Source organism: Conger conger, chromosome 14 (genome assembly GCF_963514075.1).
Source record: "Conger conger chromosome 14, fConCon1.1, whole genome shotgun sequence".
Taxonomy (NCBI): domain Eukaryota; kingdom Metazoa; phylum Chordata; class Actinopteri; order Anguilliformes; family Congridae; genus Conger; species Conger conger.
The window spans coordinates 18,670,565-18,814,743 of NC_083773.1; the positions used below are offsets into that span (position 1 = coordinate 18,670,565).

The 144,179-nt window shown below is 43.8% G+C and overlaps 3 protein-coding genes across 9 annotated transcripts in view; 2 read left to right on the forward strand and 1 right to left on the reverse strand.

Annotated features, from left to right (window-relative positions):
* The first annotated feature begins 14,390 nt into the window (after positions 1 to 14,390).
* On the forward strand, positions 14,391 to 110,659 carry plekha6 (pleckstrin homology domain containing, family A member 6). Of its 5 annotated transcripts, XM_061219728.1 has the most exons (27): positions 14,391 to 14,580; positions 25,353 to 25,446; positions 30,548 to 30,642; positions 61,057 to 61,117; positions 61,834 to 61,917; positions 67,231 to 67,357; positions 68,160 to 68,264; positions 68,803 to 68,875; positions 77,613 to 77,713; positions 87,817 to 87,992; positions 88,537 to 88,998; positions 90,162 to 90,666; positions 91,160 to 91,246; positions 95,117 to 95,185; positions 95,559 to 95,639; positions 96,166 to 96,315; positions 97,263 to 97,358; positions 98,945 to 99,056; positions 99,303 to 99,442; positions 101,573 to 101,672; positions 102,023 to 102,120; positions 102,600 to 102,764; positions 103,554 to 103,703; positions 104,198 to 104,331; positions 104,911 to 105,053; positions 106,358 to 106,465; positions 107,403 to 110,659. In XM_061219728.1, the coding sequence occupies exons 6-26, from the start codon at positions 67,247 to 67,249 to the stop codon at positions 106,453 to 106,455; spliced, it is 3,156 nt and encodes a 1,051-aa protein (XP_061075712.1). In that variant the 5' UTR covers positions 14,391 to 14,580; positions 25,353 to 25,446; positions 30,548 to 30,642; positions 61,057 to 61,117; positions 61,834 to 61,917; positions 67,231 to 67,246; the 3' UTR covers positions 106,456 to 106,465; positions 107,403 to 110,659. The 5 variants fall into 5 exon arrangements, with proteins under 5 accessions (XP_061075712.1, XP_061075711.1, XP_061075713.1 ...); XM_061219727.1 differs by lacking the exon at positions 61,057 to 61,117; XM_061219729.1 differs by lacking the exon at positions 30,548 to 30,642.
* Positions 110,660 to 113,823: 3,164 nt separating this feature from the next.
* Positions 113,824 to 118,452, forward strand: golt1a (golgi transport 1A). 2 transcript variants are annotated; one of them, XM_061220870.1, is made up of 5 exons: positions 113,824 to 113,892; positions 114,515 to 114,606; positions 116,912 to 117,090; positions 117,740 to 117,803; positions 118,221 to 118,452. In XM_061220870.1, exons 1-5 carry the CDS (start codon positions 113,868 to 113,870, stop codon positions 118,239 to 118,241), a joined length of 381 nt encoding a protein of 126 aa, XP_061076854.1. In that variant the 5' UTR covers positions 113,824 to 113,867; the 3' UTR covers positions 118,242 to 118,452. The 2 variants fall into 2 exon arrangements, with proteins under 2 accessions (XP_061076854.1, XP_061076853.1); XM_061220869.1 differs by having other exon boundaries at positions 118,267 to 118,452.
* A 15,535-nt stretch (positions 118,453 to 133,987) lies between these two features.
* csf1a (colony stimulating factor 1a (macrophage)) overlaps positions 133,988 to 144,179 on the reverse strand; it is a 14,619-nt gene continuing 4,427 nt past the window's right edge. Inside the window, exons 2-10 of one of the 2 annotated variants that reach the window (XM_061219839.1) lie at positions 142,631 to 142,744; positions 141,881 to 141,943; positions 141,491 to 141,661; positions 138,975 to 139,161; positions 137,697 to 138,725; positions 136,898 to 137,079; positions 136,524 to 136,570; positions 136,183 to 136,241; positions 133,988 to 135,684 (exon numbers count right to left, since the gene is read on the reverse strand). In XM_061219839.1, the coding sequence (XP_061075823.1) occupies positions 135,668 to 135,684; positions 136,183 to 136,241; positions 136,524 to 136,570; positions 136,898 to 137,079; positions 137,697 to 138,725; positions 138,975 to 139,161; positions 141,491 to 141,661; positions 141,881 to 141,943; positions 142,631 to 142,744 (1,869 nt within the window). In that variant the 3' untranslated portion in view covers positions 133,988 to 135,667. The remainder of the gene's footprint in view (positions 135,685 to 136,182; positions 136,242 to 136,523; positions 136,571 to 136,897; positions 137,080 to 137,696; positions 138,726 to 138,974; positions 139,162 to 141,490; positions 141,662 to 141,880; positions 141,944 to 142,630; positions 142,745 to 144,179) is intronic. The other variant, XM_061219840.1, reaches the window with a different exon arrangement.

A 144,179-nucleotide genomic window follows, 5' to 3' on the forward strand; every position in this document is an offset into this window, starting at 1 on the left:
ATGGCAAGTAGCCTGCACTCGTAAAAGTGCAGTTTTATCACCTACATAAAAAGTCTTTGCAGGCGTAGCTTAATAAACAAATGAAATGGATTAGAACAGATGGCGTGAAATGACAACGATATGTTTTTGTGTCATTTCATTTCACAAACTGTCCATTTTGACAAAAACATCTTTCTGCACCAACGGAGTGGGTGGATGGTTATAGTCTCACTTTATAAAAAAATATATATATATTTTTTTACTTTTGTGAAAGTCGCACGCGCAGACTTGAGTGGGATCAGAACTTCTTATCAGCCTGGAGACATTAGTGTGCCGGTTGAAAGTGCATCAGGGTTGTAATGCGCTTTCAGTTTCTCTGCACCCTCTCCCTGAATGCTCTGACATTTTGTGACATTTTGGCTTTTTATCTGACACTGCTGTGTGCAGGTCGAGCCAGTGTTTGCTCTGTTTTTGTTATTCAGTCTTTACATACCTTTAATGTTTAAAGCAGATCATTTCAATGCGCCTCACAAGCTGTGCCCATAAACAGCCTCACAAGCTGTGCCCGTGAACAGCCTCACAAGCTGTGCCCATAAACAGCCTCACGAGCTGTGCCCATGAACAGCCTCACAAGCTGTGCCCATAAACAGCCTCACAAGCTGTGCCCATAAACAGCCTCACAAGCTGTGCCCATGAACAGCCTCACAAGCTGTGCCCATGAACAGACTCACGAGCTGTGCCCATAAACAGCCTAATGAGCTGTGCCCATGAACAGCCTCACAAGCTGTGCCCGTGAACAGCCTCACATGCTGTGCCCATGAACAGAGCAGTTGTATTCGGCGAGGTGTCCATCACTAAATCCACCCATCTGGAGTGGCATAACACAGCAGAATACCAATTAGCCAATCATATTCTGCATTGGCTCAGGTGGGAGTTTTATCGGTCGATCTGAAGCGTGCTGTTATTGCTCTCCTTTGAAGCTCTACAGAGCAACTTTCCACTTCAACCTTTTTAATGACCTTTTCACGCACTCCTGTGAGTGCCTGCTTTGGGGAAATGGCTTGGCCCAGTGCCACTCGCCTGTGGCACGGAGTGGGCAGTGCGCGTTAAACCGATTGTTTTTGGAATTGAGCCTTTGAGCGGTTTCTGTTTTTCTTTTAAAGCGAAACTTGTATTGTCTGTAAAGAATGCTGTCGTGTTGTCGAAAGCCACCTCTCCTTACGGTGTCCTGTCCACACCTGAACAGCATTTGTGCCTGTGAGGTACACCATGTCAGTTCTGATTGAGTAGAGTTCTCCTGGAAAAGCAAATGGAGCAGCTATAACCCAATAAAGATGTGTCTGAAGTCTGCGGGCATGTTGGTCAAATACGTCATTATTTTGGATTGAAATGCTTTGCTGTGCTTTACTGAGCTTGTCTGGTGTATTGGGACCAATTAAATGCTCTCTTCTGGTTGGCTCAGTTGCACCAGGTAAGATCAATTGAGCACAGAAAAGTATTTGAATCCAAAATGATTGCATAATTGACCCATGTCTGAGTGTGTGAGCGTGGTCATGTTCTCGGCATGCACGCATGCACACACACACACACACACACACACACACACACACACAGATCCTGATTATCATTTATCTTTTTTTTGTAAATGTAAATCTACAGTTGTTTTAAGACCTGGGTGCAAATAATTGTTTTGGATTCAAATACTTTTCTACACTTTACTGAGCGTGCCTAGTGGGAGCTATGACAAACTACGCCTTCTGGTCCTCTTAGTTGGCTCAGTTGCACCAGGCAAGATTAGATGAGAACATCATTGTTTGAATCCTAAACCATGATGCATTTGACCCAGGTCTGACTGTTCTATGTGCACGTATAGATAAATTGACTGTGCTTAATATTTCAGCTTCCATCTGTGTGCAGTGTGCCAGGTAGGTACTGTTATACTCCATCACTCAGACTATTTTGTTTGATGTTCCTCCATATTTACTTTGCTTTCTCGCTCCATGTGTTATTAAGGAAATGAACTGAATTTATTAGGGTCACAGTTACAGACTAACTGCATGGTTAGTCAGGTGATATTGTGCTAATACATGGTCGGTTGACAGAGCACACATGCACATTCACAGCGTTCACACACAATGCCCTGTGAATGCCCCCAAGCAGCCCAACCTGCACGTCTTTGGATAATCCAGGGCCTGTGGGAACATTACGAAGTACTATATGTAATGAAAGAGTTGAAATTCCTGTGGGTCACATGATGTACATATTTTTCCGAGGGGGCGTCAACATTTTGAAATGAGATGTCTTCACTGTAACATGGTGTCCAGCAGACCAGCACTGGCCACAGGACACACAGCTCAGCACATCTGACATATTAACATTAAATGTAGTGTTACATTAAATTACACTGTTTAGGACAAACTCATTCTGCTCAAAAATGTCAATAAGAACTTTCTCCTCTGGGCTCGTACAGCGGGAGTCTGGTTCTACAGACATGGTGCTCCAGTAGCATTACGCTGTGGAAGTCCCATGTTCACCCCCCCCGGAATAAGCAGTGAAGAAGGGGCTTCGCTGGGCTGGCCCGGCTCTGCTGGAACCAATTACACCGGGATTAGATCCAGCTGCCACTGCACTTCCTGACTGCCTCACCGAGGGGGGGGGGGGGGGGCGGTGCCATGACGGCTGGGCTGATTAAAATCACCTGCCCCCGAACCCAAACTCTGCCCCCCCCTCGTGTTAAGGCGTGCCCCATCTCTCATCTCCCTCCTGCAGGTCCTCTGAGCTGAGTGAACAGGATCCAGCGTGGTTTACACGGCCATAAAACCAGGCCATTTCAGCAGCCCACACACACACACACACACACACACGCCTGTGTTACAGCATCAAACTGCTGCAAGACTGCTTCCTTTGGCAGAGAGTAGCATTAATGAGGTGTGCTTTAAAGCTTTCCTCACAAAGATTATCGCTGATTAACTTCTATTGTGCCATTGCCCCCCCCCCTCTTTCCCCACAGCTAATCGAGTGGATCTGGCATGAAAAGTGAATTTAACCCTTTGAAGAGCAGGTTTTATGGAAAGTTCTTTCCCATTTTATTCTAAGACCATGTTCAAGAATTCCATTGCTCCCAGTCATAAATAGTGATTGTTATCTTGTTATCTTAGCATTAGAATGTTCAGTTAAGGATCAATGGCAGAAGTGATTTTTACATCAGCAGCATAAGAATGCTCAATCACAACTGAAATCATTGCCAGTTGTGATTGTTACATCAGCAATAGAATGTTCAAATGACAATTGTTGGCAGTAGTGATTGTTACATTAGCAGCATTAGAATATTCAGTTAAGAATCATTGCCAGCAGTGATTGTTACATCAGCAGCATTAGAGCGTTCAGTTAAGAACATGTAATCACACATTCAGGATTTTATGCACCTCAAAGGGTTAACCTGGCCTAGACTACAGTGAGAAAAGGAAGCTCTCCCATTGGTTAGCTGGGAGCCCTGGAGGGCGGGACGGCAGAGATTAGCAGGCTCCATTTTTATGAAAGGGACAGTGGTGGCGTCACCGTCGGCGACAGGGTTAAAGAGCACCAGCACCTCTCCTAATGACTGTCTGACAGCTTTGGCAGGTCATGTGACATTTAAATACGCTGGGGTGTTCATTGGGCATGCTCCACAGGGCTGCCTGCCTCTCCCCCTCCCCCTTCTCCTCCCCCCTCCCTCCCTCTCTTCCTCCCTCCCCACCTCCTTTATCCATCCCTCGCTCTTGGAAAGGATGCTTGTTATTGTATAGCATCTCAGTACAGGCTGGTCAGTCACTCTTCTCTCACTGCCCAAGCTATTGTTGTGTTCCGGTCTTTCTGACGACTGGAGGAGACTGCTGATCTCTCTCTCTCTCCCTCGCTCCCTCTCTCTCTCCTTCCTGGGCACACCTCTCAGAGAAAGGGAGTTTTAGCGTGCAGGAGGAATATTGGAGGACCCGACAGCAGGTGGCTGGTGAGTACTGTACCGTGGCTGGCGTGGGTGTCTCTGGGGCGGGGGGAATTGGAGTGGAGAAATCTGCACCCCACCTCGTGTGGAGGCAAGCAACCGCAGAACCGGACTGCTTGTATTTCGTATTATTTATTATTTATTTTTTGTGCAGGGGGTAGCACTGTATGCGCATCGCTCTACAATATTAGCACACGTGTCTGGTAGTACAAGCTGGATATTACGTCTTACGCGAGCGCGTGTGTGTGTGTATGTGCGCGTGTGTCTGTGTTGGTGTGTGTGCGCGTGTGTGTGTGTGTGTGTGCGTGTGCGCGTGCGTGTGTGTGCGTCTCTGTTGTTGCTGCAGCATTGCTGGGGGGGGGGGGCTGGTCCTGGTCAGCCTGCTGTCTGATGTACATATTTTTGCTGTCTGTCTGTCTGTCAGTCTGCAGAAGGGCCCTCTCCCTGGGTATAGTCACTTCTCCCCTTCCCTGGTACCCTCTCCCCCTGCCCCCCCCCCCCCCCCCCCCCCGGGCTGTGCTCCTGCCCTGGTCCCTCAATCCCGCGCCTCTCTGTGTCAGCTGGGTGTTAGCGGCCATGCTGTGCCGTTCTGATCCGATCCGATCCAGGCTGAACCAGGCTGAACCAGGCTGAGCCAAGCTGGTGGGCTCTGATCTAAGATCTGAGTGTCAGTGACTACAGTGTGCATCCTGTCTGCCGCTAAGCTGCTTGACTGGATTTCTACTCAGACAGTCTGTGCCTGGAGTGTTTATCCTCCCAGTGCAGATAAACCAGGGGGAAGCTGGCATAAGGAATAACTCCACTGATGTGCCTGAGATGGTCAATGATCACATGGCGAATATCTGTTGCGTATTGCCTGGTCATGTGGTCCACGTTTTTTTGTTTTGTTTTTGCGGGTGTGTGTCTGTGAGCACGTGTTGGCTGCTCTGTCGTAATCGTTTCGGGTGTTTAAGATGGAGAAAGGGATTTGTTGTGCTTTTATGAAAGGAGGCACATGGCTCTAGCTCCCTCTCTCTCCCTCCCTCCCTCCCTCTCTCCCTCTCTCTCTTTCTCTCACTGTCCCTCCTCTTCTCTCTCCCTCTCCCTCTCTCTTTCCCTTCCTCTCTCTTTCCCTCTCTCTCTCCCTTTCCCCCTCTCCCTCTCTCTCCCTCCCCATCTCTCTCTACCCCTCCTCTCTCTCCCTCCCTCTCTCTCCCTCCCCATCTCTGTCTCTCCCTCTCTCTCTCTCTCTCTCTCTCTCTCTCTCTCTCTGTTGGTAGCTGCCAATACAGAAGGTTCTCCTGCAGACACAGTGCTGGGTATAGGAGCGGTATAAATGGCATCTGTCTCTGCTCCACGCTTGTCTGTCACTGCCACCCCCTGCAGGGCGGCGGTCTGCACGCACCTCCACCGCTTTCTCATTGGCTCAGGGGGGAAATGGGAGGGGCCATTCCCTTTCCGATTGGATGCACTGTATGAAATCTGTCTGCTGTGCTGAATCTCTAATGTGGATGCTTTTCGGGGGGTATGCCTGCCATGATGTTGCACACCAGATACAGACTGTTGGGTAGGGGGGAGAGGGGGTTGTGCTGCTGCATCCAGAGAGGAAAACCGACAAGCGGAAAGACATGGAGAGAGCGCGACATAGAGAGATGGAGAAACAGTGAGAGGGAGAGAGACAGAGACGCAGAGAGAGAGAGGCAGGCAGAAGGGGATGTGATGTGAAACTAAAGCAACAGTTACCCTGGCGATGACGTCCAGTGACTTCGTCCGCTCGCTGGTTTCCTGTGGCGGTGCTCCCTCCCGTCGCCACGGCGACGCCCGAGGAGCGGGGGGGAATACAGAACAGCGGAGAGCTCCGTGTTTTACAGAGCAGGGCGGAACACGTCCAATGTCCCGTCTGAGAATACGGCCGTGCCCAGCTCCGTACGTCACCACGGAAACCGGCAACAGCCCTGCTGCACGCCGACCTGCACACCTGCACACAGCGCTTCCACGGCAACCGTTTAACTGTATCCGCTGACTCCTGTCCTGTGAAACCAGGCTAAATATCACCTGTATGCAGAGCTGAAGCCCTAATCCAATGCATCCAGTACATTTTGTGAGGCAGAGGTACAGTAAAGGGTGTCACCCTGGTGGACCACTACAGTGGCTTCAGACCAACAACATTCAGGAGAAGCTGTCCCCATGCTATTCCCTTCACCACACACTACATAACGTGTGTAACACGTTAACTCTTTAAGGTGTGAGGTCATGGGTACATGATTAGAATGTTCTTAACTGAAAATTCTAATGCTGATGTAACAATCCCTGCTAGTGATGATTCTTAACTGAACATTCTAACGCTGATGTAACAATCCCTGCTAGTGATGATTCTTAACTGAACATTCTAACGCTGATGTAACAATCCCTGCTAGTGATGATTCGTAACTGAACGTTCTAATGCTGATGTAACAATCACTACTAGTAACTGAAAGAGCAGTGGAGTTTTTTTGAAAACAACATTCCAAAAAAATACTACTATTCAAGGGGTTAAAGTGGAGGAGAACAGTCTCTCTTCATTGCATGTTTGCTCTCACTCTGCTGCCTGTGCTTTTGAAGAAAGCCACTGTCCCATTCACCTGCCTCCCACACTCCCGATCGGGATCCGTCAAACCTTTCACCACCATGTAGTAAAAAATAAATCAATCAACATTATTTATACATGAGTGACAACAATCGTAACCCGGTTGTGCATTAGCTAAGTGGAAATCAGTAAATTACGTCAGTAAATTAGTGTCTAATGCGTTTAACGGTTTTCAGGAAACAGCTAGCAGTATCTCAATAACATTCACTCCGAGTAGTATTGTAGATCAGGGATGGGCAAGGAGGGCTGTATCTGTTTCTGGATTTCAGACCAACTTCTGCTCTTTATTATTTAATTAGCCCAATCATTTACACATTCTGCCATTTTTTGCCACATTCCATGATATAAACAGCAGCTGATAAATGTCCTTGTCTTGTAGCATTGTGGTCTAACTCATCTAACTGTGGTCATGGTGTTTATGGCTGACTGACCCAGGGTAATCCTGCAGACACACGGGCCCTCCAGGACTGGAGTTACCCACCTTGTTGTAGGTAATGCAGCGGACGTAGTTGGATGTGTATTGGGACTCCGGCATGGAGAGCCGGGCATTAAAGGGTTAAACCTCCTCAGTCTTCACCTTGGCAGAAAAAAACTGTCCTCTACACGGCGGGTGCCCGCCTGGTTTCCACGGCAACCCATTAAGAAACAGACTCTGGGGCGGCCCGGGATGTGAAAAGGACAAAGAGAGAGGGAAGGAGAAGGTATCACAGGAGGGGAGGGGGAGATGGAGAGAGGGAGGGAGAGAGAGAGGAGGAGAAAGAGAGTAGGTATCACAGGAGGGGAGGGGGAGGTGGAGAGAGGGCGGGAGAGAGAGAGAGGAGGAGAAAGAGGAGGTATCACAGGAGGGCAGGGGGAGGTGGAGAGATAGAGAAAGAGAAAGAGTGAGAGATCGAGAGAGACAAAGAAAGAGAGGAGAGTGTGAAAGTGGGTCCGTCGAGAGACAGAGATAAAGAGGGGGGATCACCTTATTTAATCAGTGTTCTTCCAGGAGCTCTGTACCTCCTGGCCCCCTGCCCCCCCTCTCCCCGCCCCCACTCCCCAGAAAGAAAGAGCAAGCTTGTGTTTCATGGCCTTCCTGATCCTGATCCGGGAATAATCTCTGTGGGTTTGGGAGGGAGCAGGTGTAGTGTGGTGTGGGTTTAGTGCCGGGTGTAGATGGCAGGGCTTGCTGTGGAGAGTCCCCCCTCCCTGTAACCATGGGCTCAGACACCATGTCCCCACAGTGTGTCCCCGGAGCTGTGCCTCGTCTGGGAAACCACCCCCCCACCGGGAATCTCACCCCCCCCCCCCCACCGGGAATCTCACCCCCATGCAACGGGAATCTCACCCCCATGCAACGGGAATCTCACTTTCTCATATCTGTCCAACCTGTCACCTGACCCCCCCACACACCTGCCCCCAAACCCCCCCCCCCCACACATACACACACATGCACACCTGCTCGGTTCTGTTCAGACTGAGGATTCAAATCAAATCAAATCCATTTGTCTGCACACTCTCAGAAAAAGAGTACTTCATAGAACCCTCTATCATAGGCGTGATAGGTGTGAAAGCTCCCAGACAAAGAACATTTTGATGGGGTTCTTCACAGGGTTCCTTTAGGAAAAGAAATTCCGAAGACTGCATAGCGCTTCTTACAGAGAACTATCACAAAGAAGCTTTACGTAGACATAGAAGGAAAGATGGGAACACAAAATAAAAAAAGTAAAAATGAAAACGCTTAGAACTCGGTGGGAAAGATTGACTGTGAAAGATGGGTTTCAATAAAATGAAAGTGTCTGAACACGGGTTTTGATAAAATGAAAATATCCGGCCCTCTTGTTTACGTGAATGCGTTGCTGCCGCTGGCGTAGCCGAATGTGAAACGCTGTTCCATGGCCTCATTAATAAGTAAGTGCTAAAACGCAGTGGGAGTCTGTCTGCTGTAAAGGGCCCAGGGAGAACGACATATTAGCCCTCGGATGTCTTTATGAAACCAAACAAGCTAGGCCTGAAAGCCTTTTTCATCTTCCTGTTAAAGATTCGATTCATCCATGCTTCTCCCTGTTCTCAGACCAGATTCATCCATGTTTCTCCCTGTTCTCAGACCAGATTTATCCATGTTTCTCCCTGTTCTCAGACCAGATTCATCCGTGTTCCTCCCTGTTTTCAGATTGCGAGTAGCAGGACATCGCACTGTTTGATTCAGACGCACATCTGGACCTGCACATTATGAATAGGGCATTGTTATCCACACTGGCACTTGCATTCATTTGGCTAAATTCAATTTCAATGAAATAATGTTTTCATTGGATGGTTCTTGTATGTAAAATGATTGGAAAGATGCAATAGGTCCCTTGTTTTAGTTATCAATCAAATATATTCTTTTCTTTATATTGTCACCAGTAAAGGAGTTTTACTGCAGAGTGGCTAATGTATGTTAGCTGCCGTAGCAGCTCCAACCCATTGTGTTAATAATTTAATTTGATTTAATTTATAACTAATTGGACATGGCCACCATAGCCAAGTCTTGTTTGCGATCATCCTCAGGTGCAGAATATAGTTTTGTTTATTTATTTTTAAATGATTCTTTTGGAGGGGGCGTACAGGTCTGATTTTCTGTTCCAGTAGCGCAGTGTTCTATGAAAAATATGAATGTCAAACACCAACTGTTGGTGAACAAATTATTTATTATTTTATGAATAAGCCAACCTGTGCTCTGTGTATACCTGAGTACAGAATGACTCACATGGACATATGCATTAAGTAACAGCAGCCACGCATTTTAATGGACTGCAGAAGAGCTTCTGCTGGTTAATTGGTCCATCCCCACACCTTTTTAGCTCAGACCTGTTCTTTACCACTCACCTGCCTCTGACTCATGCTGTTGCCTGGCTAAGGGTGCTCACACTGGGGGCTGAGTTAGTCATATTCGCCCCCTCCTCACAAACCGTTCAACCCACTGGTTCATAACCAAAAGTCAGCGTCGGATCTAAGATCTCAGTTAATCTCATCATAGCTAGCCTTGACTTGCCCATTCACGAGGAGTACGGTAAAGCGTGAATGCAATTAGCGTGCTAGCTGCACCGTCCGCTAACGTTTGCCCCCCCCCCCTGCCGCCCCCCGTCACGGATTAATGAGGCTGGAGTCACATGGCGCCATTGCTCCGCCAAACCCCTACCCCCCTGCCCCCCCCCCCATCCTCCCGCAGGACTAATTACCAGGAGTGGGCTTTTGTCACCCTCCCTCTGTCACCCTCCCTCTGTCAGAGACGGTCTGTCACAGCTGCTCCTCTCTCTGCCCGCGGCAGCAGCTCCTTTAATAGACACGGGAGCTGCGGGAGCCGCCATATGGAGGATTCTGGGAGATGGCGGACTGCGGGCGGGCTGGGGGAGTGGGCAGCACCCAGAGACGTCTTTTCCATTTCCTGTTTGAAACAGACGGACTCTGCCGCTCTTTGTTTTACTAACCTCTGACTGCTAATGGCGAGGACTGTTCAGAAGCTATCAGATTTTTACCTTTAAATTCTATTTCACCATGTTCATAACCTGTCAGATTTTCACCTTTAACTTACATTTCACCATGTTCATAAACTGTCAGATTTTTCCCTTACATCACATTTCACCATGTTCATAAACTGTCAGATTTTTCCCTTGTATTGTACCATGTCGATAAGCTGTGGGAAGCTGACACAAAATATTCTCACAATGTTTCTGGAGGGTTATGTCAATGTTATAACACATTGCGACAACATTGTGAAAACATGTTGAGCTGGGATTCTTCCTTTAACTTGCATTGCATTACATTCTTGTACCAGACGCTCTTATCCTTACAAGCACACAAAAGTCCATTCAGCTGATTGACATGAGCAGTACTGACAGACCAGGAGAACAGCATTCCCTGCCCAGGGTAAAGATGCATCATCACTAAAGCACTAGTGCAAGTCAACTTTGCAAATCGTGAGCCAAATAACACAATAAACTGAAATAGCACTCCACCTCTTTCTGTGCTATGTGGTGGGGATGGGAGGGTAACTAAGATGGAGTCTATAGATATGGGTCTTCAGTCTGACTGATGCTGTGGTCCTGAGACCTTTGGGAATCTGGCTTTACACTCTCAGAAATGAAGTGACGGTAGATGTACATTTTTGTTCTCCAGGGATCAGATTTCCGAAATGTACCCTGAAAGTACAGTAATGCTCTCTTTGGTACAAATGAGTAAGTTTTCCAAGCAAAAATGGTGCACATTAATTGCATGCTGCAATTTTATGTCCCTAATGGGAACTGCCCCAGCAGTGTCGGTCTTGTTTCTGGTAGGGGGGAGCAGGCAGGTAGAGGAAGAGCCAGCCTTTGGTCTGGAGGTTGTGGAAGGGAACTTGCTGTGGCATCTTTGCTGTTGTGACACAGCCTGCTTTGAATCGCAGGGCCAGGCTATTTCTGTTTTGTGCTGTTCTCCCAGAGCTCTTATTGAGTGAAATGGCGTGGTTCGCCAGAGGGTTGCAATCGTACTTATACTCTGCTGTTCAGCTGTCATCTATCATTTTCTGGGAAGGGAAATTGCCCTTTAGAGAATGAGGTTAAAAGTGCCATAACTGTGCCAAAAAGCAAGAAGCCATGTTGATTATAAAGAAAAATAGATGTCCTCTGTAGTCCTCTGCTTTTTCAGGCAGTGTGTGTGTGTGTGTGTGTGTGTCTCCATGTGCCTGTGTTTATGTGTATATGTATGTGCACGTGTGTGTGCACGCACATGTGCATATGCGTGTGTGTGTGTGTGCTCCTGGGCTGAGCCAGATGTATGCAATGGGCTGTGTATAATCAGTAGTTGCATGTCAGTTATGGAGAAAAACGCAGTGACTCAATAATTTTATATGAAAACAGGCCAGCACGTGGTATAGTGCTCAGAGCACAGTACTGGACTAGCCCGAGGGTTTTGTGTCCAATCGCAGCTCAGATGAAGGTACTGTGCATTCTGTGCTGACTTTTACAACACTTAACAGAGACACAGTCAGCTGTCCTCAGTAAAATATCAGCTTAGGAATTACATAATAAAACGGAACAGCTTAAAGTGACTGCTGTGGTCTCCCATCAGAGTCAATGTGTTCAGACAGGTGTAGTCAGTTAAATTTGTGTAATATTGCTCATGTGCATTCTGACTGCTTGTGTGTCAGTTTGCCCTGGGGTTAGGATGAGCTGTGCTTTAGTGTTAGACGGATCACCTGAGAATGCTCAACGCCCTGCTTCATCACAGTCCACTAACTGAAACGAGAGGCCTCTTTACCTATGCTCTGGTTTACTCTGTACACTTCCTCTGACATGAAAGCCCTGATGTAGTGGTTCTCCATTTGTCCTGTGGTCTAACATTCCCATGTCACAGTGTTGTACTCCCAGAGTGACTAAATCCTGGAGGAAATGTCCTACCTGCTGGCTGTACACACACCTCTCTGTGCACTAAAGGTACGAAAAGTGCCAAAAAAGGTACGAACACTAGCCGCTGGGGTGGCACCCGAAAGGTACATACAATTGTAGCCCTTGCCACTGGATTAATAATTAATTTGTACCTTTTTTGTTTGTAAAAGGTACTTATTTCTACCCAAAAGAACCGTATTGTTCCATGCAGGGTTCATTTGGGACAGTTGTTCCTTAAAGAACAAAAATGTAGCTCCACTGTCACTTTATTTCTGAGATTATAGGTGGCTTGGACACTCTCCAGAGCAGTGTGCCAGGACCTGGCATTTGGAATTGGATCTCCTGGGACTTGTGGGCTGACCTCACCAGATTAAATAAAGATTTTATGTGGCACGTTGTCTGGTGCCACATTTCCAGCAAACACTGACTGCTTTTTTTTTTTTTGGGTGAGGAATTGTCCGGCAGTGTCTGGGTTTTAACGGTTCTGCCCTGTTGTTCTGTGGGGAAGAGTTGGAGTCGTGAGTGAGCTATCAACAGTGCTAGTTCCTCAGTTGCATGTTTTTATTCATGCATCAGTTCTACAACCGCACAACCCGCATTAACCCAGAGATTTGCTTGCATCATATATTTACTGCTAATATTAATATGACCACAAATCAATTTCATATCTGAGTTTCACCTTTTTTTCTTTGTCCTCCTTTCATTTAGACTGTCCAGCAAATATTGTCAAAGGTCATTCTCTGTTTATAGTTTATTAGAGAAGTGAAAGGTCTTTCTTCCTTGAATTCGCAAAAGTACTTGCCACATACACAAGAAAAAAAGTATGCCTTAACAAGTGTTTTAATCTTATACTGAGATTTATACTTGTTCTTTTTTTTCTCTCTCAAGTACAAAATATTAGCTTAGTTTAAGTTACACCATTGGCACATTTTGAAATGAGTAGAACTGTCTCACTTCATTAGCAATCTTTTTGTCTTATTTGGTAAATAAGGTATAGATATACGATTATAAGAATCTAAATCTAAGACTAAAATGTTTGGCTTTTTTTTTTTTTTTTTTGCTTTTGCAGTGTAGGAATATTTCAGCACATCAAGCCTCTCATCAGCAGCATCTGACCTGTAATCCGTGTTAGTGGTTTAGGTTTTTTTCCCCCCTCTAGTATTTACGGAAAATCATTATTAAAGGCGAGTATTGTAAAAGTACGGTGACATTTTGTGGTGGACAGAGAGAGATGGTGTGTGGGAAGATAATGGACGAGGATAATTGAACAGGATAAATTGCATTGCGCTGTAGTCCGGAACTGAATGTGCTGAATAAATCAAGAACATTAAGCGAGCACAGTTCTCTGCCTCCGTTCCTTCCCAGAGAAACCCACCCTTCTTTTTATATAGACTAATCCTAATCCCCGGTGATCTACATGGACACAAGTCGAGCCATGGGACCAGCAGAATGGGAGATTAAGAGGACAAGAAAAGGTTTCAAAGAGCCCAAAATAGGTCTGCTGTTCTCACTCAAGAATGTTCAACAAATACTTATTGTTAATCGTTTTGCCCTGTGCACGGGGAAAAAAAAAGAAAAAAAACATGCAGGACCCGACGGACTTGTTTAATATGACGTGTGTTCAGTCGTCTTCTTGGTCACCGATGTTATTTTGAACTATCTGAAAGTGCTGAATTCATCATTATTGTAGCTCCGGAAGGTTTCATTCGTCATGCTTTTATCTTTCCATATGATAGGGGTAGATATGGGTTGGGTAGAGGGTGGTTGTAATTATTTGCCTCGCTGCAATTGTAAAGATTGGGCCTTGGTGGTTATAAAATGGAAAATATGTATCTTGCGCTATGCGTAGTGGACTACATTTAATAATCTTTATTTTATACTCATTTAACTAGGAAGTGATGCGGGAAAAAAGTTTTTAGTGGTCCGAAAAAAAAGGGGAAAAAAGAGAAGAAGTTTACATTGCAACTACGCAATAATGTTTATATGAAATATAGACCCGGTTTGCAGATCTACATTCAAATCAACGTATTTGATCCTGTATGTGTAGTGTATTCCGATGGTGATGGCTGAGGGTGGAAAATCACAGCGTGCGCTTTTGTAAAGCTGCTTTCTGAATGTCAGTATCGGCCCTTGTCTCCGTCTGTACCATTCAGCCTCTCGCCGTCGGAGATAACTACAGCGGTCGCGCTGTTTCTCAGGCCGACCCTGAATGGGCGAAAAAAAAACGTCCACTCTTAAGCAGCACTCGCCGGAGAAAACGACAGATTAACAGCAAAGCAAACACCAGTGAAAAAGACACGTGAGTGAGGAGAGCTAGAAGAGATGAAAAAAAATTAAAGAAAGAACTAAAGAGGAGAGAGGAGTGAGAGAGGAGAATAAAGAAAAGGGGGAGGAACCAGAAGAAAACAAAAAAAGACACGTGGTGTTCGCGAAACGCAGAGGAAGCAGTTGAGCCTGTAGCGTTTGCTGAGGGAGAAACGAGTTAGTAGACGAGTCAAATCTGAGCAGTTGTCCAACGCTGGGAGGCATACTGTTGTCGTGCTGTAGTTCACCCCGGTGTCTTTGAAGAGCGGAGCCAAAACCCGGTTTGCTGGTGGAGTACGCGTCGATTACGGAGTCTTGATAATCAGGTGAGTTCATAGTCCCTGCAGGACGGGACACGCTGGACTGACAGCGTTTGGCGTTTGTGTCGGGGGCGGCTGACGTCGGTGTGCTGCTGGGGGGGCTACACACCTGACTCGTCAGCGATAGGGCTAATTTATTACCCCCAAAGGATCCCGTTTTCGCCAGGTATTCTCCCCAAGCACCATGATGGCCTGTTATTACGGCATGACTAAGACTGCAATCTATTTTTATGGCTATATGGAGTCTGAAGAAAAACTTATATATTTCAGATTTGTGCTTCTTGTGGTTGCTTTTAGAGATTAGGGTTTGTAGGATGTCTTGGTTTGAAATGACAAATGGTCCAAACTGTGTTCAGTATTAAAACATTGAATTAAGATTTTTATTTTATTTTATTAGTATTCATTGGCAATCTCCTTTAAGGTCATGGTATCCATGGTATTCAGTTATTATAATGTGGCCAGACTTCTCGTAGTTTACTGTTTATTTATGATATATCTGTTTATTTCTGCATTGAATTGCTTCAGCTGAGACCTTTGACATTGTGAACAGCTGACGTAATTCTAGGTGAGGCTTCAAACTCAAGTTCTACCAAGGTCTTTTGATGTCACAATACAGTGTATTTTAGAAGTACTATTATATGCTAAAATACTAAGTGTATTTTAGTAGTTATTGGCACATTGCTATATGAAATTTCAGATTATGTTTTAAATATTGGTTATCTGTAATGCACATATAGATATACACTCACAGAGCACTTTATTAGGTATTTATTAGACTTATTTTTATTAGACTTCTACTTTGTGTTCAGAGATGCTCTTCTGCATACCACTGTTGTAATGTGTGGTTATTTGCGTTACTGTCACCTTACTGTCAGCTTTGACCAGTCTGGCCATTCTCCTCTGATGTCATTAACAAGACATTTCTGTCTGCAGAACTGCTGCTCACTGGATTTTTTCAAGTTTTTTGCACCATTCTTTGAAAACTCGAGAGACTAGTGTGTGTGTGAACATCCCAGGAGATCAGCAGGTTCTGAGATACTCAAACCTCCCTGTCTGCCACCAACAATCATTACACAGTCAAAGTCTCTTAGATCACATTTGTTCCCCATTCTGATGGTTGATGTGAACATTAACTGAAGTTCCTGACTTGTATCTACATGATTGTATGCATTGCACTGCTGATTAGGTAATCGTGTGAATAAGTAGGTGCAATAAAGTAAAAATCTTCCTAATAAAGTGCTCGGTGAGTGTATTTGTATATTGGTGTTATTTGATTAAATCCCTTGATTTAATGAACCTCCTCAGAGCTGGAAAACAATTCAATTTAAAGTAAACTCATATTTTTCAAAAACATTACATGTTTTTGTCATCCAAGACACTTGTATTATATAAAAAAATGTCAAATTCATACACTTTCTTCTAACTCTCAGGAGGATATTTGGCTTGTGAAAAAAAAAAAAACGTGAATAACAATTTGTGATGTGATGTCTTGCTACGTATTGACACAAGCTTTTTAAATGGACAAGGCCCGAGCCTATAATAGGTCCTCTGTCAGTCACGTCCATGCTCAGTGTGCACAGTGTGCTCCATTTACAAACCCCATGGGCTGTGTGCTGCGGCCTGCCCAGCCGGGCACACGGCTTTGTGAATTTATAACTTTAACCTTGTCCTGCGAAGGGCTGTTTTTACGCTGAAAGCTGGAGAATCAATACCCTCACGATGATAAAGGCTGTCTCTCTGCGCCTGTGCAGTGGACAACTCACTATTGACTATAGGGTGGGCCTGTACACTCTCAAAAATACATGTACCAAAAGTGCCTAAGAGTGCAAATGCATGTCGCTGGGGTGGTAGGTGCATAAATTTGTACCCATAGCCAGCTATAACTAATTTGTCCCTTTTTTTGGTTGGGAAACTTGCTCATTTGTACCCAACCCATTGCTGTACTTTCAGGCTATGTTTTGGTAATGTGATCCTTGAAGAACAAAAATGCACCTCCAGTGTTATAGAGTGTATTTTTAGTTGTTTTTAGAAAAGATTATCAGATCAAATCACATGTTTTTGTGTCGTGCATTTTGCAGACAACCCTAGCCTGAACGCAAGCCTAGGGCGATGGTGGCAGGAGAATATATCGCTTTCATGGCCGTTAAATTCACAAAGTGTTACACGTCCGTATTACTAATTGGCAACAAGTGAAATTATTTCTGTGGCAGAGCTCATAAATGTTATTTGTGGTGCTATCACTTTTCTAGAAGCCACCTAAATCTGTGTTTTTATGGTTTTATGGTGTTCAGTTGCAGAGCTGAGCTCACTAAATCCAGTTATCTATTACAACAGTTGCTGACTCTGCATGAAACTACCTGGTTGTGTAAGGGAGGATCCAGAATTCATTGCAGTGCAGAAAACGGCAGTTAGAAGTTAGAAGCAAAACAAAGGTCCTGTATTAGTGACCAAGATTTTCTGAGCACGTGCCCCTTTTGCTCCAATCTCCCGATGTGTCCCTTTCATCAAGCCTCTCATCAGCAGCATCTGACCTGTAATCCATGTTAGTGGTTTAGGTTTTTTTCCCCCTCTAGTATTTACGGAAAATCATTATTAAAGGCGAGTATTGTAAAAGTACGGTGACATTTTTACAGAAGTCTGCACAGCTCTGCGGATCTATCTGCGCGTTGTTGAACTTGATGTTGGGTGTGGTTGAAACTGATTTTGGTTCACTGTGATTTGGTGCTTGTGAATGCTCACGAACAGTGACATCATTACTTCTTTTGTTTATTAATATAAGCTATGGATATGCGGGACATTGAATTGCCCAATAACTTTAAGTCTTCAACTGCCAACAGGAACTCTTTTTGGGGTGGGGCAGGTAGGAGTGCAGGATCTCGGCTCCAGTGCCTGTCTCTGGTCTGGGTTTGGCTGGGGCAGATGGTGACACTCCCTGCTCTGCTGCTCTGAGATATTTTACACTCGGCCCACATACTGCCCTAGCCCGGGACACCTGCCTTCCCTGGGGGCTTAACATTTCCACAATGGCCTCTCCCGGCCCTTTGTCCAGTTCCCTCCCCGTAGAAGGCCAACCTTGCCTCTCGACACGTGGCGGGCGCATACCACACACAAAAAGCTCAGACTTCTCCTCTCCTCTTTCCTCCCCACTGTATATCCTCTATCTTCCATCTCCGACCTTCTCTGCTCTGTCTGTTACGCTCACCTCTATTTTGTCTGCCAGAAACATGCTGTTGGAGAACAAGCTGAGCACAGACAGTTTGTAAACACTGTAATCATTGCTGAGTCTGCCGTTTGTTTGATGGGAAACATGGTAGTGGAGCTGTATGTAATGTAAACCACAACTGATACCAGTGTTACTGTTATTAGTGTAAGTCTAGATATAAGGGCTTCTGCCAGATGTCTGATTTGTGAATGTCAGTTCAGTTTGCAATGAAAGCAAATAGGCCAATCTCAACAAACATTTTAGTAAAATCTTATTTTTTTTACTTTTTTGCTAAATAATACAGTATTAAATATCAACTCATTTAAAGATTTGCCATTGGAATAAGAACATTTCACTTTCAACAAACAGGAACTTAAAATAGGCTAATGTTTTCTACTTGAGAGAAACAATATAAGCTCTTAAGTCTTATTACAAGACTAAAATGCTTGTTAAGACAGAATGTATTTGCAGTGCATTCTGTGGATTGTCCTTACATATCCAATAAATGGTAGCTGGAAGGAAGGGACACCGGGATTCCTGTCAAAACTTAAGGCCTTTATCGACCTGCATTAGTGAATTAGGTCTTTGAAAATTCTATTTAATTAGGGAGTGAGCTGAGAAATCCAGAGCAGATCTGTGCTGCACCTGGAAGGCTTTGTTAAAGGCAAGGTCATTTCATAGGACCAGCGCTATCTCCGACTTTGCTGAATTTTAATCACGATAAAAATCGTAGCTGGGAATTTCGATGATTAGATTGCATTAAGATTGAGTAAATAAGCAGTGAAAAGTCTTCTGGCGGCTGAGTCTGGTTGAAAAACATTTGCCGACTGGGATAAGTGCGCTTTGCGGCAGTTTGGTGAGAGTGGCGATGAACCAGGAGGTTGTAGGCTCTAATCCAGCACTACTCAACTCCATGTCCTGTGGGCTGCAGTGTCTGCAGGTATTAGCTCCTACCGTGTGCTACACCACCTGATTTTACTCATTATTTTACTTGCCTGCTTCCGGTAATAAGCTACTTAGTGAAATCAGGTGGTGTAGCGCATGGTTGAAGCAAATACTTGCAGACACTGTGGCCCGCAGGACACGGTGTTGCGTGACACTGCTCGAACCTCTCCTCTCTTCCTGCTCTAATCTTTTATGAGTCTCTGCATCAGTTAGTTCAGTAAAACTTCCAGTTTTATAAATGGACGAGGTGTTAAATCTGTCGGTTGCTTTGGATGAAGTCAGCAGCCATGGAGATGATGGTGTAATTGTACATAATGCACCGTTGTGCATTTTGTGTTTATCCATAAACCAGGATATGATGACAACGTAAATAAAACAAGTAGGCTTCCATTATATCAGTTGGCAGCAATCCCAGATTAACCTGTTGGCAGTTGCATTACAAGGGTATAAACGTGTTTAAGGAGCTTTGCCTGTTGTTTTATTGCAGGGATAAAGTGCTTGATCTTGCATGCAAACAGGTTACTGCGTGTGGTGGGAGCGGTGTTGTGATGTTATGAAAGCCTTTCCTCAAAGGCGGACATCTCAGGCGCCTTAAGATGACAGACATGGAGGCCCTGCCCTGCGGGGTGTAGTCAGTGACGGATGTTTACCTGTGTGCGTTTGCCTGAGTGAGTCTTGTGACCAGGAGAATGAGGGTTTTGTGCTATCTTGCTATTGTACTCCTTTACCATAAGCCTCATATACAGGATACTAATACAGACATCAGTCTAGTGTAATGGTGACTTGAGATTACAAGAACAGGATTTGTAAAGACTGCAGGTTGATTCCCTAGTAGGATACTGTTGCTGTCCCCTTGTTGTATGAGGTAGTTGCTTTGGGTAAGAGCATCTGCAAAATGCTTTTCATCTCACATACTCTGGGTTTCATAATTTGGGATTGTGCTGGGGCACGTTCAATCAGCAACTGTTTTGCTACAGTTTGCACGTTGAGCAATATGTTTCCTCTCAACGGTGTGCAACATTTTTCAACAGGTTTGAGGTATGTTTGCTCCCGTTTGGTGGCTGTGTCTGAATCATTAATAATGTAGACCTATGCATTAAAGGCTGGAGAACGGCTTCTCAGACCCCATAGGAGCAAACCTGTCAGTCAGTCAGCCCAAGGTTTGCAATAGGATGTCCAACACATGACTGTTTCTGTTAAACTAAACGTTTTGCTATGGTTCGTCGGAGCTGTAAGTGACTCTGTAGGTAACCTGAATTGCTTCAGTAAGCCTATATCTTCAACTGGACAGATGGCTGCTCTGTTAAAAGGTGTATAATTTGCTTTAGATAAGAGCGTTTGCTAAATGCCGGTAATATAATTCAGGGCAGTGTATTCATCCACTTCCCTGATACGGGAGATTTCCCCATTTGGGATTCGAGGCATCCAGCATCCACCAATGAGAAATCACAATACTTTTCAGCACTTCCAGCATCCACCAATGAGAAATCACCATCTGTTTCAGCACATCCAGCATCCACCAATGAGAAATCACAATAGTTGTCAGCACTTCCAGCATCCACCAATGAAAAATCACCATCTGTTTCAGCACTTCCAGCATCCACCAATGAGAAATCATAATAGTTTTCAGCACTTCCAGCATCCACCAGTGAGAAATCGCCATGTGTCTCAGCACTTCCAGGGATCAAGTTCCTCATAATGGCCCATAAAATGACACCTTAATGTATTTTAATATTCAAGATGTACATGTAGTGAATGGCAAACATATAATTTTGATTTTAAATGTGTCAATTATTGCCTATTTCTTTAGGAATAACCTGGAATAGCGCATATTGCTAAATTTATTGTAAAACAGACTTAAAATAACATAGCAATGCATATCTTTGGCCATTTCTCACCTCTTAATGTGGTTCCTGTCCTTGTTGTATGGATGGTCTACCGTATTTCTGTTTGTGTACGGTGTGTTAATGTAACTGACGCTGCGGTGTAGCCGTGTATTAAAGCCGAACCGCGAAAAGCAGAGAAAATCAGGCGGCTCCGTTTCCATATGAGAGAGCTCTCCGTCTCATTAACATGGCCGCTCTCCTGGGGTGATATCCGGCCTTTAGCTTTCTGACGGCAGCCAGAAAGCGCTGCTGAAGCCGCTCTTAGTGACGCTTGATTAAAAATGGAAAAACCACAACGCTGTCACTCTTCAAACGCTGACATTTTAATCTTTATTTCCCTAACCCCCCGCACACGCGCGCACATCACAGCTTCGGACTTAGCTGGCATTTTAATAAGCGCTTAAAGTTTGAGGAAAGCTTAGAGAGCTTTCCGGGGGCTCTCAGAGTTGTTGCGATGGATGATGGACTGGAAAGCGATGAGAAGTAGGCAGGGCGTTTCGCCTGCGTTACGGGATGTGCGGATTGCGTTTGGAGTTCTTCTAATCCTGGCGGAAAAGCTGCTTTTCCACTGCTGTGTGTTCTGTGCATCATCGTGCTTTATGCTACCTGGGACCATGTCTGCGGAAATGAATCAGAAAAAAGTGCCATCCTCCATGTGGCACCATATTTGGGGTATTTCTGCACTTCTTATTCTGAATAACGTCCCATAATATTTTGGGAACCAAATTGTTTGCCTGCAGTGTAGTTCCTGTGAGAAGTTGTTCCCAAACATTTTTGATCAGGACCCTCTTTGGTACTAGGACATTTTCTAAAGCCCTCCTGCTTCTACCCACACACACACACACACACACACAAGCTCATACACATACATATGCGGGCAAACACACATCTGTGCACACACACACGCGCATACACACGCACAGACACTCACTAACACACGCTCACACATGTACACACATACACACACACACACACACATAAACGCGCACACACGTGCACAGACGCATACACGTGCACAGACGCATACACACGCAAAGAAACACACATGCTTACACATATACATACATGCATAGACACGCATACACACACGCTCACACACACATACGCACACATATACGCACATACACATGCATACACACACACACACACACACCTTGCACCATGCCTTTTTTCAGCATCATCCCCACCCCCCCATATTATGTACTCTCTACATTTGCGAGGAGGCAGAGGGAAACCGTGCATTGTGGGTAGGAACAGTTGGGTCAGTGTAGTTGATCAAGGCAAACACCAAACCCCAAGCCAGCACTGGCAGGGAGGGACTCTGTGTGGCCCACTCAGGCTACAGTGGGAACCATCAGAGCAGAGACTGGGGACCGCTGCCCTGCCAAACGGGCCTTCAGGGTGACATACCTAGCCCTGTGGCAATGAGAGAGCCAATTCTGGGCCCTTTAGACCCAGGAGAAATCTCACAGTGAGGGACAGCTTTAGACCCAGGATAAATCTCACAGTGAGGGACAGCTTTAGAGCCAGGAGAAATCTCACACTGAGGGACAGCTTTAGACCCAGGAGAAATCTCACAGTGAGGGACAGCTTTAGACCCAGGAGAAATCTCACAGTGAGGGACAGCTTTAGACCCAGGAGAAATCTCACAGTGAGGGACAGCTTTAGACCCAGGAGAAATCTCAGAGTGAGGGACAGCTTTAGACCCAGGTGAAATCTCACAGTGAGGGACAGCTTTAGACCCAGGAGAAATCTCACAGTGAGGGACCGCTTTAGACCCAGGAGAAATCTCACAGTGAGGGACAGCTTTAGACCCAGGAGAAATCTCACAGTGAGGGACAGCTTTAGACCCAGGAGAAATCTCACACTGAGGGACAGCTTTAGACCGATAACCACCCACTTGAAATGGCCTGAGAATTTCAAATAAGAATGTGTAGGAGTTTTTACGAAACCTCAGAGTTTAGTGGAGATGTTTTCTCACAGTTTTGGCTCATTTCTCTGACTTACAGTGGTGGTTCTATGAGAACATTTGCTTTCCCAAAACCTTTTTTGTTTTGTTTTGGTCAGAGGCTAATGGGCAGGTCTTGGATTCCTACAAAATGGAGAAGGCATCAGTTTCCAGCCCTTCTAGGGTATACAACAGAACACAAAAAAAGCAAAAAACAGACAAAGTTGGAAAAAAGTTTAAAGGTACCTCAGCTGAATGAATCACGCCTTATTGGCCAGGTTTCTTCCCCATTTCTCAGAGACCTGGGCTCAGTCCTGGAGGACCCCCGTCTCCAGCGGTAACGAGGCTGTCCCTGGATGTGCCTGTTTGCGCAGGACGTGGATCCTCCGGCCCGGTAGCGTGCTGTAGCTAGGCTACCGCGAGGCTCGGCGCTACGCTACGCTCATTAGCATGCACTGGCTCCTGTGTGCTCATACCCATCTCTCAGGGGCTTAACGGGCCTAGCGCATCATCGCTGATTTACTGTATCTTTTCTTTTTCTTGGGGAAGGGTGAGAAAAAGGCCTCCTTCAGGGTTTGGACGAGGCCGTGTTCAAGGATAAATCTTCCCCTTTAAGGGCCCTGGCTCAAAGGGACTTCGGCCATGTCCTCAGCTGTCCGTCAGCGTTGGGGTCAGTGTTTGGGTCGGCTTTCTACAACACATTACCGCTGTCATGGCTGTATCTCTTTATCTGTTTCTCTCCCTTACTTTTTAGAAAGCGGCACCTTTATTCCCCCTCCCTCCTCCTCCCGTCCGTGCAGATTGGACACAATCGAGCGCTTGTCTCTCGTTTATCATTGGACCACCCTGGCTGCCTTCACTGCTGGAGGGGTTTTTAATATATTCCCCGCTCGATGAGTCGCCGCTCGCAGGCACACTTATCCGGAGCCTCTTACACAGCTGACGTTTTTCAGATAAAATGGGTTTATACAGCTGGATATTTACAGAAGCGGTCCAGGTTAAATTCCTCACTCAAGGGTAAAGCGGCTGTGTCTCAGCTGGGAGTCTGACCTGCAACCCCGGAGCTGCAGGGCCAGTCCTCTTCAGTGTCATGCTACACGCCCTTCAGTTCCTTACTCTGGACTGTAAGAGTGTTTGCGGGTGTTTTTATGGACTCTTGTATGACTGAACTGCTGTGCATGGATGACCTTCTCTGTGTTAGCTCCTGGATGGTGCACATGGCTGTGACTGAGAGAGAGTTATGTAAGAGCATATGGTGTGTTTTTTCTTCTCTCAGTTTGAGCTCTGTCAGAACCCGTTTGGTGGGGTGCTCTGATATCTCAGTTTAAGGCTCCACCTAATACGGCCTCTGCCTCCGCAATGTGAGCCCAACAGGAACTTCCTCCTCTCTCTGTCAAGTCAGAGCCGATTTGAATCCGTTCTCCTGATTACGCAAATACTCTCGCACAGTTCTCGCAATTCTGCTCTCTCTCACTCACTCTCACGCACTCATTCTTTCTCTCACTCACTCACACACCCATTCTTTCTCTCACTCACTCTCACACACTCATTCTTTCTCTCTCTCACACGCTCATTTTCTCTTTCCCATTCTCTCACACGCACAGAAATGCACACACACACATTCTCTTTCTCTCTTACACACTCACTCACACTCACACTCGCATTCACATTCACACACACTCATTTGTTCTCTCTCTCACTCACACACTCATTTTTTCTCTCACACGCACAGAAATTCGCACACACACATTCTCTTTCTCTCTTACACACACTCACTCACACACACACACACACACACACACACTCGTTCTCTCTGTCTCTTTATGCCACACCCTGCTCCCCAATGCCTCTGAATTCCGATGCTGCAGGAGTGGTGTTAGAGGAAGAGGATGAGAGACTCCCCTGCGATCCACACGCCTCTCCACACCCCCCCCCCCCGACACACACACACACACACACACACACACCCATACCCCACAGCTGCTCCTCCTGCAGGCCCGGCCAATGGCAGCCGCTCTGAGCTGGGAGCACAGGAAAAGCCAGTTGTGCTGATCAGGGAAGGACGCTGTACCAGTGTGTCCATTTTAGACCCTGTTATGTAATGCAATTCTGGGGCCCCAACGTGTGCAGCGTTTCTTCTGTTTGTGCCCTGTTCTTAAATTCACGAACATATTGAACTGTTTTGTGAACATGCTGCTGCTTACGGTTGAAAGGGCAGTGTAGATATTGAAATCGTAACTTGGGTATACTGTATACACTCAGTGAGCACTTTATTAGACTTATTTTTTTGATTTATGCTGCTGTAGCCTTTGCACCTAGAACATGATGTGTTGTGTGTTCATAGATGCTCTTCTGCATACCATAGGTATGAACACACATAGATGCCATAGATGGTTATTTGCATTACTGTCAGCTTCCTGTCAGCTTTGAACAGTCTGGCCCTTCTCTTCTGGCCTCTCTCATTAACAAGGCATTTTTGCCTGCAGAACTGCTGCTCACTGTATGTTTTTTGTTTTTCTGCCACCAAAAATCATTCCATGCTCAAAGTCTTAGATCACTTTTCTTCCTCATTCTGACATTTGGTCTGAAAAACAGTTGAACCTCCTGACCATGTCTGCATGCTTTTATGCATTTAGTTGCTGCCACATGATTGGCTAATTAAATATTTGCATTAGCAAGATGGTCTACCTAATAAAGTGGTCACTGAGTGTGTATATATTGTATAGTAAGCACAAGTGAACAAAAATGGAGGAAGTGTAAGAATTAATTATATTTATTTTTATTTCATGTCTTTAAGGTTGCCGTTCAGCACCCTCCTGCGTGATGTTGTAAACCATTGTCAAGGCTGTCGACCTGTAGAAGAAATCTGGGCATTTAAAACGTATGAGAAGGTAAGTGTTTTTATCTAAAAACTTCACCATGAACAGGTCTCAGCCAGGATTGGTGCTCTGGTGAAAAGGGACAGTCTGTATTTGTTTGTCTTCTGCGAATGTCAACATGTTCAATGTCATCCATGTCAAGGTCGGGCATTGTGATTGAACAGGGGGCTTTCAGGTTAATGATTGCTCAAGCCAGGCACAGGGGCGGCTTCTGTCGTAGGCTGTTTGTGTGTGTGTGTGTGTGTGTGTGTGTGTGTGGAGAGAAAGAGAGAGAAAGATTGTGTGTATGTGTGTATGTGTGCAATAGAGTGAATGTGTGTGTGTGCAAGAGAGGGAGAGTATGTGTGTGTGTCTGTGTGCGCGCATGTGTGTGTGTGAGAAAGAGAGAGAGTGTGTGTATGTGTGCAGTAGAGTGTGTGTATATGCAAGAGAAAGAGACAGGGAGAGAGAGAGAGAGTGTGTGTGTATGTATGTGTGCATGAAACAGAGAGAGTGCGGGAGTCGTGTCCACTGAGTTGAGGAAGGTCATGTTGTTGAGTGTGGTAGTGGTGTCCACTGAGTTGAGGAAGGTCATGTTGTTGAGTGTGGTAGTGGTGTCCACTGAGTTGAGGCAGGTCATGTTGTTGAGTGTGGTAGTGGTGTCCACTGAGTTGAGGAAGGTCATGTTGTTGAGTGTGGAGGTGGTGTCCACAGAGTTGAGGAAGGTCATGTTGTTGAGTGTTAGAGTGGCGTCCACTGAGTTGAAGAAGGTCATGTTGTATAGTGTGGGGGTGGTGTCCAGTCCAGTCCAGTGTGCCCTGGCCTTTGTGGGGCTCACTGAGTGGTGCCCGTGGCAGACCAGCAGTGCCAGCCCAACACAACGGGCCGGCTTTGTGCCGCGTTTGAGGAGAGAAAGCTCTCTGTGCCCGGGCTGGAGCGCGTCTGGCGGCTCAGGTTCTGCGGGGGAGGTCACGCATCCGCTAACACACCTTTCTTTCTGAGAGGAGCTCCGCAACAATACACCTCTTATTACAACTCTTTGCGTGTGTAGGAGTGTGCGCATTGTTAAATGTGTTTCTGCCCGTGTGGGGACAGATGTGCAGGACGAGGGGGTTTGAGCAGCAGCTGGATACAGATGGGCTGGGGGAGCAGATGGAGGGCTGATGAAGCTTTAAACTCTTAACAGCCTGTTCATCCTGGAGTCCTGCAGCTCTGATGCTCCTTAGCAACAGGGAGTGTGCCCTGATTTATGTACAACTTTACTGCATATAACATGCAGTATATTCATATGCAGGTATACATTTTCAAAACCATCTTACTAGTTTTTAAGTAATTTTTCATTTGTATAATATATATACTGTGTGTATATATATATATATATATATATATATATATGCACATTATACATAAATACAAACACACACAAACGTGCGGGCCCAAATTCTGTATATGCTGTAGATACACGTCCGTGCACATACTACGCACTCAATACATGTGTATAATCTGTATATACTGTACATTAGGCATTGCCTTAGATCTATAGTTTTTGAATTGCCTCTGTTTAGTGTATCAACACTGCAGATAGGGATGTCTCTACTGCTGGTATCATCCACCCATTCTGCACTCTGAACATCAGTAGGCTGTGATATTTTTTATTTAAATTATTTTTAGGTTTTTTCCCTCCAAACAAATCTCTGTTCTGTGTGTATTTGAAGACTGCATGTCTTACGGACACCACAGACTCCACAGACTAATTACTGCATAGCAGGGAGTCTCTGTTATTGCACTTTGGGTTAATAGCAACCTTCCCTTCAGCACAGATATTTATTGTTATGGTAATTCTGTTGTTAGAGTAGTGAAAAGGCCCCTCCTATTCTAATTATAGACATCTTTTTTTTACCCAATTCTAAGCTATTGAAATTGGCCATTGATAACCGTCATTAAGCAAATTAGTAGAATATCTGCTTAATGGTACTGTGGCCTTTTTTTTCTTTTTTTTCAGGAACACCAGACTCAATTGTGAACTGCAATAATTATGCTATACCAATAGTATTAACCTTGTGTTTGGAGAGGGTGGTATGTGTGGTGTAATGTTTCACTTAAAACAGAGGGCTACATACTAGGTAATGTCGATGTGCTTTGGACAGAGAGATAAGTATGTTTTAGCCCTGCACTTTACAGAGGGCTAAATGAGACAGATGTATTTTGTAGAGAGTGATGCATACCAAGTAGAGTGGCACAGCGAGATTTATAGGAGATAGATGTGCTGTGTAGAGTGGCACAGAGAGATTGATTGGAGGTAGATGTCCTGTGTAGAGTAACACAGAGAGATTGATTGGAGGTAGATGTCCTGTGTAGAGTAACACAGAGAGATTGATTGGAGGTAGATGTCCAGTGTACACTGGCACAGAGAGATTGATTGGAGGTAGATGTCCTGTGTAGAGTAACACAGAGAGATTGATTGGAGGTAGATGTCCTGTGTAGACTTGCACAGAGAGATTGATTGGAGGTAGATGTCCAGTGTAGAGTGGCACAGAGAGATTGATTGGAGGTAGATGTCCTGTGTGGAGTGGGATAGAGATTGATAGGAGGTAGATGTCCTGTGTGGAGTGGGATAGAGATTCATAGGAGATAGATGTCCAGTGTAGAGTAACACAGAGAGATTGATTGGAGGTAGATGTCCTGTGTGTAGTGGCACAGAGAGATTGATAGGAGATAGATGTGCTGCGTAGAGTAACACAGAGAGATTGATTGGAGGTAGATGTCCTGTGTAGACTGGCACAGAGAGATTGATTGGAGGTAGATGTCCAGTGTAGAGTGGCACAGAGAGATTGATATGAGATAGATGTGCTGTGTAGAGTAACACAGAGAGATTGATTGGAGGTAGATGTCCTGTGTGGAGTGACACAGAGAGATTGATATGAGATAGATGTGCTGTGTAGAGTAACACAGAGAGATTGATTGGAGGTAGATGTCCTGTGTGGAGTGGCACAGAGAGATTGATAGGAGATAGATGTGCTGTGTAGACTGGCACAGAGAGATTGATAGGCGGTAGATGTGTTTTTAGAGAGGAATAAACCTGCACTGTAGTTACACCATCCCTTCACTAGAGTGCAGGGCCCACCTGTCGACTCAAACAGTGACACGCCCAGGTTAGCTACCTCCGGGGCAGAACTTACCAAACCGGTAAAAAGGCGGTGAGAGACATTCTTCCGGTAGAGTGCCTGGTGCCCTCACCTGACACTACACAGTGGTGTGTTTGCATGTGTGGCCTGACAACACTTAACCTTTCACCTTTCCCCAATGCCACTCCAATCGCCGTGGCACCAGAAAATAAATCTTTGTATTCTCTGGTGGTTACCTCACAGGGAGCCATGATTAAAGAGAAAAGAGAGCTCTGTTAAAGAACAGTCTCACAATTATGTGCAGGCTGAGGACATTATGGGTCATTTATTGCAGAATTTTTTTTTTAGGCTCTGAAAAATATACTGTATACACAGGCTTGAGTACAACATGTCCCCGTTCCACTGATTTGTGTCTGTGTCTGTGTTTTATCCTACATTTGAGTTAATCTACAATCAGTATCAAAGTTCATGCCCACAACAACAATAAAGTTGCAATGTACTGTAGTTTCCAGTAAGTAAGCCAAATACCTGTAGTATGCAGTGGAAATGCAGCTGTAGGCATACTGCATATATTAGAAAGTGTGTTCAAAGAAATGCACAGATTGATTACTACAGTAAGTTCTTAGTTCTTGTATTTAGTTATAAATATTTACTTGTAATATGGGAAAATCATTCTCATGCATGTCAAAGCCATACCCCGAGGGTTCCTATGGGGGAACCCTTTCCAAAAACTGCTCTGATGACTGAATAGTTGCTTTTTGAGAAAATGTTTAATCAATTTTTAGCCCCTTAGTAAATTGAGTTCGGTAAGGTAATTGCTTACAGCTCTCATGCTGTTTAGAGTATAGCTGTGATTATTTCTACAGTCTTTCTTTAGAGCAGTAAGAAATAGTACAGTTACTGAAATTAAAAGCTCAAAGACAAACGTGACATTTTGTTGCTTCTGAGCTAATGAGTTCTCCGTCTACTTGGACTCATGTGGATTTGTATTTGTATTTGAATTTCTTCAAATTCCATTTTAATTTTGTGTGTGCATGTGTGTGTGTGCATATGTGTGCACATGAATACCTGAGTATTGAGAATGAGTAATGAGAAATTAATGATTTCTTGTATGAATTGTATTGGTGCTGTTTATGTTCCAATATGGACACAGCGAATGCAAGTTTTCCCAGCTGTCTGAAAGGACTTTCATCACCTCGTGTTGACTTTGGACAGCAGTTGTTGTTTGTTTTGTCTTTTGGCCATGTGTGTGTATGTATGCATCACACTCAGCCGCTTCTTCATTGTGTAAGAACAGCATTTCCATCTAGGTGTGTGTGTGTGTGTGTGTGTGTGTGTGTGCACTATGGAATGGAATTGAATTGAATTGCAGTCTGTCTTGAGTGGAACTGCGCAGCAGTGTCTACAGACTCCTTTCAGAAGAGCTGCTGATAACCATAAGAGCCTGTTAGTGTCTCCTGATAACCGTCCAAGCCTGTTAGTGTCTCCAAGCCTGCTCCCCTGACTGTCTTAACAAGCATTTTTAATCTTGTAATACGACTTAGATCTCTTTTTTCTCTTAAGTAGAAAACTTTTTTTTTGTAATTTAGCAAAAAGTAATATAAATAAGACTTTTTGTCTAAATATAAGACTAAGATAGCATAAGACTAAATATAAGACCCTGATAACTGATCAGCAGTTCCTCAAACTTGCCCTTTGACCTCATTGAATCTGTTTTTTTTTTTTCAAATCTTTAAGTCCTTCTTTCCTCAGACCTGTAATGAGAACCTGACTCATGGATGGAGAACTAGAGAGATGGAAAGAGAGAGAGAGGCATTGTGTGACAGAGAGAGAGAGAGAGAGAAAGAGAGAGAGAGAGAGAGAGAGAATGATTGCTATAAGACCACTTGAGGTTTCAGGTTTCCCTCCTATGCCCCTGGGCTTTCGATTTGATTCTCCTGCTCGCTACCCCTCTCCCGCTCTCTCTCTCTCCTCCTCCCTCACTCTCGCTCTCCCTTTCTCCCACTCAGCGCTGTCTGAGATAGAGAGCGGTAGACTTCAGGGACAGAGAAGAAAGCTCAGACTCTTGAGGACTAGCCTGAAAGGAAGACGGAAACCTGGGATGGTATGTGTGCATGTGTATTTGTTTTCCCAACTCATTTGCCTTAGACAGGAAAATTGCGGAAGAAACCCTCAGGTTTCCGATTCCCTTTGTGATCTGGGAGATTCTCGGAGGACTGACTCTGCTTCTCATCTTTCTCTGATACGATAGAGGAGTTATAGGTGAGCTGCAGTGGAATAATGGGTGTAATCTCACCCCAGAGACGGTGAGACAGAGAAACAGATCACAGAGGCAGATAGAGCTCCCACACACATGCGTATGGGATCGTGTACGTGTGTATGAGTGTGTGCTTTTGAAAAATCTGATTCTAATTTCCAAAGCCTGGAAAGATATGTGGGGCTTTTAAAAAAAAATATGACTGAACTCCTGTATTGTCAGGTGGTGAAAGGAATGGGAGGTGTCTCTACGTGCAGGTCACCCTGGTGCTCTTCCTGTGGCTGTCCCGCTTTGATTCTCTTCTGGATGAAATTCTCACTCTGTTAGTGGGTCCTTGTCAGTTAATTTTAAATCAATGTACAGGATTTCAACAGCAGACTCTTGTCTCCTATCTCATCTCCTTTAGCCCTCTATGATGTGAGGTCACACATATGTGAATAGAATGTTCTAAACTGAACATTCTAATACTGATGTAACAATCACTACTGGTAATGATTCTTAATTGAACATTCTAATGCTAAAGTAAAAATCACTACTGGTAATGATTCTTAATTGAACATTCTAATGCTCACTACTGGTAATGTATTGCAATGGGAGTTCTAGAACACTGACTTAGAATTTTGAAAAACGGATTCCAGAAATAAACCCGCTCTTCAAAGGGTTAAACTCAAGCTGTTGCTGGATGAATGCCCAGGATATCGGCCACTTACTTCCATGTGGCTGAACATGTTTTTTCTATTTTTCTTGGTCTTTTGCTTGAGTGATGCAGGATTGTGCATATGAGTTTGATTGCCTGCATCTGCCTGTCTGTGCACTCAATGCTATTTCAATACTACTGTAGCAGTTTCATGATTGTATTTATTTACAGTATGAATTTTGATAAAACCCTGTACATGTTAGGGACAATAACAGCCAGTTGCTTCCATATACCTGGGAAAACTATCCTCTAAATGTCTAAATGTTATTATCATTTGAAAAATAAAAATAAGCATAAGATTGCACACACTGATTCACATTTGATTCCTCTTGAGATATTTAGTAAACTTTTGTATGAATATCCACAGGTATATATAGAACACCTACATTTCCTTGGAGTGGAGTTTAACCTGCATACACACCGCCCTTCAGGACCGGGGGTTACCCATCCCTGACTTATTTGATCCTAACACCCTCCTCCATTTTATCTGACACACTGATCGGGTTGGAATTGAAGCACTGTGACTGTGGGGCATGTCTGCAGCACTGGGGCTGGAGTAGAGAGAGGCAGGACACCGGGGTGAAGGTTTTGTGGCAGTGCTTTTGGAAAGGAAATCCCAAACTAGATTAATTGGGTAGTTTATTATGTATTAGGGTCACGGCTATGTATTTAATGTGTTTTGTTTTTAGCACCATCCTGTGCAAGCGCAAGACACTGTTGTGCGTGAAAATCCAGGAGATCAGCAGTTTCTGAGATACTCAAACCAACAATCATGCCACAGTCGAAATAACTGAGATCAGTTTTTTTCCCCATTTCGATGGTTCATGTGAACATTAACTGAAGCTCCAGACTCGACTCGTATCTGCATGATTTTATGTATTGCACTGCTGCCACACGATTGGCTGATTAGATAATTGCATGAATTAGTAGGTGTACAGGTGTTCGTAATAAAGCGCTTAGTGAGTGCATGTTTGACATAATTTTGATCTTCATATTTGTTTTCATTTGGCCTGACCGTTATCGTGTGTGATGAAGGATCTTTTTGGATATGTGCAGTAGTTTCCAACAGCCTGCTGACTTTACGCTGGCAGGTATAGGACGATTGGGCATATGCAACTCGAGACAGCTGCACTCAAGGAAATGAGTTCTGGCACCATGTGAAAACTGATCTTTATGTTTATAATTGTGAATAAAGGCTATAAACGTAATGTGGCCATATGTTCACCCTCTGGAAACATAACATCAGGATATGATACGCTCTGGAGTTACCTGAGGTGCCTTTTCTTTCTTTAGACCATGACCCCTGAATGCCTCCACCCCTGAGTACCTGCCAGTGTAGAGTCATCAGAAACGTATGAATGTAAATAAATATCCTTAAATATCCTTCCATTACGCATAAACGACTGCAGAAAAACTGGCACTAAAAATGTTATAATATCAAAATAAAAACCCAGAAAGTAAACTCTCCTCTGCGATGGTCAGGGGAGTACAGACTCTCTCCGTTCGGGGCCGTTCTCAGACCTCACGTGGTGCACGGCCTTCTGAAGTCACCCTGGATGACCCTGTGGGGCCCGTTTAGGTGGGCCCCGGCCCCTCCAGCCGGACCACACCCGCTCCCACACCGCCTGGGTGGTGGTTTGGGTGGATTTCGCTGCGTTAGGGGGGAAGGGTCCAGTGTTTATAACCACTATGCTGCAGGTGTGCATTCCAGTGGGCCTTTCACGTGCCTTAATTGAGCAAGGCTCCCTAACCATCTCTTCAGTAGACACACTGATAATGGACCCAATTCACAGATGCTGACTAAGCCTAGTCCTGCACTAAATTCTATTTTGAATGTAGATTCTCCATACTCAATAAAACTCAATTTAGTCCTAGACTAAGATTAATCTGTGAATCTGGCAGAAAAAGGATGTAAGCTCTGGTGTGTACGTGAAGTCTCCTGGGTGAGATTATAACATAATGCGATGCTGTGCTCTGACTGTCTCTGGGATGAATCCTGTCTCTGTGGAGACTGGGGGGTGTGGGCGGGGGTGGGTTTCTGGCGTCGGGTGAAAAGTTAACTGGGCAGCAGGACAGGCAGGAGCTGGCACTGTCCCGCAGGTCTGCAGAGGTGAACAAAACCCCAGCACCGAACAATACCCCGCTTGTCCCTAATGAAAGGACACTTTTTACGCCTGTCTGCGTGAGTGCGTGTATGTGTGTTTGTGTGTGAGTGTGAGTGTGAGTGTGTGTGTGTGTGTGACTGTGTGTGTACATTAGTGTGTGTGCGTGTGAGTGTGTGTGTGTGTGTGTGTGTGTGTGTGTGTGAGTGTGTGTGTGTGTGCATTAGTGTATGTGTGTGTGAGTGTGAGTGTGAGTGTGTGTGTGTGACTGTGTGTGTGTGTGTGTGTGTGTGTGTCTGTGTGACTGTGTGGTTGTGTGTGTGTGTGTGCATTAGTGTATGTGCGTGTGAGTGTGAGTGTGTGTGTGTGACTGTGTGGTTGTGTGTGTGTGTGTGTGTATGTGTCTGTGTGACTGTGTGGTTGTGTGTGTGTGTGTGCATTAGTGTATGTGCGTGTGAGTGTGAGTGTGTGTGTGTGACTGTGTGGTTGTGTGTGTGTGTGTGTGTGTGTGAGTGTGTGTCCACCACAGGGTACCGCTGCCCAAAATGCACCCTCCCGTGAAAGAATAATTCATATTTCAGCTTTCTTATGATAAGCATTCAAGACTTTATGAATGCCTGGTCTCTTTTTTAATGGGGTGTTTTCAGTGAGAGAATGGCAGTCTGCTCCAAGAAAAGCCCCTGCATTCCCTTATCTTTAAAAAAAGGTCTTGGCACCATTTCACCCCAAAGTCCTTGCCAGTCATTCTGTGATGTAAACAGAGCTAGCAAGGCACTTTTCATTTGTGGTGCAACAGACTATAAACCAAGCTGTTTGATTGGCTCTTTGGTAATTGCTGTGTTTGTGCTTAAGACGGTTAAAACTGAAGACATGCTCTCGATGAAAGGCAAAGCAAACGGCAGAAAAAATAGTTGCATGTCCTGTCCTTGGGGGAAAAAAAAGATGCCCGCCTGAGATGTCGTGGAGCGGGACTTTTATTTACGGCTGCCTGAAGCTCCAGAACCCTGCAGCACCACCTGTTTATTGCCCGGACCAATCAAAGCTCCACCTCGCCCTCTGCAAATTACAGCCTGCAGCGGTAAGGTTGGCCCTAATGAGAGACTCCCAATCAGTGGGCTGGTCAGTGCTGTGTGCTCGTCTGGGACCAGACCTCTAATGACAGTGAGGTAGTCAGGTAGGCTCAGACCAGAGGGTGTCCCCAGGCCTTGGGGAGACGGGGAGGGGAGGGGGGTAAATTGGGCTCTTTGATACTGCTCCCTCCGGAGACAACAGGAGCTGAAAGATGGCATATTTACGTGCCGAGATCTCCGTCTCTGTCATTATTTCCCAAACAGGGTTTGTCAGAAGTGTGTATTCTGGCTGTGGAAGGCTCTTCCTGGCTGTTCTGTGGATGAATGTTTATCTGCTCCGAACAGGATGCTGGCCAAACGCACGCTGCCTCTGTAATGAGAAGGTGAGGAGAAGGCAGCGCTTTGTTACAGAGGTGCAAGGTCGGCCTCCCTGCGGCACTTCCCTGCGTACCGAGCATATGCTCTTTAAAACCACTGTCAAAGCAGGTCGTGATGTAAGCGTGCCCATTTAGTCTTCCATTTTCAGTTCAGACGGGGGTCAGATACATCATTTGCTTTTCTGAGCTTCACTGTCTGGTGTATTGGAACCTATGAAATTCTCTCAAAAAATGCAAAACCCGCCAGGAAAGATGATGTTTCAGTTCCACTTTCAGTGCTCCTGTGAAACACCTGTACTTGTCATATTCGTGTATACTTGTGATATCTTGTGGCCAACTAAACACAGATCCGACTGAAAACTAATTTCAGTGCTTATCCCTGTGTGACATTGATGAAATTACTGGAACTAAGATATATGTACTCTAGAAACTCTCCATGTAACTGTTCAAAATCTTTCAGTCCAATATGTTGCTGATATGTATATAGTATAGGATCTAAGGGAATTAAGGATGTCGTTCTAAACTGATATACAGTAACTGATGTTCGACAAATGTGTCTAGACTGTCTGAAAAGAAATGTTGCATTTTTGCAAATTCAAATTTCAAACTATGTGCAATGCACAATGAATGGGAATGTGGCAACAGCCTAGATAGACTACACAGAGTCTTTTGAAGCTTGTATCCTACCTGTGAGATTCCTGAGGGCAGGTAGATGGCCACTGATTGGCCGTCTCCAGGATGCAGACGGATGAATCACGCATTCCTGTGGAGGCCTGTCCCACGCTGCCCTGGGGCTGGGCTGCAGTAAAACAGGAGGTAGATGTCTGTGGTATCATCACCGGAGTCCACCTAACCTTCAGGCAGGCATCTGCTAACATCTCACCATGTGGACAAACACACACGCACACATATACACAGGCACACACACAGGCACACTCGCACATACACGCACACAGGCACATACAAACACACACACGCATCCACACACATGCGCCCCCACACACACACACACACACACACACACAGGCACACTCGCACATACATGCACACAGGCACATACATACACACACAGGCACACTTGCACATACACGCACACAGGCACATACACACACGCATACACACACATGCGCCCACACACACGCATACACAGTCGCACATACACACACACACACACACATTCACACACATGCGCCCCCACACACACACACACACACGCGCATGCACCCGCACACGTGCATACACATGCACACACATGAACGCACCCTCAGGCAGACTTACACACGCATACACAAATGCACACAAAGACACAGACACATGCATGCAGACGCACACGCGCACTCACAGATGTATGCACACATTATTATTATTATTAGTAATAAGTGTATCCTGTGTATTTATAATGAGTGAGTGGGAGTGCTGGCAGGCAGGGCTCTGAATCAGTAATGTCCATGAGTAAGATGGGGGAGGCTGGGAAGTGTTTATCCTTGAGGGGTCTGAACTGTAAATCTCTCTCCCCCGCTCACTCCAGCTCTGTTTCAATAGAAAGACTCGTTTTGGATATTTCAGGTATTTTGGCCTGGGTCCACTTTTGGCACAAATGTCAAACTTCAATTAAACTGCAATTTAATCAACGTCAGGTGAAAATGGAAAGTTAAAATGCCTGCCATTCTTTAGTCCTGCAATTTGGGCTGGTTCTCTTTTTAAAATATAAAAATTCAGTTTCAGTCTATTTTAGATATAGTGACTCTGCATGGCGTCATGTTTGTCTGTCGCAGACAGAAGTCATTTCATAGGGGAGGGTAATCAAAATCGATCTGTAATGGAATACAGTGTGAGCATTGCTAATTGAATTTTTGTGCCCTATTTCATATCAGTGACAGAGCCCTCCTTGGCAGACTCAATTTTACAGACTAAGCATGTCTTAAGTACAGACCAATGGCTCCTAAATGACAATCCCTGTTTGGTTTGTGTTGTTTTTGTACCCTGTGAAATACAGAGCACAGCTCATGTGGAGTTTTTTAACTCTTATATTCTGTATGCAGCACATGTTCACAGGGTCAGTTATTACCCACTCTCCCCGACCACCCTGTGGCCTCCATTGAATTTTAAACCATAAATCAATATTTTTCATGTGGAAACAATCTGTTACTCACCTGTTGGTAAATAACAGTTTTTCTACTTCACAGTCCAGAGAGACTGTATATTTTTAGTTCACGCCACTTGTTTTTTACTAAACAACCCATCGTAATAGATTTTTTTGCTGTAATTATAGAGATGCGGTGCTTATCTTTGCTTATGACTTCTGATTTCAGAACTGCAGGGTTAGAAAATATATATTTTTTAAAATCTATATGTTTATAATGGTAGGGTCACTCCAGGAAAACTCATGACAGTCTATGCTAAAAAAAGGAATTTCAGAGTTTTCACTGCTGTAGAAACTCAGGATAAGGCCATTCTTGACCCTGAGGGAGTGTTGAGGTCCCGGTTCTAATTCTGCTGTGAGAAATTGGTTCTGCAAGAAAAGTGAACCAAGGGAAATGCTTAGTTGGACGGCCTGTGGATTTTCACTGGCCTTAGGTTTGATTTGTGTTGGCCTGGAGAGCGCGTCTCATTGGACGTTTTTCATATCGTAAAGAATGATTTCTTTTGTACTCTTATAAATGGCCAATTCTTCTTTGAGAACACTTGTCATTAATGTATGTTTGCAATGAAGAAAGCCACATGGATATGAGTGTGAGAGTCCTGGGGTTGTAAGGGAAAGGTTGCAGGTTTGAGTCCCAGTCGGGGCATTGCTGACCTCAGCAGCGCGCTCACCTTGAAATGCCCCCGTGAATAACACGCTGTGTGCTGTAAATGGATTGAGTCTGTGTAAGTCCCTCTTGATTGAAGCGTTTGCTAAACACCGGAGTGTATTGTAACATGATCCGGCAGGAGCTGGAGCCTGGCCGGCTGTCTGAGCGAATGAAGACTGGAGGAGGATTGTTTGGGGGATTATTGTGTGGATTTAGGATGGGGGATTCCAGGAGATGGGCAGGGAAAGCTCACAATGAGCCAGACAGGTCTTGTGTAAGCATTGCAGTAACAAGCATCAGCTCAGTTTGACTTGATGCTACTGCTTTACCATCAAATGTCTGGATTAATTTTGAGGATGGCACTCAAGTTGTTATTGTGCTTTTTTTATTGGGGGGGAAAGGACATGCTAAAACGTGCCCCTCCTGTTGGTTTTCCGTCAGTTTTCCACAGATTTTCCACTGGTTCTTCTACTGGTCTCTGGTCGGTTGACTCAAAAAAAGTTCTGCAGCTTATTAAAAACTGTAAGAATACATTCCAATGTTTTTTTTGTTTTTTTTGCAGGGTACACTGTGGTCCCAATGTGTTAGCCACATGCTCACCTGTACTCTATAAAAGGTTGTTGAGACTGGTAGTTCTGAATAGCTCTGGAGTTTGGAAAAACTGTCAGAAATGTCAGCACTATTTCTGAAAGTTCAAGAGTTCACATCTCATGTGAGGTCACTGCCAGTGAAACCCTGCATGGAGACGTAGACCCTGTGCTCTCAGCAATGGAAGCGGGTTCAATTAATGATGATGATGATGATGATGATAATGATGAGCAGCATTGTACATTGTACAGCAGTTTCATGTATCTTTAAGTACTTTACAGTGGCTTGGGGGAAGGTCAAATCAGAAGCTAAAAACAAAAACATTAATCAATTTGAATCCCCTACACCTCAGCTGCTGTAAGCTGTAAGTAGTGCATTGGCTCTGTCGGTTTTCTGAAAGGGTCTGTCATAGGGTGACAGTGTGGTGTAATGAGTAGGGAACGAGGCTTGTAGCCTCGAGGTTGCACGATGGATTCCCAGATAAAACACTGCCGTTGTGCCCTAGAGCAAGATTTAACCTGCATTTCTTGACCTTTCAGGTAGAAACCTGGCTGGTTTGGTTGCTTTAAAAGTGAAAGTTTTGTAGCTGACTTAGGATGTAGCCTGGCTTCATCCAGGGGAAAACCTCAACTACAGTATATTGAGGTTAAACTGGACTGTCTAGATCTAGATTTCCACCCCTCTGGACATTTCTATTCCAGCCTTTGTATTTTCAACTTATATTTAGACTTCTTATTTCTATACCTGTTTTGCTAAATAAGACATACAGATTGGCAGTGAAATAAATCAGTTTGATTCGTTTGAAGATTTGCCAACGGGGCAAAACAAGTTACCTTAAACAAGAACATATTTTCTTAAGAAAATTTGCTTTTAAGTCTCATTACAAGACTAAAGCGGTTGTTAGGATGGCTTGTTTGTGTCCGGTACCTGGCGGGGTACCTGAACGCGGGAAGGGTTAAACGTTTGGCACCCTGTGCGATGGCGGTTAATGATTAGCGGACTGGTGAGTGGTGCAGGAGCGCAGCTCTAGAAGTGGTGGAGTCTGCAGACTGGACTCCGCTTCAATCCAGTCAGTCCTGCGGGAATGTAATCCATATGTGCACAAGTTCAGCTGCAGGAGAAGAAAAGAAATTACTGACTGCAAAGACGTGATTGTTTCTGCTTTTCTTGTTTAAATTCCTCTCATACTGGCTCTGCACCCTGGCTGTGTTTCAGCCAACTGGAGCAGAGAGAGAGAGTGAGGGAGAGAGACAGAGAGAGGGAGAGAGTGAGAGAAAGAGAGAAAGAGAAATATGGGGAAGAAGCAGAGAAAGAGGAAGGAGAGAAAGAGAGAGCGCAGAGCCCTGGAAGTGGGAGCTACAAGGTAGGTCCGTGTGTGGAGGACGTTTGTTTGTTTGTTGTTAAATGAGCGAATGCATTTGTGTTTTGACTCACTGCCGTGGAAACGTCTGGCGGTAGCACACCTGCGGTGTTTCTGTGGTGTCAGGCGGAGGATACAGAGTCTGTACGGAGAAGAGAGGAGGGGTCAATGATCTGTGTGTTCTGTAGATATGCAGGGATTAGCAGCAGCCAATTACTGAAAGACGAATGGACCCAGGGTTGGGAGAAGCAGACAGACTCTGCTGTTTGCAACAAGTATTGAACTGTTTGTAACTAGTACTGAACCATGGACTTTAGACCTGTGTGTGTAACCGTTGATGTGTGTGTGTGTGTGTGTGCGTGCGCATTTTTTAAAACGGGGTAGTTTTTTTCTTCTCATTTTCAAAGGCTTTCCGTTAAATTTAGACGTTGACCCTGTCTAAACCTGCAGTTCCAGGCCCTCTGTTTGTTCAGACTTCATCTGCCCATCATGCTCCAGGTGATGAACAGTAGTAGCGTTGCGCTTTCTTCCTGAGCGCTCTCCTTCAAACGTGTCGTCTCTTGATCTCGCCCTGAAAACAGTGCTTTTTGATCCAATCGGTATACAGTAAACAGCGCCTGAGATGCAGTGTTGACAGGTTACATTTTTTCTGAAGCTGTGTTTCTGTTGACTGGCCTTAAAGTAGCTTTGTTGGATTCATTGCTTGGATTTTGAGGGCTTGATTTTTTTCATGCGCTGAAGGTATGGTGGGGGCAGACGGGTGTGTTTCTTCTCCTTGTAGAATCGCTGGCTCAGTGACCAAAGCTATGAGGAGTGAACACTCTCCAATCCCGACTTGTTTTTGGCAGATGCGAGGATGTCTGTCGGAGTTTCTGTGAGGACTTCCTGTAGTTATTACATCTCTCTGGTAATGAAGTTCAGTTGGAGGGAACATGAATGACCTCTCACGGTGCGTTTTTAAAATGTTGATATAATAATGATGACTATAGCTAGGGATCATGAACATATGTCAGAAACTACCCAATGTATACAGAGATTCTAAAAAAAAAATCAAGACCATAGAATTCTATATAAATATCTGACTGATATTTCTGACCAAAATTAGTTGTTTTCGAGCACTAAGAAGTTTTACAAAAAATACAATTTAAAGGTATGAAAAACTGTTAAATTTAAGGTTGTATCTGCTTTTAGCCCATTCACTGTGGTATTTTTGAAGCTAAATATCCAAACGTAGATAAAACCTTATCATTCCAAGGCCACAAAGTCTTAAATACCCAGTTAAATACCAGGTTAGTGACAATCAAACATCAAGAAGTCAAAGTCCATCTGTCAAAGTCACATTTTTTCACTTATATGTATTCAGAAAGTGACATTTTTTCAGCCGGTATGCTGCAATACCAGCGGGCCATCAGCTAGTCGCCAGACAGCTGAGGTAAACAGCATTAACGGCTGCCACAGCTCACACACCGCAGAAAGTGTGTATCAGAGAATCACTAATACACACATTGTGCAAGGGAGGTGGCCCTGGCAGGTTAAGCTCATCATTGCAAAACAAAGTTAATGGCGGGTTTGATGTCATTCATTAAACACAGCCGGGGAGCCAGGCTTCAGGTTTAGACTGGATGTGTGCTGTTCCTATGGACTGCACTGCAGAAACCAAACAATAAGTATTATATGAACAAGTCTTTTATTTGTCTTTTATTTCAACTTAAAATCGTATTTCTATTTTTAAAACATAAGAAAATAAGGAAAAAATATTGCCAATGAGGTAAGACAAGCAAAACATAATTAAAACAAGCTTGCATTTTCTTATATCCCCCTGCTGCAGGATTTTAAGTCTCATTACACTGAAATACTTGACAATACAGATGTTTTTGCAGTGTGTGAGCAGTGCGTGTGTTTTTGCAGTGTGTGAGCAGTGTGTGTGTGTTTAGGCAGACTTTTGGTAGTGCATGAGCTGTATGTGTTTAGGCAGACTTTTGGTAGTGCATGAGCTGTATGTGTTTAGGCAGACTTTTGGTAGTGCATGAGCTGTATGTGTTTAGGCAGACTTTTGGCAGTGTGTGAGCAGTACGTGTTTAGGCAGACTTTTGGCAGTGTGTGAGTGGTGTGTGTCTCTGCCTTGCGTCTCGTGGCTGTGGGGGGTGGGGTGTGGCAAGCTGGGTCATGCTGGTCTGCACCTGGGCAGGTGGTAGCACACCTGGACTCGCCGTGCCACTCAGAACAGTGTCAGAGAGACACAAGGATCGTGTTGGGTTGCAGTAATTAATCAAATATGTTGGGTTGCAGTAATAAGTTGATTTTGTTGGGTTGCAGTTATGAGTCGATCTCGTTGGGTTGCAGTAATGCAACGATCTTGTTGGGTTGCAGTGAAGTCAGGAATGTGCAGCCAGGATGTGTTCTAACCCCCCAGTGAACAAGTCGTCTCTCTCCTCCCTCCTCTGGCCCATCTACATGAGCTCACACCACAGGAATGAGTGGGGGAATAGGGCTCACTGTGATCTGCCCAGACTCAGATATGGCTTTGATCACCTCAACAAAGGTTATGGTTTTAGCAAAAGAAAGCTGCTACCTCAGATTATTTACAGGTAAGGGAAGTGCCCTGAGCACTGAGTGTTGTTAAGTTAGATGATAATAATGAAGAAAATCCACTATTCACATACATATTCATAAAGCAGAGCCTTTAGGGGCCTGTTATAAAGAGTGACTGAAAGTCAGAGTAAAATCTGATCTGCAGGGACACATTGTGACATTGTGATCAGACAGAAGCCAGGACTCGGATGGATGGTGTAACTTGCCACACCTTTTCACCATTGCTGCACTCTCTCCTCCTCCTCTCCTTCTTCTTCTCCATTCTTCTTCTCCCTCTCCCGCTCCCTCTCCTGAAACCAGGGAAACCCACTCCATGGTCTCACATTATGGCTGGGGTTCAGTGAAAGTGTCACCTTATCTTTGCCTCACAATCAGCCAGATGATGAAATATTCATTTTTATACACAGAAAAACATTTTTTAATGATTGCCAAAATAAACGTGTTCTCCTGTGTTTGTTTAAAGAAAATAATGCTGTATTTACTTGAAAGGCAAAGTTAAGGACAGATGGTGATACAATCTAGGTGTTTGTCCAAGTCTTTTGCTGTTTTGTTTTGTGTGGCTCCTTATTTAAAGAGGATGTAGGTATTTAATTTTTGGCTCAGTAGTGTAAAGGCTTCTGGGTTCAATGGCAACAGTCGATTGTTTCTAATGGTTCAGCCATGACTGTTTTAGTCACTTCTGTCAGTGGATAGACCTACAGGAGCGTAACTGCTCTGAGGAGTATTCAGAGTGCAGTAAGATGGGCAGTGAACCATTCACTGCATCTTTGTCTGTGCAGTGAAGTTTGTGAAATCCCAAACCCGCAAATAATCTGTGCCAGACACCTGGTGTGGCTGCACTGGCCCACTTTGCACCTTAGCGGAGAACATCGTGTCCCAGAAGCCTCTCTTGGTGTGAGTCCAGAGGGGTGCTGATTGGGCAGATCAAGGCTTGTGCGTCACCGTGTCACTAAGCAGACTTCTCCAGAGCGATCTGCCATGGATATCTTGCCCAATGTCAGAGGCCTTGCTGATGAACCCATTTCTGTGGCGCTAGGTCAGGGTGGCACAACTGCTCTTGGAGATCTACTGTCCTGTAGGCTTTCACTCCAACCCTAATTTGGCACACCTCGTTCAACAGCTAGAGCAGGGCTGCCCAACCCTGTTCCTGGAGATCTACTGTCCTGTAGGCTTTCACTCCAACCCTAACAAAGCACACCTCGTTCAACAGCTAGAGCAGGGCTGCCCAACCCTGTTCCTGGAGATATACTGTCCTGTAGGTTTTCACTCCAGCCCTGACAAAGCACACCTCATTCAACGGCTAGAGATCTTGTAAGCTTATATTTAGTAGAGTCAGGTGTGCCAAATTAGGGTTGAAATGAAAACCTACAGGATCTCCAAGAACATGGTTGGTTACCACTCATTTTAACCCTACTTTGGTATAACTGATTCTACTAATACTAAATCTACTAAGCAGCTCAATGATCATTCTATCTGTAGAATGAGTTATGCTCTGTTCGGGCTGGAATGAAAGCCTACAGGAACAGGGTTGCGCAGCCCTGTTCTAGCTGTTGAATGAGATGTGCTTTGTTAGGGTTGGAGTGAAAGTCTGTAGGACAGTATATCTCCAGGGTTGGGAAGCCCTGCTCTTGGATCTTACACTGGTGACATCATTCTGACCAGATTAGACCCTTGTGATGCTCATGTAAAGAGTGGCAGGATATCGGTTGCCATAAATCTGAGGCATTCATTCTGTCGCCCGCTTCACATGTTTACCTTTGCATTTGTGCCGTGACCAGACTGATTATTTACCGTTACTCCATCTCTGGACTAGGTAATTGGGTGATTGAAATGTAATGCACGGTTGGGAATTTTCTAGCACAATGTGCGCCATTGTTTGCGGCCCCTCCCGCTCCGTCAGCAGGGGTTTCAGTAAATTTAGATAAGAGCTAATTTCCTGTGTTATCTCGGATTAATCGCAGAGCGGTACTCTTTCCCCGTCAAAAAAAAAAAAAACTGAATGGAGCTTTGAAAGCATTGCTGTTTGCTTATATCAGTTAGGCTCTTTGTGTAAGTCTTTATGGTATGCCCTCGCCCAGCAGACATAAATGCTTTTAGTGCAAAATTGAGTTATTCCCATACATGGATTTTACAACAGATGGGTGGCAAGAGCAGCATACACAATGGAGTTTAATTTTCATTGATCCTTTATAAACGATAACGGTTTTTGTCCTGTTGTTATTTTAAAAGCATTTCTTTTTTTCCATCTCGTGAGTGGCACACTAAAAATATTTTCAGCGTTTGCTTTGCTCTGCTCTACCAGTGTATGATTGGTGTATAAAGAAAGCAGAGCCCTGTAATGCATGTTTTGAATCAGTATTGTGGGGTAAATTGTACATTCTAATGAGAGCTTGGCCATCTCTGGGTGCCTTTAACTAAAGGTCTTTTTGCACAGCTGTTTTTGTTATCTCTGCCTCCATACTTACTGTATTCAGAAACTGTATCTTATGCATCCTGTTTGGCTACAGTGTAACTGTATCCTTTTTTCCTTCAGTCCATATGCATATCAAGGCCCTCCGATTACAGTATTTGCACTTGGAGAGCTTATTGTGTGCAGTTACAGGGAGCCTGTAATTACTGAATGTGCTTTCAGTGAGGACGATTCTGCATTTTCTTGTTATTTATTTGTTCGTTTTTGTGGTGGGAAGGGTGTGGGGTAGTGGTGCTTACAGACTAACTGATATTTTCAGTTGTCAATCTCACAAAAATTGGTATTATCTGCTGACAAGCTTGCTGTTCTCATCAATAGCACAGATTCTCAATTTATGGAAATTCAGTTAGTTTTCTGTTTTAAATCTTCTTGACTGCTATTTTTTTACTTTCTTGGAGGTGTACGATGTTAAAAACATTACGAGTGCTTTTCCACTAATGCGGCTGACTGCGGAGGAAGACTGTTCCGGAAAAGGAGACGGGGGTCGTGGTACGTGTGGGCGTTCAAACGGTCCAGTGTCGTTACGTTAACTCTGTCTCCGTCTCGACAGGAAGTCGAGGGTCAGACCAAATGCCCTTCTCACATCTGAGTGAAATTGCTCAGAAATTCATTTCAATTTCTGCCGGGACTAGTGCGTCAAGCGCTGCCAATCATTTGTGAAGGTCACTGCATGTACCTGTGTCTCATCACTTAGAAAAGATACTGTTTGTCTGAAATACAACTATCAGTCCACATGTTGCATAATCCCACTGCACTGTACTGTGCACATTTACATATCTGCTATATTATTTTCAGTGCTCTTGGATCAGAAAATTTGAAACGTGGAAGTGGAATGCAGTGGTTTTGGTGACCTATCTTATATTAATAAATATTTTATGAAAGTCAGAAGTTTAAGGCTTCGGCTGATTTGGCTCATTAACTGTGAAATAGATGGCAAACGCTCAAAGATTTTTTTTATCTGTTCCTAAAATTTAGGATGACAAATTGCAGTTACCGTACAAACTGCCTTGTTAACGCCACAAGGTTCACTTCTTCCAGCTGTGGCCATCTTGTGATAAGTTTAGAGGACATTCTTGCCGTCGACCTCAGACTTTGTCTCAATCCATCTTGCTTAGTCAGAGAGTTGTGCTGTTTGTGGAAACATCTTTTCGGGTTAAAAACTTCCACGTATTAATCTTTTCTCTTTCCTCAGTGCAATGTTGTCTGTTTGTGTGATAACAGTTGGTATTGTTGCTGCCTGCTTGCTCATGCAAGACTTCTACAAAGGCCTACTGTACACTGGCCTAAATCTCTCAAGAGACAGCAGCAATAGTTAGCCACACCAAGATGTTACAGTCCTTACTCTTCTTAGCATCAAAACAACAGTTTTTCTCTCCAAACTGCTGACTGTCAGAAAATTATTGGATGTATATTCTCTGTTTTTATGACTATACCGGTGCAATTCATTCATTCATTGAAAAGAAAAAGATGAAAAACAAAAATCCAAAAAGCAACTTTTCAGGAAACAAAGAACTGAAACCAAAATATTTGGAAAGAGGATATTTAGACGTGCCGGAGTTTGTCGTGACCTGTTGTTAGTGTATCGTATCGTGGAGGAAGCAGGAACCCAACGTGTTATTGCTTAAAAAGGACACGTAAAATGTGAATAAAGGCTGTCGGAAGATTCAATGTAAGCTGATTGAACAGGTGAGGAAAACCTGCTTTACTCTTTTAATTATTTGCCCAGGAATCCATTGTGAATCCACACTGGTTTTAAATATGTTTTTGTGTGCAGGTTCTTGGTATCTGTCCAGGTGTGAACACATCAAACACACAGTTTCTATACAGACAGGTGAAATGTCTTCTCCAGACAAGATCTCTCTAGTAACTGTGATGAGCATTGACTCTTATTCTTAGTCGTCTGCAATAATGCCTGTATTTGCACAGCTGGGTTTCAGTGCAGCATTATGCTTAGTAATCTGTGATTATGTTTATGAATGTCCCAGGTGGGGCCCCACAGTTCTACCTTTGAATAAGGTGCTTAACCTGAACCCCTTCCACAATACCCGGCTGTGTGAGTGGATTAGAAGTAAAAAGATTTTTAAGTGGTGTATGTCACTCTGGGTAATAGGCTCTGCTACAGTAAATGCCTAAAATGGAAAGTAATATCACTTTTCATACCGTATGCCTGAGATACTCAATCTCACCCAGAAAGGGCCGGGGTGGGTGCTGGCTTCTGTTTCAAACAAGCAGTGACACACCTGATTCTACTAATCAAGGTCCTTAGCAAAAACTACACTCTCAGAAATAAAGTGACAGTGGAGGTACATTTTTGTTCTTCAAGGATTAAATTACCCAAATGTAGCCTGAAGGTAAAACGATGTTCTCTTTGGTAAAGTTTTCGAAGCAGAAAAGTACAAATTGAGAATATATCGCTGCCTAGGGTTACAATTTTATGTACTTATAGGGTACTGCCTCAGAGACAAGCATTTGTACTTTTTTAGGCACTTTTTGTGCCTTTATATTTATTTCTGGTGGTTGATTCGTATAATCAGGTGTGTCCCAGCCTGCACACAGACTGGTAAGATTGAGTGTCCCTGCAGTATGCCCGGGACACACTCTTGCTCATAACTCACCAGCCATTCGTCCTGAAAAGCATGTGTTTGCCTGCAGTCTTCAGCATCTTCAGTACCTTGTAAAGCTACAGGCTAGTCCCAGAGGAGCAGTGTTATACTGCTGCAAATGCCAGCAAATACAGGCCTGGCTTCATCAACATGAACAAAGCCTTGTCCTCAATAAAAAAAGATTATCTCCCCCAAATACCTTTGGGGTCTGATGTGTTCTACCTGGGCTGTATGCAGTTCCAGTCTTTACACAGCCCTGACCTGATAATTTAAGGTGAACTGTGTTACTTCTGAGTTAGGATGCCAATTCTGCTGGTTTGTGGTGTCATGGAATGAATGCAGCTGTATTTGTTCGTAATTACATTTTTATTTCAGCTTGCTATGCTTTTTAAAAGATGCTTATGAACTATGCAACTGCCACATTAGCTAGAAGAATCTTAAAAAGGTAACTGAAGTCAGTGAAAGCTGGTCAGAGGTGGCAAGGGAGGTGATGCTTGCTCAAATTTGAGAGAGAGAAGTGAGGAAGGACATTAACCCGGTTTATTAATTTATATAACCATTAATACCATTTTTATGACTGTGTTTAAGAGGCTTTTATGCCAGGTTAAACCTTTAAAGTAGGTCTCTGAATGGCACTTGCCTCTCTTGACCCATGAGCTGCTACTGAGCTTTAAAGGGTTCAGTGGTTAGCTCTATTGACATGCAGAAAGGAGGTGGTCTTAGCTGTCCGGATCCTCTCTGCTTGGTGTTTAATGTTTGAATGTTCTTCCTGTGTTCAGGTGGGTTTCCTCTGGGTACTCTTTTGTCCAACACCAAAAGACATACATGTCAGGTTAGGTATACTCCTAGTCACTGGTCTCAGGACTGAAGTTGGTCCCCGGGCACTGCACTATAGCTGCCCACTGCTCCTAAGTAACCAGGAAGGGTCAATAAAGTATAACTTCAACTTTAGTCAGAAAAAACACTTATAATGATGTTATATAGAGCTGTGTCAGGAGTCAGTCATGCCTGTCTGAGGATAAAAAGGTAGACTATGCACAGACTTGATGATGATGCAGTCAGCTGTGCGGAGGCTGTGATTGGTCACCCAGGCCGTTACACAGTGAGGTGGATATTAATTCACTTTGCAGTGCTGGTTGCTGTCTCTGGTGTGAAATGACCCTGGCTGGTAGTTATTACCCATAATGCTTTGTTGTGCCATCAATGTGATTGAGTGCATTGAATGTATTAGTTTGAGGAATATTCCGGACTCTGGATGTGAACATTTGGGAATAGAGAGAGGCAGTCTTGCTCTTGCAGTCTGTGTTTTGTTCATGATAATGTTTCAGTGTCACCCCGACCTTCCTCTGAACTGAACTGATCAGTCTTAAAACAGACATCATTTAATGACACAATACAAATAACGTCAAAATGTTTTCAGTATTTTGCCCTTCAAAAAAAGATTTGACATGCAACCATTACTATGAGAAAATCAGGTTTGCTAAATCCTGAGATGTTGTCATTTTGCCAGTTCCCCAAAGCATTTTCATTTGCATGACTCTCTGACTGAGTTTACTGACTTAATCCACTTTACAGTTTTGTACAGAAGGAGATGAGGCTTTTTGTATTGACGGTGCTGTTGTAAGAAAGTCAATAAGACAAACAGACAGACTTTATCAGAAAAGGCATTTGCAGGCATCTGTTTACAGAAATATGTTATTGGCCATCCTCAGAGATGATGGTGGAGAGTTGAACATGATGTACCAGCACTTGAGATTTGAAAAGACCACATTTATTCCAGTCCGACAGATCATCGACTTTCTGCTGGACGATCGTTGTCTTGATGGGGCTGTGTGGACTCCTCTTCAAGGCGCCCGGAGGCCAGCTCATTCAGGTCCGTGGGATTCATCACGGAAAAACGATCCAGATGCAATTCACAACCCCTTTCCTTTTGTCGTAGGAGCTGCTCCAATTTCACGGGCTAAAAGACCGCTTTGACATTCTTACCGTTCTCCTCGAGTCATTAAAACGGTCTGACTCATATCGGTGAATGGCACTGAATGCCTTCTGACGCTCCAGGCGTCAACGGTTGATATTTTCTACAAAGCCAACAGGAGAAGAGGTGCGCTGGCTTGTCAAAATGGGCCAGGGTGAAACACTAATGGTGACTGTACTTCCTGGAGGGGTACCTGGCCATGCCAAGTGTTCCGTCACCTGAGTGAGGTCATTAGCGCTAGGGGCCAGGGATATTTGCGGTTTTTGTTAATGGTGTCTTGAGGTTTCTCCAGAGAATGCTTGCCTGGATCACGCCCTGTGACTGAACCTTATCTGTTTGGTGTCTCAGCACAGCATGATGTCAGGGTCGTGTACGAATCTGCGTACCTGCCTACTATTGAGTATACACTTAGCGAGCACTAGGTTAAGGTTCAGGAAGTCTTTTGCTGCTGTAGCCTATTCACTTAAAGGTTTGATGTGTTGTATGTTCAGAGCTACATAATACTGTTGTAATGTGTGGTTATTCGCGTTACTGTCACCTGCCTGTCAGCTTTGACCAGTCTGGCCCTTCTCCTCTGGCCTCTCTCATTAGCACACATAGAACGCCAAACTCTGCAAAGACTGTTGGGCACGCAAGGGTGGAACATCTTACCACACTTCCACAGTATGGTTGGGAAATAGTATGGTGGATATTCACATGCTAAACATGTGCTTAACAGTACTTTTACTATGCTTAGTAGACAGTATATACTTTGAGAACACATTGGCGAGGAGGCTGATTTGGACACAGTTCAGTACTGTCTCTGAAGAGGTCTGAACGAACCACTTGCCTCCCTTCCCTTGGTGAAACATTTTCTTGTTCAAAGAGGTTTTCTTGGTGGCATTTGTGCTGGCTGCTCCCTTTATGATTATCGTAATCATATTTTATGTCCCTCTCTCTCTCTCCCTCTCGGTACAGTTGATTTTTTAGCTCTTCGCCAAATTGGTACTTGTGAGTGTCACTGTATCCTTATTTAAATACTGTGATTAAAAGGGGTAGGTGTTTGAGTGAGACTTAGATTTTTTTATTGAAGAATAACAATGGATACATTTTCACATCTCTAATATGGTAGCCTGCCCATTATGGGTTTACAGTAGCATTGTACTGTAATTATAGCATGGAGTTGGATTACATTAGATTTTTGGATATGTGAAAGCGACTGGTTACAGTAACTGTAACTATCTGCCAATTAGTTTGTTCCTTTTGGTTGTTTTTTGACGAAAGGCTCAACCAAATCTAAATTGGTATGTTTGTTAATCACACAAAATCAGATTCAGCACACTGAATTTGGCTGGTATGTTCGTTTTTTCAGCCTCCTCTGTTGCTGGGACTGCAGTTTGGCAGGCGCAAGTGCTGAAATGTGAAAAGAGGTCTCAGCATCACCAGTAGGTGGCGACAGACACATTCTCCTCAGTGTTGGCGCAGTGGGACCCTCCCTGTAGGAGATTTACGCGCTCTGTTCGAGCGGGCCATGCACGCAGGGCCCACAATGATCTCACAGGGGGGGTCGTGGCAGATTTACCCCCCTCCCCCGCCCCGCCCTGCGGTATCTAGAGCCAGCACAATGGAGCTCCCCGCTGACGACTCTCTGTGTCCACACCTGGGCTGCTTGCTGACGGCCACAACCCATTCTATTTGCACAGTGCTTTTCCCTTTTTCTTAGTGTTAATCTGTTAATCTGTTAATATGCAATTACTCATGGTCTGGGACTGACTGTTATATTTAACAATGTGATGCATGAGTCAAGACTCAGTGGTTCCTGTTATCTTTGGAGAATTGAACGCCTGATTCTTTTCCCCTCCACACACTGTCTAAAGAATCTCCCAGGGGTCATTTTATAACCCTGAATAAGACAGGATCACTGTGTTAATACCACACTGTCAACATGGTATTGTTATTATCTCACATTGGATCCCAGAAGATGCTAGAATGTAATATTTTTTGAGGGCCCCTGTCAGTCCGAACAGGCCCCCACGACACCCCATGAACACTGTGGTGTCTCAGCGTTTGCCCCAGTCAGTGTGGTAGAACAGGTCCTACTTCCAGGGTTTAAGGACGGCAGATACAGGTGTGGATTACACTGGCTGGGCTGTTATTGTGAATCTCTCTCTCTCTCACACACACACACACACACACACACACGTACACACTCTCTCATTCTCTCTCACTCACTTTGTCACAGCTAGCAGATACTACCATCACAGACATCTGATAGCCTGTTTCAGTGGTGCAGGGTAACTGCAGTTGTTCAGTCTCTTCTTCTCTTATCTCTGACCTCCGGGCCGGCTGAGCCCCCATGACTGTACTGTGGGAGTATCCCCTGTGAAGGGCCCCTAAACCACTCAGATCCCAGACACCCTATGAGGTAAGCGCTGAATTCCAGCGGGCCCTCCCCCCCGTCACACCCCCAGCGACCCTCCCCCGTAACAGATGAGCGCTTTGCAAACCGGCTGCCCTCGTAATTCTCCTCTTTTTCTTTTAGTCCAGACTGTCAGCACTTGTGAGAAATAATTATTTCGCAGTCAAAGCGCCGTGAGGAGAGTGAGATGTTTTGTGGGTAACACGCAACTCTGTGAATCACAGAATTTACGCCCCCCCACCACACACACACACACCCCTTGACATTAGGGCTTGAGCCCTGTGATGTAAGACGGAGTTACACAACCCTTGGAGAACACCACTGTCCTCACTAATTCATGAGTCTCCCCCCTCGTCCTGAGCCCCGGCTGCCGGTGTGCCCAGGGGCGGTGTGTGTGTGTGTTTCCGTGGCGTTGTGTGTTATTAGGAGAGACGTGTGCGGTCGGAATGTGTCTCCAGGGATATCTGTGGAGTGTGCTGTCACTGCGTCATACGCCAGGCTCAGAAACCGTGCCTGAATCACTCAAACGCTTTCACGCTGTCAGAGGACCGCACGTTTTAATTACCCAATAAAAGCAGACAAAACCAGCACAGAGCGTTTGTAATTTGAACACATCTGTAATATTAGCATGGTCTTTTTGTCCTTTTTGCCCTGGAGTCTGTATTTCAGCCTCACTGAGACTGGACTGGTCAAATTCATTCATTTCATTTTTCATACATTTCCTCTACTTTTTCCTTATTATTTTATGGTGCATTATCTAGATTAACGTGGTTGAGGGGAGACTACAGCCATGTCTGAGACAGTAGCAGACTCCAGCCTTATCAGTAGGTAATGTATTGTATTATTATTGGGTTATGTTATTTTCTCTGTGATTCAGGGCTCTTGCTGTGGGAGGGTCTTTCTGTAGGGTAACGGTGTGCTAATTTACCCTATGTGGGGGTTGGTTGGCGGTGACAGTAATCACCGAGAAGTGAGATTATTACATGATGTCCCAGATCTGTTGGGGGAATGTATGCACTCTAAAATTACAGTACTTTACTGGCGAATCTGCTACCAGTAAATTACTGTAAAAAGTAAATCAATCATATGTTTAACTGTAGCAGTGCAATCATGGTTTTAAGTTGGTTTGCTTCTATACTGTAATAAAAATAACCGGCACATTTTGCAGTAATTTACTGGCAACAGAGTTGAGTACAGTAAAGTACTGTTTAGAGTGTGGGTTTCTGGCTAGAGCCTAAATTGTTCTGTTACCTTGGTCACACCAATCGGGTCTTGGCGAGAATCTGGTGTTGATTTCTTGAAAGAGACCTGACCTAGCAGTGCCCCAGGTGGACGTTTAGAAACCAGATTATTCACAGTAGAAAGCAGAGGGAAATGGGTGTATTTCCAAACCCTTTTCAACCGTTCGCTGGAGAGGGATTTTGGAAGCAGTCATGTTCGTGTTGCTGTGATGTGGAGTGGCCTGTCAGAGCTTAAAGAGCGGGCAGAACCACAGGCCGGGGGAAAGGTGCAAGAAAACCCAGCCTGAGAGCTAGTCTAAAACTCTCACCGTAGAGCATGGGACTCTGCTGAACTGCGTCACAAAAGAGAGGCTTTTTAAGAGTGTGTGGTGTGAAATGTTTACACTGCTCTGCTACTGCTGTGTCAAATGTGGAAATACCCTGTGAATTATAAATATCTTATACTAAATACTTAAAACACTAAGTGCGGTAAATACTGTCTACTATTTAATTTTGTGCGAACCTGACATTTTGGCTGCCACACTTTCACTTTAACAGATATTCAGATTTGCTGAGAGCTTTTGTTTAATAAAAAAAAAAAAAAAATCTCATCGCATTCATTCAATTTGGAATCAAAGTAATTGCATATAAGGGCCATTACTGCATTGAAATGAGTGTGTTAAAAAATTAATGGCTCCATCTCTTTTCCACGTCTACCCACACATATTATTTAGTAGCCGCTGCCTATCCATCGATTTATGCTGGAGTGATGCGTCAGCGATGATTGAGAGGGGTGTCTGTTAGAGTCGATGGTGTGAAGGCACATGGAAACAGCAACTCCAGGAACTGCAGAACTGCAGCAACGCCCTTGAGATTTTCTCAAATTATCATGAGAGGGGATTGTCACATCACAGAGTGACCATGCAGTCATATCTATGCCTTATGGCTTTTTGAGATTTCATCGAATGCAAATAGTAAATAGAAAAATAAAACATTTGGCAAGGATAACTATATGCACTGATCTGCATTAGTTCTGTCACCTAGAGGCAGATAATGAAGGGGTTTCTACTTACTGTGCTGGAAAAGCCACCCAACCATGCAAGCACATACACATGCGCACCCTCACATGTACACACACACGCACTCACACACATACAGTACACACACACACACAAACACACTCTCGCACACTCACACACATACAGTACACACACACACAAACACACTCTCGCACACTCACACACACACACACACACATACAGTACAAACACACACACACTCACACACATACAGTACACACTCACACACACCACATACACACACACACTCTCGCATACACACACACAGACCCTCACATACACACGCGTGTGCACACACACACTTGCATACTCATACACCACACACACACTCACACACACACACACACACACATGCACACACACACACACACACACACTCACCCTCACATACACACACACCCTCCTCCCCCAAAGTCACATGGCCCATACTCATCACAGGCTGGCCCTTTGGCTGACCTTCCCTGTACGGCAGGGTTTGTGTGTTTGTGTCCATGTCTGTGGATGCACTGTTCTCCCTCTCACAGGCTAACGGCTAACATGCTTCAGCCTCGCCAATGGGATCTGTGAGCTGCAGGAGAGCACACTCACTCTATGCTGCTGTGCTGCTCACTGTGGATGCACTGTTCTCCCTCTCACAGGCTAACGTGCTACAGCCTCGCCAATGGGATCTCTGAGCTGCAGGAGAGCGCACTCACTCTGTGCTGCTGCTTGACCTTTAACCTTTTCACCTCCGTGTCACACTCCATAGGGAAACATTCGAGTGAGTGAAATGTTCTCTGCTGTAAGCGAGAGCTTTTTTTCATGGTGGAACACGGGTAAGATATTAAGAGCACGCATGTCTGTGGGTTCTGAGTCTTAAATTTGGGTTTAAAAGATAATCTGCAGGAAACGCAAACAAAAAATGAAGCAAAACTTACTTCTGTGAGGCCTAGGTAGAGATGCCAAGATACTATACATGAGAGAGATAGGGGGCTAAACTGTCACGCAAGTTTTCTCTCATTATGGAGGAGCTAATCCATTCATAGACACAGGTAATCCTGTTAGTTCCTGTGCTCCTTGTCTCTAGTGACAGGGAGTTGTGTGTGGTTCAGTGGGGCCAGAGGAGACCAAACTTAAACACATACATATGTTCTGTGCATACCCAGAGGTGGGAGTCCAGTCCTGTTTTATCTGGGTGCTCACTGAAATATACTTATATAAGGGGGCAGGCCTTGTTTTAGCAAGGGCGACATACGTTAAGTCTCCATTCAAATGTTTCTCAAATTGTAAACAAATCATTTTTTAAGTTGGCAAAAGAAATTGTGAACCGGGGTGTGTTCCATGAACTACGACTAGTATTTTTAAGGGGATGCAAAAAATATGACAAAATGAGGAGTGCCAGTTGCCCTTTGGGGTTTTGAGTTTTTCTGGAGGAGTAGCATGTGACTTTCTCATCATGTCTATAGTATTAGACACTATTCCAAAAAAATTGCACCCACTCTAACTTGGCCAAGCGTATTTCTTTATTTGGGTTTTATGTTGCATAAACTCAAGGCTTGCATAAAATGGTTGGATGGAAACCCCACAATAGGTGAGGGGTGCCAAACTGGTCCACAGCTGCCATCGCCAGCCCCCAGCAGCCCCCAGCAGCCCCCCAGGCAGAGCTGCGTACGTTCCCCAGGCATCCCGCGCTCAGCTGGGCTGCTCTCTGAGGGACTCTGTCAGGACCATTGTGTGCTGCGCTGCCACACTGAAGACGCTGACACTCCTGATGGATGGATATTGGGATTATTGACCGGCCTGTTCTATGGTCTGCTTTTGGGAACTCCATCTGCTTTGTGCATGGGGGGCTTTAATGCCCAGGCAAAAAGAAAATACTAATATATCTCAGAAAGGAACAGCACTCTCCAGGTGCGATTAATATATACCCAAACATCACAAGAGAGCACACACATCGACGCACCCATACGCACAAGCACACACACACACACACACACACATACAGTACACACACGCACACAAACACACACACATACAGTACACACACACATACACACACACACACACACACACACGAGCACACACACAGACACACGCACACATACATTACCCACACACACACATATAGTACACACACACACACACACATACAGACACACATACAGTACACACACACACTCCGTATGTATGCGTTCCATCCATAGTTCAGTGTAAGGACCTTTAGTGAAATAACTTTAGATATAATAACACAGTGTGAAGTACAAATGTTACCGCTGATGCAGAATATTTGCAGTACACTGTATGAACATTGACAATGGCGCATAACTTTTACTGCACTGGAGATAATTCATGATTTATACTTTGCTATTATGAATAGCGCCAGTAAGGGCACATTGAAAAACAGTGGATAGTTTTAGACTGGAAGTGGAGATGGAGGAAGGGTAATGGATTGGATGAGTAAGACACAGGCGAGGCAGAGGCGATGGTATAAGAGAATAAAAAACATTAAAATGTCACAGCACTGGGAGACGTGGGTGCCTACAATCACAGGTTCGCAGAATTTAGAGCCGTTTCCACGTCAGGAGGCCATCATCTCCATGGAAATGTAACCGGGTCCATCCATTGTTTCTCGGAGTGCCGCCATTAATGCCTGCGGCGATTTGAATCAAGCGGAGGCGATTAATTTGCGTTTCTGGGCAGGCGATCCGCTTTTCCCTCTCCATGCCAAATAAATCCCAGCGAGCGCCTTCATCGTCATCAGCGTTTATAGCCGAGCCCAGTCGCCTGTGCAGGATAACGCCACTTCCTGTTACGACCTTCGCTTATTTACGCAAAACAGAGCTCTCCGCCGGCCCCAGAGCAGGAGAACGACCTTGGTGACATTAAGGTCTTCGCTCTTGAGAGGACCCTGTGGGGAACGGTGTTAGTGCGATTGTCAGATCCGTTCTCTCAGATGGGCCTGGTACTCATAAACACAAGCTTCTTCTTGCTTTTGCGCGTGTGTGACGTTGCGATCCAGGGCTTTTTGTCTGGCAGTCTCCTTTAGGTTCACGCTGAGCTTGTCACGGTATGAAATATGGACGTGATTATGGTCACGTGAGGGGCTGTGTCTGTGACTCCACGCAGGGGGAGGAGGGGGGTACCTGGATGATTAGCATCCTTTGTCTCCCACCCCTCGTTCCTCCTGTGAAGCCCGGCTGGGGTTCTCCTCAGCAGGGCCTGGTGTTGGGGGGAGGTGGGGGTCACTGACATAAGGCCTGTGTGGGTCTCCTGTTATTCAGCTGCCCCTGCGGGAACCGACCGAGGAATGAGGAAAAAATGGACAGACCTACGAACTGAATCAGCTGAGCCTTGCAGTTCTCCTTACAAAGCAAACCAGGGGAGCATGAGAGAGGGAGAGACAGAGTGAGAGAGAGAGAGAGAGAGAGAGGGAGGGAGGGAGGGAGGGAGGGAGAGGGGGGCTGACTGGAGCACACATTCTCAAGGAGAGAAAGGGGAAATACAGCACAGCAATTACAATTTTCAACACCCCACAGCAACCGCAAAAAATCAACAACAACAACAAAAGAAACGGTCTTCTTTCTCCGTCCACTGGGAACATTCTGACTTCGAATATCTGTTCTGTGTATGTGTGTCTGCATGCGTGTCTGCGTGTGTGTGTGTGTCTGCGTGCGCGTGTGTGTGTGTGCACATATGCCTGCCTTGATGGACTCATCTGATGCCTCTGGAGGAAAATGCTGAAGTTCCGTGCGGACCGGAGAGTGAGGTAGGCAGGCGTTGTGACCGGAGGGGGCTTTGGGAGATGGTGGTGAGGTGAAGTTTAGCGAGAACAGCTACGCGGGGTTATTAGCTACAGCGTGAGGAGCACAGAGAACTGCAGGTCAGACGTTACTGCAATGCAGTGCTGGACGGAGAGAGAGCGAAAGAGAGAGAGTGAGTGCTGCCTTTCTTTATGTGTCTATCGGGGATGTGCGTGTGCAAAACTAATGAGCTTCTGTGTGTCTCTGTGTGTGTATGCGTGTGTGTCTGTGTGAGTGTGTGTGAATGTGAGTGTGTATGTGTGTGTGTATGTGAGTGTGTGTGAGTGTCTTGAGTGTGTGTGTGTGAGTGTGTCTGTGTGTGTGACTGTGAGTGTGTATGAGTGTATGTGTGAGTGTGTCTGTGTGTGTGAGTGTGTGTGAGCGTATGTGTGTGTGTCTGTGTGTGTGTGTGAGTGTGTCCATGTGTGTGTGAGTGTGTGTGTGTGTGAGTGAGTGTGTGTCTGACTGTGTGAGTGCGTGTGTGTATATTTGAGTGTGTGTGAGTGTATGTGTGAGTGTTTGTGTGTGCGTGAGGGTGTGTGTATATTTGAGTGTGTGTGTGAGCGTGTGTGTGTGTGTGTGTGTGAGTGAGTGTGTGTCTGACTGTGTGAGTATATATGTGTGTGTGTGTGTGTATTTGAGTGTGTGTGAGTGTGTGTGTGTGTGTGTGTGTGTGTGTGTGTGAGTGTGTGAGTGTGTGAGTGTGTGTGTGTGTGTGTGTGTGTGGGTGTGAGTGTGTGTGAGTATATGTATGTGTGTGTGAGTGTGTGTGAGTGTGTGTGTCTGTGTGTGAGTGTGTGTGTGTGTGTGAGAGTGTGTGTGAGCGTGTGTGAGTGTGTGTCTGACTGTGTGTGTGTGTGTGTGTGTGTGTGTGAGAGTGTGTGTGAGTGAGTGTGTGAGCGTGTGTGAGTGTGTGTCTGACTGTGTGTGTGTGTGTGTGTGTGTGTGTGTGTGAGTGTGAGTGTGTGTGTGTGAGTGAGCGTGTGTGAGTGTGTGAGTGTGTGTGTGTGTGTGTGTGTGAGTGAGTGCTCAGACTCCAGTTTGAGAATTATGGCCTGTGTTAATGGTGTAAAGCTGAATAAAGCCATGCTGTCTACCGTTGGTGTTGTGATGAGATCTGAGATGCAGATGCACTGAAAATCATAACAGTACTAAAGCACCGTTATAGTAATGTACATACTGTAACATTCGCCCTGTTTCTCTCTGCTGCTGAATGACTTTATCTTTCTGTGTTGCGCCAGTGGATGGGTGTCTTTATGTAGGTTTGTAGGTTACCCCTGTGAGAGTGTGCTCGATCATGGGACCCTTTCAGACCCAGAGCCCAGCACGCAGAAAGCTTTGCGGGCCGTGTCTGTGTTCATACAGGAGGCCCGTGTTCGTGCAGGACCACAGTGTTCATACAGGGGGCCTCGGTGTGTGTTGGGTTGCTAATGAACATACGTGTGTGTTTCTGTGTGTGAGTGTGTTCCGAGGACCTCCACCTCTGTCCTCTCCCTGTCAGTGTGTGTCAGGAGAACCCACCAGCCTTGTTTGGCTGTCTGGTACGCGTGCCTGCTTCTCGTGCCAGTCTCGGGGCGTGTGGCCTGGGTGCCAGCCCTCTCTCATCCGCTTTGCTGGAGGGGTAACTGGGAGGAGGGAACAAAACTGAGACCGAACCAATCGTGTTTGTGGGAGTTGCTAGGGAACAGCAGTCAAAAGTTTATCTTGCAGAAATGGCATATACTGCAATATATTAATATGTATCCGGACTTCTTTGAAGATGCAGGTATTTCACAGCAATGTATCTGGTAACACGTCCTTTTACAGTCACCTGTGTCCCCGGCATTTACCAGGTACATATGTGGTTAAAAAATCTCTAACTATTGGGTAATTTCTGGGCAAAAAACAAGAAAGATTTAAATATGCATCTATTTCATATCAATTGAAGTGACAAGCTTGTAGTTATCAAAGGTTAAGGTTGGTTATAGCCCAATTGTGCGTGCTGTTGTATTGCTGTGTATTTCCTAGGAATTTCGACAATACTTTCTTTTTATTACACTTCTATTGCCTAATTTCCTCAGAAGTACACAATTCCACTCAGGGTATTAGGAAGCTAAGCCTTGAACAACTACACAGAATAGTAACTTGATAAGTTATAGATGAGGTGTTTCATTGCATTTAAGTTTTAGTCTATGCAAGGAAGCATTACAATTTTATCTTTAGAAGAAATGCATTGCAGGATCTGAAGACAGCTAAAAACTGAACTTATGCAATGTTATGCAATGTTGCAATATCATGGTGATATGATATTGTTTAATTATATTTCCAATATATTCAATTTTGATAAAGAGTTGCAACCACATCTATCCCCACATAAAACATGGATGCTTTGTTCCGCGTCCCTGAACACCAGTGTGTCTGCATACCAGCACTGGAGATACAGAAACCTTCTGGGCATCTGATAAAGGGTTGGTTGGCCCTTAGAATTTAGCCCACAGTGGGTGATTCCTAATTTTCATGTGTGTGTAGATGTTTTGAGGTGCAGTGGAATCGCCTTCAGATAAGCAGGGGGAAATGCTAGTACATTGCTGTCGTTGTGGATATACTGTATGCTCAACCTGCCATGTACAGTATTTACATTATAGTCATTTAGCTGATGCTTTTATCCAAAGTGACTTACAGTTTATTAGACTAACCCCCCCCCCCCCAGGAGCAATATGGGATTAGGGCCATGTTGTAAATTTGCCCATGTTTTAACATAACATAACATAAAATAACAACATAATGTTGAGCACAGGCCATTCAGCCCAGTAATGCCTACATTTTCCTACCACTAAATTGTTCCTACTGCTTAGTTTGCCTAAAAGCTAGACAGTATCAAGCACCATATCACGTCTTGAAAACCCCAATGTTTCTGCCTCCACTACATGACCTGGTAATACACCTAATTTGTTTTTCTTTCTGCTCTCTGGTTTGCTGCTGAAATTATTGTCCCTTCTTTGTCCAGTGTAAAGAGAGGTTTCTTGTTCTAGCCGAAGTTGCTGTAAAAATCAATATGTGGTCATCAAAACTACTTTGTACAGCAGACATGCAGCACAGAAACACGAGTCTACCTGATTTCAGGCTGGTATGCGATAGCCGTTTGTTTTCATTGTCACAGCTCCGCTTCTATAATTGCAGGTGTCTGTGTTCGATCTCGCTGGGATGGAAATACAGGGAATTGTAGTTGGAGTTACAGAAAGTGAGTTATCATTCACTTATCCGTGCACTTCGGGCGAGGCAAAGTTGTTGTGTCTGATAAGTTTGTTTATTTCTTGCACATTTGCTGACATTGAGTTGGAATAAAAGGTTCCTCAGGTTATTTTAATGTTCAAATATTCAGTGGGTAGATCAAGCATTTTTAGATTGGCATGGTGCTAAATAGATGTTGTGATTTGTATGTCCAACCAAAGACTTTCCCTAGGGTTAATGTTCAGATACTAATTGATATTTTCCATAAATGGAATATAAACAGTTGACTGCAATGTAAATTACTCACTCACATGGTGATTGCTTGCCCCATATTTCAACAGCAAGTGTTCTTGCCAATGTACCTGTATGCTGTATATCGTGGACCCTTGACATGCTTTGGATGGTTAAAATGTTGTTCATTTCTGTGTGCCTAAATCTCAGTTCTCTGCATGCGGAGATCTGTCTCCGACTTTACCTAATGAAGTGTGTCTCATCACCGGGCCTTTTCCACTCAATCACACACCTTCTGATGCATGATTGGTGGATAATTGCTCCTGCTGAATAATTCAGAGGAAGGGACGTCTCGGTCCCACAGTGCCTGAGAATTCAGTACTGATCAAAGAACTGATCACCTCCTGCCAATCAACGAGGCTCCTGTACGGCCTTATAACCCTCTCTCCCTCTCTCCTCCTCTCCTCTTCCTTCTCTCCTCTCCTCTCTCTGCAGCCAAAATGAGCAAAATGTGGCAATCGGACAGGCACTGATCCAGACTGAAGTGGAGGAAACCAGAACACTGCAAAAACATCCACAGTGAGTACCACAGGCTACTACTATTATTACTAATCGTATGCAAAAATGTGGGCACCCCTGGTCAAAAAGGCTTTTACAGTTAATATCTTGGTGAACAGAAGCAGACCTGAGATTTTTTTTTATTGAAATTTAGAAATGTTAGAAAAAGGAAAAGGGCTCTGTGCAAAAGTTCGGCAACCATTTTGGATTATTCTTTGTTACTTTTTAAAAACTTGATTACTAAGGCCCAGACCCAGGTGATTTATTCATTAGGGCTTCAATGAGTCAGGTGAGTATAATTCCAGAGCTGAAGTTTTTGTTCTCAAGTTACTCAAGTAAATATTATTATTATTAAATTACTACTAATACTACTACTACTACTACTAATACTAATACTAATAATAATAATAATAATAATAATAATAATAAAAATAATATAATTGATTTAAACGTGTTAGCATCGTAAGTCAAGACAATAAAATGACAGACCTCTTTTCATGATGGTCGTGATTCTAACATATCCAACTGCAGTGGCTGTTCTGTCTGGTGTTGACAACCTTGTGTTCCTCTAAACAGTTGTCAGATGATTTAAGAATGAATTTCCACCAAGAAGGAGAAGACTACCAAAAACTCTCTCAATATTTCAAACAATGTTCAGAAATTAGTAAATGGAAGATAAATGGAACAGTTGAAGTCAAGGCAAGGTCTGGAATTGCCTGAGATCTGGTGGGGAATACTCACAAGAACCCACACATCACTGCAAAACAGCTTCAAAAAAGAGTAGCTGGCGCAGGTCTAGCTCTTCACAGGACAATACAACATACTTTAAACAATGAAAACCTACATGGCACAGTTGCCAGAAAGAAGCCTTTCCTACAACCTCAACACAAAATTTTGCGTCTGGAGTATGCAAAAGAAAGCATTGAGAAGCTTGAAGCCTTTTGGAACAACATGCTTTGGACTGAAGAAACCAAAAACCAAAATATGAGAAGAGCACCTCTACAGTTGGTCAGTCCAGACATTGAAGTTGAAGAGAGGTTGGGTATTCCATCAAGACAATAATCCCAAGCATACCTCCAAATCAACCATGAAGTACCACCAGGAAAGACGGATTAATGTTTGGAATCATCACCACGGTCCCCTGACTTAAATATTGTAAATATGTGAAGAGATCTCAAAAATGCCACACATGCAAGGAGGCTGAAAAATATTTCTGAGCTAGGGGTGTTCTGCCAGGAAGAATTGGGGGAAATTTCAGAAGTGAGAATTGAAAGACTCTTAGCTGGCTACAGGAAGCGTTTACAAGCTGTTATAGTTGCCCAAGTAGGAGTTACAATTAGTTAAGTACTAATTGATCTTCCCAAACTTTCCTCAACCTTTTCCTTTTTTTTATTATTTTAAAACTGGAAAAAGTAATCTTGCTTTAAAATTTGAAGAAATGTGTCATGTTTAATGTTGTACCATTTAGAGGTCAGGTTCGCTTCTGTTCACCAAGATATTAATTGTAAAATGTATTTTTGACCAGGGGTGGTAAAATTTTTACATACAAATATAGTTCCATTCATAATAGTGCAGTATATTCACAGTAATGAGGGGGAAACATGCCTCAACCACCACCTATGTGTAGCACCCATCTGGGTGATGCAATGGCAGCCATTTTACGCCAGAATGCTCACCACACATCAAGTATGATCTGTCCCTATACTGTACATGATCATGTTTGCTTCTCTTTGAGTCACACTACATAAATTATAGCTATCCTCAAATAAAAACATGCTAATAACAACAACAATAATAATAATAATAATAATAATAATAATAATAATAATAATAAAAATAATAATTAGATTAATAAAAAATAAAAAATAAAAAATAATAATAATATACCTTTTTCATCAGGACTGACAGAAATGTGAAATGTTTTAATGTATTCCTGGCATCTGCTCCTGTGGCTCATAAAGGACTGTGAATGGCTCCATCTGTGCTTAGTGGCAGTCTGAGGTGCAGCTATCAGGCACAGTGTTGACTCTCTGTGTGGGTGGAGGGCTGGCAAGTCCATTCTTCCTGGTGTGAGCCCGTCTGATGTCAAACGCTGGCACAGGTATTAGCGAGACCAGGAAGAGGGAGAGAGAAAAACAGGCAGGAAACTGATCCTGGTTCCTCATCGTCCTCCCACAATGAGGGACAACGGTTCGTAAGTATTTGGACAGTGGCACAATTTTGAAGGGCTGTAATTTGTACACAGTGCACTTAGATATAGCTGCACATACCCTAAAATTAAAGCTGACTGTCTGTACTTTAATTTCAGGGTATTTCCATGTGGAGTGAATTGTGTAGGAATTACAGCCCTTTAAAATTGTTTTGCTGTCCAAATACTTACGGACCTCACTGTAGTAGAAATGGTACAGCGGTTCTTAACACTGTATAAAAATGAAGATTGTGACATGTCAATGAACAAAAGAAACAATCTCAAAAACACTGTGTTAATGTGCAGCACACATTTTGCGTTACTACTACTACAACACATTTTGTCAAATTTATGACTTCTTCTGTTTCCACTATGCATCGCACAAGGACACTTTTTAACACAGACTGTTGAAAGTAACACAAAATGCGTTGCCCCTACCTAGACATGGAGGTGTGTTACATTGCATGTCGTGTGTTGTTTTTAACAGCATTTTCAGAGTTCAGAAGCCTGTGAAGGACAGTGACTCTCCACCCAAAAGCATGCGTACCACACTCTCTCTCTCACACACACACACACACACACACACACGCACACACGCGCACACACACACACACACACACACTCAGTCACTCACACACACACACACACACACACACACATACACACACAGGGTCACACACATACATACACACATACACACACATAGACACACACATACACACACGCAAACACACACTCAGTCACTCACGCAGACACGCACACACACACGCACACACGCACACACACACACACACACACACACTCAGTCACTCACACACACACACACACACACACACACACATACACACACAGGGTCACACACATACATACACACATACACACACATAGACACGCACACACACACGCACATGTCTCTTCACTGTTTGGAATGGCACTCACAGCATGTGTGGCTTGGGCACGTGTGTTGAAAACACACAGCGGCGCAAAATGGTTACGCAAAAAAGACCCTGACTCTCACCTCCATTAGAGGCGCTCTTCTCCAGCTGCGAATGACACCAGCTTTTAAAACGGGGCGGGGGGGGGGGGGGGGGGGGGGGGGGGGGGGGCGGGCAGCCCCCTTTCCGCCAATTACAGGAGCCGCTTTCTGCCGTATCTCTGCGGTCTCCAAGCCCAATCCCAATCCACTCCACACAGGCCTTTCAAAGAGCCAGCCGCAGGAACAAAGAACTAGGATCAATGGCCAGCAGATTTGGCAAGCAGACCCTCTTTCCTCCTCCCTGCTACTGCTGCCACTGGTATGGTGTTATTTCAGTGAAAAATCAATGATGTCATTCACTAATCCCCCCCCCGTCCCACCCTACAGACACACACAGGCATATTACCGCCCCCTGTAGTGCAGAGAGAATGAGATTTTGGGTTGAGCTCAAGGACAGGCATTCTGGATCTGGAGATGAAAGAGGAAATGGGATCATGGGAGTTGATGGATCTCGGAGTGATAAAGTGTGTGGCAGTACCATGGGAGGGTCTGGCTGGCGGGGCCTTGGACAGGGAGATGTACAACCAGACCTTACTGTTTATTCAGTAAAATCAATAATATCGAGTCGATGGTTCAAGGTTCATTAATAAAGTGTGCTCTTACCAGTGAAATACTTTCACCTCATATGAGGAATATTATTGTAAGTAACTTCATGATTTACTGCAGTTAAAGGTTATGAAACTTAGAGGTTTTTTTAATGCTTAGGAACTGGATTTGGAGATGTGTGAATGTGTGCATCTTTATGAATCTGTGCATTAGCATGTCTGACGTCTGCTTATGGCTGTGTGTGGGACAGCAGATGAGATATTAAAGTGAAAGTGCTGCGTATGAAATTAGATATCGGCTTTGCTGACCTAATTAACGGGCTGTTTTAGATGGGCAGTGGTAAAGGCAGAGTCTGGCAGCAGATGTGCGCCCGGTCGGTAATTCATTTGTCCTGCTGGGCAGCAGATCGATTCCCACCAGCAGCAGCCAAACGAGTTGAAATGGAGTGATCGATAGATTGAACAGGACTGCAGAGCCAATCACAGTGGCTCTCGGTCCTAGGTTCTGGTCTTTCAGCTCTGGGTTCTAGGTCCTAGGTCCGGGGCTCTAGGTTCTGGGCTCTCAGCTTTTGGTTTTAAGTGGTAAATGGTAAATGGTTGGCATTTATATAGCGCCTTTATCCAAAGCGCTGTACAATTGATGCTTCTCATTCACCCATTCATACACACACTCATACACCGACGGCAATTGGCTGCCATGCAAGGCGTCAACCAGCTCGTCAGGAGCATTTAGGGGTTGGGTGTCTTGCTCAGGGACACTTCGACACAGCCCGGGCGGGGGATCGAACTAGCAACCCTCCGACTGCCAGGCGACTGCTCTTACTGCCTGAGCCATGTCGCCCCCTACACTCTATGTTCTGGGTTATAGGATCTGTGCTCTGACCTCTGGGTTCTTGGTTCTGGGCTCTGAGTTCTAGGTTCTGAACTCTAGGTTCTATAATCGGAATTCTGGGTTCTAGGTTCTGAACTCTAGGTTCTGGGCTCTAAGTTCTGGGTTCTTGGTTCTAGGTTCTGAACTCTAGGTTCTATGCTCTGAGTTCTGGGTTCTAGGTTCTGAATGCTAGGTTCTGGGCTCTTAGTTCTGGGCTCTTAGTTCTGGGTACTAAGTTCTGAGTTGGGTTTTTGGGTCCAGTCAGATCCCTGTCTCGGTCTCCTGCAGCATTCTTTGTGAAACCAGGGCCTTTTTATAACTGTAGCCTCAGGGGTGTGGTCTCGCACCGCTGCCAGGCGGTCTGAAAATAGAGTGAGAGAGGCTGTTCCACATCGCTCTGAGAGCAATCTGCTCCCACAGTGCACTCTGCACCCACAGTGCACTCTGCTTCGACAGTACGCTCCGCTGTGATTGTGTGCTGTCCGATGAGAGAGTCTCCCTCCGTTCTCCTCTGCCTGCTGCATTGTGTGGTTCTAGGACAGTCTCTGAGTTGATGGAGTGTATTTATCAACATTATTTGACATTAAAACGGAGGGCAGTGAGATGACAGACTGCAGCGGACGTGTGGGGAACTCTCCGCTGTGAGTATGGGTGCACGTCGGGTGGAGGTGTGTGACTGTGTGTGTTCCCGCAGGACCCCGGAGCTGGACATGAACGGCAAGGCCAGCGGGAACGGCCAGCAAAGCATCAGCAGCGACGTCAACGCCAACGACCTCACCATGGTGTCCAACGTCTCCCCCGAGCAGCGAGCCAACGGACGGGTCAGTACCAGCGCAAACCGGGGCCCACTGCTCCTCCCACTGCTGTCATCTGGGCTCCTCTTTACACTGCAAAAATTACAAGGGTCTTAGCCTTGTAATAAGACTTAAAATAATAGCTTGTTTTCCATTACTGTTTGCTAAGGGGGTGGGGTGCATCACTTGAGATAAATGATTTAGAAAAAAAGCCTGCCTTAACACAGTATCAAAGGAATGCATTCTATTTAGAGTCAGGCAGATGGAATTATTATACCGAAGGTCCCCTGTGAATAAGCTTGTGGTTATCTTGGCACGTTTAAACTGTATAATTGTAATTAATATAATTACAGAATGGTTAGCCTCATTGAGAGGAATTCCCATATAATTTATGTGGGCATTGGGTGGCTCTTTAAAATAAGCTGGAATCTGAATCCATTCTGTAAACTATTCTGGAAACCTTCAGCAGACACTGCCATTGATGTCAGGATGGACGGTGTCTTCTTATTATCGCGTACGGCTATAAGTAACACAAACAGCCATCGTTTCAACGGCTATTAATTTCTCTCTACTGCCCCTCAATCTGTCTCCAATAAAACTGGATGTTTCAGTAATGGAGTCCTTCTTCTGCCCAGGGGTGCCATAAGGAGGGGAGGTTAGGATGAGGGTAGTGTCCTGACTGACAGGGCCCTCAAAACATATAAGAGCCTAGGATTTTCTGTGGTGGTGAGATCTTTTCATGGTGCTCTGGTGGCACCTCAGCTTATAGCTCTAGTTGTAGGTGAAGACATTTGAAATGTACAGCTGAAATGTTTTCTGTGTCCCCTAGACTTCACGGAACTCCAAGAAAGCGGCTACTTTCGGCAAACGGTCCAACTCCATGCGCAGGAACCCCAAAGCGGAGGTCGCCAAGCAGGGCTGGCTGTACAAACAGGTATGCATCACAAACATGGGCTCTCCATGTCCTGCCCTCTCAGTGCATGCTGAACCTCAGGGCTGGGCATTAACCTGATGTGGTTCTTCTGGTAACATCTACTGTGGAGAGATTTCTAGTGCAGCTGGCTATGAATCTATATACCGTGGATTGACCAGCTACCAGCTGAGACAAGCTACCAGCACTAGCTAATTGACCAGCTAATACCCAGGTTTGGTTCCCCAAACCAGCTTATGACCAGTTAAATTTTCATGCTGGTTATGCTGGATAGATTACCCCACGCGGCAATAAAGTATAACCTTTAACCTTGTATGAGTTTCCCTCTCTGCTACCTTTTCCCTGAATAAAGGCTGAAAAATTCAAAAGGAGGATGGGCTCTGTTCTTTGTTGCAGAAAAGCCATATCTAATTGATCGCTTGCCGGTACATATCTGACCTTGGCGATTGTCAGGGTGATTTCTGGCGCTTTAGGTGTCTTTGTACTGTGTCTTCTGGGTGAATCCTTGTGATGTGACACCATCTTGTCTTTTCCGCTCCAGGCTAGCAGTGGGGTAAAGCAGTGGAACAAGCGCTGGTTCGTCCTCACCGACCGCTGTCTTTTCTACTATAAAGGTATGAAAGAAAACATACATTTCTGTCATACGATATTTACTGTTTTATCGGTATTCAGATTCAGTACGCATCAACTTGGGGTTCTGAGAGAACATCTTGATGGTCGTAAGGAACGCATCAATACATTTTTAAGATCTTTTTATGCTAATCCTAGTACGCCACTTCTTTGTTTTGTTCAGTCTGCTTCATTTTGTATGTATCTTTAATGGAGCCCCATAGCAGGGGTTCTCAGCTCTGAGGGACTCCCTGTCTGAAATATATTTGTTAATTAGACGCTTTTTAATGTCTTTTGAAGAAAGATTTATTCAAACCTGCATTGTGTGAGAATGCATAGCCATCACATCTTATGATTTAAATCAGTCAGATCAGATAATGCTCCCATTCATTTTTATGTTGCATGCTTTTTTAATGGCAGGAAATATTTTTATCTTGCAGTACATTATGGCCCCACAGGTAACTTAAGTAGGTTTCTGAGTGTGCATACAAAATTACTGAAGTTAAATCAAGTTAAAGCGAGAACTGCTTTGTGTTAATATAAGTTTAAGGAGAAAAAAAAAAAAGCAACCAGAGTTTGACCCTGCCATGGAGAATTGCTGAAAGATTAACAGAACTGGGGGATAAAAATATAATAAAAAGTTTTTTTAAATATTCCTTATATAATTGTCTTTATCTGGTCAAACCAACCAAGAGAGTGAGTCGACATGACATATCATCATAAATATGTCTGAAAGTTCTTCCTTGGGTCATACGTGCCTTTAACTTGTTACCAAAGAGCTTCACATTAGTGTTTTGCAACAAATAACCAACCCCAGATGTTTGATATCTTGTCTCTGCATGAATGCACATTGGACGGTATGTGCAAGTACGTATGGAGGGATCAGTGGAATACTAAACAGATTAGCCGCACATTGTTTGTCCTGTCACCCTCTTCTGTTTCAATCTCCATGCAAACCAAAACTGGGCTGATTAACATCACTGAGTCTCCTGTGATATATTTACTGTTGTAATCGTACTCGGCTCTTGTACTGTGTCTATCGCTGGGATTTCAAGTGGTGGGGACTCATCCGGGATTCTTTATGGCAGACACGCATTCATTACGGAGGAGTTGCCTGCTATCAAATGACCTGTAACATTGCTGAAATCCTCATCCTTTTCATATGCTTACGGAACGGTGTCTCCCCGGACGATTTGTTATCGCCTTTCACTCTCTTCGTGAAGTGTTTTGTGTCCTGCCTTAAATTGAACACTCGTCTTAAATGCCACCATTGTCCTGTCTTCTTAAACATGGCACCCTGGCGCCAGGCACTAAGGGCCTTATGTTGTGGACCAGTGGAGTTCTCAATCTTCCTCTGTCCTGCAGTTGCCCTGATTGTAAGCAATGGCAGCAATTAATGTCCTTCACAGTTGTGAAACGACTTGAGCGTAGGATTGCCGGATTTACAATTTGTTGTTGTACAAATTTGGTTGTGGTTGCTATCGCTAACAGAACATTTTGTGGAGCATGGTCTGCAATCCATTCTGCCTTAGTGCAGATCACTGAACAGGGGGTGAATTCAGTACAAACTCATGGGAATTTTTTTTCAGTCAATTAACGCAGATGACATTATGTTGTCCAGTTGGGACCACAAACTCTGGTAAAAAAAAAATGGGCGTCTGCCAACTACTTGAGTGCATGTCCTGCAAACCATAGATACCTTTCTGAGCATGTCACCTCAGTGCAGGGAATTATGGGATTCTGGTGGACTCTCCTCTCTCCCTTCCCTCATCCCATATTGCCTGTTTCTCCCAGACATCCATTTTATTTAATTTCAAACCTTTATTTAATCCTCGAGAAACAATGAGGTTTCCCTCATTTGCAAGGATGTCGAGATACAAAGTTAAACAAGAAAATAAACAGTGTGAAACAAATCAAAGAGAACAATTCTCAGTTAAAACAATTGCACACTGAAGTGAAGTGGTTTGTGATTATAGTCTTGAATTGTCCAACATTAGCAAGTGTCCAGAAGGCTGCAATGTGCTTATTTGTACATTACCCTTGAATGTACACATAGGGTTAACATACCTGCATATCATGGCAACGGAAAATAATTTCCTGGAAACGAATTTCCTGGTCGAAACCTGGCTGTGCAGAAAAGCAAACAAATGGATCGTCATGGTGAGTGACACAGATAAGCCCTGCGTAATGGCTCCAGTGAAGAGGTTTCTGAAATGGCCTTCTCTTTACACGGGTGATGAAGAATTGAGAGACGCGCAAATGGAAATCGATAGATAGTTTTTTGTGCAGTGTGCGGTGCGCGTGTTATTATGTAGGAGATGTGAAGTGCCTACTCAATGAGCAGGAGTGGATCTGTCCTGCTGTGTTGTTCTACCGGTGAGAGAAGAGTTTCAGACCAGCGAGCTCGACTGTGGAGCTGACGGCAGGAGCAGGCGTGTAGCAGGCGTGTAGCAGGCGTGTAGCAGGCATGTAGCAGGCGTGTAGCAGGCGTGTAGCAGGCGTGAGGCAGGCGTGTGGCTGGTGACAGCCGATGTAATCTCTTGTCAGGCAGCCTGGCCAGTCCATGTAATTGAGTTTGCCTCGTATCAGCTGAAAAAAATTGCTTGCATATTATACAGTGATTGTGTACCCCAGGTGTGGATCACCCTCACAGTAACCAAACTGAAAACAGTGAGAGTACCCCCCATCCCCCTGCCCACCTGCAGGCACTGCAGTGCTCCAGAATGTTCTATAGTCTTTTCACCTGCCAAACGCTGGCCTATTACATGTGTTCATAAACCTGCACTGCTTACAGATTAGTTTCCCTTTAAGCACAGCTTGTGGTGGAGTGTTTAGAAGCCAAGTTTGCTGTCACGGAGATCCAACTAACAAATGCACTTCTACGATGATAAAAGGGTTCTGACAGAGAAGAGAAACAGTGATGATGATGATGCTAAATTGAATTTTAAAAAGTTTGAAATTGGGATTAGGGAAAAAAAAAAGATTTCCCCCCTCAAATAATTTTAACTGATTACAAGAACACCTGAAGAATGAAATCCTTGCCCCTAAAACAAATACAGATTTTTTACTCTGCCACTAAGAGACGTTCACTAAACAGCAGCAAAAAAGTTATTTAAAGACAAACAAGACCATAATTGGCTCCAATAAGAAAAACAGGCAGCCATTTTAATTGCAGTATTGTTGTGGAAATGTAAGTGGATTGTGTGGAGCAGAATAAAGCTGACATGCTGTATGCAGCCAAGAGAAACAAGGGAGCTGTGGAGAGATTATAGAACAACTTTTTTTCTTCAAAGGGAAACGAGGTAGACTTAGGACAAACGGGGCACATTTAGAACAAACGGCATACAGTCAGGACAAACAGGGTACACTCAGGACAAACAGGGTACACTCAGGAAAAACAGGGTACCCTCAGGACAAACAGGTTACACTCAGGACAAACAGGGTACACTCAGGACAAACAGGTTACACTCAGAACAAACAGGGTACAATCAGGACAAACAGGGTACACTCAGGACAAACAGGGTACACTCAGGACAAACAAGGTACACTCAGGACAAACGGGGTACACTTAGGACAAACGGGGTACACTTAGGACAAACAGGTTACACTTAGGACAAACAGGGTACACTCGGGACAAACAAGGTACACTCAGGACAAACAGGTTACACTCAGGACAAACAGGGTACACTCAGGACAAACAGGGTACACTTAGGACAAACGGGGTACGCTTAGGACAAATGGGGTATGCTGCAGACAAACCTCAAGTAGAAAATATTAGCTTGTTTTAAATTACTACTTGCTTGCCACATGACCTTTTCTTACCTCATTGGCAATATATGTATTATTTTGCAAAGATTTGAAGTTTAAATAGAAGACTTCGATACTTTTACCTTTTTTGGGGTTTTTTTGGCAGTGATTCTACATGTGCATCCTATATACTGAGGATAAGAAATGTGAGTTTGTCTGAGCTTCCATCCAATTGAATTTCAATCCATATCTTATTGAATCAGTCAATCTAAAAGTTTTTTGCAGATGTATATTGCATAAAGAAGTTGCCCAGGTTGAACATGCTTGTTATTTACACTGTTAACATGGATTGAGCAACACCTGCAAGTAACTGTGGCTTTTTTGTTGACATGATTGTTATTTTTAGTCTCCTGTTGAGAAGTCAAGGTTGTTCTTTTCAACGGGTCATATTTGGGGGGCAGGGACTCAGGTTACTGCAAATACCAAACAATAAGTATTTTAGTCTTATTGTATGCCTCATGCCTTATCTCTTAAAACAAGTTAATATGTTCTACTTGAGAGAAAAAGTTAAGATCTTAATTAAAAGTCAAAAACGCTTGTTAAAACAGTAATTTTTTCCAGAGGGGCAGGCCTGGAGGCAGTGAGGGGAACGTTAGTCACGGCTAAACCCGCTAACCCCGCAAACCCCAGAGATCCAGCGCATAGCAGTAATTTCCCCAACTGCTACTGACCCCAATCAAACATTCTCCCAAAAAGCCCATAACCGCCCCCAAGTGAACAAAGTTTCAGCACAAGCCGAGGAAACCTGACCCCTTCGGGGGCGATGTACAGCAGTCCCCAGGCCATGTCCCAGGCACCCCACCTCCTTACGGTTCTCAGCGAGGAGGCCTCTGCCATTTTAGATTGGGACAGGGTGGTTTATAACATGACCCTTGACCTCGTCCGCACGTGTGTGTAACATGTACAAGGTGGGGAGTGTGAAGCTTGGTTTGACCAGAAGCCCCCGTTTCAACCGTGAACCTTGTGTGTTCAAACACGCCTGTATCAGTGTAAACATGTTCCTGGAACACGCGTGTTCAGAGCCGCGTGTATGCAGCCCGGAACTGTAAACACGCAATGTTTGCCCTTGTCACCATGGTGCCCGGGGGTGGCTTTGGACTTGTGACCCGCTGGTCACATGATCTGATCCCAGAAGGGAGGCTTGTGGACTGGGTCCTGTCCCCCTGGCACCAGGCCAGCGGTGTAAATGCTGCAGATTACTGTGGAAAATGCTGGGCTCCAGTGTACACTCAAAAACATCAATCAATGCATTTATATGGACAGTCATTTAATTCAATGTTATTTTTACAGAAGACTGTCACAAAGACTCTCTACAGAGTTACCAGAAGGGGAAGCTCCAGGCCTTAAATCTCAAATAGCAAGCACATGAGATTAAAAAGTGGGAGAAAAAACCCTCTTGTTTACTTAATAATACTGTGTGCAACCACTGTCCATAATGTTATTAAGGAATCATGTTTTGAGTGTATTATAATGGCTAGGTAACTGGGCTTGTAACCAAATGGTCATAGGTTTATAGACTTTACTGTGGTATCCAGCTTTAAACTGGAGATGATGTGAAGAAGCTGAAGGGGCTCTGGATGAGACCTGAGTGTGACGAGCTGACAGACCCTGCAGAGCTGGACGTGTAATCTCTACATCACCTTCTCTTCATTCATTGAATAACTAATATTAATGCATTTTTAAACAGCCTGAGGTGACCTTTGATGACTAACTATGACTGATTTTTCTTGCAGAGAGAGAGAGAGAGAGGGAGAGGGAGAGGGAGAGGGAGAGGGAGAGGGAGAGGGAGAGAGAGTGAGGGACAGTGTGATCGACAGAGAGAGTCTCAGGCTCTGTTGCTGTAAAGGGACAGTGCTCACTTTCTGGGTCCTTCTCCACATTCTTTTGAGTTTTAAACTCACAGTAGTTTCTGACAAGCCTGCAGCTATACACTGTCAGGTATAAGTGCACTGGGTAGTTTGGAGTTTAAAAATGAACTTCAAGTCATTCCAAAGCAGCTACAGTGTTATGGCTCCCAAAACTCTAAACATATTCAAAAACAGACATCAAACTATTCCTTTAACCCCCCCCTCCCTCCTTTCCTTTTTCACACTGGGTAACAGTAATTGTTTTTTTAATGAATAAAGTCATATTCAGCGACCGGCCCTGATCTGAATAAGGCAATGCAGTCACCCTGATCTGAATAATGCGGGCGTCTCTCAGTATTCCCGGGAATGTTGCCTTATCCGAGTCTCTGTGCTCCGGACTCTCCAGCTGTGCTGTGGCACAGAGTTCCGGAATGTGTGACGGAATGAATGCTCCGCTTGCCGTGCCAGCCAGGAAGAGGTGGCGGGGCTGCGCTCTGTTTTTGTTTTACTGTTATTCTGGCAGCTTTTTCTCCGGCTGTGTTGATGGAGGAAGTGAAAAATCACTTGAAGCTACGAATAAACGACAAGCGAAATGGGCTGGTAATTATAGCCTCGTTTTCCCTGAACTCAGTGCCGTACTGTCTGTGTGGGAGCCACAAAAGAAAATGGTTCTGCGTCATTTGAGCGAAATTATCGCGCATTGTCCAGTCCCACCCCACCCTGCTGCAACTGCTGTTCACCCAGGCGAAAAAACGCGCGCGTCTGGCTGCGCGTGAGAGGAGGTGCCTCTGCTTCTTTCAGCCCAATGCCGCTTCCCTGGGCTTGATGTGCAGATTGTGACCTTTCATTGACCTGAAAGGACCGTGACCACTTTAACTGGTCGTTCTTAAAAGAGAGAAATGTCCTTAACCCTGGCCGCTTTGTGATATATGTCCCGTGTGTTCACGCTTAATGATGAAATTTGACAACAGCAGGTGTCGGTGCCTCATGTGTGAGGCAGCCTTTCGTTGGGAAAGAAAGACTTTAATCTCCGAGAATTTTTGGAGATCTCCTCCAAGGCCTTACCTTTTGCTTAGGTTGGTTTTTTTTCCCCCTTTTTTGGGTGTGGCCAGCTTTTTTAACAGCTGCTGAAAGCTTTGTGATCTGATTTGCAATCTGTTTGCCGTTAACAATTATCTGTCCTTTCCTAGACCAAACAAATGTCAGCCAATGATTGAATGCTTAGTTTCGCACACGCCCCAACCTAGGGTGTGTAACACTGTTTGTGTGTTTGCCTGAGGTGTCTGACATGGCTAAATGTTATGGCTGTGTCACTATCGCTCCCACAGTGACAATCTGTGTGTTTGAATTCTCTTTGTGTGTGTGTGTGTGTGTGTGTGTTTGAATGTTGTTTGTGTGTTTGATTGAATGTTGTGTGTGTGTGTTTATGTGTGTTTGAATGTTGTTTGTGTGTTTGTGTGTGTGTTTGAATGTTGTGTGTGTGTGTGTTTATGTATGTGTGTGTGTGTTTGAATGTTGTTTGTTTGTGTTTATGTGTGTGTGTTTGAATGTTGTTTGTGTGTGTGTTTATGTGTGTGTGTGTGTGTTTGAATGTTGTTTGTTTGTGTTTATGTGTGTGTGGGTTTGAATGTTGTTTGTGTGTTTGTGTGTGTGTTTATGTGTGTGTGTTTTTGAATGTTGTTTGTGTGTGTTTATATGTGTGTGTGTTTGAATGTTGTTTGTGTGTGTGTTTGTGTGTGTGTGTGTGTGTGTGTGTGTCTGTTTGAATGTTGTTTGTGTGTGTGTTTGAATGTTGTTTGTGTGTGTGTGTGTTTGAATGTTGTTTGTGTGTGTGTGTGTGTGTGTTTGAATGTTGTTTGTGTGTGTGTGTTTATGAGTGTGTGTGTATGAATGTTGTTTGTGTGTGTGTTTATGTGTGTGTGTGTTTGTGTGCGTGTTTATGTGTGTGTGTGTTTGTGTGTGTTTATGTGTGTGTGTGTGTGTGTTTGAATGTTGTTTGTGTGTGTGTGTTTGAATGTTGTTTGTGTGTGTGTGTTTATGTGTGTGTGTGTTTGAATGTTGTTTGTGTGTGTGTGAGTGTGTGTGTGTTTGAATGTTGTTTGTGTGTGTTTATGTGTGTGTGTGTTTGTGTGTGTGTTTATGTGTGTGTGTGTGTGTGTGTGTGTGTGTGAATGTTTTTTGTGTGTTTGTGTGTGTGTTTATGTGCACCTGTGACAGAGCTCTCAGTATCCCATTGTAGCAGGTACTCTTGGCGAGGGGCCAGCCCTCAGATTCCAACAACACTGAGTCACGAGGGCAGATCACTATCTCCTCTCAGAGAACAAACACACACACACATGCACACACACACATACAGCTTTCAAATGCACGCGCACAGAGGGCTTCACAGTAGAGAGAGAGAGAGAAAGAGAGAGAGAGAGCTGAGGAGAGTGCCAGTGAGAGAGAGGGAGGGAGAAAGAGCCAGAAAGAGAGAGAGAGAGGGAGAGAGAAAGAGAGAGGGAGAGAGCATGACAGTGCCAGAGGGAGAGACTGAGACACTGAGCGAGAGAGAGAGAGAAACAGAGAGAGGGTGAATGAGAGAAGAGCGAGTGAGAGGTTGTCCTGTATTCTCTCAGTCCTACAGCACACACACATACTCACACGCACTCAGAGGAGCTGTGCGGCAGGTTGGATCTCATGCTCTCCATGAAATTTTCATGATGTGATTGGTGACTGAATTACCCAGCGCGTTTCTCTGACTGAAGGCTTCCACACATTCATCCGCTCGGCTCTGCTCCTGGAGTCTGCTGTGGGTTTATTCTGCGCTGAGAGCCGTGTAACATGGATATTATCTGCGTCAGGATCCAGCAGCCGGTTATCCAGAGTCTGTCCTGTCCCTGTTCTGCTACACGCTGTCCGTAGACCAGAGGAGAGCTGGCTGTTTGCTGTTTCAGAGGACCTGGAACGGGGACTGCTGTTTTTGTTTTCTCTTTTGTTTTTAGGGCTGGAAACTAACGACTCTCCTCCCCGCCTCCTCTGTGTGACTCCTGGGTGTGAATTTTGATTCGGTTTTTTCGTTTTGTTTCCTGCTCCCTCGTTCCGTGGCCAGATGAGAAGGAGGAAGGGGTGCTAGGGAGCCTCCCTCTCCTCAGCTTTCGGATCGCCGCGGTCCAGCCGTCCGACAGCGTCAGCCGCAAGCACGCCTTTAAGGTCAGTGACCCGGGGGTATGGGGGGATGTACAGGTGTGTTTCAGAGCTCTGGGGTGTTGTACAGGTGTGTTTCAGAGCTCTGGGGTGTTGTGGGGGTGTTGTAAAGGTGTGTTTCAGAGCTCTGGAGTGTTGTGGGGGTGTTGTAAAGGTGTGTTTCAGAGCTCTGGAGTGTTGTGGGGGGGTTGTAAAGGTGTGTTTCAGAGATCTGGGGTGTTGTACAGGTGTGTTTCAGAGCTCTGGAGTGTTGTGGGGGTGTTGTACAGGTGTGTTTCAGAGCTCTGGAGTGTTGTGGGGGTGTTGTACAGGTGTGTTTCAGAGCTCTGGAGTGTTGTGGGGGTGTTGTACAGGTGTGTTTCAGAGCTCTAGAGTGTTGTGGGGGTGTTGTACAGGTGTGTTTCAGAGCTCTGGAGTGTTGTGGGGGTGTTGTGGGGGGGCTGTGCAGGTGAAGGGCTGAAAGGACTGGCAGTGCGACATCAGCGCAGATTAATAAGGGGGAAAATGGGTCTGGCAGAGGCTCAAGCCGCAGTGCCTGTTCTCCCCGAGCCCGTCCACACACTCCACTTCACACTCTGCTCACCCAGGTGTACACACACTCAGCAACAGAGAGCTACTCACAGATCCAAAACAGTCACTGTATACTGCCTGTTATAAAAAATATATGAGAGGATTTTACAATTTAACTGCTTTTTTATATTCCTTTTTTTTCCTGAAAGAGCAAAAGCAGTTCCCTGTACGCATTGTGGTCAATTTCTACAATTGAATTACCTTTTTTCTTTGTTTAAAGCTGTGTGTATGATATGTGAAGTGTACATTTGTTTATTATACTGAATTCCTGGTGTTGTTGTTATGTGATTCTGTGCACTTGGCGGTTAGAGAATGTGCTTGAGTTAGCGTATCTTGCTTTGGGAGAAATCTCCACTGACTCTGCGAGTTATTCGTGGAGTATTGCATAAGGTGTTGGTTCCTTCAGGGAGTTCCGGGTCGTAGACGGAGGAGTGGAGGAGCCTTTGTTTACCGTAGTGGAGGAAGTATTATCTCTCACCTCCACAGTCCCCAGGGAGCGGGGCAGGGTGGGAATCTCTGTCAGGTCTCCACTGGTTTCTCAGACTTCCAGCCAAACCACCTTTGACTCCTGTCAGGTTCAGACCGCCCCACGAGGGTGGAGACTCAATTTCCAAACGAAACTCTTATTTTCCCACCGCTCGCCAAAAAACGTCTTTGAGTTTGAGTTTGAGAATCTTGCACAAGCTGTAAATGGAGTATGTTTACAGTGACTGCTAAGTGCCAATAGCCTTTAAGTTCAATGGATGACTCACTGAGCTGTTATAACCTGGACAAAAGAATGCCTTTGTTGTTTTTTTTTGGAATTTTGGAACCCTTTGAAGAGTAGGATAAGATTCTGGAATTTGTTTTCCAACAGGCGGCACAGATGGTGCAGTGGTTAGCACTGCCTCCTGACAGCAAGGAGGTCCTGGGTTCGAATCCCGGTCGGCCGGGGCCTCTCTGTGTGGAGTTTGCATGTTCTCCCTGTGTATGCGTCGGGTTCCTTCGGGTACTCCGGTTTCCTCCCACAGTCCAAAGACATGCAGGTTAGGCTGATTGGAGAGTCTAAATTGCCTGTAGGTATGAGTGTGTGAGTGAATGGTGTGTGTGCCCTGTGATGGACTGGCGACCTGTCCAGGGTGCATTCCTGCCTTTTGCCCAATGTATGCTGGGATAGGCTCCAGCCCCCCTGCGACCCTGTTCAGGATAAGCAGGTTAGGATAATGAATGAATGAAGTGTTCTAGAACTCCATTGCTTTCAAACACCAGTAGTGATTGTGATATCAGCATTAGAATGATCAGTTAAGGACATTCTTATCACATATTTGTGACCTCACACCTTAAAGTGTTAAAGGTCACATGGTGTAGTTCTGAATGAGCAGAACCACAACTTGAAAAAAACCTAATTGTAATGATGATTAATGGTTTGGAAAACCATGCTTGGTGCCATGGTGCCCCCGGATCTGGAGACTCTTCTGGCTACAGTGATTCCCTGCCTCAGAGATCATACGGATTACAAATTCTGATCGGAATCCTGCTGTCTCCTTACATTGGTCGCACAGTGTTTTCGTGGGATAACCTTGCAGTGTATGATGGAGAAAGTTGTAGCAAAGGGACATGCTTAAAGTAAAGTAGGGCCTTCTACATCAAAATAAATATGTATAAAATAATGGGACCATAAACTTTTTTTTTTTTTTTTTTTTTTTACACATCAATGACTCCCAGACCTGAAAGCCCATGTACAGACCTGTGATGCCATACTCAGATAAGATGTGGATATGATGACATAACACTATTGCACTTACACTTAATAACCAACAGAAACAGTCTTGCAATTAACCTGGCCTGGTGGCACTGGTGATAATAATAGCTCACAGTTCTAGTAGGCAAATTTACTGTAGACTATGAACGTCACGCTGGGCTGAGAAGAGCAGAGCGCCTAGGGGCAGTTTCATCCAAACATAACAGGGTCACCTGTCATACACAGGTAAAAGAATGCCGGGTCATACATTGAGAACTGAAAACCTGCCTGTTCTCTGCCGGAGTGCAGAGTTAAACACGAAACGCTGACCCAACACTTGGCTTGTTTAACGAGCCCTGTGCGGTTTGTAGATTATGGTGTGCATTAAGCGTGCTTGGTGGAGGCTGTGAGGTACCCTGGTGGGGTACCCTGCGGTAGCGCAGCGTGAGGTGTGTACGGGACCGCTGGGGGGGGGGGGATCACCGCCAGGCTCACCGGGCTGCGCTAATTAACACCGCTACGTCTTCTTCTGTGCCGGCTATTAGCATAACCGCAGCACTGTTCCAGCATTTTATCCACCTGCCTTTTTATCCAAATATAGCCGCGCAGATCTATACGTGAGCTTTCATGTCTGACGGGTTATTGATGTTCTTCTGGTGTCCTGCTGTTATTCCGTTGCTATGAATGAAGCCGGCTGAGCTTCATGGTATGAAAAATGCCCGATTTTGACGTATGAATGAATGAGGCTGTTGTTTTTTTGGCTGTTATTCCTGGGATTTGAGCCTGAATATGTTTAATTTATTTTTTATTTTTCTGGGGCTCATATTATTGTTTCTGGTAAAGTAATGTCAAAGATCAGTACTGCATATTCATTACTGAAACTGAGTGGACAGCATCCCACTGTGCTGCTCTTGGCTAAAAAAGCAAGCCTTTGCATTTTTGATTAAGGTCCTGCATGATCGGTCCTCCAGAATATTCAGATTCTATCATTAACAAAGGCCAGCTCGCTCTGAGAAATGCATGCTGGGTACTCCCAGTGGACTGCCTGTGTTTGTCCATTTCTCAGAGGACTGGGTCAGTTCTCACAGGGCTGGGTCAGTTGTCACAGTACTGGGTCAGTTCTCACAGTGCTGGGTCAGTTCTCACAGGGTTTGGTCAGTTCTCGCCGGGTTTGGTCAGTTCTCACAGGGTTTGGTCAGTTCTCACAGGGCTGGGTCAGTTCTTACATGGCTGGGTCAGTCCTCACATGGTTTGGTCAGTTCTCATAGGGTTTGGTCAGTTATCTCCGGGTTTGGTTAGTTTTCACAGTGTTTGGTCAGTTATCACAGTGCTGGGTCAGTTCTCACAGTGCTGGGTCATTTGTCACAGGAGAACGCGCGTTGTGTCATGCGGACATGCTAGAAGCCCTGGGGTTGAGTCCTGACGCATTCCAGCAAGCAGTTTCGACACTGCCCGGTGTGTAAACTCAGAATAGACCCTTGTGAATATTGATGAGAGATGTTACATAACCGCAGTGCCAGCTCATCTCTGTGTATCTGCGCATAGACCCCCCTCAGCACACACACACACACATACACACACACACACACACACACACACAGCCAGCAGCAGCCTCAGGCCTTACGCATTACTGCTCTCATAAAATGTGGATCTGCGTTTGAAAATGGCCTGAGGTACCTTCAGGATGCGAAGCCTCTGAACCACGGCGGTGCTCAGACGTTTAGGGCTGGCATCTGCTCAAAATAAAGAAGGACGCCTGTGAAAAGTTAAGGATGGGAACTTTTTCTATCTCGGGGCAAGCGGGGGGGAAGTATGCTTCAGCATATGTTGGAGTCTATATGTGTCCATGCCAGCACCCGGCCGAGGTACAGCTGAATCGCTGGCAGAGAAGACTCATTTAGATACTGCTACAAATATTTCTGCTATGAAATATAAGCTGATGACATTGTGATGTGTGGTGTGAGCTGGTCCTCTGTTGCACGGCAACCTCGCTGCACGGATTCCGTGTTGGGTTGGGAGAGGTGTTGAGAGAAGCCTGGCGGTGTCCGAACCGCGGCTCCTCCGCTTCCCACGCGTTCCCATGTCCCGCCGGGGGCCGATTCCGGCATTCCGGACAGACAGGCGACGTTCCCAGGGCTCCTGAAGCCTGTTTACTTCGCCTGCACTGGCTGCCCTTATCACCTGTGTGTGTTCTGTGTGTTTACCCAGCATGCTGTTCTCAAGCAGGTACAAAGACTGATGCGTGCAGTAGTCTGTACCCCTGTCCTTTACAAGGTCAATGTCTCTTAAAGACAAAGATAAACAAATACGTTAAAAAGTGTGTGTATACAGTATGTGTCTGTGTGTGTGTGTGTGTGTGTGTGTGAAAATCTAAAGACAATAATATAAAGTATGGGTTCATAATATATATTAAATATTTGCTTGAACATCAAAGAACATCAAACCATGTCTGTTCTCCAGAAAACTGTTATGTGTGCCAGGTTAAGGTGTGACTTGGCACACTGGAATTACAACCATGACAAGGCAACTGTGGCTATAATCGTTACTGTTTAGTAAAATGTACATGCGTTTGTGTACGCCTGTGTGTGCACGTGTTTGTGTGCGTGTGTGTTTGTGTGTGTATGTGTGTATGCATGTGTGCATGTGTTTGTGTGAGTATGTGTGCGTGCGTACATCTGCGTGTGTGTGTGTGCATGTGTTTGTGTGTGTGTGTGTGTGTGTGTGTGTGTGTGTGTGTTTAGGGCAGGGCCTGTTGCTAATCCCACAGGAACCAGTGTAACTCCGCCCCAACTTCTCACAGTGACAGATACCGTGTCTCTGAACCCGGCTCCTGTTACAGCCGGTGTGCATATGCAGACCTGTTACCTCAGAATAACAGACAGCATAATCCTGCTGTAATCCCGTTAATTCTGCTCTCTCTGTTTCATATGACACTGCCAGTCACCCTGGTCTGCTGTCTTTTTAACCTTGAGCTTATTTATACTTTCAGTTTAGCAAAACCAACTTTTATGCATTGTTCCTGGCCCTCAGTCCTCCTAACGTCAAAGGAATAGCAGCCTTTAGTGACTTCAAAGAAAATTATTAAGATCCCATAGTATTTACTATAATATTTATTATATTTACTATAATATGTTTATGAGCAACAAAGAAGAAACATGCTCGAGTACAAGTATAATGAAATCGCGGCCCTTGAGGGCTGAGAACTACTGCTTTTCCACCCTCCCTTTACCTGGGAGTCAGGACAGTCTGGCCAATCAGTAGCCCTAATTACTGTACCTGGGAGAAAAGAAAACCAGGGTTGGATTTGGATTTGAGGGCCAGATTTGATGATCCCTACTGTAGTATGTGAACAAAGGATGACAGGATTTCACTTCTTTTGTCAGTTGAGTATATATTTTACTGCAGTTTGACATTAATACATCTGAAGTTTTCACTTTTTCACTTCTGCACATGACACACCTTTACAGGTCACAGATTACTCCACACCTTTTCTTGAGCACTTTCGGCTTGCTGACCTTTAATACAGGGATCTCAAACTCCAGTCCTGGAGAGCCACTGTCTCTGCTGCCTTTTTATCTCCTCTCAATCAGCAGCCATTTTAGGCCTTGGGAAAAAGGTATGTGGACTCTTTGGCCAACCAGTCAAGTGCAGGAACACCTCCAACACCAGCAGCACAGCGGTCCTCCAGGATTTGAGTTTGCGATCCCTGCTTTCATGTCTCACCCCTGAAACTGTCCCTGGTGACCACAATCCAGCCCGGAGATCTGATTGGCCCTCAGCAGTGAGATGGGTAATGATGACATCACAATGTGACACCTCAGGAAGATCAGGCAGTCACACAGCTGAGTGCTCGCTCAAACGTTTGAGCCATCACGTTCACACAGAGATGAACGCTCTCCTCCTTTGGGATAAAATTAACCCGTGAGGCCTATTAATAGAGTGGGAAGACTTTCAGTTCCTTCAGTTCTTGTATCTGTCTGCAGAGACGGTCCCCAGGAGGGTTCTGAGCACAATGCAGGCTGACAGGGATGGCTTTGGACCTTCCTCTGTAGGGAGACTGGGGGTGGTAATGGTTTATCAAACGTTGTGTCAGGACTGATGCCCCCTCAGGCAGGGAACAGGGACACGTCCCATGCCTTTGGAGGAGACCCTCTTGAAGCTGGACGGGGGACATGGTTCTTTGGATCATCAGTCTTTGGATCTGTTAGAAGCTCTGTCCAGTCTGATCTGAGTAGATCTGTCAGCCCTTTTTACTGTGCATGGCTATGAATATCTCCGCTCAGCTGACAGTCCCCGGGGAAACGTCAGCTCAATGAGAACGGATTGTAAAATACAGAGACACGACACACGGGTGTAAAGTAGACAGCACATGGCTGCCTGTTAATTTACGTAACAGTATATTTTTTTAAAATGTTTTTTTATTTTATTTTAATCAAAGTCAGTGTTCTCAAACTAATTTCAATTAGCAGTAGAGATTGTTAGTACCTATTTATTATCTTTTCGCGCTAATTATTCATATTGCACACAGTATATGAATATTTTTTCTTCTCTGTAAGGCAGTTGGAGAAATTGAGCAACTTGCAGCATAACAGTATGTGAATTTCACAAGTATCTCTGCAGATACTGAACTTGGACAGCACATTGACAGTACCAGGGTTTGCTGGTATTGTTTTTATACAAAATGGCCTCAGTGATCCAGTAGCATGTTGATTTTTGATTACCTGACAGAGCACAGTAAATGGGTGTAAATATTTAGCCGTGAGAAACACTGAAAGTCGAAGTCAGCAAGTACGCTCGCTGAGAGAGCTGCCCGGGTCGTAAGATTCTGGGATTTTCACACAGACAATCGATGGGCTGACTGGTTTGTTGCCTCAGATTCATTTTGCATTTCTCCCCCGTCTATGCTTCCAGCAGCAGTCACACCCTGTTAAACAGCTGCCAAACGCAATAACCTGAGGGAAATTGTCACAGGTAGTCACCATGTTTACAATACTCTCAACGGCACTTTCACATGCGGCGAAATGGCAGAAATGTCTTTGTATCTTTGGAAAAAAAACAATACCTACATTAAAAAAACAATACCTCTTGGCTTTCATCTTGCATGCTATTTGTGATCATAATGGCCCTGTTTCATTTGTCATTTTAGGCTGTAGCTGCTGCATATAATTGAGTTCTCGTGCCTGGCAAGGCTTCAGTGAACCTTTAATTATTTGTTTAACAAAATGAAGTCACTGTCTGCACATCCACGTGTAGCCAAAGCACACGGGGTTAGTTCCATATCCGTGTGCGAACACTCAGTGAAGAAGCCAGGGCAATGCAAGCTTCTGTCAGAGTTCATTATTAAAGACATTCCTTCATGGTCTCGGTCCTGCTTGTTTTTCTGCGATGATAACTATCTTTACTGCAGTGAATGACCTCAGCTTCGTAGGTTTAAGTTGTGTGTACTAGATATTCAGAACAGACATGTTGAAGGAACCTAAACAGTGAAGATCTGGCAGAAAGCTGTATTGTGGGAATCCAGTTGTAGTTGAAAAGTCACTGTGGCTAAATGTGTTGCATAGCACTCAGCTGCCGTATGCACCGCGAGGTAGTTACTGTCCCGATATATTGTTTTTATGCTCTTTACATCAATAGTACTATATGAGATCATCTCCAAATCATATATGCATAGTGTTATCGCCCTCATGTGGACCATGTTGGAACTAAAATGAATCTGAAAATGTGTTTTCCTGTTTGAGGAGCACTGATGATGTATTGTTTCTTTCCTTCTTCACATGTGGTTACTGAATTGTTGTGGTAAAATGTGTTATAAATGTATTTTTTATTTTTGTCAAATGAGAGCACATTTAAAACCTTGTTAGTGGGAAATCAAAAATCCATGTTTTTGTATGCCTTCTTTGTTGCAGGTCATTAACATTTGAACCCACTTCCACTTCTTGTACAGGATATGACTTAACATCCATTGTGACATCACTCACCCTTTGGCAGACACTCTTCCTGTTTGACGGCCGAATCGTAGTACCTCTGACGGCCTTCGTTTTGATTGGCCTCTGACCTTTCATTTGACCTTCACTAAGCCTCTTCCTCTTCCCTGTTCACTCCTGTGCCTGAGGACCCCTGTGTGCGGCTGTCCTTCATTGTGCCTGTCTGAGTCCCCAGCTGCGCTCCCTTACTGTAGGTAGTGTCCGTCTCCACCTCCTTTTACAGCTGCACGCCCTCACCAGAAGAGGCTGGATTCACTGTCTTTTACCCCAGTAAAGAGCCCTTAAAGCCCCTTTACCCCAGTAGAAATGCCCTTATAGAACCCTTTCAGTGTGCAATGTACCAACAACATAGGACAGAATTGGCAATATTGCCTTTGAAATCTCATTACTTGTCCATTTATAAAATGCATAAACTGTAGAACAAAAATATAAAACATTAGTTTAAGTGGTAAATATAAAAATAAAAAATTGTGAATTGGCACTTCAGTCATATATACAGTGAAAACTTCTATTTGGGTGTCACGCATTTTCATATCCATTCTACATTATCATCTTAACAATGCTCACAATTTATCTGTTTGTAACAACTGTGTAGATGGTGCCGACCTGTCTATTTTTATTTTATATTAGATTAAAGAAAATAAGTTAGGCTTGTGTGGAATTGCAAGTCTATAAATCTTGCAAGTCTGGAGATGGAATTGTTATGGAGGTCCATGCGGAACTGTTGGACTTTGTTCTCTGGCTCAAGTGGTGTAGAACCTCAGTGAATCTAACCTGGCATGACTGTGTGTGATGACATGAAGCCTGGAGAACCTTCCAGAACCTCTCTGAAGGAGAACCTGGGGAACTCTATGGAACCTCTTTGTACTGGAGCATTTGGTATCCTCCACTGAGCTGCGTGTCCTATGAGAGTCAGTGTTAACCAGTGCTAACCCAGAAGGTTGGTGGTTCAAGCCCTGGAGTAGCCACAATAAAATGTAGTTGTTGGGCCCATGAGCAAGGCCATTTACCCCACATTGCTCTAGGGGGATTGTCCCCTACTTAATCTAATCAACTGTAAGTCACTATTGATAAAATGTCAGATAAATTATTCACAAATAATTTATTTAAGCAACATGCTCACCCTTTCTCAGTACATTGTGACTCAGGGGTAACCAGCACCCAGCATCAGTTTGTCAGTCACTGGAGCTGATTAATGGATAATTAGCCTGTCGTTTAGCGCCCTGTTCCAGCCACCAGCTGTACATAATTTATCATCCGGAGCATTGAGATTTCACCTCAAAACGTGACATTATGCACTGGAGTGGAAGTCGCAGATGAAGTGGAGGATAACTTTTGCTTCATTTATCTTGAATTGTTTGTGGAAATAGTTTTGCCCATCCTCCATGTTAACACCACTAATACCACTTCACTTCATCCGCCTGCATTTTGTTTTGTATATAAATGTGGGAACTCACATTATTTTACATTTTTTCATCATCACCATAAATGTTTGTTCGGTATGGCATGGGTAATTCAGCCAAGCAACAAGTCCATTGTTGCTTCTGTGAGGTGAATGCATGTATTGTTTTGTTGATGTGATAACATTACTAACAATGTATTGCAATACCATTAATTTTCTTTTGATGGGGATTTCAAAACACGACAAAGTGGACCCATTAAATGGATGTTTAATTGTGTCTGTTTGAGGTGAATTGTACCCTGCATGTTTTGTGTTTGTAAAGTGTGTCCCGAACGTGCCGTTTTTGGTAATTCTCGGCGATTACCTTTCTCTGCGAGCTGAGGAAGAGTGTGACTGTGATGAAGAGTGCTGACTGTATGCTGTCCTTCCGCAGGCCTGCTGGGGTGAGGAAGAGGAGGCAGACAGTAACGGGAGCGGGGCGTTGTGTCTGCAGGTGGAGCACGCTGGGATACGTACCTACTACTTCAGTGCTGATACTGTGGAGGAGCAGGAGGACTGGGTGGAGGTCATGAGCGAGGCCGCAAGGGTCATCGTTCCGCCTGCGCAAAGGTGTGTGTGTGTGTGTGAGAGAGTGTGTGCGCGTGTGTGTGTGTGAGAGAGAGAGTGTGTGTGTGTGTGTGTGTGTGTGAGAGAGTGTGTGCGTGTGTGTGTGTGAGAGAGAGAGAGAGTGTGTGTGTGTGTGAGAGAGAGAGTGTGTGTGTGAGAAAGAGTGTGTGTCTTCCCCCCCCCCCCGCGCAGATGTCTTTGTGTGTGCATGTGCATGTGTGTGAGAGAGAGAAAGAGAGTGTGTGTGTGTATGTGTGTGAACTTCCATGTATATCCACGTGTGTAGTTTTTCCTGCAAGGTACTTTCTTTGCATTCTTTGCAAAAAGGCTCTCTTTGCATTACAAATACACAGTTATATAAGAGAATACTATTACCCATATGTATAGTTCATCCTTGAGGCCAATCTCCATTACATGGTTTGGTGAGAATGGCTATTGTTAGCAACCATTCAGCATAAGCCTTCAGTTGGTTTTTAGGGTGGAAACAATATCTGACAGCATGGCAGTGTACAGGAAACACATCTTTACACTCCTCCCCCTCCCGTAGGAACGATTCGGAAAACATCCCTCCGTCCGGCCAGAACAACGGCATGGTTGCTAAGGGGGCGGAGCCCGTCTCCCGCGGCGAAGCCGACGGCCAGCGGACGGAGCCCCTGGAGGTCAAACGCGAGGTCAACGGCGTGGTCGCCCCGGAAACCGCCACCCCGCCCACCCCTCCCCCGTCCACGGCCCCTCCCTCAGACTGCAGGGACGGGGGTGACAGGGGCCCGACCCCCCAGCCCAACGGCTGGGCCAACCACGGCAGCGCCCCTCCCGGCCCTCCCCAGGAGCCCCAGGAGCCCCAGGAGCCCCAAGTGGGCCGGGAGGGCCGGGAGCACGTGGTCCTGCGGCGGGGCTTCGTGCCCCGGACCCAGCCTGAGAGGCAGGCCCAGAGGAAGAGCTCCATGACCCAGCTGCAGCAGTGGGTCAACCAGCGCAGGGCCGTTGGCCTGCAGGAGGACCTGCGCAGGTGACTGGGGCTGGGAGGGAGGGGCTTCACCATGAAGCTGGTCTAGCTGGGTATGAGCTGGTCAACCAGCTAGTGCTGGTAGCTTGTCTGAGCTGGTTGCTGGACAAACAGCTACCAGCTGTTTCAAAACATAAAACATGAACATGCATACGCTTGTGCTGGTCAAACCATGTCAAGCTGGGGGCTGGTCTGAACTGGTCAATCGGCTACCAGCTGTTTCAAAACCCAGCTTGAGCTGTTTTTTCAGCAGGGTACGTACAGCTATAAAAACCCTGGGGTCATATTCAGATGCTTGCTTTTTATCCGGAAACCTTGACAATTAATCATTGACTTTCAGTCATTGACACTTACATTTAGTTTAATTAGACTAAATTATGGCTGTAATTCAAACTATAGCCCCAGGTGGTATCAATATACAGTACTGTATAGCCATCAATGCTTTACATGTGCATTAAATCCTCAAATCTAAATGGCCCAGAGGAAAATGGGCCATACTTATACAAATAATTTCCTTTATGAGTTTATTGCAGTTGAGAAAGTATAACCTCCAGCCTGCACCCTGCAGTATAATTATAGCTCTATAAAATGCATAAGGATTTTTAAAGTGTTTATGATGAAATAACAGATTATACTTTATCTGCTAATACTAATAATTCTGTTTATGGGTTTATTTCAGTTGATATGGTACAGCCTTTGGTATAATTTTATCTCTAATTGCATAAGTATATTTTAAGTGTTGACGATGAAGTAAGAGATTATAGCTTACCCTGCTGAAAAAACTGTTCCAGTTAGTAGCTGGTTGACCAGTTCACATCTTCTCCACACTCAACACGGTTTAACCAACTTAAGCCTTTTATTTTTATTTAGCTGATGCTTTTATCCAAAGCTACTTATGGTCGATAGATTAAACAGGGGGCTATCCCCCCTGGAGTAATGTGGGGTTAAGGGCCTAGCTCAAGGGCCCGACAGCTGTGTGGATCTTATTGTGGCTACACAAACCTTCCAGGTCCCAGTTGTGTACCTTTCCACTGCGTGACAGGCTTTTGAAATCGTTTTGAAACTGCTGGTAGCTGGTCATTTCAAGCTTGTCCTAGCTGGATTTTACCCCTGGGTGTCTGTCCCTTTCATTAAATTTTCATGTTATGCCTCTGTCTCTATTGCAGCCCTTCCCGGTACTACACAGTGAACCGGGGTGTCACGGCGGACTACTATGGGGTGTACGGGAGTCCCCAGTTCGTGGAGGAGTATCCTCTGTACCCCCCTGGGGTTCGGCCGGACAGCATCTGCTCGGTGTCGGGGGGCTTCGACAGACTGCCCCCCCGCTGGACCTCGGAGGAGAGGCGTCGCTCTCTGCGGGACGGGTCCGTGTACCCCCGGGACCCCCCCTGGGCGATGTCCCCGACTCAGCCCCCCGGATACTACACCCAGCTGGAGTCGGCCCAGAATTCCATGCGCCGGCTGTCCCTGCAGCCCCGGTCCCGCTCCGTGCCCCGGTCCCCCTCGGCCTGCTCCCAGGGGCCCTACTCCCCCGGCCCCCGCACCTTCGCCTCCCCCCTGCGCTCCCCCAGCACGCGCTTCGACAGGTGCGGTCCCGGCCGGATGCGAGAGGACGTCATCTACGCCGATCCTTCCGTCTACGGCATCAGGAGGTCCGTCAGCTCACCCAAGGTACTCCGCCCGCTCCTGACTACACGCCTCTTTGCTCCTAAATGTTCACCTGCTGCAGTGGTCTGAAAGGTCCCGTATTGTGGAAAATGAGATTTCCCTTGCTGTGTCGATTCTTCATTATGGAAGTTGAAAGTGCTGTAAAAACACGGTGAAAGTATCTAAACGCACAGTGCCCAAAGAAAGCTGTACCTTAATTTCACTCTAGCAGTAAAAACTCCCTGCATTTGACTTTGGGATTGGCAGTGTGTGCAGACTACTGGATGATATGCACCTGGTTCAAATAATAACAGCTTCAGTTTATTTACATTTCAAGTGTGGTGAGCTGTTATTTTTTCTTATCCCTGCAATAGATAATGAAAAAATACCCTTGAGAGCTCCTTCCCCTGAGATTGCCAGGATGTGACTGAAACTGATGTTTTACCCACAGCGGTTATTTTTCACGCGATGCTTTCATTTCCTGCCTGACCGATTGCTGCTCTGCTTCCTGTTTCAGTACGAGTATCCAGGAGAGAGACGATCCATGAGCCCGGGAATGTACCACTACAACTACCCCGTCTCCCCCTCTCTGCATGATAAGATGGTATGTCCCAATACTTCACCATAGAAAGTTAACCCCTGAACACTTGGATAATGTGGACCATTGGACACTGGTCTACATCCTGCCCCCTGTTAGAGGACTTCATGTCCTCTGCAGCTGTAGGGGTGATTTGGTCCCTCTGTGGTTTTGGGGTTGGTTGTGTCTCTGGTATCTCCGGTTAGAGCTTGCTGTCATTGCAGTGTTTCACTGGTGTGGTTAGGGGTGCAGGGGTGAATGTGGAGGTTGGTTTATGCAAGGCTGTCTGTGGGAGAGTCTGAGTCTCATTGGGCATGGCTGTTGGAGTTGGTTTGAGTGAGTATGGGTGTGCCTTTGGGATTGGGTATTATTCCCAGTTTGAGTCTTTGTGCATGCTATTGTCATTCTGTAGATGTGTGTGTGGCTCTGTGAAAGTGGATGTGACTCAATTGAAGTAGGTGTGGCTATGTGAAAGTGGGTGTGGTTATGAGAAGGTGGGAATGGCTCTATGGATGTGAGTGTGTCTTTGTGGATGTGGGCATGGCTCTATGGATGTGAGTGTGTCTTTGTGGATGTTGGCATGGCTCTATGGATGTGAGTGTGTCTTTGTGGATGTGGGCATGGCTCTATGGATGTGAGTGTGGCTTTGTGGATGTGGGCATGGCTCTATGGATGTGAGTGTGGCTTTGTGGATGTGGGCATGGCTCTATGGATGTGAGTGTGGCTTTGTGGATGTGGGCATGGCTTGATCGGAGACTGTTGCATGGTTGTGAGGCTTCTTGCGGTGGCGGTTCGCTGCTGTTTCTGTGGGTGTGGTTTCGGGTTGCCTCTCCGCGCGGCGGTGTTCTCAGACTCCGCCCACAGTGAGCCTGCTTCTCTTCCCTCTGTCCCCTCTGCTACCGCCCCCCCTCCCCCCGCGTGCCCCAGGAGGACATTTTAGACCTGCAGCTGCAGAGGAACCTGGAGTACCTGGACCGGCAGGTGGGTGTGTGTGTCCCTTACCCTCCTAGTCCCGCTCCAGAGGGTCTGCCACGGAATGTCACTTCCACTGCAATTCCCAGGAAGGCTGCACGTACTGTACGGCCTTCAGGTTAACTTGGCTTGGCTTGCGCTCAAATTAAGGCCTTGACCCCAAACTCGGTTCTCCGATCGCAGTTCTCGATCACAGTGAAGGCGAGGTCTTGAATGAGAGAGCTGTCTTCATTTGTTCGTGTTTGTTTGTTCGGTTGACACCAGTGTCCAGGGGAACGAATCAGGACTTGACAGGAGCATTTGAGGTGAAGAGTATTGCCACAGTTGTAACAGCAGCAGTGTCCAGCCAGGAAGTCAGACCCTGAGAAGAGGCCAGGATTCTAACCACCTACTGGCCAATTCTCCCTTTAAAGAAACTCACATTTAGGAATATACATGATTCGCTACGGGGTCAAAGATATGTAATCCGGCCCTTGTCCATTGTGACAGATCTGACGTGGTTTGGGTTTAAAGTATGCACAAGACTCATATAAAGCGTTTTTTCTGACCTCGCTGAATTCTGTAGTTAAACCTCAGGGCAATTACGGTCACTGAAATGCTAACAAGTTATGACAAGCCAAGAAAACCTTATTAAGGGCTACATGACCCTGCAGCCAGAAAGGAACTAAAACAAGTGAACTGGACTGCGGTGGACTTCTGGGAGTTAGGGAGGGGATGTAGAGAGACTGCATGGCGTAACTGTAAATTATACATGGCTAGTGTCTGTGTAATTGGACTCTTCGGTGCTTGGGGCCAAGGTAAGCGCAGTTAACTGAATGCCTAATGATCAGGAGGGGGTGGGCGGGCGGGGGTCATGGCGAAAGGACTTCAAAATGGACTGACTCTGGGGTGCGTGTTTTTGACTACACCCCTCCCTCTCTCCTCCTTTCCTCTCTGCTTCCCTCTGTTTCACTGCATGACACTGTGTAAACCCTGTATGACCCAAGCCCCACAGCCACACTGCTCTCTCACTGATGTGTCCCAGTACCTCTGTGTGACTAGGAGCGATGACCACTGGGTATCAGTGTAAAGGAATAAAGGAAATTAGGAGGACCCATTTTCCTCTGGATCCTTTAGATTTGAGGATTATTTAATGCACATCTAAGATTGGCCATTAATGAAGGACATCTATTTTTTTTCTGTCAGTAGAATGTGCTTTAAACTTCTCATTTACAGCACAAAACTGATTGATCATGAATTCAACTGTAATTTTCCAGTAAAAGTCAATAAGTGTTTGATGGCGAACCCAAGGAAACATTTAGTTTGACATACCCCTTGTGAGTTCAATAGTGATGGCCCTTAAAATGTGCAGTGCGTTCAGAAAAAGACTGTCCCTTAGTGTTTACATTTTTCACACGGTGGCCCAAGTTGCCTTTTTAACTGTGTAGAGGCTAAGAGGAAATTGAATGTCAAGTTCTCCGGTGAAGGATGAGAGGACACTCCCCCCACGGGGTTTAAAGGGGGTTAAATCAGTGACACAGGCCCCTCTGGCCAGGCGGCGGAGCCTGGAGATTGACAGAAGGTGTGTTTCACGCCCAGGTGACAGAGGGAGATCATCTGATCAGCATGGTCACCAGAATGGTGGAGAATTCCTCACCCAGAGCAAAGCTCTACTCGCAAGTAAGAGAGGAGCAGGAGACACAGAGAAGCAGGCTTGGTCCCCCCCCGCCTCCCCGAAACGCACTCCCAAAGTCATACGATCCAGTCCTGAGGGTGGGGGGGTACCCACCCACAGCTGTTCACTGCACTGCAGCAGGGCACAGCGTCTCAGTTTAGTTGTTCGATGAAGCATAGGTGAATTAAACCTTCAGATGAATAATAGATTTCCTTTTTTTGAATTATTCAACTTGTGACAAAATGGAGGCCTTTGCATATTTTTTCAGAAATATTTTTCTGGAAAGATCACTGGACTCATTGGAGCAGGACGTCACACCTCCAGTCCTAGCAGGTCTGAGGGGAATGTGTCGAGTGTTTGTGGAATACATAAATAGGCTCTGCTCAGCCCTGCTTTCAAAGACAGGGTCAGGAGTCCCTGAGGCCTCTCAACCCCAGACAAAGCCTGCGTCTCTCTGCTCTCTGTCGATGTAGCATGGGAATGCTAGACCGTATGTTAGATCCATACACCCTCGGCACAGATTTTCCTTTTTTCATCCGATGGCAGTTTGAGTTATCTGGTGGTTTATTGCCTTTGATGTCACATGATCACGTTCTCACGTTTTTTTTGAAGCCTGGCTTTGTTGATGTTGCACTGCCCCATCACACACCCACGCCACCCCCCGCCCTGGTTGCTCCCTCCTTGCCAAACCACCACCACCACCACCCTGTTGCATCTTGGTGTAATCAGACCTGGGTCAAATATGTAATTGTTTTGAATTCAAATACTTTTCTGTGCTCGCTTGATCTTGCCTGGTGCAATTGAGCTAACCATGAGGACCAGAAGGTTCCGATTGGCCAGAGTCAGTAAAGCTTCAAAAGGTATTTGAGTCCACAACAATTATGTTGACCCAAATATATTGACCCAGGTGTGGCTGTGATGCATGTGTCCTTCATTCCAACCCACAGAAGGGTAAAGGTTAAAGGGCAAGGCAGCATTGGAGGGTGGCTCAGTCATCTTTAAACATGGTTCCTTCACAATTAATTTTTTCCTCCTTGTTTGATTTTTGGATAGTTAAACTCTGATTATAACATAAACAGTTCTTCTTTTTACTGAAGATCCTTTGTTCGTACTTAATCGTCATCACATTAGTTTGCTATTTTCTCAATTCTTATGGAAAAATCACATTTTGTAAAGATTGCAGAGCGGAGACAAAGAAACACAGCTGGGAATATCAGGAGTGTGGTTTCTGGGTGCTGTCAGTCAGTCACGTGCTTTTATTCTTCCTGCAGGCACCACCATTCCACGACATCTACAGAGACATGCACCCAGCATTTAAGGCCAACGAGATGGAGATCAACGTAAGACTCCCCTCCTTTGGCTCTCTTTACTGCAGCTGAGGGAGTGTGATACCAGGGCATTTCACATGCCTACCGTTTATACTCTCACTCAATATTTAATATCATCAAATTTCACTTCACACAGTGCCCATGTATCTCTGTTCTTCTTCACAAGTATTTATTTCCAAGGTTATAAATATGTCCCTGCGTGCTTCAAAGAACTGACATTTTGAAAGGATAAGAAGTGGACCATTTGTCATTTGGTGTGACTGAAAATATTCCTCTTATCTCCACCCGTACTGTATCATTTTCAATCTCTTTTCCTCCCTGCCTTTATGTTTATTTCTGTCTCTGTTTTATTTTCCTTTCTTCTTCTTCTCTGGTTTTAATGCAGAAACTGCTGGGCCGACTGTGTGAACAGAACAGGATACTGAAGGATCAGGAGGCTGTGGTCCACCGTCTGCGACTGGACAAGGTAACCCATCCTCTCTGACCTCTGACCTCTAGTGGCCTCTCACCTGTCACCTTTCCTCAGTTGCTAAAAAGCACACAAACACAATGGAATTTTGTTCTCTAGACATCTTAAATTAGGGGTTTCAAACTCCACTCCCAGGGGGCTGCAGTATCTGCTGGTTTTTGTGATCTCCTTTCAACAAACAGCCAGTTTAGGCCTTTGAAGCAAGGTGTGTAGACTCTTTAGCCAGTCCATGACTTAAATTACTTGCTCACTTACAGCAAGTGAAGGCCTCAAGCTGGTTTTGAAATGGCTGATAGCAGCTTGACCAGCTCAAACCAGCTCCCCACTCAACATGGTTTGGCCAGTCAAGCCATGTTTTGTTAATTTTGAGCTGGTTCATTGCTGGATTTTCCAGCAGGGAGGAACACATGAAAAAGCAGCAGACACAGCGGCCCTCCAGGTTTTGAGCTTGAGAGGCCACCCCTAATTCAGTAAGACCACATTCCTCCTCACCCCCGGGCTGGCTTTGCTGTGCTGTTCTCAGGACAGTCTGGAGGGGGCGCTGGTCTCCACTCATCAGGAACTGGATCTGTACCGAGCTCAGCCCACACTGACTGACAAGCTGCAGCTGAAGAAGGAGTCCCTGCAGAACCAGCTCATCAACATCCGGGGAGAGCTCTCTCAGGCCTCCAGCGTGAGTCTTTGGGACATCGCAGAGGCACTGCGGTGCCTGGTACACGTCTTGCAATGAGGCTTCAACCTGGTTTAGACTTCCTCACACAATCCTTTCCACCGGTGTCGTGAGACAGAAAGTGTTGCACGATGTTTTGCATTTGTACTTAGGCAAAGGCCTGCGGGAGGGTTCTGTTGTCTCTATGGTAACGAGGCACCAATCTGCTGATGTTTACATTTGGGAAGACTTGAAGGTGCCTGGTTGAAAAAAAAAAAAAAATCCATCTGGATGTTCAACCAACACTGCGTGGCAAAGTATGACGTTGTCGTCGACATTAAATTCTAGTGGTGCGCAACTCTGAGAAATAGTGTTGTGCAAACATTTTTTCCATTGAAAACATCTTTAATATATGACTGCATACCAGTGTTAATGTGTGGTTATTTGCTTTACTGTCACCTTCCCATCACCTTTGACCAGTCTGGCCCTTCTCCTCTGACATTTCTCATTAACAACATATTTTTGCTCGCAGAACTGCTGCTCACTTGATGTTTTTTGTTTCTTGCACAATTCTCTGCAAACTCTTTTTGCGTGAAAATCAGTTCAGCAGTTTCTGAGATACTCAAACAATCATTCCAAGTCACTTGGATCACATTTCTTCCCCATTCTGACTTTTGATCTGGACGACAGCTAGTCTTGACCATGTTTGCATGCTTTTATGTATTTAGTTGCTGCCACATGATTGGCTGATTAAATATTTGCATTAACCAGCTGGTGTTTAGGTCTACCTAAGAAATTACTCACTGGGTGTATACTGATTACTGAAGTAATTAAAGTTGCTTAAGTACCTTGCTCAAGGGTCCTATCTAGGATTCAACCTTGAGGGTACAAGCTCAGTTAACCTTCATACTTCACTGCTTTGAGGATCCCTGGCTGTTGAAACCAGAAGGTATCCTTTTTTGTGGCTTTAGGCTCTGACCACCACCAGGATGGAGTTTGAAGCGCTGGAAGACGAGGTCAACGCAGTCCATGGTGACCTCTGGGAACAGCTGAATGCTGGTGGGCAGGTATGTAGACACCCCTCTGTTATCAGGACCCCAGTCATGCTCCTGCCGGTATATCAAACACTGTGTAACTGGAGTACTAATTCCTCCAGTGACATTATGTGATGTTTATTACAATATTTCAGAAGGTCTATCAATCATACCACAACACATACCACATCACCGGAATCAAATAATCATTATGAGCCTCCAGCAATCCCTGTTCTGTTTTGATAAATTAGGATATTTCTGCTATGTTGAAATTAAAATCAATTCAATACCTATTCCATATAATCAAATGCAACACTGAATTTATTGCTCTGGTAGGCTGAGCACAGCTCGCCTGCACTTAAGTCAAAGGTTTTTAGGATCAATAATTAAAGCAGCGTGCATTATTCATCCGTCATCATTAATGCAAAGGCACAATATTCATGTTGGTCATGGCCGGGTTTGTGGGGCTCAATAATGCATGAGCGAGCGTGGTTCTGTCGGTAAAAGACGGGCCCTGTTCTCAATGGGGCTCTTCAGGGGCCCAAACAATGCCAGCGCAGATGGAGATGTTTTAGGAAGCAGGGCTTGTGTGGGCAGGACAGGAAACGGCGCTGTATGCTCCGAGCATGCGCTCGTGCGGTTCTCTCCAGAGACAACGGGAGTTGTTCCCCCATTCTAGGGTATTCTCTGCCAATAATTCCTGCCTTTGGAACTTCTAACTGACATTTTGAAAAAGTCAGAAAAGTAGGTGTCATAAAAATTTAAATAGGGTAATTTGATACGATTTTTGAATTGTAGATTCAGAGTACTTTTAGGGTGTCTGTCATTTTGATCTATGAAGAACTGCCCTGGGTTTTGCTGTGTTTAAAGCACAATATCTCAAAACTACTCAGAATGCAGATAGAACATTAGAATCAGGAAGATCAGGAATGGTACAAGTTTACTATTCTGTTTCACAATTTAGTTCCAAAATGGTGGACAGTTGAAGAAAATAGTTTTTGTGGGTATAGCAATGGGTCTGGTAAAACTGTACACAGGCACACGTGCACGTATGGTTTTACTAGACACGTTGCTGTACCTGCAATTCCACTATTCTGTTTTTTAGATGATTTCCAAGAGAGTGGACAGTTAAAATAAATGTGTCGGCATAGCAATGTGTTTGATAGAATCGTATGTGAGTGGTGTGTGTATGTGCATGGGTGTTCTGTATATGCAAGCAAGTGTGTGAGCACGCTATTTCAGTAGCTGAAAGTGGGCAGAAAAATTGAAGCCTTAGTAACTGGACACAACTCAATCCAATTTACAGTGTAGCCCTTTGCAGGATGCCTTTAGCCAAGGTGACTTTCAAAAAGTGAATTTTACATGGTAAACCAAAACTACAGAGCTAAGAGCTTCCACAACAGAGTTCAACAGAGTTCACAACTTTGTTCACCTGTTAGATAGCCGGATAACCCAGGACCACCCCCAAATCTGGAACATGGACTGAAGTACAAAGAACTGCTCTGGGTTTTACTCAGTGCAGTTATCTGGCTTACTCAGTTATCCTGTTTGTGAAACAGACACCAGGAGCGATTTCATCTTCACTAAGCCGACAGTATCTTAACTCTTCCACTTTGTAGAATGAGCTACTGCAGAGACATCTTCATAAGGAGTTCTGGAGGATCCAGGACGTGCTGGAGGGACTGCAGAAGAACAACCCATCACGAGGCACAGACACTGCCAAGCACAGAGGTACTGACACCATCAGACACAGATGCTGACATATGAACAGTACTGACACCATCAGACACAGAGATACTGACATGCAAACAGTACTGACTCTAACAGGCACAGACCAGAAGGTGGGGCTTGCAGTTTTTCAGTACACCATACACTATCTGCTCAAGTATTTAAATCAGAAAAATTACATATCTGACCCAGGTCTGATGAGTGTATAGAGGGCTGTCCCTGACTGATCTCTCTCTCTCTCTCTCCCAGTGACCAGTGGGGCTTCCGGCTCCTTCTGCACGAACAGTCCCGCCAGCCCTCTGAGCTCGGTCAGCCTCACCAGCCCCCTGAGCCCCTTCTCCCCCGTCTCAGGATCCCAGGCGTCCCCCACCAAACCGCTGAGCGCCGAGGTGAGCAGCCATGCATTACACTACAGTACACTGCTTTACATTACACGGCATTACACTGCTTTACATTCACTACAGTACACTGCTTTACATTACACGGCATTACACTGCTTTACATTCACTACAGTACACTGCTTTACATTACACGGCATTACACTGCTTTACATTCACTACAGTACACTGCTTTACACTGCAGTACACTGCTTTACATTACACGGCATTACACTGCAGTACTATGCTTTACATTACACTATACTACACCACATTACCTTACAGTAAGCTACATTACACTGTATTACATCCACTTGTGTGTGTGTGTGTGTGTGCGTGCGTGTGAGAGAGAGAGAGAGAGAGAGATAGAGAGAGAGAGAGAGAGAGAGAGAGAATGTGTGTGCTTACTGTCCATTCCTGCTAGTGTGACTGGATTTTTCACTATCCTCTGATCTAGAGCCAGACCCCTTGAAGAGGGAGCTCGTCATTATGACGCAAGCATAGCAAATGTTCATTTCAGGAAAATAAATTAGATAAAATAAAATCCCAGGTCTACATTTTCTGCAGACTGCATTGTACGACTAATGGAAATTGAATTAGGTGGTAAGTGCATGATGTTTCCGGATAGCTCTCTGTCCAATCAGTGTGTCCGAGGAGTACGACCTCGAGCTCACTGACGCCTGAGAGTTCCATTCCTCAAAGCCTTCCCATGATCCTCTGCTCTCTGCCTGGCTTCACCACACCTCCTAATGCACAGCGCTCTCTCTCCTGCCTCCTCCTCCTTCTCTCTCTCCTCTATCTTTTTCTTTCTCTCCCGCTCTTTTCTCTCTCCTCTCTATCCCTCTTCCTTCTCCCCCCTCTCTCCCTCTCTTGCCTATCACTCTCTCTCTCTCTCTCTCTCTCTCTTTCTCTCCTCTCGGTTGCTGTAGGATGTTGGGCCCCCGCGGCCCCCTCTCCCTAAATCCTACCTCCCCCTGGAGACCCCCTCCTCCCCCCTGCCCCCCTCCGTCCCCCCCCTGCCCTACGACAGCCCCGTCTGGCTCCACAGTGTGGGCCTGCTGTCGGGCAGCTCTGAGGACGCCTACACCAGGGAGACGCGCCGCCAACAGGTACCTCTGCCAAAGGTGGAGAGCCCCCACCTGTTCTCCACCCCCCAGGAGCTGCGGTCTCCCCCCACCCCCTCCCCCTTATAACCACCGGCCCCTTCCATTCACCCCCCTGCCCTCGTCACCCTCCATCCTGCCCAAACCACCCCTCCTCGTCTGCTGTTAACATTTCACCTCCTCCTCTTCCTCCTGCTGCTTCTCTTCCTCAACCTCCATCTCTGCGTCCCCTCTCCAATCATCAGGCTCCTGCCAGCTCAGCCCAGAAACCACAGACAGCGCTTCACTCTGTGAGAAAATGCTTTTATTTGTATAGTGTTTTTTACAGAAGGCTGTCTCAAAGATACTTTACATAGTAGCAGAACGGCAAACACCAGACCTGAACCCCCAAAATAGCAAAAATGAATCCAGGCGTCTGGCATTGGGTGAACCTTGTTCACACACTGTCCTTCACTGAGTCTCAAAGATGCAGTTTGGTTACAAAAAATTAGTTGATCAAATTGTACGACCATGGTCCATGGTCAGTACCAGTGATTTCAGCCTTAGAGTCTTGGCCTCTAAAGAATCCTTTTTCTGTGGTTCCTGGGTTCTGGGTTGTTTTTGGTTTTTTTTGTTACAGGGCGGCTGGAGGGGAGTCTTTACAGCCTTGGACGCCCCCCCCCCCCCATTTTCCCTGCTTGCTGTTCAGTGTCAGTAATGTGTTGTCTGCTCTGTGTATGGTGAACTTTATACTGAAATGCATTCAGGCATTGAAGTGGGCTACCTATACTATATTCCAAGTTATATTCTGCAGTGAATCTACTAATTCATCCTTTATAATTGGTATTTTAAACACAGTACAAAACTTCAGGGTTTAGGTAAATATAGCAAAGTGTAGCATCTGACCACTGAGTATAACTGTCAGAAGCACATTTTCCCTTGGATGGCGTGTTGGGAAGCCTGTTCTCAATGCCCTGGAGCTGTGTGTGTTTTTTTCGTGAGTCGTTCTTGTGCCAGCGATCATCGTCTGACACAGACGACGTCCTGCTCTGTCTTCCAGCACAAATTCAGTTTCCGCTCCGAGTCTTCGCCGGGGGAGAAGGCCAGCAGCAGTGACCGGCCAGAGTCAGAGCAGGAGCGCCAAGCCAACACAAACAAAGGTAATGCACAAAATCGACGTCTACCGTTGTGTCAGGCAAAGCCATTTCAAAAGCCCATTGGTGTGCCCATTGTTTCAAAAGCACACATTCCCATGAGCTACCCTGCTGTGAAATCAACTATTCCAGCTGGTCATAAGCTGGTATTGCTGGGTATGAGCTGGTCAACCAGCTAGTTTTGGCAGCTTGCCGGAGCTGGTCAATCAGATACACCTTGTTGAGCTTGAAGCTGGTCTGATCTGGTCAACCATCTACCAGCTGTTTCTTGTCAATAGGGTATCTTATTAGGACCATAGTTTTACACAACTCCTGTTGTCATCTGATCCACTGCTGTTCTTTGTGTCTTTGAGCAGTCGGTGTTGTCCCACCCCGGACAAAGTCCCCCACAGAGGAATCCTACGATCCAGTACCCCGCAGGAACGGCAAGGTCCCCAATGGACACATTACCAGGGTTCGTAATTACCAATAAATGTTTATTTAACGTATTTTTAATTAAGGCTGTACAACACTTTTGTCAAACTCAGTCATTTTTAATTGTGCTTGCTCAATAAACTTGAGTTTACTTGAATAGTTAAGCATTGAAAACATTTAAGAAAATGTGTACATGACTTCAGGCCCCAGTGTAGCCATGATAAGATCCATTCAGATGATAGGTCTGTTAACCCTGAATTGCTCCAGCGGGGATTATCCCCTGCTTAGTCTAATCAACTGTAAGGCGCTTTGGATAAATACCTGTAATGGATGGTGGCTGTACTGCACAGTGAGGAAGAGGGGGGTTGGGATGGGTCAGGTGATGGGACAGGTGATGGGACAGGTGATGGGTCAGGTGATGGGTCAGGTGATGGTCAGGTGATGGGTCAGGTGATGGGACAGGTGATGGGTCAGGTGACAGGTGTGGTAAGAGGCGGAGTGTTTCCGTGTGGGTCCCAGGAGAGGCCGAAGAGCGCGGTGTTCCCGGCGGAGGTGAAGTCCCGGATGAGCGTGGAGGAGCAGAACGAGAGGATCCGCAGGAACCAGAGCAGCTCCATGAGGGACAAGCGGCGCAGCCTCAACCTGGGCTCAGACAGCTTCAAGCCCACCACCAACTACAGAGTGGTGCGTGTTCCCCGCACTCTCACGGATAAAGGCTTCTCTGGGTCATCTCCATAGCAGGAGTGGGCCATTCCAGTGTGTTTGCAGGTTTTTGCTCCCAAAAATGACCATGGCTAAATGAGCTAATTGGCTGTAAACACCAACACGAGTTCACTCGTAGATTAGATCACAGTAAAACGTTTCATATTGGCACACAAGAACAGTTTTTGCCTGTCATTCATGCACTTATCGTGAAATGTATCTAAAATGTCAGATGGTGTAAACATTAGGGTTAATTCAGTAATTAAGACTAGAAGTTGGATGAAAACCAGAGACTGATAGCGCCCCTGTTGCCCACCTCTGCCACAGAGGAACCCTTCTTAGTTCTTTACAGTCTATCATAGTTCTGAAGTATAAAAGCTCCCAGACAAAGAAGAAGAACCCTTCAACTAGATAGGGCCATTTCTTCTGAGAGTGCAGTGATGCACAGTGAGGTGTGATGAAGCAAAGACCCCATAACAGGTTACTGTGACAACACTCTCTGATGATGTAACCCTCAAATTCAAAATCACTGTTGCCCTTGGCTACGGGCGTTCTTGGCTTTAGCTGACTGGTAATGCGTTTGTCTGTGGAATTTTTGGTGTGAGTGAGAGGCCGGGTTTCAAATCCCACTTTGGGCTCAAACAAATCTCTGACTTGTGACACATACATGTGCCGAACCCGCATCAGGACACAGTACCGCCGCTCATGCTTAAGTGTGATTGGCCACAAGCCGAGCCCTGGCCCTTGCTGATTGGCCCCTTCTCTGCTCAGGTTCGGCGGAGGCTGACGGCCCACGAGGTCGACATCAAAGATCTGGAGGCGGCAGTGCGAGGGGAAGGTGTGGAGTCACCGCGGGAAGAGATCGCACGTCTGCGGCGACTGCAGCTGGAAACGGACTACAATACGGATATGAACAGAGAGGTGTGCTTCTCCCGCCGTGCCTGTGAGGCGTACCGGGCGCCCGGTTTATCACTCCAGCTTGACAATTGACCGGTTCTTGCTGGGTATGAGCTAGTCAACTAGCTAGAGCTGGTCTGAAGTGATAGCTTGTCAACCAGCTACCAGCTACCAGCTGTTTCAAAACCTACCTTGAGCTGTATTTTTCAGTTGAGAACTTTAATGATAACAATAATTATTTAACCTTTTCTTCTGTCATTTTGTGAAAGAGATTACCTTGAAATCTGCAGCCATTTTCAAAAACATTGCATGGCTCTACACTTGACAGGCATATGAAATTAGAGCTTAAATAGGTTGATCAATGGCCAAAGACCAAACTGGGCGATGTGGATGATGTTAGCTGTGGCTGCTCTGTGCTCACTGATACGTTTGACCAATAAAACCACTGGGCTGAATTTTATTTTATCGTAGAACACGCTTACGTATCTCCTGACCTCAGTCTTCCTCCCGATCCACAGCTGTCAGCGCCGGACAAGGTTCTGATTTCCGAGCGGTATCTGGAGATCGAGCCGAGCGCCCCCCTCAGCCCGGAGGAGCTCAGAGAGAAGGAGAAGAAGGTGGAGAGGATCAAGACACTCATCGCCAAATCCAAGTACGGCCTGTTCCTACCCCCTTCCTTCTCCTCCTGAACTCTGTATCAATTAATGGCAACACTAAGTAGGCCACATCTGGCAGGAGAAAGTTGATCAACTATATTTGATGAGAGGTCTATGATTTGCATAGTTATACAGTACTAACTATATTGAAGCTTTATGAGTGACAGTTGACCGTATTGGACAAGGTGGCTGAGGCGGCCATTTTCAGTTGTCTAATCACTTTCTAATCTGGCCTCCTGGTTTTGTATACATTAATTGGCAGGAGAATGTTTTTCTCTGGGGCTGCCGTGCTGTAGTAATTATCTTGCAGTGTTTTCATCTTTGCACTATGTTGTAAGTAAGTGAATAAGTCATGCTAACAACTCACTAAAGCTGTACACGGAAGCTGTCTTATGCATTATGTATTACAGTAGCGAGCAGCCTAAAGTGATTACGGACTTGTCGAATGATGACTGTTGTAATGTCTTTTTTTTGGAGGCTGCAAAACGAATTCCCTCAGTGAGAACAGTGAAGTTTAAAGTGAGTAATTGAGCAAGGTTCCTGTGTCAGAAACCCTTCCTCACTACGTTTCCCAGCATGCAGAATGTGGTTCCCCTGCTGGACGGCCCGGCGGAGAAGCACACGGACCACGAGCAGAAGCTTCACGAGGAGGAGAAGCGGATCGAGATCTCCTGCGCGCTCGCTGCCGAGGCGTCCCGACGCAGCCGGCTGCTGTCCGGTGAGGAAGCCGAAAACTCCACCCCCCCGCCCGGCTCCGAGGAGGCCCCGCCAGGGGCGCACCCTGCCCCCGCTCCCAGCTCCCCCCCCTCCGCCAGCCACGCCTCATAGCAGGGCCTGCACACTCGCCAACTCCACACAGACTCTGACTGAAGGCTGTTAGCCCAAGCAAAGCTAAATATCAACTTCAACACCAACAACAACAATGTTGTTTTTCACAACTTTTTTACCAAATATAAAATAATTAATAATTTGGCTCATGTTATAAGTCAACTTCAATGCCCTTAAGGCTAATAAAAACTATTTAATAGTAACTACTAATAGTAATAATCATGAACTAAAATCTTTAGATCATGATTATTAGCTCGATACCAGAACACACTTCCAGAATTTCTCCCGGTTGGCCACTCCTGGCAAATTACTGACAAGCAATAGCACATTCCACACACCTTAATTCCTCAAGGTGTAGACGGAGATCATACTTTGGTCACAGATTGGAGCCATGTCAGGAAATGTCTGGACTAATATCTGTTCATTAATGATGCTCCTTTCTGTTGGCACTTGCATTGATTTATAACATGAGTGAATTAATTATATTACTTTCTAAACGGAATAAATGTAGGACATGTTCCCTGTTTGATCATTTAACCCCAGGCTCTGCCCTGGTCCAATAAGATTAATGTAGACTTTAGAGCCCACTTCCTGAAGTATTCCACGTTTTCCATCCAAAATTCACTTTGTGAAACTTAATCTAAAGCGTAATAATGTGGGAAACAGTCATAATGGAATTATTTCAATGTGGGCAGAAGAGAAGAACAGATATTTTGAAAGCTAGTTCTGGGCCTCCTGTTCGTTGCAGTATTTAACATTTCGGGCAGTTTATTACTTTACCAAAGAGGTTTGGAAAGGCGTCAGAATGAGCTTTAGCTGTTTGTCACGCCTCGTGAAACACTGCACCTCGTTTTTCATCCCATGTCACTCATTCATTCACGTCCTTTAGATGGAATTTTCCATCTGCAATCAAAAGTTTTATAATATTTAGTTGATAAGATTCCATGTTGTACTGTTTTATTACTGAAATATTTATTGAACTTGGGGATTCTGACGGGCTTCTATTGTTATTTTAGATTAAATTCTCCTCCTGCAGTAAAAAAACTAAACAAAACAAAACACTCCCCCTGCTGGTCTTACGGCGTCACTGCTTCAGCTGTATCAACTGGCAACGGTGTCTTGCCAGTATCAGTTTGCACTTTTCTTTTTTGTTTTCTCTCTTTTTATTTTCATTATCATTCCATTCCATTCCAGCCCAGTGCGCCTCCATCGCCTCCGCCTCCCCCTCCAGCCTGGCCCCCTCCCCCTCCGCTGACCTCAACTTCGACTCGCCCCAGTTCATGAAGGTGTGAGTGTGCGCAGGTGAGTTCTCCTGGCTAATGTATGTTTCACATAGAGTATCTTTGTCTGTTGATTTTTTTATTTCTGTTTCTGTTGTAACGGGTCCCTCTCAACGAGACCACCTGTTTGAATAAGGAATAAAGTAATTAAAAAATAAAGTAATCATTTAAATTCAGCCGTATTTAAATGATTAACAAATATTAACAAATAACTAAAAAGCACCGTATGGTAATCCAGCTCCTGTAAAACCTTTTATATCTAAAATGGAAAGATCTGAAGTTTGAACAATGTGTTTAGTGTTGCGCTGTTATTAATCTTGCAGTTGGCAGAAATTGTTTTGATACATTTTTGTTCTGTTTTGATTTTTTGTCTTGCTATTTGGTTAAAAACAGAGCTCCTATGAGACACATGGGCATTGTAAATGATTCAAAGTTTTTACAGAGGCTTTGCCAGTTTATTTTATGATGACAATCATTTTCAATATCTCTGCCCTTTATTTAATGTTCTCGCCTTGTTGCAACGACTCCCTTGACTTTCACAACAGCCTTTCAATTTTTCCAGAATCAGCAGGGCTCACATAATACAGTGTGTGTAACTAACCATGGGCATCGCCCCTTATTCATTCTGTTCTTACCATGTGGGTGAGCCACTGCCTTAAAGCCCAGGTGTATTTAACCACTAAAATTACCTAATTACGATATTATAACTATTACCTAATAATAATCACCTGCACTCATACTAGATATGATATTAGGTTGCAGATATGATATCATGTCCAATTTAACCATTACCTTAGGTTGTTCTGTTTCTGTTTTCTTACTCAAAGCATAGTACATTCCTTCTGTTATAAAGGATATTGCAAGCATCCATCATCTTATTGGCAGTTATGAAAATACAACATATTGTTTTTATGAAATGATAATAATGATGATTTCTCTCTATCTCTTTCTCTCTCCAGTGTTTCAGGGTTTGGTTACAGTGAAGCTCAAAGGAACGCCATTCGGAGAGCTTACCGACGTAAAGACAGTAGAGATTTTGTTTTCTTTCCCCAAAGAGTATATTTTTTCAATCGGTTATTGTATGACTGAAAGAAAGATAATATAAAACATGTTTGGAGGTTCTTTGGCTGTACTTCAATATGACTTTATCACAAACACCAATGTGCTGAGGATTTGGAGGTGCCAGCCTCCAGCCAGCAGGGGGTGCTCTTGCATCCTCCCTCCTTTGTGGCCACACTTTCCCGACTTTACTGCTGCCCGTTTTGACATTCACGCAAGGCCTTTGTCTCTTCTGTCAAAGCCTTTCAAAGATGCCCAGCCAATGGGAAGAGACGTGTCCTTCAGTACGAAGCGGCCAGAAGGTTTATAATGCTTAAAACTAGCCAGTGGAGGACCTGTTTACAGCAGAATGCCTATTCTCCCAGTCACTTCAGAAGTGGTTCAGTATCCCAGCTCAGGGTGCAATTTGTGGAACAGCTTGGGGCATCTCATACATACAAACATGGATTGTGGGAGTAATGTAAGGCCCGTGGATGGCGCGGGGCAGATGGAAGATGCAAGCTCGACGAGGGTTCGGGGACGTGCGGACGTTTGTGGAGGAGGTGAGGCTGAGCCAGCTGCCGGTCTAAGCTGAAAGTTGACGTTTTGTGAAATGGCAGGATGGACTTGGTTAAGCGTCTCGGAAGCAGACGTGTGTATTCTTGCGGCAGGTTCTTTGTTTCAAACCCAATAAACCGGATTAAACCGGACTGGACTGACCGGAGAAATTGCCTCCTGGGAACTTGATATACCTCCAGTTGGGGGGTTCTCCAGCCAGGCTTTGACCCACCATCAGGATCAGGCACAGCTATCCCGAAATGTCAGGGTGACCACTCTGTGCTGAAACTCCCTGTGCTCAGCAGGAATGCACTTGGACACATGTTGGCCTCCTTTCCGTTAGCGCAGGGCTCGCTTCGGCCCCATCGCTGTTTTTAAAGTCCACGTCCTCCCAGTAACTGCCTGCACTCACAGACTCAAAGCAAACCATAGCCGTCCATAGTTACACGTGTGTCCAACTTAACCATTACCTTAAAACTGTTGTGACTTTTCACAGTGTTGTTTTTCACTAGAACTTTCCTTCAGCGGTACCTAATACTCGTTTGTGTGAAAAAACAAGCATATTTAGAAACTGAAATGAAGGGGTAAAAAAAAAAGTGACCTTAGAATTGTGAGTCTGCTAGTGAAAACATCTGTTTGTACTCCTCAGCGTTGGCCAATGGCTTGTCACTGTCAGATGCTCTACACTCATCTCAGCGCTCTGTGTAATTATCCTCATCATTTTTTAACCTTTTAACCATTCAGGGTTTTACTGCATCGGCTGGGGTTGGGGTTTGGTGGCACCTTCACTTTGCACATGTTGGATAAGGATGCACTACAGTTCAGATTACCAGCAAGACTTTGCCTCTTGCCTGTTTTTAGATGTTCCTGTTGATAAAATTTATTATTTTTTTAAAACACAACATACTATTTTTTACATTATCAGTGCATCGGCGGAGTTAACCGTGTCCTCCGCACTGCCACACATATCAGACCACGACCATACAAAGCTCTCTATTGTCTACCCATACAATGGGATGTCCTTTTTGACAGTTTCACACCATTCCATATTACACCTTCAAATCAAACTTTTTAAAACTGCATTTTTAGATAATAGATATAATATAATCTCCTCCATACATTGCCTTGTTGAGAGTTGGGATCAAGATGCTCTATGGACCCAGATAGGCTGCACGGCAGACCAGCACATTCCTCTCATTCATCTACCATGTCACTTCCTCACCTCACCCCAGCTACTTCCTGTCTCACAAGTCATTGTTTCACCTCCATGTTTGAATTATCTTTGTTTCTCTTCAATGAGAAAAATCTTCACACTGCTGCTTCAGCATGCCTTCAGACCATTCCTTCATTTCCCCTCTCTCTTGTGCTCTCTCTCTCTCTTTCACTCTCACACTCTCACTCTCTCACACTCTCCCCCCTTCTCTCTCTCACACAGTCTCTCACACTCACACTCTCCCTCTATCACGCTCCCTCTCACTCTTTCACTCTCACATTTTCCTTTTCTCACACGCTCTCTCACACTCTCCCCCTCTCTCTCTCACACTCTCTCACACTCTCACACTCTCCCTCTATCACACACTCTCTCTCTCCCTCTCTCACGCTCTCTCTCTCACTCTCTTTCACTCTCACACTCTCCCCCTCTCTCTCTCTCTCACACTCTCACACTCTCCCCCTCTCTGTCTCACACACTCTCACACTCTCCCCCTCCTCTCTCACACACTCTCACACTCTCCGTCTATCACACTCTCTCTCCCTCTCTCACGCTCCCTCTCACTCTCTTTCACTCTCACACTCTCACACTCTCTCCCTCTCTCACACTCTCTCTCACTCTCTCACACACTCTTTCTCTCTCTCCCATACTCTCTCACTCTCTCGCACTCTCACTCTCTCCCTCTCTCGTTTTAGTAATTCGCTCACACTTATAGAATGCATTGTATGTTTCTATATGTGGAAATCTATCCTCAAGCTAACATGCAAGTTTATTTAAGGGCAAGCAAGCAAAAAATCAATACATAAAAAAATAAAGAAATAATAATTATAGTAATAATAATAATAATAATAACAATAATAATAATAATAATAAATACAACTAAAGCAGTTTAAAGACCCCCACATCGGGAAACGGAGATTTGGGGAATAGAAAGTTCTATTTTTATTGTTTCGTGAAAGGATGGATAAGTTGAACCCAAAACAGTAAATATTTTTTTTAAGAGGCATGGGTATTCTCCAGAAAAGGTAATGGCCTACATTTGTAACATAAGTATTGCCTTTTCACTGGACTTGTTAAAAGTTAAAGCATAATGGGTTTTTTATTTATTACTATAAAGGTCTTGTTGATTTTGAAACATTGATAATGGAGAAAAATGCAAAAACAAACAAATGTCCTAGATTAAACGTGTGGTTAAATGTAGCATATAATGCTGAATCTTCAGTTAACTAATTGTTTGGTGTAAATATTTGTTGTAAACTATATCATAACATTACATTTAAGTGTTACAATTTGTGGGGAGGGGGTGTTACATAAACTGCTTGAACTATGCAAAATGAAATTAATACACAAAATTAATATGCTTGCATTAGGAATCTTTGTCCATGCAATAAAGCGAATGTATACAAATAATTTTTGTCTTTTTGTTTAGATGCTTTTAGGAGAAGCCAGCAGTATTTTCTAAGGCAATGATTGCTCACTCGAACGTATTGTTCTTACTGTCTTAATTGTTATGAGTAAAACGGTAAATGAACTAACACTGCCAAAAATATTACTCATGAGGAATATGGGCATATGGTCCTGGGATTGTCAGATTGTTCTCAGATTGTGTCTGAAGTGTGCACGTTATTCAGTACAGGTGAGGACTGAGTGCACATGCCACTATCAGCAGGTAGAATCTGATAGATCCGCTATTCAACTGGGTGATTTATCACAGATTCTATACATATATACACATTTGCCAAAAAATATAGTATAGATTACCCCAAATCCTTTATTTAATGCTTCTGGAAGAAACAAGCTTAAAGAGCACTAATAGAGTCCAGTGATATTGCATGGAACAGCCCTCTCAGTTTACCATAACATAAGCAGAACATAGAAGAAGAAAATGACATGATTTTATATCCTTTAATTACGTATATCAGTATGAACTTGAGGACTTGAGGGTACATTACACATTATGGATGAGAGCCTGCAATGTAATCCAAATGTGAACAGGCTGATTATGGAAAACACTGTGATTGGTCCTCCTTGATTGAAACGACCCAGCGTATGTTTGAGTGGATGCGGTTTCTGCATCCCAGGGGCAGTGGAGCAATCGTGTGGCCTTGTTATGAATGAGAAAGGGTGTGTACTACACTGTGGGTCTTCTGTGGAGAGATCTTCTGCCAGAGCTGTCCAATCTTACAGAGATAAACAGAGCTCATATCTGGAACACGAGCTGTACTGTGCATTTTCAATGCTAGTTTGTTTCACAGGGAATAATTTAAAACTAATAAAATCTATTTGGAGAAATTAAAAAGTGGATGCCTGTCTTTTATGGTTCTTGTTATATTCCATTTAATTGGCTATTTTCACTTTAGAGCACGTTGTATGATTTTTCAAGAAAGTTTGTTTGGACACCCGTATCACCGGAAGTCCTAGGCTTGGTATTTTCAGGGATTTCTAAGGATATATGTTTCATAATGTCATAGTTATTGAATGCTCTATTGTTGCTAACAAGGTTAAAAGTGCACACTTTGTTCAATTATCTCAGAATAGCAAGGGGGTATAAGTGTCTCTATGTACACTAGAGGGCGCTAAGCACAAGCCACCATGTGCATTTCATTTGCCAACAGCACGCCTGTCAGTACACAGCAACAGTACTGAGCATGACTTCCATTAGATTTATATTTTAGCCATTTAGCACATGCTTGCACAGCTACATACAACCCATTACACAGCTGGACATGTACTGAAGCAGGTCAGAATAAGACACTTAATCAAGAACGCAAAGAGGCCGTCTGGGGTTTTAACCTACAACCCTCAGTCCAGAGACATTATTTATCAAATGGACTTATGATCAAATAGTGGCTAAGGCAGTAGGTCATGCCAAAGTAGTTAATTACAGAATCCCAATTTTACATGGAAACGATTGTATCTCTAGGTAAAGTTCATACCAGACTGTTAGTTAATTATGTGCTGGTTATGTGGAGGTATTCAATGTTTCAGTTGCTGTACCTCCACACAAAACTGAATCCATTTTATGCATGAAAAGTGCAAGACATATTTACATTTTTTGAGGAAATGTCTGTTATTGGCCTCAGTTCCAATTTAGGCCCATAATCTACTTCCTGTTTTGTGAGAAAGGTGTCTTGAGTTGCCTGGCAAATTGTCTATGATGTGAAAGTGAAAAATGAATATGAAAGTTCAGAGCTGTCCAGATATTAAGATAAGCTAAACCACATGTATTCATAGTGATGGATCATGCACAAAGAGAAATAAAAATGTCACTTGTCATAAAATTCATTAGATTTACAGTGTATGAGACAGAACGATTGCAAACAGTCTGGTGTCAAAGTCATTATGGTTTGTAAGAATCCTTATTTTCCGGAGTCGTAAATGCATAAATCATATCCTCACCTCCAGAGGGCACTACATTGCATTCCAAGTCAATTTTGGCCACACACGCACACTCGCATACACACACATACACAAATGCACACACACGAGCGCACACACACCCACACACACACACAAACACACATACACACACACACATACACAAATACACACACACTCACACACACACATACACAAATACACACACACGCACACACACACACACACACACACACACACACACACACACAGGCAAATGCCCGTGAAAGCCTCACAGGCAACATTACCAGGACTCAAAATTCACAAAGACAGTGTAATTTATGCCCTCAAAACGGCTGTCGTGGTATTTGACCTTTGAACTTCTTGGCCTTTACCCTATGATCAATCAATAAATCTAACTGTTTGTTGCATAGTGCCCTGCACAGTGTGATTATTTCAGAGCATTGCGTAAAGTGCCAGACAAAGACGCAATTTTTGAGTTTTCAGCGGCTTGTGAGCTGAATAATGAGAAAAGCAGCACAGACTGTTTAGAGGCTGATTAAGTTCATTTAAAGAGCTTTTGAAGGAACATGGCATTAGTGATGAGTACAGCGAGAGGTAGGCCAGCCTGATTGGCCAGCTAGAGGAAATTATTCTCTGTTAAAGTTGATGTATTTGTTCATTGCTAACTAACTAAAAGTTCATTCTATGGTTTGCTAATGTATAATATCATGTAAAAATATGTTAGCTAGTTGTTAAAAAATGCATTAACTCATGAAAAGTGGCTTAATTAATGTATTTGTCCATCACTAATTCATATTAACAACGACATTAGTTAATGCCAATTCATGAACCTTATTGTAAAGTGTGGCCAAATAATTCATTTTTTATAATGTAATTTAAATGAATGTTTAAAAAACTAAGAATAACCACCGATTCACCTTTCTTTCAGCTTGTGGCCCTATTTATGGAGCGTATCTATTTTTCATGACTCATTCTGTGTAGGCTCTGTTGGCTCTTTCCTGTCGGAAACGATCTTTTGATTGGCGAATGATGTCATAGCTCCTCAAGGCACTTTCTGCCATTTGGACTTCCAAAGGCAGCCCGTGTTCTGTCCCTGCCCCGCCCCTTTTTACCGGGGCCCCTGCTGTCTGGTTAATGATCGCTAGGGGCAAGCGCAACAGGGGTTCAAAGGTCAGGCTGCGAGAGGAGGAACCCACAGGGTGCAGAGACAGTGGGACACAGAGGAACTGGAGAGGCCATGTTCACTATCACAGAGTTTCAGAGTGAGTGCTTTCCATTAACTAACTAAGGTCCGGCTGGCATCTTCATACCTTTCAGCAAGGTGTTTGGATTGCTTACTGTCCATGAAGCTTTACTTCATCATTATTATTTTGCCGTTATTTATTATATATTGTATGATACTAAACTGTATGATTTATGTCTGAATTTGGTTAAGGTAAATTACAAATACTACTCAACAAGCATAGGCCAATGCTATTGGTTTGCCTAAATCTGTGCACCCTTCTTAACTGGAATATGCTGTTGAATTGAATTAATATGGGTAACTTGAATAGGTCTGTGCTGTTTTTTCAGAACAGGCACAAATGAGTATGGCTGAGATTGGCTGGAATATTTAGATATTGAACGTAGGTCGGCTGTACCGTGTTTCTGAATTAACAGGCAGACCCAGAATCATCACGGACATGAATGTTTTTGGTTTTATCTGGCCTGGTCATAAGAGTGATTACGCTGGTGTGGCAGACAGTACTGTTACAGAGTACATGCATATGGTCATGGTATTGAATATACTGCATGTTTAAATTGCGGGGGACACAGATGAGAGAGTAAGGCAGCTCTCCCAGCCCCTGAGTGTGTTCTGTCTCTCTCCTGTTCCCTGGATTTCAGAGATCGGGGTGGGAATCTCCGGGTTCGGCCTGTTTTTCCTGCTGTTTGGGGTGCTTCTGTACTTTGACTCCGTCTTGCTGGCATTTGGGAATGTAAGTCATCTTATCAGATACCGACACAAAGCACAGCACACTGTCAGGCACTGGGCAATGGATGAGATGACTAATTGAACAGCTTTCCTTTCTGTACACTGGATGGGTCAGAGACAGAGGGGATTATGGGTAAGGGGTGGGTCATGTAAATTGTAGGTTAAGCCATGGTACATTAGCACAGTGCATATCCTTCCCATAACATACAGTAAGCTTGGGAAATCTCTTTGTGGAATGGGGTTTTCTCTTGGCAAACAATAGCCCATACATGGAGAAAAAAATATGCATGGTCTGTGATTGGTTAATTTTCAGCCTCTAATATCGGTAATGATGAGTACCGGGATGGATGGGCAGTACTGATTGTTGTCTCTCCAACAAAGATATATTGATAAATAAACTGAAAAAGAAAATTCAACCTGCTTCTAGGACAAATCTTTTCTGAACTTTGTGAGCGGGGAAATTAAAATTAAAATACTCAATTAAAAAAGAAATCTTTTGTCAAGAAAAGGCAGTGAAGGTCATTTTAATTTATATATAAAATCCAAGTGACATTTCATTAGAAGTAAAAGACACTCATTACAATACACTCAGTAGCCTATGCAGGTAAAACTGACAGCTGCAAAAAATACATTTTATAGTCAGCCCTTAAACTTAAATGAAAAAGTCTTGTGACCTTGCATAACTTTTTCAAAATATTTTTTTTTGTGATTGGGTGTGGCTATCTCTTACTGGACTGCAGGATTTCCATAATGGGAGTCTGAGATGTAGAAAATGAGTCATAAATGTAAAATTCTGTCACTACATTGAGTGGACAGACCAATTTTCCACTTTAAAAACTTTATTTTGACTTTAAGACTCCCCGAAACATTTATAAAATTCAGTTTGAAAGATAGTTTCCCTAATTATGCACATACAGTATATACTAAAGAAATGTTTATCTAAATGTTATGTTTTAATGAGTTCGTCAGGGTCTAGACAACATCATGCAAGCATGATTTGTTGCAGAGTTCTTTATTACCGACCTAGACGTGCTATATGCATTACATTACATTACTGGCATTTGGCAGACGCTCTTATCCAGAGCGATGTACAGTTGATTAGATTAAGCAGGAGACAATCCTCCCCTGGAGCAATGCAGGGTTAAGGGCCTTGCTCAAGGGCCCAACGACTGTGCGGATCTTATTGTGGCTACACCGGGATTAGAACCACCGACCTTGCGTCTCCCAGTCATGTACCTTAACCACTACAGGCCGCCCCTATATGCATAAGTGTAGAAACATGCAGTGTGACAAAAAAAATCCCAAAACCAAACATTCATGCACCCCTAACACTCTTCTGTCCACTTTTTTTTTGTAACTAGGTGAGAGACAAAACCCAAAGGAGCCAGAAATATTTTGGGGAAATACACCAGATTTCTTCCAGACAGTAATGGGCTCTTTTTGCCTGGGATTCTGCTTTGAGTGTCGCATGGGGCCAATAGGCTCTTAGCAAGGATCTTTGTTGAGGTTACGGTCAGGCCCACTGACAACAGTATCCGTCAATAAAAAACACCATGCTGTCAGACATAAATCTCAGAAGGGGAATTTGCTTGTATTTTCCAGACTAGCCCTGTATTATGTTATACACTGTTGACATTAGGGTGTACAGAAGGATTTTCGGTTCCTTGGCTTTATACCTTTGGCATCTTGGGCAGGTGTTGAGAGAGGATACATTACGCTCCAAAAATCTGGAGCTTCTGAGGTGCTGAAGTCTGGCAAGATCCTCAAACTGACAAATAAGTTAACTGCTTCAAAATGGCAGTCTGATGAACTTACCCCTGGTCTCTCTGGCTGAAGGTTTCTGCCGATTGAACTGCTGCTCCAAACTTTACAGGGCCGGAGGCCTTGATACTTGGAAATTCTGATATGTTAGCAGCTACACATCCTCCGACAATGAAAAACAACAAAGTGCATCAATAATATTGAGAGCAATATTGAAAACACACAAGGGGAGCAGAGCCATCTCCTGTGGTTTTGCCGCTATGGTCCAGTTGCTCAAATCGAGGGGCGAGACCCTCCTCCACCCTCCTTTTACCAGAGAGTCAGGTGTAAAGAAAGCCTGGCCAATCAGCACTAATTGTTCAGTTAAGGCTGGATTTAGATTTGAGGGCCAGACTTGGCTATCCCTGTCCTATGGAATATCAATATCAAAGCTGTAGTTGCTGAATGCTGTGTTATGTGGAATCTACAGGTAAAGGTGACAGGTAAGGGTTCTGCCTCTCTCTCTCTCTTTCTCTCTCTGAACCCACATCTCTCTCTGTCTCTCTCAGGTTTTGTTTCTGACTGGTCTGGCTTTCATCATCGGCCTACAGAGGACGGCCATGTTCTTTTTTCAAAGGCAAAAGCTCAGAGCCTCTTCCTTCTTTCTTGGAGGTGTGGCCCTAGTGCTCATGCGCTGGCCTGTGGTGGGCATGGTAATGGAGACCTATGGTTTCGTCCTGCTGTTCAAGTGAGTTGTGGGTCAGGGGTCAGGGGATGTGAGAAGTGGGACGTGGGATGTGGGGAGGGTCAGGACCTGTCTTTGTTTGTGAAATGGCACACTCTCAACTGAACTGATGAACAGAGGTGTAAAATTCCAGGTTCAGAAAGTGAAAGTCCTCCCCAGTGTTTTGTTCCAATCACCTGGATTGCGTGCGGTAATTAGCATAATTATTCTGCCAGGATGTGGAACCCTGGGCTTTCCACCACTGCTGAATATCTATTAGTCTCAGAGAAGAAATAATGATTCATATTATAGCTGTGTATAAGCAGGTATGGCTGCCGTATTCATGTGTAATTCTTCGTCCTTTTCCAGTCTTTAGAGCGTTGTAGTACAATCCCTTGGCAGATGCACTTATTCACAGTGACTTCGCAAAGAGGAGAATATCAGTGTTATTCTCAGGAACTCACCAAGGAACATTCACTGCTGGATGACTTGTTGAACACTTTTCCTTTCCTTATTTTCTTGAAATCTGTGACAACCGTCCAGACAGATGTCTCTAACTTACTTTGATGTTACTGCCTGCCACGAAAATGTCAAAAATAATTGACTTTGAATGTGAAGTTACTGTGTCTATTCTGTTCCCAGCTCATGATGTTATTTCCTCTTGTATTTCCAGATCTTTTTTTCCAGTGGCCTTCCAGTTTCTTGGATCATTAGTGAACCTCCCATTTCTCAATACGGTGAGATACTGTGGCTCCTATTGTTACTATCATTGTTGTAGTCAAACATAATTCACAGAAAGAGCACCAAAGAATCATTCTCCAACAATGATAATAGTTCCCACTTAAATTCACAATTTGGCTTCATTATACTCTTTGCAAATGAAGTCAACAAGTTATCAATTTAAAACATGATGAATACATTTAGTTTGTTCGTTTTTAGTTTGTTTGTGCAACTTTAAATATATACAAGCAGAAGATAAACATGTACAAATATATACATTGAGTAGAAAAACATAACAAAATATAATGGAACACAAAAATGAATAAATAAACATGCAATTTCTTTGTGGTTCCTCCAATATTATTCAGTTAACTGGATAAATTGTTCCTCTTGTGCATAGTTTTGCCTGAGCCTTTCTGTTTTATCTTTCCCAGAGTACAAATGAAGACAAATGACACCCCTCCCTTTCTCTCCCCCAAGATACTGAGCAAGTTATCTGGAAGCAGCACCTCCTCCATGGTCTGAGGGGAACTGCCAGTGGAAGGGAAAGACTGGAGAGTTCCGGTTTGGACCGGTTCTACCTCTGCTGGCTAAACCAGATTAAAGCAGAACAAACAAGCTCTACCTGCACAAACTGACCTATCGCGATGACATTTAAAGATGTGGTTTGAGGTTCCACAAATGATTTGTTATCATTATTATTATTATTATTATTTGTATTATTATTATTATTATTATTATTATTATTATTATTATTATTATTATTATTATTATCATGTTATGTCAATGCAAAAACCTGCTATTAATGACTGAAACTGGGACTGAAAAAGTAATTGAGGTCAGACAGACAGATTACAGTATTTTTCTGATAAATTGTGTAGATTCAAATGATAATGGAATGCTGAGATATAAATTATTGAAAAGTTTTTCTTGTTATTGTTAAATTAAGTTATTCATACTGTATACAAAATCCTTTTTTTCCACAAATACACATCTTAATTGAATGAGGACCATATTAAATTATTAAATTCAATGTTTCTTAGTTTTGACACTGTCTTTCAGCAAACAGATTTGCCAGATCTTACACAAACACAAACTTTCTTTTAAGCTTTTGAAAACTTGATTTTGTGTCCTATTTTTATAATGAAAATGGAGCCCTTTCTTAAGTTCATTAGGAAAAATTGAGAAAATTGAGACAAGAGGGCAGGAGTATTGAATGACCTACTTAGTTTCTTTGAACTTATTATACAAATACATTTTCAAACTGATGGTTTCATCTCAGTAAATGAATGTAGCTCTCTGTCTGCCATTTTTTCTCATCAGATGTAGCTGCACAGTTTGGAATTTGATTATTATTATTTTTTTTAAATGCAGTCTCCATTATGAATCAGTCAACATATTTAATGAATGGGGGCTATGTGGGGAACTACATATTCTCTCCAAGACTCTTGTCTGTCCTGTATCGCATTCTTTAATTGTATACCCACAGACAGGCATTTCAATTTCAGGCCACGGTGCATTGTGCTTCTGATACCGCAATTAGAAATGGTCTGTTTTTAGGCCTCCACACAAAATGATTTGGTTTCCTATTTCCAATCAGCAGTCTGTATATGGCAGACCATTTCTGAAGAGTAGACCAGAATGGGGCTTGTGTTGGTTACGGGGTCATACGGTAGTTACAGGAGTGCTTGTGTGTCATACAAGGGGGATGTTTTGACGAGACAGAAAGGGGGGTGGGGGGGGGGGACCTGTGCTTCGGGGAGAGTGACGCAGGTCACCATGGGTATATTATCGACCCCCTACCTGTGGTGTCTGGACTGTGGGGACAACAGAACGCAGCACAGACAGATCTTAGCACCTCTGAGGACAACAGAACGCAGCACAGACAGATCTTAGCACCTCTGAGCACCTCAATCCCAGTGGGGAAAAAAGGTACTGTGACCTACTGTGATGTAAATTTAATTGGGCCTATAATTGGTGATGTGTATTGTAACTATCTGCAGGGTTGAATGAATGGAAATTATGTGGAATGTAATATATAAACAGATTGAATCTTTAAAATTTAACCAAAGATAGAATATTTCTTGGGACATTGAAAACAGGCACAAAGCCAGCAGTGTTTACAAAGCATGCTGGGAAATGTTTGGGAGTGTGCACCCAGTCAAATCAAACATGTTTTGTGGATGTTACCTTGTAATGTAAGAAATAGAAAATGTGATTGGTGGTTTACTATCCTGCTTTGAAATGTGTCTTAATCTCAACGCAATGTCTAAAGAATATTTAAATATATCTGGTTGTCAGTGTATCATAATGGCTAGGGACCTAACAGTAGGCATGTAACTCCAAGGTTGTAGGAGTGATTCTGAAATGGGAACTGTACTATAGAATAACCCTATTGATTTAAATGGTTCTTTGGGGAAAATGGTTCTTTGTCTGCAAGTTTTCACACTTCACACCTAAGATAGAGGGTTCCATAAGTATAAAGAATTATAGTCTTGTGTGCAGTTCTGGGGACCATACCACATAGAGGCTCTGGAAAAGGTTCAAAGATGGGTACCCAAACTATTTCCTGGTATAAAAGATTACAGTTAGGAGGAATCACTGAAGATGCTTAATTTCTTCAAGCTCAGTAAAAGGAAATTCAGAGGCGATTTGATCAAGGCTTTTAAATTAATCAAATTCACTGTCAAACCGCTTTTATGTTTATGTTCATAAAAACTGAAAAGGTTTCTTCTATGAAAACAAGCCAAGGAACTTTTTTTCCTAGAGTGTACTACATAACCTGAACTGCTGAAGTAAATGTCCATCTGTACGATTGGATTGCATGTAGAGGCTGTGCACTGTTCTGTCAGAGTGTTAGAGTGTACTGTAAATGCAGCTCTATGCCATTCTTATTGAAGGATTGACATCACCAACAGTACACAGCCTATTCATAAATAATGTGTATTTCATTTTGTGCTTTAATTGGTGCATTTTATTTTTTAGTATCTGTACCTGAATGCCTTTTTGAAATGTGAATTTGAGGCTGCAGCTTTTAAGATCATTTAGAATGTGTGGTCATTCACTCGAGATTGGAATAACCTTTCAGAAGACCTTTACCTGTTTGGCTATTTAAAACCATGCAATGGCAACAGGAACCATCTAGCCTTGTTTTCAGGAGTCATTTGAATTAAGATAGACAGGGTACTCCTAGGATCAAGTGCAGATCTAACCCAAAAGCAAAAAGCCTTTATGCAATGATATAAAATTAACTAATTCACTGAAAAAAATGTTTTAATGGCTTCATAAATTAAATTATGTGTGTAACAAATGCATAGTGGGGGATGAACATAAAAGCTGAAATCTGGAGGGGGATGAAAGATGTTTCTGCAGTCAGAGCATTATAGAGTCTCTTTTCAAAAGACATGAAAGCCATGGCTGGAGAGAAGAGCTGGTAGGGGACCTTTGATGCACAGTACGAGTGATGTGTCTATATGAGTGTGTGTCTGTATGAGTGTGTGACTGTATGAGTGTGTGTCTGTATGAGTGTGACAGTATGAGTGTGTCTGTATGAGTGTGTGACAGTACGAGTGTGTCTGTATGAGTGTGTCTGTATGAGTGTGTGACAGTATGAGTGTGTCTGTATGAGTGTGTGACAGTACGAGTGTGTCTGTATGACTGTGTCTGTATGAGTGTGTGACAGTATGAGTGTGTCTGTATGAGTGTGTGTCTGTATGAGTGTGTCTGTATGAGTGTGTGTCTGTATGAGTGTGTGACAGTATGAGTGTGTCTGTATGAGTGTGTGTCTGTATGAGTGTGTGACAGTACGAGTGTGTCTGTATGAGTGTGTGTCTGTATGAGTGTGTTACATTACACTACATTACGTGGCATTTAGCAGACGCTCTTATCCAGAGCGACGTACAACAAAGTGCAAATCAAACACAAGAACAAGTGCAAAAGTGGACCTGAGAGGACAGTACAGTTCCGAGTCCTAGTGTAAACATACAGAAATTCAGAACCCTTGAAGAGTACAATCAACTTTCAAACTAGCATACCACTGTTGGCAGCTAGAATACAACAATACCTATACAATTAACGATATCTATACATAAGTGCCATTACGGTCTAAGGCTAATCACGGTGATTGTGAGTTGGAGAGGGAAAGGCGTAGCCTGAAGAGATGGGTCTTCAGTCTGCGCTTGAAGGAGGTCAGAGACTCTGCCGTTCTGACATCCACCGGGAGGTCATTCCACCACCGTGGGGCCAGGACAGACAGCAGTCATGAGCGTGAAGTGCAGGTGTGGCGAGGGGGAGGCGCCAGACGGCACAAAGTGGCATAAAGGAGGGGTCTTGTGTGTCTGTATGAGTGTGTCTGTATGTGTGTGACAGTACGAGTGTGTCTGTATGAGTGTGTGACAGTATGAGTGTGTCTGTATGAGTGTGTGACAGGAAGAGTGTGTGACAGGAAGAGTGTGTCTGTATGAGTGTATGTCTGTATGAGTGTGTCTGTATGTGTGTGTGTCTGTATGAGTGTGTGTCTGTATGAGTGTGTCTGTATGAGTGTGACAGTATGAGTGTGTCTGTATGAGTGTGTGTCTGTATGAGTGTGACTGTAAGAGTGTGTGTCTGTATGAGTGTGTGACAGTATAACTGTGTGTGTCTGTATGAGTGTGTCTGTATGAGTGTGCTTCTATATAAGTGTGTATGTATAAGTGTGTGACTGTATGAGTGTGCATCTGTATGAGAGTATGTTTGAGTGCAGGTTTGCGCAAGCAGATCTTGGGTCTGTCTAGTGCAGATTGTTAGGATACACAATCACAACTTGAATTCATGTTTTATAATTACTGAAAACAATTAATTTATCCATGGTAGAGTTTCAAAGGGATTTAGGCTATTTTCAATTGAATACCACCAAACTTATATTTGAATGTTCCAAAACTGAATTTATACACCCCTGTAAAACCCAAGTGTATAAAATAGATGCAACACACATACTGTATGCAATCTACTTATCAATGTGTTTTATGATTAAAGTGTGTTCCTCTTGATGCGTTGTACAGATGACAGACGAGCTATGGGCTAGGTGTACGTCCGCTCCATTCAGATGCTCCACTGTTCTGCTGCTGACCGTGTTTTTAATGTTTGTGGAGACCTATCCCACCAGGCCCCTCAGGGACATGCCCTATACTGCAGGTAGGTCTACCTCAAGCTGGGTCCCAAGCCAAATATTGTATGTGCCAAAATGGCTTCAAGCCAATCATTGAAATCCAGGAGTGTTCAGGGATTAAACTGATCCAGGAGGGTTGAGTTTTATCCAAGAAAAAGCTTGTGGTTGGAAACATTTCTTCTATCTAAGTGATTAATGTCCAACTGCACCAAAAGTTTGCGTTTACATGGGTCCCTCTTGTCTAAGATTGTTACCTGATTTAGACATTAATAACAAAGAACATACCAGGAAAATGATTGGAAAATGGTTTTCTTTCTCCAGATGCATACTGATTTGCTGGTTTTATTCCTCATAATTTTCTCCACTTATGACATTATTACTTATGATGAAATCAGAAATGCTCCAATGGCCTCATAGTAGTTTAACCTGGCTCCAGATCTACGGCATAGACACACAGACATGCACTCTCTCTTTGGCACAGACAGAGGCATAGAGCTGGCAGCCTTGCGGCTTCTGAGGGATATGAACGAGGGCTCGACGGTGGCCCCGCCCTCCTCTCACCCCCTCTCACAGACCAATCTGCTGCAGGGGCCGGGGCATCCCAGGCGGTCCTGGTGGTGGTATCCTGAGACCCCCCCCCAGCAGGCCAAGAAACGGGAAAACCTCTCCTCCTACAACTGGAACTCCTTCGGTCTACGTTATGGGAAGTGACCTGTCAATCACTCTAATAATAGATGATAATAATAACAATGCTAAACAATAATAACAAAGTAATAATACAATAAAAATGAATTAATGAATCACAAAAAAAAATTGTAATAATATAGCACCATATTCTTTCTTCATTGGGTGAATTAAATGGCTGGTATTTTTGTATTCTAATAATCAGCCTATGGTACTGATCATGTATGGAAGCAATTAGGGTGATGTATCTTCTTTTGGATGAAAATATGGTGTGTGTGTGTGTGTGTGTGTGTGCGTGTGTGTGTGTATGTGTACATATATTGAATGGCATTGTTGCAATATTAGTTCAATGTCTGTTTAGAAAAGATGTAAAATGAATGCAGACATTGTAAGTTTTGCCTCATAGTCATTGTTTGATTTGAAAGTACAATGATAGCCATATTTTGGCAAGGTCAGAGTTCATTGTTATTTAATGGGACTGAATGTAAAAATATGTATTTCTTACATTGTGGCATAAGCACGTAGTATGTATATACATGTATGTCATAATCTTCTCAGATCTGGACTCAATCAGACACAATTAAGCATTAATATATTCCCAAGGAAATAACCATAATTTATTTATTGGAAGTGATACTCTTTGTTTGCCATGAACTGCACAACTGAATGTGCTGTATATAGTGTGTGAATAAAAGCCTGCATTAGCAATACTATAAAGCTCCAGTTTTCCTTGCACACTCTTCTGATTGCATGCTGATATGTTCACTCATGCTCCTGTCTGGCAAGGTTGTCATGGAAAACAGGTGCTCTATCTAAGACTCAAACATTGAAATGTAGGCTAAACATGTACCAAGCCTAACTAAAGAAATAAAAACAGACATAAAGAAACTATATTTTGTCTTATTTTAATTTTGAATTAAATTTGACCACGCTCTGTTTCCAACAATATTCTATTAAAGGAAAAAAAGCATGCTCTTTCTGTGATGGACACATGCGCTTATATGCATTAATGCACTTACTCATATTTTATACTCGTCTAGCTGCCCACTGATTTTTTTGTAACTTCAAGAACTTGTAACTGCCGCTACAGTTGCACCTGCCATTCGATCATTTCCCACTGCTGCACATGCAGTCTATTGGTTCATTTAATACATTCATTTTTTAAACTCTTTGTAATTTCTGCCTTCTTTTTCAGTTTTATGTGATTTTTAACAACTCTGCCATGACTGCTCTGTGACTTTAGCTAATGTTTTCTGTGACAAACACCTAACATTGAATTATTGTGTGGCTGCTTAATCTGTACTGATTGATTATTTCTTATTTTTGTTGGGTTGAAATAGGGTGATTGTCTCAGTGCATCTTTGAGGTCCATCGGCTTACCTGCGTCTCCATCATACTTGGGCATGGATTCATGCCTGCTCTTGTGAGGTGAATTTCATGCATTCAATGTCAACAATTCAAATCAACAATTGTGTGAATTTCAGTGATTTCACTGGAATGCATAATTAGCCACTTATCTCCGCCTGTTATCTGCACAATCCACCCTTAAATGCTCACCTAGTGATGGCCTGCATACTGTAGATGACATGCATACTGCGCTTCCAGTCCCATGCACCTGTTTGATACATAAAAAGTGTATTTCTAGGGCAAAATGCATCATATCTGTGCAAGCTTACTTTTGCATTGCCTTCTTATTTAGGTCAGGAAATGTTGTTTTGTTTTTTGTTCAATGGACACCTTCAGTCATTGATGACCCATCATTCTTTCCCTGTGCATCAGTGCAAAAGAAGCAGATTCACAGATGGCCTTCATGAAGTCTGGATGAGTGTGGCGGCTGGTCTGACATCCATGGCTTTGATGTTTGTGTTCAGGATTTCGTCCAAATACTTTTCTTTGTTTCCAGTATGTTGAAGGATTTGCCAGGGCTTAATATTACGGCTTTAGAAATGTTTCTCTTAACCCATAAACCAACATTTCTGCCTTTACTATTTTTTCCCCCTATTTTTATTATTTTTTTTCGAGGAAAGATAATCCACATTTTGCTACCCAGAAGAATTCTGTCCCGACTGTTCAGGGCAAAGCTGCAGGCATTATATCATTATTTCTGTAATTTTTACTTATTTATTTTATTCTGATGTTTAGTTCATTGCAGTGTCTAGCTGTCAGCTCACATTTCAGTGAGTGACATCAGTGACATCTGCTGCAGTACTGTGGTATCTGACAGTCTCTTTAATTGCCACGTACTTTGTTAAAGCTGGAATGTCTGGGTTATGTGCTTTAGATGCAGAGAGGAGGAATGAATTTAAACAACAAATATTTGGCACAGATTCTCTTGCACATGTAGCCGGGCGTGCCAGCCAGGCTCTGAGCTTCATTCTCACGCAGGTGTGGGCTTGGTTAGTTCTTGGATCAGAGGCCTCCTGGGAAAATGAAGTTGCTGCTGGAAGTGGTATTGGTGGGCCAGTAGGGGGCAATCTTCCCTCTGGTCAAATAAACCCAAGGGCTGTAAGGGGCAGGACGGTTTGAAGGATTCCAAGGGCCCTCAAAAGAATTTGAGGCCCAAAATCCCTGGTGCCCCCCCTGCATACACTAAATGTAAAATAATATCAAAGAACTCCAGGAAGTTCTATAATATTTAGTAAGGTTGCTTCTTTTTAGATGGGTTGCCTTGTAATGGCTTGTCTGTCACCCGTGAAGACTGGTTGAGCTCTTTTTTTTCTGTATGCTTCAGAATAATTTCATCTTTTATCTCACCTTGATTTTCTCTGTAAAGTCTTGGACTGTACTTCATGTCCACATTGGTGCCATTGCTAATATCATGGCTGCTATATATAAGCCGCCTTTGATTGTATCTTTTGGTTTATTTTGTTACCCCCTAATTTTGTTACCTCCAACTAAATCACCATGTGATCTAGTGACTGCCACGACAAGACAAATATTGCTATTGTCAAATACAGAGATTCAATTCACTGAAAAATAAAAACAAACACAACAGATTGTAGCTGGTACACACATACTGTATTCAAGAAATGGTAAGTTATTTAATAAGTAGAATTTCACTGAAGCAGCAAATACCAATTAGCATTCCAATGGAAAAACAATAGTAATGTAAAAACCTCATATCACAGAAAGATTTAGTAATATTTAGATATTTAGGACAGGTCACCAATCCATCACAGGGCCCACACACCACACCATTCAATCACACCCCATGGGGGATTTAAACTCTCCAACCAAACCCGCATGTCTTTAGACTGTGGGAGGAAACCAGAGTACCCGGAGGAAACCCGCACAGACATGGGGAAAACATACAAACTCCATGTAGCAAGGCCCCTGGGATTCCAACGTCTCACTGTGAGTGCGATTTGCTAAAAAGCACAATTTTCCAGCCAGGAGGTATTACTAATCGGTGAAATCTGCTGAATCATGGATGGGAATAAACAACATCGCAGGTCTTTTACTTTCTGACCCCAGGATTTTTGACCACTGCAACCCAGTCCCACCAATGCTGCCTTTATGTAACCACAAGTGCCTCTTTTTCAAAAGTGTAACAAAACTATACCAATAGTGAGTGTTGGTGGAAATGAATAATTCCACAGTAACCAACATTACAACAGCAGAATATTTGAGTGACACATGCTTTTATGGCAACCCTCAGGAGGAAATACCTCTAAGTCATGTTATGATATGCTATGATTCTTTCATGTGAATCTTTCAATACTGTATATCCATGTTACCTTACTGTGCATGGTGCCCCAGCAGACAACAGCAAATCATCAATAATCCAGACTTTCTTTATTTCCACTCCAGGATTTTTCCCATACAGTGACTTGTGTGATCCACGGAGTGACTTTAAAATATGTCAACTGGTCTGCATGTTGTAGCAGCATGTAACCTACTCTCTTGTGTATTCCCTATCACGTGATATTCAAAGATCCTGCTGTGCCACTGACGTGTGTCCCATACTCTCGTGTTTTGAAGTCGACGGGATGATGTGGATCGAATTAGCTTCTCTAATGAAATATTCGTGAAAAGAATTCTGACTTTTTGTTCTCCTGAAAGATGTTTTCAGCAAGCTTTGTGTGTTGTTGCTGATGTAGTGCCCTTTGGATTCACTGGAACATGTAATGAAATATAATTGATTTAATTATACCCAGGCTTGACAGGACTACGTTCTATGTAAATTACCACAGCACATCAATTAACGCAACATTTAAAACATCTATTCCTGTTCTAAATCTAAAGGGTATCTCTTTTGGCCTTAATTCTGCCCATTAAAGAAAGCCCGTTTCAGATCTGGGATAACAAATGGCAAAAAACCATACCCTTTAGGGATAGCCTCTTTTAAATTGTTGCTCACCAGAAATAAATAAATGTAATATCTTAACTCACGGATATGGTTAACTCCAAATTAGTATTTGCTCGTCCCACTCCAGCGTGAGCTCTCCAACAGGACATATTCTGGTGAATATCGGGCTATTCCCGTGAGAGATTGAATCTCCAAAGTTGCTTCTGCTAATTTTAAACAACTCTGCTGTGTTATGTCCGTTGCTTAAAAAAACAAAAAAACACACATGCACAGTCACACGCACATACTGTACACACACATATAAATATAAAGCCAGCAAAATGATGCAACAGACAGATCATTATTACTCATATCTGCAAGAGATGTCAACAACTCTTCCGGCTTTAGATATCTGGGTTTAATGTGCATTTTACTCATGTTCATGGATCACAAACTGGATTATGGGTGTAGAAATATCATGTTATATCACAGCGTTGCCAACCCTGGTCCTTGGGAGCCATAGGGTCTGCTGGTATTTGTTGTTACTTTTAATACAACATACCAAAGTAACCAGGAGTCTGTTCCATGAAGCAGAATTACTGAGTTTACCAGATAACTGTACAAAACCCAAAATAGTTTGGGTTGGGTTGGCCCTGGGTTTCACTCACCGAGCACTTTATTAGGAACATTTTTACTTTACTACACCTACACATTCATAGGATTATCTACTCCAGGGGCATCAAACTCCAGTCCTGGAGGGCTGCAGTGTCTGCAGGTATTTGTGGTTTCCTTTCAATCAGTAGCCAATGAAGGCCTTGAGAACAAGGTGTGTGGACTCTTTAGCCCATTAAAGACTTTGAAATGTATCTCTTGTGCTGAAACACATCAAAAACTAGCAGACACTGCAGCCCTCCAGGACTGGAATTTGATCAAATCAGCCAATTGTGTGGCAGCAGTGCAATGCATACAATCATGTAGATACAGGTCAGGAGCTTCAGTTAATGTTCACATCAACCATCAGAATGGGGAAAAAATTTGATTTTGACTGTGGAATGATTGTTGGTTGTAGACAGGGTGGTTTGAGTATCTCAGAAACTGTTGATCTCCTGGGATTTTCACACACACTAGTCTCTAGAGTTTGAAAAGAATGGTGCAAAAATGTTTTATATGTATATGTGTGTATATATATATATGTATATATATATATATATATATATATATATATATATATATATATATATATTATATATGTATACTGAGCAGCAGTTCTGCAGACAGACAAGCCTTGTTAATGAGAGGAGAGTGGCTAGACTGGTCAAAGATGACAGGAAGGTGACAGTAACACAAATAACCACACATTACAACAGTAGTAAGCCAAAGAGCATCTCTGAACACACAATGTAGCATAACTCGATACTCTAAGTATTAGTCAAAAAAAAAAAAAATCCTCATAATACCTAATAAAGTGCTCACTGAGAGTAAATTTCCCTGCTGAAAAAAACAAAACAACTTAATCTAAGTTTTGAAACAGCTGGTAGCTGGTTGACCAGTCAGGCCAGCTCCATACTAAACATGGTTTGACCAGCTCAAGCTATGTTTTGAAACAGCTGGTAGCTAGTATTTCAAGCTGTAATGTAATGTAATGTAATGTAATGTATGAAATGGCCATAGCTGGATTTTACACCGAGATGGAAATCTGTTATAACTGAGGTGTTGGGGCGTTTTTATGCTGCCTGCTGATAGATTCTAGAACAGTTCCATGGTTACATTGGAATGCACTTGGGTTTGCACATGGAGGAGACACAAACTTGTTTATATTTAATGGTACATTATTTACAGTCCACTCCACTCATTAGCGAAGTCACCTGTAATCTCAGAGTTTTGGGGGGAGATGTGTGGGGTTTTGTATGAGAACTGATGGTCGGGGAGACGTCAGTTTTCTGCTTCCTTCTTTTCAAAGAAATTCTTTTAAAAGGTGCAACCAATTTTCAAACATACTCTTCCCTCAAAAAAGGCACTTATTTTCAGACTGAAATAGAAAATCTGATGGTATCAGTTCAGCTGGGCCCTCAACATCTCAATTAGCTTCATGCACAGCAGTTTGTAAGGATGAACCAGACAAAAAGGATTACAATGAAAAGCATTTTTCTGTTCTGTTTACGAGTTAAAAAAGAATCAGCCTTCACTCTGTTTTATCATGCATTATTTGGTGATAATATATGTTAAAAAATTTTCATTTAACTGGTAGCATATGACAGATCACCCAAGATAGTTCAAGGGTTTGCCACCTTTCGGTTTTTTTTTTTGTTTTTGCGTCATCCTTCTGCACGCATGTTGCAAGTTTGATGGTGAAATTTAAATGTGTGACAGTTCACGGTATGTTTGAGGCTTTCTGAGAACAGTTCACACTTTTTTTTAACAAGCATAAGCATATGGCATCCCATGCAGTGACTCAAGATGAGCAAGCATGGGTCTTTGGAAGCTCAAATGGCTCAAGTTATATATATATATTTTTTAGTATCGCCAAAACTTTCCATAAAACTGCTATCACCTTTCACTAAAAACAGTATGCAACTCTAATGATAAATGTAAAGATTGGACAAGCAGACATTTCCAGGTTTTCTTTGATCTTTAATCTGACAAGAAAAAGATAAATCTTGCACAATGTCTGTGTGGCAATGGAGAACAAACTGCCATCACATGTTACTGCAGCAGTAAGTCCATTTGGAGAAGCAACATACTGTAAATCTGCACAACATCACTAAATATTTTAGTAATAACAGCAGTTGCATTTCTTCTGCCTAGCTGAACTTGAAGAAATTAATACTTTCACATTTGGTTTTGTTTCTATGGAAATGTATCTCTTCAGGAGTTTAACAGAGTTGTCACCGTCAAAATCTTTCTAACCACTTCCTTGGAACTTTTCTGTGGTATTGACACCTTCGTATGAGCGAGTGACTCGACAGATCTGCGTGTCTACGTGTTAGATGTCTACAGCCTTGAAGACCTTTTCACCTGTTGGGGGGAGTTCCACACCATATGCCACAAATTGAATTGCATTACATGGTGGTTTACAAGATGAGAACATCAGATTGAACATTTTGATGACAGAGCATGCTTGGTAAGCTCATGCAACATTGTTTTAGAGTGAAGCCTGCTATGCAGAGGAGTACAACAGGAAATATTTGTTATGCTGTCTGGCCAAGTTCCCCTGAGTCTCTATTTCCTGTAAACCAAGACTCTTCTTACTTTATCTTTGCTTTGAACACAATCCATGCTATTCTTAAGTCTTGTCTTGTCAAACCTTTTTGGAGCTTTTTTTGAAGTGTAAACGATTGATTTGAAATGAATTGATGATTAAATTAAATAATGAAATTATTGAATTGATAAAAAAGCATATGTAACAATTCCAAACATAAACAAAAGGAACTATGGTGTTGATAAATGAACCGTGATCTGATAATGACGCAGCTTGTATGCAGTGTGTCCCTTGATTTAATCCTGCAGTGTAAGACCTCAGACTGAAGCTGAGCTGGTATACGTTCTGCCTCATACCTGGGCCATTACTGTCTTCATCAGCCTCTGTCCCGTGTCCAGCCTGTAGCAAATGTGATCTTAATGTTCTCTTGTGTTTACTAAAGAATCTCTTTTAGTGCAGACGAATTTGAAATGTGCTTTTTTACCTCAGAATGCCATTCATGGTTGACATGAAGTGAAGTCTTGCATTAGACTACACTACTAAAACCCCTTTATCAACAGTGTGTGTGACTAGAAAATATCTTAACATGCTGAACTTTTGTTTCAATTTAACATGAATGTGAATGCCAGCTTATGCAAGCCCAAGGGAAATTAGGTTACTATATTAAATACATTTTACATGCAAAATTAAACGCTTTATTATACACATCTGAGAGCATATCAACAATTACCACACATGTAGTCTGATTCTTGTTCATTCAAGATTCATGTTGTACATTTCAAACAAAATGAGGTCACGGTCCTCTTGTGGAGGCATGCACTGAAACTGCTAAAAAAAGCCTACTCTGGCTCCCTCCATCATCCAGAACTACCGTCCGGTATCTCTTCTTCCTTTCCTTTCTAAAACTATAGAACGAGCCGCTTCTACTCAACTTTCTTCTTTCTTTTCTAACAACAATCTGCTAGACCCCCATCAGATCAGGCCACTCGACAGAGACTGCACTCTTCTCTGTCAGTGAGTCACTCCATGCCGCACGAGCAGCCTCCCTCTCCTCTGTCCTCATTCTTCTAGATCTCTCTGCTGCCTTCGACACTGTGGATCACTCTATCCTCCTGTCTGCCCTGTCAGCAACGGGCATCTGTGGCACAGCCCTGGACTGGATTGAGTCCTACCTCTCTCGTCGCTCCTTCCAGGTTGCCTGGGCTGGTTCGGTATCGACACCTCGGCCCCTCGCCACAGGAGTTCCCCAGGGCTCAGTCCTAGGCCCGCTTCTTTTTACTCTTTACACTCGCTCCCTTGGCCCTGTGATCACTGCACATGGGCTATCCTACCACTGCTACGCGGACGATACCCAACTCTTCGTCTCGTTCCCGCCATCTGATACGCAGGTTTCAGCCCGTATCTCTGCTTGCCTGAGGGACATCCGGAGCTGAATGGACAGCCACCATCTAAAGCTCAACCCAGGCAAGACTGAAATGATATTCATCCCTGCTAATACCTCTCCTCATCTGGATCCTCCATTTCCCTCGGGGATACCACACTCACGCCGTCACCCAGTGCAAGGAACCTCGGCGTGGTGATGGACAGCAGACTGTCCCTTTCCGATAACATTGTGGCGATGACCTGGTCTTGCAGGTTCTTCCTATACAACATACGGAGAATCCACCCCTTTCTCACCCCCTACTCGACCCAGCTCCTGGTCCAAGCGATGGTTCTATCCCGCCTGGACTACTGCAATTCCCTCTTGGCTGGCCTCCCAGCGTCCGCCATCAGACCCCTCCAACTTATCCAGAATGCAGCAGCTCATCTGGTCTTCAACCTTCCCAAATACTCACACGTCACCCCCCTGCTTACTTCCCTCCACTGGCTGCCTGTCATGGCTCGCATCAAATTCAAAACATTGGTGGTAGCCTTCCAAGCAGTTAAGGGGTCTTCCCCAGCTTATCTACAAAAAATCATCAGACCCTACACCCCTGCCAGACCTCTTCGTTCAGCCTCCACAGGCCGCTTGGCACCTCCCCCTCTCCGAACCTCCACCTCATGCTCACGACTACTGTCTGTTCTGGCTCCACGGTAGTGGAACGAACTCCCCGTTGAGGTCAGAACTGTAGAATCTCTCTCCACCTTCAAGCGCAAGCTGAAGACAGACCTCTTCAAGCAGCACCTCTCCCCATCCCTCCCTACCTCCCTGTGAACCTTAATTGTTGTCTCTGTGACTTGCTTTGTGTATCGGTATTTTTAGTTGGCTAGGTAAGCAGTGTTTGGATGGTTAACTTTGGTCACTTTCGCTCTGTTGTTTGTTTCTTTGTTCAAAAAAATTGGCCCTCGTCCTTTTCTTTGTTGTACAGGTAGCAGTTGAAATTGTACTTCCCTCTAGGGTCTTTCAGCGAACTTATCCCTGGTTATGGGTATGCACTTTGTTGTATGTCGCTCTGGATAAGAGCGTCTGCCAAATGCCAATAATGTAATGCAATGTAATGAAACCATTGTTTTAAAATATGTTTCAAACAATTTTCAATTTGGGGAGATTCATGGAAGCCACTTCTGACTGGCTCTCAGCCATCTTCTACTGTGTACTTAAGTCTAAAATTATATTATATATTTTCCAGGCATGAGATGAAATGATTTCTTAAAGTTTCTGTTATTTATATGTTTTCATTATGAAAGACTCCACTTCAAGTTACCTAAAAATGAAAACTCATGTAGTTTCCATGCGCTCCTCAAAGAGACTAAACTGTATTCCAAAACGAGTTCTATCAAGGTTTTGTCACATTCCAGACTTATTTACATTACGGGCTGCAATACATATTTCATAACAACACATTTAATGAACCGTACATTCAGCAGGAAGAAAAGAGAAAATAATTTTAAAGCCACATCACAATTATATCAAACATATTTATTGAAAATGCATACGTCGCTGAAGTCATAACAAAAGTCTGTGGAAAATGCTAAACTCTCTCACTGATTGAAACACAACTGGCTCTGGTTTTCTGTTACTGATAGACAATAGCAATGATTCCTATAACCTCCCATTTCCAATTTTTTTATTTTGTATATACATTTGTTTTGCATTAAATTGTGGAGGTTTGAGCAACGTTTGATGAGCAGGCCTCTAATGCAGTTTTGAGAAGCCTGCTTTTGAAAATGGTTAGTGCTTCACAAGCACTTTTGAAATATTAATGCAACAAAAACACATTTTGAAATGCTTGATTGCATATGGCAGTTGTATCTGGCTGCATTAAATGCAAAGGTATCATGATATACATAGTATACATACATGTATGTCCACACAATTTTACATTGAAATTGTATCTCAATTTGGAGATGGTTCACAGAAAACAAATCAACTCAGCTCTCCCTTGGACCACTTATGAGAGCAAACCATCACTAAATATTCCAGGAAGTATAATACTGTGTGTGTATGTATATGTATATATATATATATATATATATATATATATATATATATATATATATATATATATATATATATATATATATACATATATACACTGTATAATACTGTTTATATATTATACTGTATATGGTGGTGAATATCATTCAACACAGTCTATCAAACGTTAAGTTTTTAAAAGAAAAAATATTGCAATACATTTTCACAAACAGGCTGCTTTTGGTGGGCATTGCATGTTTTTAATGAGTCTCAACACTTTGCTTACTCTCTGCTCATAGCCTACAATGAGATCCGGGTTTTACAGTTATCCAGCTAACTCAGTAATCCTGCTTTGTGCAACAGGACACAAAGAAAAACAATTCCATAGGCTGACCATGCCTTATTACAGGCATGCAAAAAATAGAATAAATGTCCTTCATTACAACTGTTCAATTTACAATTATGTAATATAGGAAGATCAGGACCCCCCTCTGCCTGAAACAGATGTGCATTTTCTTATCAAAATATCAAAAGATGCCATGATGATCATGCTCCATCTCTGTAGCAGAGTTCAGGAGCAATTACAGGAGCAAAACAGTCAGCCACACGGTCCTGGGGCCTGTTCCAAAAAGCAGGATAACTCACTTACACCAATAACTGCACAAAGTAGTTTCACTTCCATCCATGTTCCAGATTTGGGCAGGGTCTGGGTTTTGTTCAGTGCAGTTATCTGGCTAACTCTGTAATCCTGATTTATGGAACAGGCCTCTGGTTGTGGCAAATCACCCCAATCCAGTCCATTTAAAGTACTTTACAAACAAGCAGAGGGAATCATGCATTTTGAGGACCGCAGCTTCACAGCAACTGTTACTGGTCTTCTCTATCGTTCATCCTGGTACGTCATAATTTATTATTCACCAGTCCTGTCAGAAGATCCTTTATATGACCTTTAAATCCAGCCATCTTCGAAGACTAAAAACATTTCAGTGTAAAGCATTAATATATTTGTACATCTTGTATAAAAAATATAGCCTTTTAAATATTTCTGAAATTTTATATACATGAATGTTGGGGTTGAAATTGAAACTTTTCTAATATCGTTATTATATATTTTGGCATTTCAGTTTTGTTTTTCTGGTTAGTTGTTTGCTGCTCCAATGTTCAACTTCATGTGGAATCCAGACCTACAGTAAAAAGAGGGTGGTTATATGCATGTGTATAATTTATGAAGCCTTTATGATTTCTAAAGGAAAATAAAGTGCTATTCTTCAGTTTGGAAAAAAAGAAGAACTTTTTGTCTTCAAGCCAATATGGCATACTGTGAAAATCTACTTTCAAAGCAACCCACAATTTCACTTGAGACGGAGTGAGGTATGTTTTTTCGGAGGTTTGTATTTGGATTTAGTATATTTTTCCCACTTAGTGTGGTTGCATAAAACCCTCCATTAAAATGTGCTTTGGGAAATGAAGGTATAATTTAAATCATATCACAGGCAAATCATAGGCAAAATTGAAGCTACAATTACCAATTTTTTAAAACTGAAACTGAAACGGATACAGAAGTATCAGACAAAGAGATGAAGAGCCTACAGAATCACCAGTGAACCAGAAATTGTATCGGAGGAAGGAAACCTGAAACAGTCAGTACTCTATTTTCACAGAAATAGAAATTAGATGCTTACATGATTGCTCTGTTATTTCATAATCTTGCATCTCAATGTCTTTGCTGTCTGAAGTCAATCTGGAAAAATGGCGAAGTTTACATTAGCTTCCAAGCTTAATTTCTTACAGATATTTGAAACATGACATTCGTATCTTTGCAAACATAACTACAGTCTGTCCTTATGATAAGATTAGACTCATTTGAGTCCTAGTCATAAATATAATGCAACAATGATTGATTTTGGAATTATTATTTGTTATTTGAAATAGTATATTGGTTCTTCTGTAATGTTGCCATCCCCTTGTGCCTTATTTCCTGTTTCTATTGAATGTTGTACAGAATATAACCGAAAGCATTTACCTCTGATTCTCTTTGACTTTGGAGCTATGAAGGAGTGCTTTAAGTTTCTGTGAAACATAAAATCAAAACTCATTGATATGTGGACCATTGGGAGAATAGCAGCTTCAAGTACTAGTAAACAACACATTTTTGTTATTCTATTTTTATAATCAATTCATAATATAAATGCATGCTAAGTATTAAAACAGAATCCACTGTATATGTAGTGTTACACTGGGTTACTACCCTGAACTGACAGTCGGGTTTTGTTGACCTTAAACTGTTGTTGTGGCTCTGAAGTGCTCAAACATAAATCGCTAAATCACTTGAATCATGTCCCAGGGATGGTTTTGGCTCTGGAAGACTGCAGGGAAAGCAGCCAGCTTTGGTCTTACCTTTTGTTTTCTGAAACAGTAGAGAGTAATGAGAAGCAGTAGTCCCCCACACACCGATGCCGTGATGAATGCGATCTTGTAAGATATGTGTGACCCACCCCGGGTCCCATTCCGGAAGGCTTTCCCCGAGTCTCTGTCTGAGTCAGAGTCCAGGAGATCTGCTGTGATCCCTGACGTAGGACCTTCACAGAGACAAAGCTTTGTGAGTTTCTGGTGGCAGTTCAATATAATGGACACTGGGCTTGTGACTCAAACGATGTTGGTTTGGTTTGATTTAGTTCTATGGGAGTTGAGGTTTGTACCATTGAGTAAGGTACTTAAGTTGAACTACTTCAATAAAATATTTACATGTATATATAGATTGTTTAAAAAAATTCTGGATAAGACCATAAGGTCCTGTACTATGAGATTGAGAGAGAGAGAGAGAGAGAGAGAGAGAGAGAGAGAGAGAGAGAGAGAGAGAGAGAGAGAGAGAGAGAGAGAGAGAGAGAGAGAGAGATCACAAGACCAAGAACCCTTGAATGACATGAGTTTAGTTAGTAAAAGAGGGCAGATTGGGTATTATAGGATGAAAGGATTTAGTAATAGGTGGCTGCAAGTCAGTAAGTTAATGAGAAAAATCATCATGAAAGTCATCAGAACTGGATGCGTTCATTTAGTGGAGCAGTTGTTAATTTCTTCTCCAGGCAATTCCCTGTCTCCAGCTGGTATTCTTTGGGCAGCAGGCACAAGAAGCCAAGGCACGAGGTTTGAATCTCCATGCATGAGAGAGGTTTGTAATCATGGATGGATGTGTTACCTGTGCTTTCAACCTTCTCATCAGTGGTCCTGATGGGTGTCCATTCAGGCTTTTGTGCAGGTGTTGGTACGAGAGGATCAAACTCTCTCACGGAAAGCCCAGAGACTGCTCTTGAGGCGTCTTCAGCTGTTGGCAGAAGGGCCGTGCCGATTGTGCCGCTTGTTTTTTGGCGACCTTGTGAAATTTCTGAAGCACTTGGAGAATTTTCCAGGCTGAGAATCCAGTTCTGAATTGGTTGATTCTCTGTTCCCAAACTTGATTGTGGCCCTTCCATGCTGGGTCCTAGAGATCTCTTCGCTAAAAGGACAGCTGTGGTTTCTTCTGGCTTTGTAGGAGTGCTTCTAACTGGAACCTCCCTGGCCATGGCGGGTGTTGTAGGGCTGCGGGCACTTTCCCTCGGCAAAGAGACAATCACATGAATCGAATCAAGCTGTGACGACTGACCTTTGGGCAAGGCAGATATGGTGCTCTGAGTCTGGCTCTGTATGAAAGCTGGGGCATCCATTGTGTCACTCCTTGAAACAATGCGACTCACAAAGGCGCCCGTCCCTTGCGTGCTTTCTACTGATGGGGTAGACTGCTGAGATGCATCCCAGGGCTCTGAAGTGCCAGGCGCTCCTAGAACAGAGTCCAAATTAACCCTGTGTTCAGAAGTGCTTGGTTCTTTTGGACCACTGTCCTTTTCATCCAAAGATGCAGTAGATCCAGGTGTGGCTCCAGGGAATGTAGGAAATTGGGAAGAGGAGATGTCTCTGTTGACCACCTCTTTCTCTTCCTTTCTAACTGATGAGGTGTAGGAATCGGCTTCCTCCTGTCTATGGTGCCTATCATAGACAGGGTTTACAGGGACATAGGCCCAGGGGTTTATAATGCCTGAGGGTGGTCGGGTCAGCTCATCTGGTGGGGCAGAATATGATTGTAAGTAAGATGGCTGCCGCAGATCATCCCATTGGCTGGTGTCCGGCAAAGAGACCTGTTCAGAATCTCCATAACCAAGAGTTGGACAAGAACAATGACAATCGGGCGCACCTACAGAGAACCAGAGGGAGAAAAGGCAAACGCCTATGAGGTGCTAATGTGAACGACTGGATGCTTTTGAAAAGGAATTTCAGAATAAGCAAAAGATTATAGCATGCGGGTAGACCAATGAGACACATTGTGCCACAACTACAAACTAGAAATTATTTTCCTGGGTTTCTAGTTTCTAGTGCCTTTCTTAATGTTCCCACATTATTATGATGAGATCGCTCCTTTAAGCAATGTTTGTGTTCTTCCTACCTGTGGATTTGGCGAGTGCTGTGGTGAGTTCTGGGTAATCCTCAGCGTACTCCTCTTCGCAGTTCCAGTCCACTGGTTTGTTGTTCTCAGTCATCAACTCCATATAGAGCTGTAAGACTTTCTTTATTTTTCCCACAGCTTCTCTTCGAGAACTGCTGTACTCTTTTGCAAATCTCACAGGATCATCCTAATAAAAAAAGCAACCAGACATTCAGTGAGCATGCATTATTTTCAAAATAATATGATTTGAAATGTTACTTTATTAAGCGTGATGGCATATTGACTTATGCTTTACATCCATCAAAGAGTGTCATACTTAGCATCTTTCTCCACTACACTACAAATACATTCAAGCAAATACATGTGTTGATTATGAAATCTTCCCATTTTCTATTGAAACAAATTATCTTTAAAAAAGCATTATTTAAAAAATGTAACAACTGGTTTTATTAATAGGGAAATCAACATTCATCCTGCAAATATGTGTAAACATTCTTTGGATCACTTGTAATGAAATTTGCAGCATGTTTAAAGTTGTTTGTAAAGCACTTAAACAAAAAACCAGGCCTGGGTTTCCTTTAAAGTTTCTTTGTTCCAGTGTTCCCATGAACCACTCATACAGTGATGTTATGAGGACCTACATAAGAACAGATTTTATAATGTTTATTCATAATTATAAACAGTTTTATAAGCATAAGTTTTAACCATTGGAAGAATATTTTAAAACATTTGACGTTGGGGTTCTAGAACTCTTTCCTTTGCTTTTAAAAACGCCAAAATGACACATACATACCTGGAAAGTCTGCAGGTCACCATAAAGTTTTAAGTATCTAAAAATCTAATATCCTTTACCACACACACACACAAAACTGTTTTGGCCAATTGAAAATATCTATAAAGAGAACCATCAGTTTAAGGGCCGGATTGACCTATTATGATACTAACGGGTAGAATGGATCATGTAACAACATTGCAGGGAACATTTGGAGCTGTATTTTGTCTGTGCTGTAGCTTTAATGTTGTACTGCAAGAAGGGAATAATTTTCACACCACCCTTTGTTTAGTATGTTCATAGTCTGATGAGTATATCAGACAAAACTGCCTCTTCACTTACGGCCTTGATGCAATGGTGTTTTATAAAAGAGAGCGGATGACCTGATTGGCTCTAACCTCTAACTCTAACCTCTACGCCCACAGGTAATTTATTCTTCTTAACCATTATCCTTTACACCTGTGTTATATCTACTCCACAGATATTTTTCATGACATTTTGTTGGACATGCCTCAATTCGCTGGACAATTCACTTAAAGCTAATGCTTATGGCTACCATTTCAAAATTGTGTCTTGACTGTAACAAGGATCCTACAACATTTAAGTTAGGAAGGAGTCATTATAATCAGATTTGAAGAGATATATTCTAAGAGATAATTGTTCTTAAAGAAGACATGGTCAATCTTTAGATAAGCAAACTAATCACATTAGAAACCAAATGACAATGGTGCACTATACAGCATGTCACTCTGGCTCTCATCGCTGAAATAAAAAGCTAATCTAATTTGAATTTGGTTTATTTTTATGTTCCCTGTTTCAGTTTCAGTCTTCTAGTGTGTACCTTGGGGTGGCCCATAAGAAAGTCAAATTATTCTTAAAAGTTAGTACAAACAGTCTCAGCTTTTAGGCACATGGTTCTCTTTTTAGTCTCAGAAAGACAGCCTTGCAATCAGCATGTCCATTCGAGCACATAAATCTCAAGAAAACTAATCTTGTACATCTGCAACCGACATTCGGAGATGATTTTGATTTGTGAAGTGATGATTAGTTCAGACTTTGTTTCATGACATCTGTGTGATATGTGTTTATAGAAATGAGATCACATCATGTAGGGAATTCACAGAATAACTGTGTTTGTAATAACAGTGAAACCCACAATGCATGGTGGCCACCTGTCTGTGATGGGTACCTTTCACTTCTATCTGTCATGGCCACCTGCACAATGCGATAGGCAGCCATGTTGTTTCTCCCCTAATGGTGCTTTATTGATGCCTCAGACACATTACATATTTTGTGCAAGGAAGGTGTGCAACAACACAATGGATATTGAAGCAAATACCCTCAAATCAAATGAAAGCTGCCAGTTAGCACTTTGACTTCATGTTCATTGTTTTAATTCTCATCCAGTTTGCTGGAGTACAGAGCCAAAACAACATAAATGGTGTTACTGTCCCAATACATAACTGCATTTAAGTGTGTAGTATGTAAATCTCCCTTTGTAGATGCTCTATACTGATGCTCCCTGCACATCCAGAAAGCAGAGCAATCTACATATCTCACTGCTAAATAAATGTCTGCATTTATATTGCGCCTTTATCCAAAGCACTGTACAGTTGATGCTTCTCTACTGCTATTAAAATAAGTTTATGTTTAGTCCTATTTTATGCCAAACTTGCTGCTATGATAAAAACTAACCTTGTTCCTCTCTAATGGGAGTAAGAACGGCTGTAGCGATCACACTCACCTCGATTTCCTCATTGATCTCTGGAATGCATTTGTGAGAATAAATGTTCAACACCAGCATCTTCAGTGTAGAAACGTATCGGTAGTTGTCAGAGCTCGGGGAATACTGAAAATGAGCTTTCAGAAGTTCCAGGATTTGAGGGAAGGCTGCTTTAACATAACAGACTTTACTCTGTAAAATAAAACGATAATATCAATAATAGTGTTATTGCTGTGTTCTCTGTTTTTAACACATGCCATTCATTTGACTTTCACACCTCCTGTTCACATTGTGATGGCTCATAATTATTTAAAATAAGAAATCCATTGACAGTGATACAACTGCCATTTTGTCTGCTTGAAATTGTGAATTTAAAAAGAAAATAAGAATGATAAAATAAAACATGCATACCAAACTTTGTCTCTCCATGAATGTGTAGGCTATTGAACAGTCATTTTGCAACTGGTTGTCAATCTGCAAAAACAAAAAAACAAAACAAAAAAAAACATGTCATTAACTGGGACATCTGATCAAGTTGATAGGCACCCGTATTGATTGGTAAAACATGCATAGACTTGTGTTATCTACAGTATTACACTACAGTATTACACCTGGCAACAGACTGATTGTAAATTTAAAAATGTAAACCTATGGTAGATATGAAATGCACAAAATGTGGTGAAAATGTTCTTTAGCCACTTACAACAGCAGCAACAGTGTTGTTTGACAAGCTGATTTCAAGTTTTGCCTGTTTTGCCTGTGAGTTTGTTGTCAAAATGACAGCATCCAGTCAAATGAGAGCAGAGCATTTGGCAGTACTTCTGAAACAGTGCCTCTCAAACTCTGAACACTGTGTATGCTGGTTTTTCCTTTTGTTACAACCACAATTTCAATTCCAGAATTGTATGACAAGCTGTTCACTTGTCTTTTAGAGCAATTATTTGCCCTTAATTCATTCAATGTTTCAGAAATAGTTATGCATGCCCTGAAGAACAAAAGTCCTACGTTCACATTCCTTCACTTTGACTGTCAGGGAAATGTCCTAATGCATGGCTAACTGCATACATGGATAATGAGTAAAAAATACACAACAATTAAACACAATCGTCTCCGGGTGATGTGGTGTGGTAAAAGCCACCTGTGACTCATATGGTGACGTACCAGCCCTTGAATGTTCTGGAGATGCTCCTTCGTCACGGAGTGCTTGCACGGGCCGGGAACGTCCCCCAGGACCACATGAAAGCACATCATGAGGCTAAAGCACTGACGCCAGGCCTGTGGACCAACATCACATCGCATTACATATGGCTTTGCATTACATTACATCATTACATTACACTCACGTTACTTACATGCACAGTGCTTCTCCAAACCTTTTCGGTCAGGTGATATTGACCCCATCCTCCACAATCTCACACATGTGCACAGGCGCGCACACACACACAAATGCGCACGCGCACACACACACACTCAAGCTTCCCCACACCCCCTGTTTTGAGAACCACTGTGCTGATACTCCAAATACAGAAGTGGTGAACATGAATGCACTCAGAAATACAAAACACACGATCACAATGTAGGAACAGAAGCCTTGTAGTACTCAATAAATACACAGCTATAACCATAACATGGTCCAAAAGGACATCCAGAGAAAGAAAGATAAAGAAAGAGGGATGGGGAGAAATCTGAGTCGGTGATTCTTTCAGGATTTACTCATCGAAAGAAATGTGATTTTCTTTTGAGTCCAGCCCCACCCTGTATCCAGTTCCTCTGCTCTGGGAGAATTATATTTACTCCATCTCCATCTCGAAAAACTGCAGTAGAATCATGCTATACTATGAAATATGCTAAATGAAAATCATAAAATGGGCCATTATTCATTCATTAACCTGGCGTGGGGCAGTACATATCCAGTTCTGCTGCAATAATTTCAGCACTCACAGTTCCTGAAGGGTAACTTTTATGATAATGTGCTAGCATTCTTCTGACTTTTTGAAGTACAGTTTTTTTCTACATGAATTGAGAAGGGTACAGTCCTCTTCCCACTTATAGTAACATTAACTAAAGGGAAAATTGCGGGTGTATTGAATTAACGTTACACTGAACAGAAGCCGTATAACTGAACATGAGTCATGTACAGCTGCCTAATGCTATTACTATAGCACGCTAACACTGAGGACCAGCCTCAAACTCGCAATGCCGGGAGTCTTACACCTTTTAATGAATGCTATCCAGTTCTATCTGCAGTGTCCTGTGTGCGAACTTAGGAGAGCCTGGACATACTTATTATCTGGCTGAATGAATCCCATCATCTCAATCTCGCTTTCATGTGATTCGAATGACTTAGAAATGCCAGAACCCTGTGATTTAAAAAAAGGATACTGCCCCAAATGTGCATACATTCCCCTTTCAGTACAGACAAAAGCACTAGCGTTATAACCCCCCTTCCATGTCATATTGAGAGATGCCAACATTTTTGTCACTATGATCTAAAATCAGAGCGCATTCTCTGGAAGTGTAGCTTCTGTCCAGTGTGTTCAAGTTGGGCAGAAATGTAGCACATTTTAGCTCCACACAAGCTTCTAACAGATCAATGAAATGCAAATGTGCTAAACAGCAGTCAACAGCGCGAACGATAATTCAGTACAAGTTCAGCAGACCACTGCACTCAAAAACAGCCGGTTAGTACTCAATACTGGTTATAGGTTTT

Coding starts and splice junctions, on each gene's coding strand:
- plekha6 (XM_061219725.1), top strand. CDS start 39,714: ATGGGGAAGAAGCAGAGAAAGAGGAAGGAGAGAAAGAGAGAGCGCAGA. Junction 67,358..68,159: donor AGCAGCGAGCCAACGGACGG/GTCAGTACCAGC, acceptor TGTGTCCCCTAG/ACTTCACGGAACTCCAAGAA. Junction 68,876..77,612: donor CTGTCTTTTCTACTATAAAG/GTATGAAAGAAA, acceptor TTCCGTGGCCAG/ATGAGAAGGAGGAAGGGGTG.
- golt1a (XM_061220869.1), top strand. CDS start 113,868: ATGTTCACTATCACAGAGTTTCAGA. Junction 113,893..114,514: donor CACTATCACAGAGTTTCAGA/GTGAGTGCTTTC, acceptor CCTGGATTTCAG/AGATCGGGGTGGGAATCTCC. Junction 117,091..117,739: donor GGTTTCGTCCTGCTGTTCAA/GTGAGTTGTGGG, acceptor TTGTATTTCCAG/ATCTTTTTTTCCAGTGGCCT.